At 35.1% G+C, this 129,372-nt stretch overlaps 11 protein-coding genes and 2 pseudogenes across 15 annotated transcripts; 5 read left to right on the top strand and 8 right to left on the bottom strand.

Annotated features, from left to right (window-relative positions):
- Nucleotides 1-10,648: 10,648 nt before the first annotated feature.
- On the bottom strand, nt 10,649-11,952 carry LOC149896224 (ADP/ATP translocase). Its single transcript, XM_090118324.1, has one exon. It carries the CDS (start codon nt 11,699-11,701, stop codon nt 10,793-10,795), a length of 909 nt encoding a protein of 302 aa, XP_089974450.1. The 5' UTR covers nt 11,702-11,952; the 3' UTR covers nt 10,649-10,792.
- A 1,004-nt stretch (nt 11,953-12,956) lies between these two features.
- On the top strand, nt 12,957-14,819 carry LOC149896223 (transcription initiation factor TFIID subunit 10-like). Its single transcript, XM_090118269.1, has 3 exons — nt 12,957-13,024; nt 13,099-13,269; nt 13,823-14,819. The coding sequence occupies exons 2-3, from the start codon at nt 13,100-13,102 to the stop codon at nt 14,040-14,042; spliced, it is 390 nt and encodes a 129-aa protein (XP_089974395.1). The 5' UTR covers nt 12,957-13,024; nt 13,099; the 3' UTR covers nt 14,043-14,819.
- A 1,241-nt stretch (nt 14,820-16,060) lies between these two features.
- Nucleotides 16,061-17,463, top strand: LOC149896222 (uncharacterized). The gene is made up of 3 exons (XM_090118325.1): nt 16,061-16,580; nt 16,869-16,940; nt 17,338-17,463. The coding sequence occupies exons 1-3, from the start codon at nt 16,391-16,393 to the stop codon at nt 17,430-17,432; spliced, it is 357 nt and encodes a 118-aa protein (XP_089974451.1). The 5' UTR covers nt 16,061-16,390; the 3' UTR covers nt 17,433-17,463.
- Nucleotides 17,464-17,469: 6 nt separating this feature from the next.
- Nucleotides 17,470-20,221, bottom strand: LOC149896221 (uncharacterized). The gene is made up of 2 exons (XM_090118323.1): nt 18,614-20,221; nt 17,470-18,267 (listed from the first exon to the last, which is right to left on the bottom strand). The coding sequence occupies exons 1-2, from the start codon at nt 19,571-19,573 to the stop codon at nt 17,773-17,775; spliced, it is 1,455 nt and encodes a 484-aa protein (XP_089974449.1). The 5' UTR covers nt 19,574-20,221; the 3' UTR covers nt 17,470-17,772.
- Nucleotides 20,222-22,198: 1,977 nt separating this feature from the next.
- LOC149896220 (phosphate carrier protein, mitochondrial-like) lies at nt 22,199-38,487 on the top strand. The gene is made up of 9 exons (XM_090118289.1): nt 22,199-22,323; nt 23,979-24,082; nt 26,134-26,230; nt 28,453-28,622; nt 29,354-29,515; nt 30,112-30,291; nt 36,127-36,264; nt 37,180-37,311; nt 38,017-38,487. The coding sequence occupies exons 2-9, from the start codon at nt 23,984-23,986 to the stop codon at nt 38,107-38,109; spliced, it is 1,071 nt and encodes a 356-aa protein (XP_089974415.1). The 5' UTR covers nt 22,199-22,323; nt 23,979-23,983; the 3' UTR covers nt 38,110-38,487.
- A 10,879-nt stretch (nt 38,488-49,366) lies between these two features.
- On the bottom strand, nt 49,367-53,526 carry LOC149896219 (uncharacterized). 2 transcript variants are annotated; one of them, XM_090118064.1, is made up of 4 exons: nt 53,176-53,526; nt 52,087-52,239; nt 50,427-50,684; nt 49,367-50,311 (listed from the first exon to the last, which is right to left on the bottom strand). In XM_090118064.1, exons 2-4 carry the CDS (start codon nt 52,105-52,107, stop codon nt 50,099-50,101), a joined length of 492 nt encoding a protein of 163 aa, XP_089974190.1. In that variant the 5' UTR covers nt 52,108-52,239; nt 53,176-53,526; the 3' UTR covers nt 49,367-50,098. The 2 variants fall into 2 exon arrangements, with proteins under 2 accessions (XP_089974190.1, XP_089974191.1); XM_090118065.1 differs by having other exon boundaries at nt 52,087-52,236.
- An 8,202-nt stretch (nt 53,527-61,728) lies between these two features.
- On the bottom strand, nt 61,729-62,409 carry LOC149896218 (uncharacterized; annotated as a pseudogene).
- On the bottom strand, nt 62,284-64,461 carry LOC149896217 (uncharacterized). Its single transcript, XM_090118276.1, has 3 exons — nt 63,739-64,461; nt 62,949-63,672; nt 62,284-62,858 (listed from the first exon to the last, which is right to left on the bottom strand). Exons 2-3 carry the CDS (start codon nt 63,150-63,152, stop codon nt 62,727-62,729), a joined length of 336 nt encoding a protein of 111 aa, XP_089974402.1. The 5' UTR covers nt 63,153-63,672; nt 63,739-64,461; the 3' UTR covers nt 62,284-62,726.
- Nucleotides 64,462-74,103: 9,642 nt separating this feature from the next.
- LOC149896215 (uncharacterized) lies at nt 74,104-96,244 on the top strand. Of its 4 annotated transcripts, none has more exons than XM_090117959.1 (4): nt 74,104-74,934; nt 79,310-79,433; nt 94,743-94,808; nt 95,609-96,244. In XM_090117959.1, exons 3-4 carry the CDS (start codon nt 94,745-94,747, stop codon nt 95,788-95,790), a joined length of 246 nt encoding a protein of 81 aa, XP_089974085.1. In that variant the 5' UTR covers nt 74,104-74,934; nt 79,310-79,433; nt 94,743-94,744; the 3' UTR covers nt 95,791-96,244. The 4 variants fall into 4 exon arrangements, 3 of the variants coding, with proteins under 3 accessions (XP_089974085.1, XP_089974086.1, XP_089974084.1); XM_090117958.1 differs by lacking the exons at nt 74,104-74,934; nt 79,310-79,433 and adding exons at nt 89,610-91,027; nt 91,219-91,446; XM_090117960.1 differs by lacking the exon at nt 79,310-79,433 and having other exon boundaries at nt 74,105-74,934.
- LOC149896216 (uncharacterized) lies at nt 76,559-79,412 on the bottom strand. The gene is made up of 3 exons (XM_090117932.1): nt 78,881-79,412; nt 78,389-78,553; nt 76,559-78,304 (listed from the first exon to the last, which is right to left on the bottom strand). The coding sequence occupies exons 1-3, from the start codon at nt 78,982-78,984 to the stop codon at nt 76,957-76,959; spliced, it is 1,617 nt and encodes a 538-aa protein (XP_089974058.1). The 5' UTR covers nt 78,985-79,412; the 3' UTR covers nt 76,559-76,956.
- A 774-nt stretch (nt 96,245-97,018) lies between the features above and the next one.
- LOC149896214 (uncharacterized) lies at nt 97,019-98,730 on the bottom strand. Its single transcript, XM_090117936.1, has 2 exons — nt 97,216-98,730; nt 97,019-97,124 (listed from the first exon to the last, which is right to left on the bottom strand). The coding sequence occupies exons 1-2, from the start codon at nt 98,611-98,613 to the stop codon at nt 97,116-97,118; spliced, it is 1,407 nt and encodes a 468-aa protein (XP_089974062.1). The 5' UTR covers nt 98,614-98,730; the 3' UTR covers nt 97,019-97,115.
- Nucleotides 98,731-102,830: 4,100 nt separating this feature from the next.
- LOC149896213 (uncharacterized) lies at nt 102,831-105,948 on the bottom strand (annotated as a pseudogene).
- Nucleotides 105,949-106,660: 712 nt separating this feature from the next.
- On the top strand, nt 106,661-107,784 carry LOC149896212 (uncharacterized). The gene is made up of 3 exons (XM_090118373.1): nt 106,661-106,666; nt 106,970-107,073; nt 107,238-107,784. The coding sequence occupies exons 1-3, from the start codon at nt 106,661-106,663 to the stop codon at nt 107,581-107,583; spliced, it is 456 nt and encodes a 151-aa protein (XP_089974499.1). The 3' UTR covers nt 107,584-107,784.
- Nucleotides 107,785-129,372: the final 21,588 nt, after the last annotated feature.

The following is a 129,372-nucleotide window of genomic DNA, read 5'->3' as shown; positions in this document are numbered from 1 at the left end:
TACTACTAAGTATGTGGATTAGTACTCACCTTATTGAAAAGGAAAGAAAACTACATAAGTATTTAATTACTATTTCAGCATTTGAAATCGCGGGCGAAGCCGCGGCGCGAGGAAAGCTAGTGAATAAGTAGTGAATCGATATTTGTCATGTATTATTTAGAGTCTCATATATTATTTAGACATGGAAAGAGTATTGTTTTTGTTACTGTTTTTTATTTCAGACACTCTTTTTAGTGAAACCATAACTAGTAGCTGTTAAACATAGGTTTACCATTAATTAGGAAAGCAGTTTCTACAGAGAAGTGCCGGCAAGAATTAAGACACTACAATCAAAGGGCTTTAACTCACAGTCAGGGCACAGTCATATCATTTCCTAGCATAGGAGACATTGTTCAAATATTGCAATTAATTGTACCTACAGCTACGGTTTATGTTTTACTTATATGTAAGTTATCCTATAATTGCATGTACATGTATATTTTTAACCGACTTCAAAAAAAAGGAGGAGGTTATCAATTCGGTCGGTATGTTTTTTTTTTTTTTTATGTATGTACACCGATTACTCCGTGTTTTCTGAACCGATTTACGTGATTCTTTTTTTGTTCGATGCGGGATGGTGTCGAATTGGTCCCATAAAAATTTTATTCGGATAGGCCCAGTAGTTTTTATTTTATGAGCATTTTTGTCTGTATTTGTAAATGTTGCAAGTGCAAGTTTGAAGTCGGTTGTTTTTAACGCAGTTATTTGTTGTCAAATAAAGAAAGAAAGAATTTATTTATTTGTTAGGTATTTACTGAATAAGAATGACTAACTTTTCAAATAACTTAACTATAATTTTATTATCATAAATAATAATAATATTATGAAGTACCTACACCACTAATTTAGTATCCTTGTATCTTAAGGATGCCACTTATATTTGGTCACAAGTACGTAGTTTGATTACCTTAATTAAAATTTATTCAAACATTTAGGATAGAATTTATTCCGTTTCTATTGTGACTGATTTTTAATATCTGATTCTAAAATCTAAATGATATAGCAATCCCTACTTCCCTACTAATATTATAAATGCGAAAGTAACTCTGTCTGTCTGTCTGTTACGCTTTCCCACTTAAGGCCTTAATAGGGGCTAGCGACAACTAGCGACCTTGCTAGGTGATTTACAAGGCGGGATCGGGGGACCGGCGCGAATCTACCGTAGTAAAAGTACGTATAAAAATTATTAAAAAGATAATTTGGATAATGGATATGGAATCAAAAATTAAAACAACCATTCCCTGTGTTTCAATTTCATAAACACACTGCACTGTAAAAACCTTAGATCGTAAAACCACTACAATAATTGACGTTATATTGACTTAGCGTTTTGGTTTAAAGTCCAGAAATCGACCTCAGTTCATTATTTTTTTCCAAAAAACCTGATTATAAAATAAACAAATTAAAAACAACATCCATGCCCTTTATCATATTCGAAACTTTAATATACATTTTTTTTAGATATGTACAATTGTACATTAAGAATCGAAGATGAATAAAACCGGCCAAGTGCGAGTCGGGCTCGCGCACAAAGGGTTCCGTAGCAGCAAATATAATAAATTACAGTTAAATCAACCTATCTCAAAAACTATAAGAGATACTTTGATCAAACCAAAAATCGTTGAAAGAGTTAATTAGCATGCATCACCTCTATTTTTTTTAGAATTTTATACCCCGTAGTTATAAAAATAGAGGGGGGGGGACATACTTTTTACGACTTTGAGAGCTGATATCTCAAAAACCGTTCACTTTAAGAAAAATGTTTTTTAGAAAACTTTATATCATTTTAAAAGACCTTTCCATTGATACCCCACACGGGTATGTACATCGAAAAAAAAAATTTCATCCCTCAGTTACATGTATGGGGGGCCCCACCCCCAATTCTTTTTTTTACTATTTAGTGTCATATTTTTGTAGCGGTTCATACAACACATATTCCCATCAAATTTCATCACTGTAGTACTTATAGTTTCCGAGTAAATCGGCTGTGACAGACGGACAGACGGACAGACGGACAGACGGACATGACGAAACTATAAGGGTTCCGTTTTTGCCATTTTGGCTACGGAACCCTAAAAACGGTTATAACTAGAGTTAATTTTCGGTATTAAAAGGGAATTCTACCCGATTCAGGCCTTAAACCTCTCAACCGATTTTGATGAAATTTGGCACAGACAATCTTTAGACCCTGAGAAAGAACATAGGCTAACTTTTATCAAAAAACCACGCGGGCGAAGCCGCGGGCGGAAGCTAGTAAATAATAAAAAGAAAATATTATTGGACTTACGACGACATGCTAAAAAATATATTTCACATATTATCTCATTCCATAATACTCGGGTACCATCATAAGGAAGGTACCCGGTCCTTTGGAAGACTTACGTGGGGACACGGATCCAACACGCAGAGGCCCTTTAGAGAACTTTACTGTGTTGTGGGACACCAGCCGCAGCCTGCCCATGACTGCACTATAGAGATACAGTCCTAGGCAGTCTGCGGCCGATGTAGGAAAATTTATTTCGAGATATGGAAAAACAAAATAAACTGGACTATGGAGTGGGAGTTTAAATGGGCCGGTATTTGGGGACTATTGGAAACTATGGCACCTGCCTTTCTACTAAAAGAAAGTAAAAATATGTTGGCAGGTGGTGACTCGCCCTCTCACTGTATGGGCCCCCGAAATAAGTCGCTGCAATAGTGCGACAAGGGGGCAACATATTCACATATTATTATTATTAGCGATATTAAAAAATGTTTTAGGTATTCTGACTAAAACCACAGTTCTAAAACCTAGGTCAGTATTATTACGTACATTATTATTTAAAAGCCTATGAGAGCAATTATTTCGCATGTGCAGCAAAAACAATTCATGATTCATAAAATATTCTAACATGATGGAATCCATACTAATATTATAAATGCGAAAGTAACTCTGTCTGTCTGTCTGTTACTCAATCACGCCTAAACTACTGAACCAATTTGCATGAAATTTGGTATGGAGATATTTTGATACCCGAGAATGGATATTTTGATACCTTTTATTGCGAAATATGTACCACGGGCGAAGCCGGGGCGGACCTCTAGTTTCCAACTAAAGAGTTTATCAGTATAAGAAGGTATCTATACTAGTCTATATCTATACTATCTATACTAATATTATAAAGAGGAAAGGTTTGTAATTATGTATGTATGTATGGTTTTCACGCATAAACTACAGGACCGAATACAATGAAATTTAGCACACATATAGAGGGTAATTGGATTAACACATAGGATAGGTCCCGGAAATCCCACGGGAACGGGAACTGTGCGGGATTTTCTTTGAAAAAGTGGGCGAAACCGCGGGCGGAAAGCTGGGTGATTCATAAAATATTTTACTACGTAAATGATGTAATTTCCAACTAAAGAGTTCATCTGTATAAGTAGGTACCTATTTGTTATAATTATACATAAGGATTTTCTTGTATTTGATTATACGCGAGTATTATTCATTCAGAAATTAAAGATTTTAACGGATTTTAAACGCGATTTACTCATTATTTCATTATCCCGATTTCGCACACTGCAGCGAGCGCAGCGTGGTCACGAGGTGTCTCCCCGCACACGTTTAAAATCCTTTAAAATCTTTAATTTCTATACATAATCATGCTATAAATAATATATCAAATTCAAAATGCTATTTTAATTCATTTTTACAGTTAACACCCAAGGAATAGGTCACCGCCGTTATTTCATAGGTACATAAAAAGGTTTGAAAAGAACAGATGCGATTTACCTACATCTGCTTCACTGACTACGCCAGGTAAGAGTTTTGCAACCAAAACCTGTTTTACAGAGATCCTGCAGTAAGTGTGTGTAGGTACCTTTTATAGTGAGATGGCTCGATTGTCAAAATTTTACCTTTTATACTAAGGATTTTCAAAAACGGCACACTACGCATACACGTACATAGCGTGATTGAACAATCGTGAGCGAAAAAGAGACATATTTGAAGTAAATGTGGCTAATTAGCCACATTTCGTGTCACTTCCAGAGCGTTATAATAACCTATCTACACCTTTTTACTTATAATATACGATTTGTGCTGAACAATGAATTATGTAACATCTGTAAATCTTCCACATTTCTTGCAAAATAAATCAATTCATTTCATTTCATTTCATTTCATTTCATTTCATTTCAATAGTTATAATACCAAAAAAAAATGTTGTGTGGTTTTATGAAACCACGGTAAAAGTGAAACTGTTCGAACGGTTCCGAACACTGCTTTGTGTAGCGCATGTCGCGTGTCGGTCGGCTGCCGAGTAGGTATACCTACTCGGCAGCCGCGATACTCGCGACATGCGCTACACAGACCAAAAAGTTTGAGACGATGTAATAAAAGTTTCACTTTAAAAATAGGTACCTTATAGATGCGAAAGTTCAACTGTGTGCTTGTCTCTCCTTCAAGCCTCAACGTATTTGGATGAAATTTGATACAAAGATGGAACTATTTTTTTGGCTAAGCGGGCGAAGCCGCGGGCAGTAAGCTAGTCTGCACTATTATTATAAACAAGAAATATATTTTTGTTTGTTTATTTTGAATAGGCTTATCTATACTATATGTATAATATTATAAAGGGGAAAGGTTTGTATGTATGTATGTATGGTTTCCACCATCGACCACACAACCTGTGTGGTCGATGGTGGTCGATGATGGTCGAAATGGGTTTTCACGCATAAACTACTGGACCGATTTTGATGAAATTTGGCACAGATAATCTTTAGACCCTGAGAAAGAACATAGGCTACCTTTTATTGCGAAATATGTAAACGGGCGAAACCGGGGCGGACCGCTAGTAATTTATAAAGTGGGACCGTTCACGTTTTTTTCACTATTCGACAAAATTTTCGTCTTCCATATCTTCATGATACATTAAGAATGCGAAAAAATGGCCGGATATTTTCATTGAAGCTAGATATTTCACAACATAATCCTATACCTAGATAATGAAGCCACAAGAATACAGTGAAAATTAACTTTTAGGCTTCCGACTAGAGAATATGCTACCTTCTGGCTTCTAGGTGTGAATACGACCGCCTCCTTGGTATAGTGGTTGATGCGTGAGCGTAACGCCGCGGGGTCGATTCCCGGTGGAGACGAAGAAAAAAAAATGTCTCGGTCTGGCAGGACACAGAAGGCTGATCACCTACTTGACTTTTTTTTTTGACCCTAAAGAAAATCGATCAGTGAAATAGATGTATAATACATCCGCCCCTTACCCCACTTGGGGACACAGGACTTCACTTTAGGTATATCTTACATTTTTTATTTATGTAAACCTAGGTACAAAAACAACCGGCGATTTATATTAATTAAATCAATATCAACATATTTGTTGTCTAAGAATTCAAAAAAATTAATTAGCAGATCGAACTTAGTTAAATATGATGCGGTTTTGTTTTAAGAGTGATTCTCGTGAAAGGTTTTACTTACAATTTATCAGATTAGACAACGCGGGCGAAGCCACTGGCGTAATACAGTATAATATAATTGGCTAAACTGTTTTAATTAGTTAATTAGTTTGGCAATTAATGATTGATATACCAGAATAAGCTATGATTCGTCCGCGGGTACGATATTCATCTATCTATACTAATATTATAAATCTGAAGAGTTTGTTTGTTTGAACGCGCTAATCTCAGCTAGGTACTGGTCCGATTTGAGAAATTCTTTCGGTGTTAGATAGCCCATTTATCGAGAAAGGCTATACGCTATATACTTATCATCACGCTAAGACCAACAGGAACGGAGCAATGCGGTGAAACCGCGGAGCACAGCTAGTATTTCAAACAACGCTCAGACAGTGACCAAACGCGTCGAGTTTCGATCCAAAACATGCAGTTATTACCAGTTCTCGGAGGTTCTAGCTAGCTATCTGACCCGAGTACGATTACGGATCACTAAGCAATTTGTTCATTTGATTCTTGTCTAGTCCCATGTCCCCTAGTGGGGTAAGGGGCAGATGCATTATACATCTGTTTCACTGATCGATTTTCTTAAGGGACAAGTAGGTGATCGGCCTTTTGTGTCCTGTCGGACCGAGACATTTTTTTTTTCTTCGTCTCCACCGGGAATCGAACCCAGATGCTACGCTCACGCGTCAACCACTGTACCAAGGAGGCGGTCAACTGCAATGGTACTAGTTTCAAATAAAATCTAGAAAATTAATGTACATATTCTAAAAAGATAATCATCAAAAACGGATTACCTACCTTGTCGAAAGTTTAGAGCCAAGAGGTAACATACTCAAAAAAAGGTCAAATTGGGAGGCTCCTCTTTTGTTTTGAAGCTAAGTTTTGAAGTCGATTTAGTGAAAATCCAGAAGGACAGATAAATAATTTATCCTGTTTTAGTCTATTGTATTGTCTTCTATATGTTTATGGGAACTATATTTTCTATCACCAAAATTTATATTTGTCATCAAGTTGTATTACCTAATAAATAGATCTATCACCACGAAATATTTTCGTTCTCAGATAAACAAAAATTGTTCCCAGGTATGAATTATCAAATTAATGTTAATATATGTGTAAAATAAGAGATCGATAACCAATAAAATTATATTGCATTACATGAATATAAACTTCGTTTTTATAATAACAGTTTTGTTACTTAAATAATAGGTCTGTGCTCAGAATGGTAGATCTGTCACCAAATAAATCGATTATCGATCCCTGACTCCGACTCCTTTTTATTTGATATTTTGTCACCAATACAGTAGTAACATTTTATTTCGTCCAGATATTAAATTAATAGTATTCGTTACCAATTTAATACATCAATTTATAATTTTAATGAAAAAATGATCAAAGGGGCGGAGACAAATTGGCGCGCTTTAAAAATTGATTATTTTAACTTTAATTAAGTGTTTTATCTACAATTATAAGCCATAAGCCAGCTATTAAACCAGAGCTGATAATTCAGTGGTTATTATTTTTAAGAATAAATATTGATTATTTTAACTTTAATTAAGTGTTTTATCTACTATTCTGCTAGCCATAAGCCAGCTATTTTAAACCAGCGCTGATTGTTCAGTGGTAATTATTTTAAACAATAAATATTGATTATTTTGACTTTAATTGTTTTATTTACTACTCTGCTAAAATTTTTATTTAAATATAATTTATACTACCAGTGGAAATTTAGAACCTTGGGAGTCTAGTTAAGTAGCAGAATCTTTTGGTTGAAACGATGATGACAACCCCTTATTTTTTATTTGAACTTAATGCAATTTTCTAGTAACATAATATGATTTATTGGTGATCTCTTTAAATTAGTTTGCTTAAATACTTATTAGGACACACCTATTATAATACATACAAAAACATTTATTTGTTACAAGACCTTATATCTCAGGATTTTAGGTGATTTATTGTGGAACTGATTTTGCATTGTTTGGTGACAACATTTTGGTGACAGATCTACTATTTTGAGGACAAACCCTATTATTTAAGAAACACAAAACTAATTAAATTGGTGATAGCTTAAATGATACCCTATGTTTATTAATATACTTAATCATAAGTCATAGTTATTGCGTTAATAACGTTATCAATAGTAGGTATTATCTCTCGGCCACTGGTTTCAATTGATGTCAATTGATTATTAATATATCTATTGTTAGTTATGTAATAATTTTAACGTTTTAAAATTGATTTTATTCGAAGTTATTTAATTTATTTATTGGATATAACCTTTAAATTTGTACTTATGTACATGATTGTGGTATGTATTTTTACAGTAAGTATAACCATAGTATAAAGTTATACTAACAGAAACAGATATTTTTTAAAGATAATTGAATTATGTAAAGGTATTTTTTATTTAAATCAATATTTGTCTAGTTAATCTTTGATAGAACATTTGTCTTTTTTCTCGTCTCAAGAAATAAATTAGGAGGCTAGAAATTATAAGTAGGTAGGTACTAGGTACCTATTTAATAATTGTACAGGATACTTTTTACCGCTGAAACATTTCATTACTTTGCCCACATGGGGAATTTACTTGGCCTACACGAGCGAAAAGCTAATTTTACTATAATGTTAAAAATAATTTGGAAAATCCAAAAGTGCACGCCTCATAATTTTTTTTTAATAAATATTTATTAATTATTATTTTTGTTTATTTAATAACAATTAAACCACATCGAATCAGACCCTGAAAAATGAAAGGGTTCTATTCCTGAGCATACTCAAGCGTAAGAGAAAAAAAAAGACTCGATTAGTAAAGTATTTCGGTCGCTATCGTGTTAACAAGAAAAAGGATCCGCACATACAGACACACGGACGTCCAAGACAGAACTTTTTTAAACTGTTTTTTAACTAGTTTAAATAACAAAAATGACATCAAAAATATCATGAACGTTAAAAATAGTGTTTTTTCTTAATATGTGTGTGTATGTATTATCTTACAAGTGCAATGTATGATACATAAAGACATTTTAAGTTTGAAAAATCAGATGTTTTGCGCGAAGCGACAGTAGTACCCACCTCAACGCTTCGCTTATGAGGCGTGCAATACGATTCACCGAATCTTTTGGGTATCTAAACATGCGAATCATTGGGATCTTTTTGAATAACTAACAGCATTATTAATCGACTTTAAAAAAAAATGTGGATCTCAATTCGACTGTATTATTTCCGGTGAATGCTGCGGTGCCTAACTTCAATGTTATCCCATCATAACCCATTTAGTTATAATTATTTTTCTTAGTTTTCCTAGTTCTGATTATTTGAAGACGGCTTTTAGTCGTTTTTTCATAAAAATTATCCCAGGTTATGCCAAGACATTATTGTTCGATTGTCACTCGCGACTATGGGCTAATGGCTACACAAATACGTCAAGGTCACGATAAGATAAGATAATAACATACATATATGGACCATGTGACATAATTAAGATTTAACGTATACGTACCTACTTCAGAAACCTTTTAACGTAATTTTTTGTCAAAAAAAAAACTAACTAGGTAGTAGGTACATAATTCTGAAAAAAGTATGAACCTACCACTAATCTAACTAGGTAACTAGGTAGTGAATTTCTTATTCTTTTTCAGATTTATAATATTATTAGATATCTAAAACAGTAACGTAAGTATAGTCTATCAGAACAGTTTCTATTTTATAAAGTAAAAATGGAAAAAACGGCTAAGTTTACTCTGCTTATTACATAATCTGTGATAGAAATATAGGGTAAGGTAAGGTTAACAGCATAATAATTATCTCATTTAACGATGTTATAGGTAGGTCTAATAATGATCTAATGTAATTATTGTAGGAGACTAACACAATAAGAACACAATCAATGAGAAAATGCAATAACTATTCATTCAGGTCTCAACCGTGTACTTACCTACCTAAAGTTCAAACTTACGTAACGAATGACGTCATACTGCAGTCCAGACGGTGTTGCCTAGCAACCTACGTCATGGTGACGTCACAATTTCGAAGTCATTAACATCTGACAGGCGCATGCTCCACCGGGCGACCATTTTGATTCGATTTGGTGTTGTACCCAGCATGGTCATAATAAAATTTTGAACAACAAAATTAAAAATGCATTCTTGCTTTTATTTCTATGGGGTACCTAATAAAGAATGCATTATTTCTTAAAATTTTATGCCATTTAGGTTATGTATGTAATGGCTTTTTAATAGTCTAGTAATTGGCCATTAAAATTTGGTCTAAATGTAGTTATGTAATAATCAATTAAATTATTATTTACTCCAATTAAGTTAATGTCATACCTATGTAATTAGCTCTTTTCTTATAATTTCTAATGAATAAAGTTCAGGCAGCCAATTAAATTTATTTTTCATTCTTGTATTAGGAATTATCAAGTACCATTTTTTAAGAAACCTATGTGTAGTGTGAATAATTTAATTTTAGTCTAAGAAAAAAATTTATATTTACTCTTACATATCTGTTCTACTGTTCAAATTGACAAAAAAATTGTATTTAAAAAAATGTTTCTATTGAAATGTATAAAAAATTGTAAGGAAAAACTATAAGTGTAACAGCAATAAAAAAACAATTTATTAATTACTATCATTTTATTTACTCGTCTTGCATGAATTTTCTTTAAAAAACTCACACCCGAGCAGTTGAAAGATGTTTCTGGTCCACACCTACTAACATACATTGATTCCTACCAAATGATTGCAATGTGGGCCACCATTACACTCACAGAAACATACAAGCCTGTTACATAACAGTATAATCACAATTTTATACAGCAGAATGTTTGCAAATTCACTACACAGGTTACATAATAAGATAGGTTATGCTGCCTGAAACATTTAATTGCATAACATCAATGCTAGATCAATGAGATGCTTTTTTTAATCTGTACTTTGAAACCTTGGCCTAACAAATGACAAAAAATGTTACATAACATCACTGGCACATAACAATGCACGAAAAAGAAAAATAAGATTCTAAATTTGGAATGCAGAATGATATTCAATTGTCTGCATTACATTGATTTTTAAGTTGATTTCCTAATGATTGAACATTGTTAGAATATCAGATGTTATATAACATGAAATTTTTCAATGAAACAATTACAAACTGGAATCATCGAATAACACTTTATTTAACTAAAAATAAGTTACTAGGATGCATTATTGATCTAATAATACATGATTTCAAAGGAGTGGCTATTGTAGCGATTTTAAATCACCATTTGAAATGATGGTAACAATTCTTACATTTAAAGGAGTTTCTTGATCTCATCGTATAAGACAAGTACGAAAGCACCACCAGTGCCTCTGAGTACGTTGGAGAAGGCACCTTTGAAGAACGCAGAGCCTCCCTCAGTCTTGGCGATGGTAGCCCAGCAGTGAATGGTGTTCTTGTAGAGCACATCAGCCTTGGCGCGGCCAGACTGCATCATCATGCGCCTACGGACCGTGTCGAACGGATATGAGATGATTCCAGCGACTGTCGTGACGGTTTGAGCGATGGCCCAGCTGATGACGATGGGGGTGTTCTTGGGGTCGGGCAACATGCCGCGGGCGGTGTCGTAGAAACCGAAGTACGCCGCACGGTAGATGATGATACCTTGTACGGACACACCGAATCCTCTGTACAGACCCGTAAGGCCATCGGATTTGAAGATTTTCGAGATGCAGTTTCCGAGACCGCTGAATTCACGTTGGCCATCGCCCTTTCCGACGTCGGCGGCGAGACGGGTACGGGCGAAGTCGAGCGGGTACACGAAGCAGAGAGAAGTCGCACCGGCGGCACCACCGGAGGCGAGGTTACCGGCGAAGTAGCGCCAGAACTGCGTGTTCTTGTCGACTCCACCGAGGAACACCTGCTTGTACTTGTCCTTGAACGCGAAGTTGAGCGCTTGTGTGGGGAAATACCTGATGACGTTGGCGAAGTTACCGCGCCAGAACGATAGGAAACCTTGTTCCTTGGGAATGCGGATGAAGGCGTCGACGATACCCTTGTAGCGCTGGTCCGCGGAGATCTGCTTGCTGACGTGCTGCACCTGCAGGAGCAGTTTTACACGTTCGATGGGCGCTACCGCGGTCTTGGAGACGGCGGCGGACACACCACCGGCGATGAAGTCCTTCGCGAACGCGACCGGATCTGCTAATCCCTTTCCTGACATTTTTTTCAATTAGGTGGGTTCTTCGTTAGGTAATCGCCGCGAGGGCGTTTAGGTGAAATCTCAAACACACACTATATTGAAAAATCACGAATCACTAACTCCCGATGTTTTAATCAGGAGATATAGAGCAATTTCGTGATCTCGGGGAGCACAGGGGTAGGTGTGTGCCTTTTTTGAAATTCGATCGATCACGTTCTCTCGCAGTTCTGCCTAGAGGAGCGGCGCAAAAGAAGGAAGGAAGGGGTAGGGTTGCCAACCTGACGGCAGATACCACGAGGTCAATGTTGTTGAACGTTTTCTTTATTCTCCCCACCGTTTATTCACGTGGGCAACATTATTGCTAACTTTAAACACGTTAATAGTTTGCGGTCAATTGTGCTAGTTTTTACTCCTAATAAGAAATGGTTTTACTTTTAAGCATCTCTTACTCATTTAAAGATAGTTTATCGTACTTAGTTATTGACATTCCTCAGGCGTGACCTTCTAGATATGAACATGACCATAGAAATAACAGCTTTCATAATAAATTATATAATACAAGATAGATTCATAAATTTTAATAATTTTAGCATATTTCCTTTTTAGTAGATAAATTTATCATAAATAGTCACAATTTGGCCAACTTTCCACACTTTTGGGACCTTACACAACACATGGTATTACTGATGTATTCTGCGTTTCGTTTCGCACTAAGCGTGTTTGAATGTAATTAATTTTTCGTGGTTATCTGACTAAAAATGTATTCAATTACATTTTATATTTTATACAAGAGCTAAAATAATATTAAGTTGAGTAATATTTATGTCATAAAAGTAATATAGGAATGAATTTTTAATTTTGTAACTAATCAAAATGTGGTTATGAAATAATGGAACGTTATTCCGAAGTGTTATCATGTGAGAAAATATTGTTAAATGAAAATTGCTCAGTCATAACTTCTAAACTTTTATTTGAAAGTCGTAAATATTTTTATTTTACTCTTAAAAATAATAATAAAAAGTATATGTACTTATGTTAAAAATCGTAGTACGGTGTATTAAAATATGAGTTAATTTTGCACTTTTATACGCGTAGCGTATTCAAAAAATATATATTTATAATTATAATTTTAATAACATTATTTAATCAATTGGTTACACATTCAAAGGCTGATATTAAGTACTTAATTCCCTTTCCTAATTTTCATTATTAGATTGCATTTTGTTTCAATAAAGTACAAAAATGAAAAACATCTGAACATTGTCTATGATGGCACCAAACGTCATTTGACATCAATAAAACTCTTTAGTTTATTACCTACTTTCATCAACTGTGATCGCAAGGGTGAGCTTTTTATTTATAAATTACGTTTTGTTTATGTTTTTAATAATAGTTAGAATATAAATAATTTTCATTAGCATGCAGATGAGTCGTATGAACTCCCCGTCCGTCGGTATGGAGGAAGACAACGGCGTCGGGCATGCTTTGAGTGACTTCTTGTTACAACTAGATAATTATACTCCATCCATACCTGATTCAGTTGTCGCTTATTACCTGAATATGTCTGGCTTCGAATCTCAGGATCCCAGGTTAGTCATACGTTTAATAATGTGAAGTTATTTATAATATTTTCTTGGTATTTTTGTACATTTACATAAGCAAGTTTACGACAATGAACTGTTCACTTTTTGAGTATAGGAAATGTATTATTCTGTTCTTTACAATACGACAAGATCAAGGACGATACTAAATTTGAATGAAAATAGGTTTTATCTACTTCCTCATCCTTTTGATACTTTAAAAACTCTCAAAATACATAGGTAGTACTTTAAATATAGTAAAGAGAAGATGATAATCTGTTATGAAGAAACTATTAATATCTTTCTTATAAATGATTATGCTATATGTAGATGAACAAAAATCAAAATTAATAATAGTGTTATTTTTTTAGATTATCGTAGTTACAACACTAAAAATATTTAATCATAATTTTTTGTGTAAAAATATATGTCAGATTATTTTACACATAAAATTATAGTAAAATGATATAAGTATTAATGAAACAAACATTTCTTTCTAACCCACAACAATAACAACATAAAAGAATTATCAATTGCTAATCAAAAACAACTAAAATTACAGATTGATCCGTCTCATTGCGTTAGCCTCCCAGAAGTTCTTATCAGATATAGCGAATGACGCGTTACAGCATTGCAAAATGCGTACTTCAAGCCAGCTAGCACAGAGTTCGAAAAACCAAAAGGGGCCGAAAGAAAAGAAATATATCATGACAATGGAGGACTTAGTGCCAGCGTTACAAGAATATGGAATTATTGCGAAAAAACCACATTATTTTGTATGAGATATTTTTTATGGACTGAGTCTCAATACACAGGTTTTTGGTGGGCCAAGTACGGTTTCAATGTAATAGTTTAATTTAAAGTTACATTGGATATATGTGCGTTTATCCTATTGTTAAAAGTTATTAGTTTATAGGTGGTTGGGTTCTGATGTTTTTTTTTCACAAAATTTTTACTTTGGCAGGTAAAAAAGATGTATGTTATGCCTTCACACTGTTTTGTTGAACTAGATAACATCAAATTTTACTTTTATAAGACTAACTAATTATAAAATTAAGTGAGTACATACGATATTATAAAAAAAACTCTTAGCGACTAAAAATATTGAAGAGAAAGCAAGTAGAAAATACATTTGAAATATAATCTTTATTTAATAAATGACCCATGTATTTCTAACAATTTTATCTAACATGTCATATATGTCCTTATTCCCAGCCAGTTTACGCGGTGAATTGTACTGACTGGCAAATTCATATAATACCATAATTAACCATGGCTGGTTATTGCGAACATAATATGAATTTGCCAGTCAGTTCAATTCACGGCGTAAACTGTCTGGAAATACGAGGTCATAATACGGCTGCTGAATAAGACATCTAAATCTAACCATTTATAAAAAAAAACAAAAGCATAGTGATGATTGAGGAATAATGCGTACTTTTTTTAAAGAAACCTCGGCCGCGCATTTTAAAATTTTTGTATTTGTTTAGTTTTTATGTGACAAGTGTTATTTTAGTGAATTAAGATTATAATTAATAAATGGTATAGATATTCGTAAAGGTGTTTTTTATTTTTAACTGACCCAAAAACAACATTCATTTACTGAGTCATTTTTATTCTAGGTTACATGTTACTAAGGTACATGTAATAATAAATAATTTGGAAAATCCAAAAGCGCACGCCTCATAATTTTTTTTTAATAAATATTTATTAATTATTATTTTTGTTTATTTAATAACAATTAAACCACATCGAATCAGACCCTGAAAAATGAAAGGGTTCTATTCCTGAGCATACTCAAGCGTAAGAGAAAAAAAAAGACTCGATTAGTAAAGTATTTCGGTCGCTATCGTGTTAACAAGAAAAAGGATCCGCACATACAGACACACGGACGTCCAAGACAGAACTTTTTTAAACTGTTTTTTAACTAGTTTAAATAACAAAAATGACATCAAAAATATCATGAACGTTAAAAATAGTGTTTTTTCTTAATATGTGTGTGTATGTATTATCTTACAAGTGCAATGTATGATACATAAAGACATTTTAAGTTTGAAAAATCAGATGTTTTGCGCGAAGTGACAGTAGTACCCACCTCAACGCTTCGCTTATGAGGCGTGCAATAAATATTTGGGGACAATTTTTCACACACAGCACGATCTGATCCCATGCTAAGCTTTTGCTTGTGTTATGGAAACCAGATGGCTGATAAACATACATAATAATATATAATCCATACTTATACATATTATAAATGCGAAAGTAACTGTCTGTCTGTCTGTTACTCAATCATGCCTTAACTACTGAACCAATTTGCATGAAATTTGGTATAGAGATATTTTGATACCCGAGAAAGGACATAGGATAGGTTTTATCCCGGAAATCCTACGGGAACGGGTTTTTCTTTGAAAACGCAGGCGAAGCCGCGGGCGGAAAGCTAGTTTTAAATAAATATTTACATAGATAATTAACACTCAGACACAGAGCAAACATCTATGTTCATCACACAAATATTTGCCCCGGGTGGGAATCGAACCCACAATCAGTGGCTTGGAAGGCAGGGTCACTACCAACCAACAAACCGGTCAGTCAAATATGTTCTCCAATCTTTAGAAACATTAGTAAATTATTGCTGTTATATGACATCATGGTAACCCCCCTGATTTAAAGAAATAGGGCGGCCGTACACGGACCGCTTCAAGCAGTTGAGACCGACGGATTGAAGCCGCGACCGCGCGGTAAACTATAGACATACACTGCCGTACACGGACTGCTTGAGCAGTCGCGACCGCTTCAAGACGTCAATTCTGCGGTTTGTAGCGACAGCTCGAGCAGTCAACGACCGACCGCGTACGTCGCTCCGCAGTTCCGTGTACGGCCGGGCTTAATGTAACGTGAATTCTAAAAACACCACAAAAAAACGAAGCCACAATGTCCCGGTCCTAATAAAAGAATCTATAACATTCCTCTTTACCTCTATAAAAATTCTATCAAACTATAAACTCGTAGAACATGACCAAAAACTTCAAAATTGATTATACTGTCACAACATGCACCTCTTCTATACAAAATATTTTGTTCTGTATAAATTAATAATGAAAAGTTAATAAGAAAAGTGCTTAAATTAAATATGGCTACAAAACGCAAGCAAGGCCATGCTCATAATAGTACTATGTCCGCTCAAACCAAGAAATTCCTCCAGAAGATATGTTACAAGGAAACAGCTTCAGTTGACATGACGAAACATGGTTTTGCGAATGATAATCATCCTATACGAGTATTTATACAGCCTCTGAGGTCACAGTTGGAGAAGTTACATGGTTAGGTATTACTTAGATTTTGTACTAGCTGTGCTCCGCGGTTTCACCCACATTGCTCCGCTCCTGCTAGTCTTAGCGTGATGATATAAAGCCTATAGCCTTCCTGGATAAATGGGCTATCTTACACCGAAAGAATTTTTCAAATCGGACCAGTAGTTCCTGAGATTAGCGCGTTCAAACAAACTATTGAGCTTTATAATATTAGTATGACTATACTTGCTTTAAGACTTTAAAGTTTAAAGCAATCAAATGCTTTATAAATCAGAATTTTTCATTTTCATTTTTCAGATCAAGACTATAAAAAGAGTGATGACAAACCCTCAGATAAACCTTCCAAAAAGTTGACGTGGTCTGAAAAAGGTTATCAACTTTTATATTTTCCGAAAATAATAAATAAATAAAATATCTACTATTTTTCCGAACCTATAAAAATTCTTAGATTTGAATGCTAGTTAAATTTGTTCGTTGTCGTATCACGACCCAGTACATACTCTATAACTCGAATAAAAAAGGCGGCAACGGGGCACGGGCAAACTGAAAAAAAAAATCCGTTACATTTTATACTTAGTAGGTACATAGTTAGTTAAATATAAAATTATTTATCAAACAAATTTATTGCCTTTTTTGTAGGTAAGTATAACTTTTAAAATAGTAACTTCTAGATTTTTGATGCTGGAGACTTTTTTGTAGTCAGTCATTTAAAATATTTAAATATTATAGAATTGCACCATTTTATAATTAATTTCCTACCCTACAGATGTTGTAGAACATCAAACGAAGCCCGGGAAAAATATAAAGCTTAAAACTGTGTTTAAAACGCAACAAAAAACTTTGAAATGTGGAAAAAAATAAAACCTATACTTATCAGAAATTAAATGAACCGTCTTTTTTGTAAGAAAAACAATATCTAGGAATTGTGGTGCATTATTTTATTAAAACATGTTATGACATACAAATGGATGTTTTATTTTTCGTTATTATTAAAACCAAGATTAAGACACAAATATTCAGAATCATGAGTTTTATAGAGCTGCATAGCTTATATTTTGACTTTTTCTTTGCAAAAAAGTTTTTTTTCTATTTCCCACCAATTCAAGTTGACACAGATGCACTATACTATTATGTTTGAAACTGTTTTAATTTATAATTAAAATTTAGCCACTCGAAAACTAATTTACAAATTTAAATCTACTTATTGAAAATTTTGTTCATTACACATGCATGATCCCGTAATATTCCCAGAACAACTAAACTGTTCGAACGCAGGTGGATATCTACATGAACAAAATCTCTTGTTTCTCAAATTCGAAGCTGAGTGACTTACGTCAGTACCAGCCTCTTTCTTTTCTTTACTTTTTGGTCCTCCTTTTTGAATCTTTTTACTCTCCTTGCAAGAACATGTAGACGTTTTTTCCTCTAGCTGTGGTAACTTTTCTTGTATCTGTGTGGCATTTGGCATTATGCTGGTTATGCCGTGCGTGCAACCCGACCCGTTCGACATACACCCTTTAGCAGATAAATCAGGTGTGTTCTCTGTATTTTCATTGAATACGAAGCCTGGTCTATGAGCTCCACTCATACCTTTGGACAGAGGTGGTTTATTGTCCTTTCTTTGGTTGAGAGCCTTTGCGCAGCATGGAGGTGGATTGGAATCAGATGCCATTGGGTATCTAGGTGCTATGGTACTCTGAAATTTAAAGAATAACTTAATTATTCATATTTGGACAATGCCTTGTATAAAACCGCAGTTTTCTTGCAAACTAGGCTGCTATAGAAACCATGAGATAATGGATACTACAAATAACATCAGATATTCTGATACTGATTAAATATTTATCGATTCATCAACATGATCAAGAACAAGAGTCTGGTTATAGCCACGTTACCAACGACATAGCAAAATAAAAAAGACGCATAATATGAAGTACAAAATGCCACTAAGTTTAGGCACGTATAGGTTAGCGTCACGTAAAGGAAATTTATTGAATCAATTCACGTGTCAAATCTTTATTAAGATTATCAATTCAACTTACATCTTGAAATCTTCTTATGGGGTCAGGAGTGGAATCTTGGTAACGTCTAAACCCAGAATTATTTTGCGGGCTTGGTGTCCGTTCAGAATTGATTGTTCTTTGTGAATCCGAGAATCGTTGGTTTTTACAGCAGGAACTAGGTGGAAGGGAATAATGGGGTAGTGAAACATCTAATGTATCTGTATATTGAGGAGGCGGTCCTTGAAAATTATGGTGTCCAGGTGAATCTATCTGTTGGGAAGAAGGATTAACTGATTGATGAAATGTGTTTGTATCAGGATTTTTGGTCAATGGACGTTGTGGATTATGCGTTCCTGGATCAGATTCCAATGTTGTGTATGTAGCATTCCGCTCTCCTATAGGTACTTCTTTTTCTCTTCTAGGATATGCGTCAATTTGCTCTCTATAGCCAGTTCTTTCTTGCGCTCTTGTCATCTGTTGGTATGTACCATGAGGGTATGAGACAGACTCTTCTTCTTCGAAGTTTATATGCTGCTGATCAGTTTTTTCTACGTATCTCTGGCGATCATTTCTTACAGAGGTCTCTGGGTTATTAGGATACTGCGGTGGTTGTTCATTATATGTTGACGGTGTATACGGTACTTGTGCGTGTCTCTGTGCTCTATTATCGTTGTGAACTAATTGATCATGTTGAGGATCAGTTACTTCAGGTGGCGTGCAATTTCCCGGGCATATTTTGTGTTTATCAGCAGGTCTATTATGATTAGCTGCCATGTAATCTATGGAACTGTGACCGCTTACTGTGGGGCTTTCGGGACATTCGCAGATGTATTCGTGCCTTATGAAGGGTGCGTGATAATACGGTGGTGGGTAGAACATGTGATGGGGCAGATAAAAGTCTAGAGGTAGGTGCAGGCTGTCAACACATGGTCGTGGTGAAGATACAAATGCATGGGGGTATTTTCTGCCGCATTTCTTTCTATGACAGCGTGGTGGCATGAGGATCGAATTATCTGCATGTAGGTACCTGAAGGTACCATAGTTTTAACTGAAAATAATTAGCGGTTTTTATGGAATGTTCAGTAGAACGTGAAGTTGAAGCTGCTAAAGCCTAGTAAATTCATATCTGATAATTACTGGAATTTATGATATATACCTTTTAAATTTCATTTTGTAAATTTTAGTATATTTCTACCAGTATGTTTTGATTATTTATCAATCGATTATGACAACATTGATTGATGACAAATTGATAGAACTTAATCCGTGACCTAAACGTGCAAAAAGACGATAAATATTTACCTAAATATGCAATGTAAAAATATTAATTTATAATGATTAGAAAATAATACCTTCCCACATCAACGTAAAAAGAAAGAATATTTCTAATAATTAATAAATAAAATTAATTAAGTATGACGTATGTCCTCATTTGTTTAGCCTAATTTGTTTATGTTCATAATCAAGAAGAATTGTTAAAAATAATAAAAAAAAAACAAGACGAAAGTCAAATATGGTGACACTAGGGTGACACGCGAAAGGATTGCTGAAGAAAAGTTGTTTAAAAGAATATAAATTAATATTATGGTGCATCAATTATGTTTAACTTCTTATCAGCCAATAATGTTCCCACGCAAAGACCCGGGCGGCGGGCCTCCTATTGAGGGTAGGTATAATATTACCTTAGATGTCAAAAATTCTTTATGAAATATTATATAAGAGCGGCTGTACACGGGCAGCTCGAGCAGTTAACGGCCGGCGACGTTCATGGACTGCTCGAGCGGTCGGTCGTTAACTGCTCGAGTTGTCGCTATCAACCGCGCAGTTGACGGATTGAAGCGGCCGCGACTGCTTGAGCAGTGAATGAATTTCTATAGTTCATCGCGCGGGCGCGGCTTCAAGCCGTCGGTTTCAACTGCTTGAAGCGGTCCGTGTACGGGTGCCCTTATATTGCTTAAGAAATTCAGATGAAATAATTGTTTAGATAAATAACAAACTACCTAGGTACTTATTAGTGAAACCGAAAATCCTTTGAGAACGCTTGTATTATCATTTTTATCATACAACAATAATAAATTATAAATAACATTACAGCCTGTATGGATGTCCGTAAATCTAGCCAGAGAGATTTTCTATTGAGATTGGTATGATTGGGTGGCTGGGCAAGATGGAGTCGAGCAAGGTCCCGATGGGTGAATAATAACTTTAGCACATACTTTTGGGTGAGTCGTAATATTATTGATAAAACTTTTAGGGTGCCTTTTCACCACAGATGTGCCATTCATTCATGCACATAGCGTAGCACTGGTGGAAACGGTCTCAGCTGAGACATGTTTTTGTATCGAAGGATGCGTGCTATGGATGGGTGCTATGGATGCGTGCTACGTTCAGATCGCCTACTATTGATGCATAAATCGAGCTTCGCATCTTCCTCACACAGCTACTTTGCAGCGGCGCATCTTCATTGCACTGTGCACGTCTCACTCGCACCGCCAGCGCCATACTATTGGTGGAAACAGTCACATATAGTTTCATAGGCGCATAGCATAGCTGCATAGCACATCTCTGGTGGAAAAGCACCCTTATGCTATCATATTAAAACAATTAACAATACCTAGATGGTAATAACTAATAAAAAGAAATGGTAATACTTATGTATTGAAAAATATTTGCATAATATACAAAATTATTTGACGTGATCCGGAAAGAAAATTTCTAAATATCCAGTACATGTTATACAACTTTGCAACATACTAATTACATTTAACGTATATTAAACATCTTATGCCGCGGCCACACATTGGAGATATTTGCACCAACGTAACGTTTTGCGCCCAATGCACCAATGCACCAATCAGTACTTTGACACAATGTAGACATTGCGTCCAATCACTGTCCAATGCCCAATACTAACGCGCTCCGTGTCGGTTTTCGATACACGTTCAAAGGAGAGGGGAATGAAAGGGGAGTGCGCGGGGGCATCTTGGACACAACGCCGCGCTCGCGCCACACATATCGTCTCTGTCAGTCGCCTGAAGTGTGCATTTTTATCATCCACCATCGCCTTTTCTTTCGTTGATTACTTGTCTGATGCAGGTAATAAGCATATTATGTACCTAGTCCGTACGCGTAAGCCGCTAGTGCAAATAAATTATCGTCCATCGTCTTCGCTTCTCTGCATCTGCTACCACAGTTGGGACTGGCCCAATGAGCTAGTCTGTTTCCATTGATTGGTTACAAAGTTGACATTGAAGCCAATGTATAGTGCAGTAGTTTGATCATTTCAAATTATAGCCAATATTGGACGCAAAGTTGAATCCAATGTGAGGCCGCGGCTTTATAATTTTTAATTCGTAAGCGCCAGCCGCAAGAAGCTTATATTATATCCCTTTCACACCTAACTTGCCAAGCTAAGTGTGAAAGGGATAAAAAAACATACAGGCGTCATTCAAGGTCATATTTTCTTGTTAGAAGTTACATACTGAAATCTCCAGTGTATTAGATAATATAAGCTTCTTGGCCGGCCGGCAAAAAAAATTTCAAACGACCATAGCATGCTTTTATTAAAATTTATAATACGGTAACATTATTTTATCTAATCTGTGCAGCGTGCGCCGCTTGTCAATAGTTTCCACGTGATTATGTAACTTCCGATATGGCGCTGTCAGCGTCGCCGTCGTTTCCTTTTGTCACTGTGCTGCAAGCGCGGTGAGGTGTGTGTCCCATAGTTTCCACAGGATATAAGATATGTAAGTTATTTTTTTTTAATATTATTATTTATATACAGGCTAAGAACTCGTACACCCGCTAGTGTTACACATTTATCATTGCTATGTCATAAAATTATTGAAAATTCGTTTATAATTTACCTTACGTAACCTGATGGAATTATGTTTGCACGTGACCTTGTACTAATTATTAAATAATATTTAAAAAAGCGTATTCTGGATAATGCAGTATGTTCTACTTAATATAATTCGCCTTTTGGTAATATCCAAATTGTGACATAATGTAAAGTTTACGATGTTACCGAGAACCACCCAGTGCCGTTCAGTATTGATCAGAATTAGCCAGTTTCAATTTGAAAGTACATTCATTAACTACAATTTCAGTTTAAATTGTTGGTCCGAAAGCCGAAGCTATGACCGAATTCTTTTTAAACTGTTTTTTCGGATTTCTCATGTCACTTTTACAACTTTGACAGAGGATTCTTTTTTTGAACACTGCTTTTTGAAATTTTAAATTCTTTCTAGAACAATTTTGGAAATTGCTGCAAATCAAATCATTCGTTGATAAATTGGTTTATCTTAATTTAATTAAGCACTTAAGCATATTATACAATAATTATGTTTATTGTTAATTAGATATTGAAAATGGATAGGATTAGGATGCATTTTCCAGTAACTAAGCCATAGAAAACTAATTTTTTTATTAAATTTACATCAATCAAATATGTGTCAATAATACTGCAATGCACCACTATCTAAAGGCTTACTTATATCATAAAGATAAATTATATTTTGAGTGAACTGAATTGATTACTTACATTATTTAATAAGACGTATAACATACTTATAATAAAGTTTTTTTTTGTTTAAGTAATATAATTTTTAATAACATTGCAATATTTAAATACATATTTATTTTCAAAGTTTAAATAAAATAAGAAGCCATTACCTTTCTCAGATAAAAAATTTGCAAGTCATTTTAAATGAATATTTACTTTTCAAAATATTTTCATACAAACTTGGTTGAGTTACCAATTATTTCTTTGTACTATTTAGGCTTGATTTTTAATTTTGACTAGACAGGTCTCATCAGCTTTTTAATATTAGTATAGATATTATAAGAGACAAAAGCGTTAAATAAATAAGATGTTACATAGATATAAAATGCCCGATGATGAGAACTCATGCTTGAGGGTGTGGCCGGTTAGCAGAAGGTGTGTGACCACCACTGTTGGCGACAGCAGCGTGTCTGCGAACTGGTGGTGGTACCCTGTGACCAATAGATTATGAGATCTGAGGGCTTGTAACACTTTTTTTATCTAATTCGGTCAAGGCAAACGTTTCAAAATATGATGGCATACAGGTGAAAATTATTAGTTGTCAACAATTTTGACATGGAATAATAATAATTGGGGAGGGTTGGGCGAGTAGAGGCATCACAATAGTCGATAAGAGGTCCTAAATGTCTATGATCGGCTGTCATGGTAAACGTTATTCATAATAATCACCGTAATGGCGCAAACATCGACGATCACTTGTTGGGCCAACACTCTCGACTGTGGAGAGGACCCATTTAGATGTAGGTTTTCCAGAACTTCCATACAAGTGCATTTTGTATTAAGGACACTTAATTAGTAGAAAAGCATACTATAAGCTACATTTTCTGTTATTTTCAGTAACAATGTTCTCATCCTTAATGGAAACGGCGCGGAATTCGCCGTTCCGCGGCCCACTCTCACCGGCCAACTGCGAACCAGCCATCGCCGCACCTATGGAACAGGTAACTGAAATATGTTTTTTATTTTCACCGTGTAACTCAATTTACATTTTATTTTCATTCCTCCAGACTACACAGAGACAGACTACACAGTAAACGTCAGTTTACTTTGTCTAATTAAAAATCCGAATAACTATACCTATATTAATATTTTATACCTGGGGTCGTATTATGACCTCTTATTTCCAGACAGTTTACGCCGTGAATCAAACTGATTGGCAATATGAACGGTTATCAACCATGGCTGGTTATTGCGATCATAATATGAATTTGCCAGTCAGTTCAATTCACGGCGTAAACTGTCTGGAAATAAGAGGTCATAATATGGCCCAAGTATAAAATATTAATATAGGTAGGTAACTTTTGAATTTTATATTTTGAAATACTAAGGACTTTAAATACTTAGTTATAACTTATACATAATAATTAATAATCATTAGAAACTAATAACTTTGGTAAATTTTAATAATAAATCATAAAAGATATTTAGCCTTAAAAGAACCTATTTATTTTTATTATTTAGATGCCTCAAATATTACTTTATTCACATGATTGGCAATTTTTTGTAGAAACGTCTGTAAATTATCATATCTTTGATTTTTCTAAATAAACAGGGATAACATGAAAAAAAAAAATGATAAATGAAAAATATATTTATTTCATACACACAATTTTCAAAGACAGAAAATGGATGAGTCCTCTTAGTACAAAAACATGTGTCAGGAGGACCCGCTCTTCCTTAACTAAAGTTTACAAATATAATATGTGTGCAGATGTATGTGTGTGAGTGAGTGTGTGTGTGTGTGCGCGTGTGTGTGTTTGTGGGTATAACATGATTTTAAATATATAAAATAGAGATTACTTTTAAAACACCATATTAAAAAACATAAAGAAACCATAGCCCGATGATGAGAACTCATGCTTGAGGGTGTGGCCGGTTGGCAGAAGGTGTGTGACCACCACTGCTGGCGACAGCAGCGTGTCTGCGAACTGGTGGTGGTACCCTGTGACCAATAGATTATGAGATCTGAGGGCTTTTTATATATAATTTTATATTTTTGAAAGTCGTGTTGCATACTATAGAACTTTTACTATAGAACACATGAGCGGATTTTAATTTATGGTTTGTTGTATTTGTCACTTGGATTAGGATTAGCTGTTTATATATTATGTACAACTAGCTTTTCGCCCGCATTTTCAAAGAAAACCCACATAGTTCCCGTTTCCATGGGATTTCTGGGATAAAACCTATCCTATGTGTTAATCCAAGTTACCCTCTATATTTGTGCTAAGTTTTAATGTAATGGGTTCAGTTGTATTTGCGTGAAAGAGTAACAAACATACATACTCATACATCCATCCTTTCAACTTTCGTATTTATAATATTAGTAGGACATAGGATGTACAAAGTTATCAACCAGCAAAATAAGGATATTGAATATAAGGAGACCACCTAAATTTAATTGTGGACTGTTTTTCTAATACTCAATCATTCCAACGTTTATAAAAGTTATTATTATTTCGTTAAATATTAGTCAGTCTCAATTTCAAATTTGAAGAAAAACTTTGCCTCGAGGCCATTTACTATTTTCACTATGTGGAAAATTTTAATTAACCTTGATAAAATCGTCAATGAGTTACAGATTAAACATTTAAAAAAATATTTAGGCGGCAATTTTAAAATTGTTATTTTTTATACAGTGTTCATAGAACAGCATTCCTATGAGTTTGGTAGATGGCAGAAGACTGCAAACATTATATTTTTATAGTTTCTCACCCTGTTTCTGCGCCTGTAATTGATTCTTTATTAAAAACTTTATCTTCTCGATTTTACTAATCTAAGCGGAGACAAATCCAACGAAACAAATAGCATGAATATTATATAACGCTCTTTCATTTTAATTTTTTATTAACGTGGTGCAACTACACGACTTTTTTTTATAAAAATCTAAAATTTTTTGTGCATAATCCTATATGAAATGATATGTTAATATACATATCAAAGATCCCTGTAATTTTTTTTTACTATTTTTATTTATTTTTCCCAATTCAAGGGAGGTATGGCCGCCTCCGTAGCTCAGGGGGACTCGTGCGAGTTCGGATCGACCAAATACTTCGCGCTGTGCGGCTTGGGCGGTATCCTTTCTTGCGGTAAGTGCTTATTTATATATTAGCTGTTCCCCGCGGTTTCACCCGCATTGCTCCGCTCTTGTTGGTCTTAGCGTGATGATATGTAGCCTATAGCCTCCTCGATAAATGGGCTATCTAACACCGAAAGAATTTTTCAAATCGGACCAGTACTAATTCCCGAGATTCGCGCGTTCAAACAAACAAACTCAGCTTTATAATATTAGTCTTATTAATATTGTGCGCAGCCTTGAAGTTTTATTCTCAAGTCTCACGCGCCTAAAGAAGCCTTTGAGACCGGTGAGGATGCAGGTTCGAATCCGTACTCGGAAATTTGTTAAAATGACTGAAAAAAAAAATTGTATGGTCACACTTTTTCGAATATTATTATTGTATAATAATATTATTACGCAATGTAGTCAAGGTGATGTGGATGAAAATGGCGTCTCGCCAAGCCTTAGTAACACGCATTTGAAACTGGGCTAATTATTGTAGAAAAGTAAATAATAATGTTTTACATTCTTATTGTTATTATGCAAGTATATTTTAGAACTTAACTAGCTGTGTCACGCAGCGTCTCTCGTATAACCCGGAAAAGGTAGCCTATATTCAAGAGTTTGTTTGTTTGAACTCACTAATCTCAGGAACTACTGGTATAATTTGAAAAATTATTTCGATGTTAGATAGCCCATTTATCGAGGAAGTCTTTAGGCTATCATCACGCTAAGACCGACAGGAGCGTAGCACTGCGGACAAATCCGCGGGGCACAGCTAGTCCAGACAATAATCTATCTCTATCTCTGTACCTAATTTTATACAGATCGGATCAGCTGTTTGCTGTTTTTGGGCAAAACATTTTGACCTTTTCGATAAATGGACTATCTATTCATTTAAAAGTGAAATAATTTTTCAAATCGGACCCGTTATTCCTGAGATTAGCGCGTTCAAACAAACACTTCAGTTTTATTTATTAGTTTATAGACGAATTATATGAAAAGCCAATGTACTAAAATGTGTTACAGTATGCTTTATGATTACGCAATTGATAGATTAGATAAACTGACGACCTTGATATAGTAATATTCAAGTTCAAAGCGTAACGTAATAATCTACAGATTTTCGTATTTATTCCTTTACCTAAATGTTTATATTTATTTATACGTAAAAATAGAATTTTTTACATAAAATTTCTGTTCCGAATTTTCTGTATTTCTTATGGAATAAACTTTAAACTTCAACTCAAACATTTATGCAATTAGACTTCTTCTAGAAGCACTTTTGAATCGTCATTACATATTTTAACATTTACCACCGATTAGCAAAGCAGTATATAGATACTCTCCATAGGGAGAAGAACCGGCAAGAAACTCCATAGTGGCTCTTTTAAAATATCATGTCAGTACCTTTTTGCCGTTGAGCTATTACTCTCTCTTCTTCACGCTTTAACCGCTGAATCGATTTGGATGAAATTTCTTACCGAGATAGCTTGAAACATGAGAAAGGACTAGGATAGGTTCTATCCCGGAAATCCCACGGGGACGGACGATTTTTCTTTGACGACGCGGGTTTTCACCGCGGGTGGAAAGTAGTTAGCAGTATATTATATTCACTTTTTTTTACTACTAATTACACTTCTAAATATAGTTTATAACAATGAAATCTAAATCACTTACACGTGTATTTGATAATAAATATGCCAAAAGATGTCACTAAGAAATGAGTGTATCAAAATAAGTCGTCATGTCGTACGTGTATGACGTGTATTCCATCCACGTATCGCTTGGCTATATATATCGTTTAGAAATAAGATTTTAACGGGTTTTAAACGCGATTTAGTCATTATTTTACCGACGTTTAAATGCTATAAACTCAAACATTTATTTATTCAATTCTTATTCAATTAGACTTCGTCTAGAAGCACACAGACCGCCTCCTTGGTACAGTAGTTGACACGTGACTCGTGAGCGTAAAACTGAGAGGTCTTAGGTTCGATTCCCGGTAGGGACGAAAAAAAATGTCTCAGTCTGGCTGGGCATAGAAGGCTGATAACCTACTTGTCCCTTAAAAGAAAATCGATCAGTGAAACAGATGTATAATGCATCTGCCCCTTAGGCCTTACTCCACTTGGGGACACGGGACTTCACTTTTTAGAAGCACATTTGAATCGATGGAAAGAAAGAAAGAAAGAAACATTTATTAAAGCAGTATATAAAACGAAATATACTAAATATTCCCCCAAATTTCAGGTATAACCCACACAGCGGTGGTGCCCCTCGATCTGGTCAAGTGCCGTCTCCAAGTGGACCCCGACAAGTACAAGAATGTGGTCAACGGTTTCAAAGTGTCTGTACGGGAGGAGGGTATGCGTGGTCTGGCTAAGGGGTGGGCGCCTACATTCATTGGTTACTCGCTGCAGGTAAAAACATATATTTATACTTATTACTTACTAGCTGCTCCGCGCGGTTTCACCCCCGTGGCTCCACGCCTGTTGGTCGTAGCGTGATGATATATAGCCTATAACCTTCCTCGATAAATGAGCTATTTAACACCGAAAGAATTTTTCCAATCGGACCAGTAGTTCCCGAGATTAGCGCGTTCAAACAAACAAACTCTTCAGCTTTATAATATTAGTATAGATATGTACTAGGAAATGTGCTGTGCAGTCATTTTAGGCCCAATTAGGTGCAAATCTGGGAAATTCGAGATACCCTGTTATAGATTACCACGTAAAATCTTGTATTTTGGCATCCTAATACTCACTTAGATTGTCGCAAAAGGTCGCAACTTTTAAAATCAGGTGTCAGTTCACAAAAATCTGTTTTTCTCGTTTTATATGAATTGACTGATTAAAAAAAAATCAGGCCATTTTATTTTTTAAGCATATCTTTTGTATTTAAGTCAGTGACGACTCAAATCTATGAAAAAACGTCCATATCCTCCCCAAAAAAACCATTTATTTATAATAATTACTATTTATTTATCATACAGGGTCACTACAAGTTTATTTTTACTCAATGATTAAACAAAAATCAACCAATTGTTCCTACCGAAAGTCTGTGACGACACACTTTTATGAGAAAACCTTTACAAAACTCCCTTAAAAGTCACTTTTTTTGTTATATTTATTATTATGTATCTATCATACAGGGTCTCTGCAAATTCGGACTTTACGAAGTGTTCAAAGTGGCCTACTCAGGCATGTTAGACGAGGAAACAGCATACACATACAGAACTGGTGTTTACTTGGCTGCCTCTGCGTCTGCCGAGTTCTTTGCTGACATCGCCCTATCGCCATTGGAGGCCGCTAAGGTATTTACTAGCTGTGCTCCGCGGTTTTACCCGCAGTTCTGCTCCTGTTGGTCTCAGCGAGATGATAAGGCTATAGCCTTCCTCGATAAATGGGCTATCTAACACCGAAAGAATTTTTCAAATCGGTCCAGTAGTTGCCGAGATTAGCGTGTTCAAACAAACAAACAAACTCTTCAGCTTTACTAGATTACTTTTTTTAGATGATTAGAACTAGATTTTTCTTTGAAAACGCTGCCGTCTGCGTTCTAGAAAAACCTGCATAGTGTCCGTTCCTTTGGGGTTTTTTGGATACGTACCAAATTTCATTGTAATCAGTTCAGTAGTATTTGCGTGAAAGAGTAACAAACATCCATCCTGATAAACTTGCATTTATAATTCAAATTTCAAAATTATTTATTTCTTTCCTTTACATTAGGTCTTAAACAAATTTGTGATTGGAACACTCCTAGTAAGCAAATAAAATGCTTGTGTCAGGAGGTTCCGCTCTTCCTTAAAACTATTACAGAAACAGAAATATAATATTAGTAGGATATTTAAAAATAATATATATTTATATAATTTATATATAAAAATAATACATATCTATATAAAAACAGGTGCGAATCCAAACGATGCCCGGTTTCGCGTCGACATTACGCGAGGCGTGGCCCAAGATGGTCCAGAACGAGGGCTACGGGACATTCTACAAGGGCCTGGTGCCCTTATGGGGCAGACAGATCCCATACACCATGATGAAGTTCGCCTGCTTCGAGAAGACCCTCGAACTGTTGTATAAGGTAAAAAAAAAATAAAAAAAAAACACTGATTAATAAAATTTGTCTCATTTTAAATTTTAAAAGTTAACATTTGTAACTTACAAAAGTAAATTTTATTATTCTATAGGTGCAACGTAGTGATTGTTAAATAAAAGGTCCGAGAAAATATGATGAGCGGTTTTATTGAACAACGAACAACAATGAATAATAATGGCGCAATCGTACAAGTGTCAAAGAATCAAAGTGACAACAGATAATATATGAAATGAAAACTATTTATTATCTATGTTTATACTTCACATCTCCCTTTCTTTGTAAACAAACTAAACAACCATAACAAACCAAACTTTTTTTTTTTTTTTTTTTTTTTTTAAATATATGTATACACTATGAATGAACATTTTTATTTAAAGTATTAAATTTCTTTATTTTTACATATCCAGTAATTAAAAAATTATATCTATCATATGATTATATAACAAGATACATGGCAAAGCATTCAGTTCTAATTAACAATGTTAATGTAAATGATTACTGAACAAGTTCTTATAAAATTATAGTAAACAAGTTATAATTAACTGATACTTAATGTTAATGATTAAGATACATGAAATAGTACTACAGTACTTATTGTTTTTTAACAATATTAGAGATTGAGTTTATTAATAGGTTTTATAGGTCTACCATATCTTGAGACTTGTGGTGCAGTCGCTGGTTGTGTCACCATATTAGAACTCTGTGTATTATTAGAGCTAAGCATCTCTCGCATCTCTGATGGATGTGTAGTTGTTGGGGTTGTTGCAGGAACACCCGGTGATTGAGTTTGAGCTGGCATCTGTTGTACTACTGGTTCTTCTGTGTATTTAGTTTCAGGTACAGCTATTCTGTTGCTGGGAATATCAGCTTGTGTCTTGTGCAAATGACTTAAGTTTCTTCGTAAAATTTGTCCTTTATCTGTTTGTATAATAACAGATCTTGGTAGATTTTTGGGCTTCTCTATTACTCTCGCCCCTTCCCAGTGTTGGTGAGCTACCTTGTGTCTGATTTTATCATTAATTTCCAAATTTACTGGTCTTGTAGTATGTTTATTACTGTAATTGGCCTGTTTCTCTCTTAATGTCTGTAGTTCAGTTGTGACTCCTTGTATGATTTTTGGTTTTAAATATTTGTCACTTACAGGTATTGGTGATCTTGTAATTCTGCTGAAAAGTCGTTGGTTAGGTGAGCCTAATAGGTCATTTCTAGGTGTATTTCTCCAGTTCAGTAACGCAAGCTGCACGTCTGACTTGTCAATGCTGCATTTTTTTAGTATGTTTTTTGCTGTTTGAACTGCTCTTTCAGCAAGTCCATTACCTTGATGGTGATGTGGACTAGATGTGACATGGTTAAATCTCCATTCTTTTTGAAAGGTCTTAAATTCTCTAGACATATATTGTGTTCCATTGTCAGTTTGTAACTCTTCTGGTATACCATGGGTAGAAAACCATCTTTTAAGTTGTTCAATCACTTCATATGACGACTGGCTTTTTAGCTCTTGAAAATCAATATATCCAGAGTAGCTGTCACATATAACAAGGTAAGTTTTTCCTTTTAATTCAAATAAATCTGAAGCAATTATTTGCCATGGAAGTGTAGGAAGCTTTTTAACTAAGACTGTGTCTTTAATGTTATCTCTTTGTGTTTGTTCGCAGACGGTGCACCCTTTAACTAGCTTTATGATATCATTATATTGTCCTTTCCAATAAAGAAATTGTCGAGCTCTTCTCAAACAGCTGTGTATACCAAGATGTCCTTGATGAATATTTTTTAACATTTTAGGGATTTGTGATGCCGGAACAACAATCTTATCACCTTTGAATATAATTCCTTTCAGATAGCTCAATTCTTCTTTAAAGTTAAAATAGTGTTGTAGTTCTGTAGGTAGTTCTTTCATGGTTTCAGGAAATCCTTGCTTTATAGTCTTCATTAGTAACTGTAAATGTTGATCTTCTTTAGTAGCCTTAATTAATTCTTCTTTAGCATCTAGAGACATAGGTAGTATAACTGCGATTTTTAAGTTTTCTTCTGGATCATATCTCAAGTTAGACGCATCACAGTCTCGACTAAGGAAGTCTGCTAATGGAATTTCAGTTCCCTTTTTGAATAATACCTTGGGTGAGTATGGTGCTAAGTTAAACATTATTCGTTGAAGTCTTGCGGGGGCTGATTGTATGTTTTTCTTAAATATTGTCTCTAGTGGTTTATGGTCGGATTCTACTGTCAGTTGTTTACCATAAACATATTCATGAAATTTCTTACATCCAAACAGTATGGCGAGCGCTTCTTTTTCTATCTGTGGATAATTCTGTTCAGATTTGGTCAATGCTCTTGCTCCATAGGCTACTGGTTGTCCTTCTTGGAGAAGTGCAGCTCCGAGATTTTTTGAGCTTGCATCTACAGACAATGTTACAGGTTTGTTGACATCATATAGTCTCAATACTGGGGGATTTTGAAGCACTTGTTTTATTTTATCAAGAGCTTTTTCATGATGAATTTCCCATGTAAAGCTTGTATTCTTGTGTAACAGGTCTCTAAGTGGATTTGTCAAATCCGACATGTTAGGGATAAATTTATTGAGATATGTAATCATTCCTAACAGTCTCTGTAACTCGGTTTTATTTGTAGGTTTTTACATTGCCTGAATAGCTTCTACTTTGCCTGGGTCTGCTTCTAAACCTTTAGCTGAAATAATGTGTCCCAGAAATTTTATCTTGGTTGCTTCAAAGATGCACTTGTCTTTGTTAAGTTTGAAGCCAGATTTCTTTAATATTTCAATGACTTTGTCAACAGTTTTGCGTAGTTCTTCTTTAGTTTTTGCATGTATAAAAATATCATCGATCGATACTCTCACATTTTTTATATTACTGAGTAGATTTGTTAATATTTCTTGGAATATTTCTGGTGCTGATGAAACTCCAAATGGAAGTCTCTTGAAAGAATATCTTCCCCATGGGGTAGCGAATGTTAATATTTTCTGTGTTCTTTCTGATAGTCTAATTTGCCAGAACCCCTTTGTGCAGTCTAATAATGCAAAGAATTTAGAACCTTGAATATCAGCTGAAATTTCTTCTATAGTTGTGAGTGGAAAGTGACGTCTGAGGATATTTTTATTGACATCTGATGGATCTATACAGATTCTTATTTTGTCCTTTTGTCTGACAACTACCATAGGACTCACAGCAGGAGTTGGCTCCGTTTCTGGTTTTATGACATCTAACTTTACCATCCTGTCAAGTTCTTGCTTAACTTCGGCTCTTATAGCATGGGGTACTCTTCTTGACGGTTTAATCTCAAGCTTTGGGTTCTCAATTAGGTCAATATCATACACATAATCTTTATAACAGCCTAATCCTTCAAATATATTATCAGTATATTGGCTCACCTTCAATGTTTTGACTCTTGCGACAAGTCCTAATTTTTCACAGGTCTCAAGTCCTAGGATTGGAGAAACTTTTTCTTCAACTACTTTGAATATTATTTTTGTTTCTTCATTCTTTAATTTACATAGTAGCTCTGTTTCACCTAGAACTGCCATCTTGTCTTCTGTGTAGCTTATTAAATTTTTTGTTCGGCTTGGTTTCAAAATTGCCTTTGTTTTGTTCATCAAGTGTCTTGGTAACACATTGCACTCTGCTCCTGTGTCTAGTTTGACTGTAATCCTTAAATTGCCAACTTGTAATTTTTCTGTCCAGTTTTTCTTTTCTCCAGACCTTATAGCGGATATGTACACTTCATCTTCGGATTGAGAGCTTTCTTCTACTGCGTTTACTCTATTTTTCTGTTTGTAATTATTATGTTTCATTTTTGTGCGACACATATTAGCAAAATGACCCTGTTTGGAACATTTGGTACAAGATTTGTTAAAAGCTGGGCACTCTCTACTTTTATGGTTAGTACCACATCTTCGGCAGTCAAAAGTCTTGTTTTCGTTAGATCTTTTATTTTTCACAGCAAAAACTTTATTTTTACTATCAAATTCATCTAATTGTTTAGATGCTTGTTCACTAGTTTTGCAGATCGTTATTGCTTTTGTCAAGTCCAAATTTTCTTCCGTTAGTAATTTTTCTCTAACCTGATTTGATCTAATTCCAAAAACGATTTTATCCTTTATCATTTCATCCAGTAAGTTGTTAAATTCGCATTTACTTGCTTGAGTTTTTATTTTGATTAAAAATTCATTAAATACTTCGTCCTCGTTTTGTTCGATCTTAAAGAATACATATCGTTCAAAAGATATGTTCTTTTTCGGCGCGAAATATTCTTTGAATTTATTTTTAATGATTTCAATATCATTTTTTTCCGCGTCGACAAGGTTAAAACTGTTAAATATTTCGATGGCGTCTGGGCCTATGACCGCCATAAAAGTTGCTGCCTGGATTGCGGCTGGTTTTTTGTCTAATTGTATTGCTGTGGCATACCAGTCAAATTGTTGCACCCACCTTGTCCAACACGTTGACTTGTCGGCGTCAATTAATTGTAGGTTAGCTGGCGGCTTTATTCCAGCCACTGCGTCGGATGTCGTCATTTCACAGCTTTCTCATATATTTTCTTATTACATACTTTACAACCGCTTCTGACACCATGCAACGTAGTGATTGTTAAATAAAAGGTCCGAGAAAATATGATGAGCGGTTTTATTGAACAACGAACAACAATGAATAATAATGGCGCAATCGTACAAGTGTCAAAGAATCAAAGTGACAACAGATAATATATGAAATGAAAACTATTTATTATCTATGTTTATACTTCACAATAGGTATCTTACACCTAAATGTGTATATGTCGTGGCCATATCGTAGATTTGCTCATTTCATGAAATGGCCAACATAGTTTGATCAGATCGTTAAATCGTCAACGTTTCACGATTTGGTCATCGACATTTGGCTAGATCGTATAAAATATCTTAGAGAGTCCATAAAACATTAAAAAATTCAGAATATTTTAAGAACTTGTTTATAGTCATTTAAGTTAGTGCCGCGGTAGCGCCGGCGAATACCAGAAGCGAATCGCTTTCTAAAAACAAACAAAAATGGTCGACACATATACATTATCTACTACTAATGAAAAAAAATCTATATGAATTTGCCAGTCAGTTCAGTTCACGGCGTAAACTGACTGGGAATATGAGGTCATAATATGGCCCATGTTTTTTAAAAATTAATTTTTTATCGTTTTCCACAGTACGTAGTGCCCAAGCCACGATACAAAATTATAGTTAATAATTTTCGCATAGATGCATTATATAAATTGACTAGCCGCTCCGCGCGGTTTCACCCCCGTAGCTCCTCTCCTGTTGGTCGTAGCGTGATGAAATATAGCCTATAGCCTTCCTCGATAAATGGGCTATCTAACACCGAAAGAATTTTTTAAATCGGACCAACAAACAAACAAACTCTTCAGCTTTATAATATTAGTATACAGTAGAACTCCAATTATCCGAACTCCGACTATCCGAATCGCCGATTATCCGAATCACAAAAAATTGTCCAAAAAAGTCTAAGTGCGCTATTATTCTTCCCCTAACAAGAATATGGAGAGGATGATGATGATAAAGATGCGTTGTCGCTAGAGGAAATAAGAAAAATGGTTGCGAAAATATTTAAAACATGTGAAAATTTCATGTTTCTTTCATTTAATTCAATAAAAAAATAGTGCTATTGCACTATTTACTCAAAACGTAGCTTTTATTCACTCCAATGGCAATTTTTTTTTAAATCTAATTATCCGAATATTTGATTATCCGAATGGGTCCCGGTCCCCATTAATTCGGATAATTGGAGTTCTACTGTAGATAATTTTACCATATTTCCGCAGTATGTAGTGCCAAAGCCCCGCGACCAATGCAGTAAGGGTGAACAACTGGTTGTGACCTTCGCAGCGGGTTACATTGCTGGTGTGTTCTGCGCTATCGTCTCACACCCAGCGGACACTGTCGTATCTAAGCTTAACCAGGTGAGAGATAAATAAATAATTAAAAAAATCGAGTGCCACACGTCTTTTTTTAATAATTAATTATTAAAAAAAGACGTGTGGCACTCGAGGACTGCCGCGGTAAAGCTATTGCATGCTATGCCTTCAAGCCACACCTCCGTGCCCGTCGGAGTGGGGAGCGTGAGGTTTTTTCGTTACGGAATTTCTCGATTCGGTCCCCGCGCTCAAGGCCCGCGATAGAAGCTATGCAATAGCTTAAAAATCTTTATTGTCACAATAATACAGGTGAAAATAATGAATCATTCGGCTTTCGAACTTGTTTAATACTGTGTCTCAGGAGCCAAAATAAATATATATTTCAGCGTTTCGCTTGTGTTATGGAAAGCAAATGGCTGATAAACATACATAATATATAATTTTAAATACATATATACTTCACTTTCACGACATTGTATAAAATAAAAAACATAGTAGCTGTCCCTTTCCCTAAAACTATGCAACGGATTTTGATTTGAATGGGTATTTTAAAGTGAAAATTCTTTAGGCGTTTGTTTCAAAATCTGTTGCGTAGTTTTGAAGATATAAGCATAGGGATGGATCTAACTCAACTCAACTCAAACATTCATTTATTCAATTAGAATACTATTTAGTAGCACTTTCGAAACGTCATTACATAGTATTTTTAACATTTACCACCGATTCGGAAAGCACTATCTATGGAGAAAAATCGGCAAGAAACTCCATAGTTGCTCTTTTAAAATCATGTCAATATTACATAATATGTAACTTATATCTAACTACATAATATATCATAATATTCCAAAGAACTGTCCTGTGGAAAATCTTTGTTACTTTGTAGTGAAGATATATTAAAAAGTATAAATATAATACCCATATACATACAACTCCTTCTAATATAATATTAAATAATTTCAGGACAAGACGGCCACAGTTGGCTCGATCATCGGCAAGCTGGGCATGGCCGGAGTGTGGAAGGGTCTCGGCCCCAGGATTGTGATGATCGGTACACTGACTGCTCTGCAGTGGTTCATCTATGATGCGGTCAAGGTAATTATTACTAATAATATATAAATTAATAAAGCCATTATTTTCGCAAAAAAATAGACATACATAAACATAAAATTTAAAGATTACTTAAAACTAACAACAAAATTTCACTGTTAAATATCCCTAATTTCGGTCAGACAGTCAATTAACCCCTTGACCACCGAGCGGCCCGATCGGTCTACGACACAATAGATTTTCTAATGTGTCTGTGATTCCAGGGGCTGAGGCATTAATAATAATAAAAAAATATTTTTTGAGCACTAGCTGCCCTGCGGATTTACGCACAGTGCTTAGCTCCTGTTGGTCTTAGCGTGATGATATATAGCCTGGCCGGCCTTACTAATAAAAAATTAAACAATGGATAAATTTCTACCATTTTCTACCGTAGCTGTGTCCTGCTCTTGCTCACATGAAACGTCAATCATAAAAACAAGACAGGTTATTGCAACAACTAATCCATTGCATAGCGAATGGGTAACATTTTATTAGTAAGACCGTTGATTTTTTGTTTTAAATCTGCATCTCAATCAAAATTTGAATTCTATATAAGCAATAGACAGACGTATAGACTATGATTAATCAAAATAACCAATTGTTCCTACCGATGTAAAATGTGGACACGAAAATTTATGAGTTGTCAAATGTCACACGTGTCACATTTGCCGCCATTTTGTCGTGTTTTAACTTTTTTTAATTTTTGCACAGGTATGGCTCAGGATGCCCAGACCACCTCCGGCCGAGATGCCAGAGTCTATGCGCAAAAGGCTCGAAGCCGAGGAAGCCGCGAAATCAAAATAAACACTTAAAAACACCTTAGGCGATATTTATTTGACCTTTTTATGTATGGCGTTCAAATTCCACTGCCAATTTTTGTTGGTGACTCATTTCGTGTTTTCAATACGGCAGAGTACAGATGTATAGAAATTTTTAAATGTCACACGCCATTTTAATTATGTCAAATAGTAATTTGTAGTTAATGGTTAGGAGTCGAGTATTGAGCCGCATGGCGTCTACACCACTATATATTATGTATTATTGTGATCCATGAGTATGAAATCGTGTAATTTATTTTTCATTTAAATAAAAAAATATTTTTATTTATTTTTTTTTTTCATTTTTTGTTTCACCATTGTTTACCGTGTAACCAAAGTTGACAGTTAATAAATATTAGAAGTATTGGTTTGTTTTATTGTATTGATGCAGAGCTGTAGAAAGTTTAATATTTATTTAAAACTAACTTAACGCCCGCGACTTTGCCAGCGTTTTCAAAGAAAACCCCACATAGTTCCTGTTCTCGTGTGATTTCCGGGATAGAACCTATAAGTAAATAAATAAATAAATATTTCGGGACAATTTTCACACACGGCACGATCTGATCCCATACTAAGCTTTCGCTTGTGTTTAATGGAAACCAGATGGCTGATAAACATACGTAATTTTAACATTTTTATGTAACACCCAGACACAGCACAAACATCTATGTTCATCACACAAATATTTGCCTCGGGTGGGAATCGAACCCACGACCTCTGGCTTGGCAGGCAGGGCCACTACCAACTGGCCAAGTACTATGTGTTTATCCAAGTTATCCTCTATGTGTGTGTGTCTCTAATTGTTATCCTACAATGAATGTATATTCATCCTCACAAACGTTGCATTTATAATATTAGTAGGATAAACTATGATTATATTAATGTCAACCAAAGAGAGGCATAATATATGAATTTCCGCACGCGGGTTCATCCGCTTTGCAGAAAACATAATAATATCATCGAGATAGTATGTACTACTAATATTACATAGTACGAAGTACATACTATCTCGATGAATAATATATACTAAATAAAACCTTCCTCAAGAACCATTCTTAACAAAAGCCTCGTCAAAATCTGTTGCTTAATTTCAAAGATCAAAGCAAACAGATTCCGGGTCAAAATTAGTTGCGTAGATTTGAAGATTTAAGCTTTGAATGAAAATAATAAAATGAAATTAAAGCAAAGACCCACGAAACTCAACGAAAGTAGTAAAAGGGGAATCCCCTTAGTGAGTAAGCAAGTCGCATGATAGGTTATCTCGCTCACTCTTGTAGAAGATTATTGCTTCTGGTCTATTTTTCGGGAATTCCCGGGCGGCATCTTTTTTTTTTCATCGCTCTGGCCAACAACAAAAAGTTGCCAGGAAAAGTAGCTAAAAAGTTTAGCTACCAGTTTCGAAAAATTGTAGCTGCCTGACATCAAAAAATTGCTAGATCTAGCTATAAAGTAGTTATGTTGACAAAGTAAGAGTATTCAGTATGTAGTACCAGTTAAATTTTCCGCTAAAATCTTCTTTAGCTATAGATAGATTAGATTTTACTGTTTATAGTTATATGATCATTGATCAGAATACATATAAACTTAGCATATGAATATTTAATATATAAAAGTTCTAACCATTATTTGATATATTTGGAACGTTGTCGTCAAAATCATAAATGGTTTTTATGCATATTAAGTGCGAGTATATATTTTTTGTTGGTATTTTTATGAGTATTAAATCACATGATACCTAGTTTATACTCTGTGCAAACGAAAATTATTAATTGTCTTTGGTTGAACATTCTGTGCCCTATGGACGTGGTTGACAATCGAATAACGAATTTTGCAGATGAATCACGATTGAATTGAAAGAAAAATGTGGTTCGTGGTTGTTCCCTGTGGTTGTTCCTGTAAACAGTTATTTTTGTTAGTGTTTGATTGCTGTTATTTTTAGTTTCTGAGGTCCAAAGTTGTTTAAATGTTTACTGTCTACTGTAGCTGTCTAATGTTTAGATCTTATCAAATTTTCATCAAATCTGCATTAAATATCGAAAAGTTCTTGGTTGTACGTTCACGTCAGGGGGATTCGAATGTTTTTCTCGACACTTGTAGGTGTCGGGTCTTGTTCTTAGTACTACACTTGAAATTCGATAACTCGTGAATTGGCTTGTCGTCGCTACATAGGTAAGAGCGTGTGACAAAAGGCATGCCTATACGCGCCTACATGCGCTTCCTAAAACGAGCTCATTACTCATACGCGCGTATAAAACGCTAGTCTGTCACCGCTCTTAACAAAAATGTCAAGGAAGGGATTCCACCGTCACCAACAATAATTTCATTAATCTCATCTCTAGAAAATTATCTGAAGGCACGGGAAGTTCTGAAAATTCTACTGTCATGGGAGCTCTCTGGCCACCATGCTACAATATAAAAAAATCTTCATATTTGGCCATGTTATTACTTGAGTATTGATAGAAAAGATACCTTTCCTATTACTATAGGTCTCCGAGTCTTCCACATTTCTTGGTCTATTAATTTTAATATGGGTGCAATCAATTGCCACTATAACATTGTTCAATCCATGACGGATAAGACTTCTGCCTCGTTAGCATTGTTTTTTTTTTGATCTTGTTGTTGTTCTGTATTCGGGAAGTGTATGTATCTGGGTAACTGTTTAGTTATTGCCAAAGATACTTGGGCTATAACCCTACAAACCGTAGGCTGGCTTATGCTTATGATATCTCTAGGGCTTTCGGGACTTTTGGTTATTGTTGTTTTTGTCTGTGTAGTAATGTAGTTATATGATCGCCGATATTAATAAAAACTTATAGTGGGAGTGCATGGTTTTGCGTTTTGCTGGTGATGAAAGTTTACTAGTAGAAGGTTGGGAATTGGGATGTATTAGTACATTTTAGTTCAAATTTGAAGATTCTTCACTTTGAAGAGACTTAACATCATGTTGATACGGTCTGGCTGATGACGTTGAAATCACACATAAGTCATCTCTGTCTTTACATGTAGATGTGTTTTCATGATTTTGAATCGACGTATCATCATCATCGTCATCTAATGAATCAACAAGAGGTCTAGTTAATATTTTAGTATTACGATATTGTGATTCAAGGAAAAGCGATTTGGCACGCTTTGATCTTTGATTTGGTTTAGTTTCTTTATTATCAGATGTGTAAAATTGCATTTTTATATCGTTGCGTTAGTGAACTTATACAACTTGTTGGTTTAGGTTCTGGAAGTTAACAGGTTAGGAATAAAACAAAATACTTGTATAATTCATATGTGTAATTTAATCGTCGGGCATAAGCTGCATATTCCCCTTCATGAACATTAACATTTGAGTTGAAGTTCTCGTCTGAAAGCGAGGCTCGTTTTGGTGTTAACATTTTACCCATGGAAAACAGACGTTCGACTGCAGCGCTTGAGGGTATGGCAGTATTGTATTTAATAAAAAGATTTATGAATGTCTGTTCCCCGAGGAATGCAGCATCGTTGAACGAGTCTTTTGATTTCATATGATAAAAGTACTTTTGAGAAATGATTCACGCCACCTACAGTTGGGTCTCCTGCGCCGGCATATAGGTACTAGTTGTTTTAGTATTAGTAAACTTTAGTAAACTTTTTGCAAGGATATTGCTTGAATTACGATTGGTTTTATCAATGATGTCCTGAATGAATTACATTATCTGTTATAATTAAATTAAAAAAGTTGATAGGTTCAATTGCTTCTAGTTGTACATTTAACCCCATTGGGTTTCCTATAAAAGCTATATCTTTTATGTGGGATGTTTGGTCCGACCAATTTAAACACTCACCATCACTAGTTGGAGGTGCGAAGGTTTCAGTTGATGATAATATGATACATATTATCATCAGATAATACACATACATAATTATTGATCAGAGACTCGAAGCGATCCATATTTAAACAACGTCTTGTAGGGCTTTGCACTTGTTTTCGCTGTTTATGTTTTTAATGTGCAGTTTAGGTAACTCGGCCTTCAGAAGAGAATTCTTTTAAATTATTTCCTGTATCTCTATTTTACTGTCATCTCGCTCTAGAATGAGTTGTTCACATACCTAAAGATTGTGAAGTTTTTTAAATCAACCTTTTTATTATTTTTCTAGATTCACGGCACACTTCTTGATTTATTTGCCATCGTTCCTTATGAGCTCATCATAATAGGATCTCGCTTGTTTTATTTGATAAGAAGCTAAGGAAATCAACTGCATTTCGCCAACCGTGATACGGGGATATTAATTAAACTGTCTTCATTCACTTTAAATAAATAAATAATGAGGCGTCTAGTTTCAAAACCCGCTTATACGTTTTTCATAAAACTTCAAGAATTTGAAAAAAACCGCTCATTAGTGTAACGTGTGCCTTAGACAATAAAAAAGTTGATACGAATTATTATTGTCATCTGGCAATATTAAGAGTGTTTTCGTTACATCTTTAAATAAAAGATAATTTGAACACACCGACACCTAAATTTAACAGCATGAAGTTAGTTCTAGGTGGTATGAAAATTGATAACTATGTTCAAGTTGTTTAATCTAGTATTTTTTTTCCATACGCCAAAGAAGTATAAACTTCTAACGCGTGTACATAAGTACACACCCTTTTTTTTAATAAATTGTACCTACAGCTTTACATCATGTATTTTCAGTGTTTTATTTCAAGTGAACACCCATAAAATTAAGTCACGAGCCGCCTCTGGTCTGGAACCTTGGGTAATGCCTGATTCTTCTGACAATCAAAGAGCTAGCGCGCACGAGCAACTTTGTCTCCGCAACTATTTTGTCTCCGCAACTATTTTGTCTCTCCCACCTATGGGCTAGTATGAAAGTGGGCGCACGTAGCGACGCAACTCCCCATACAAATTGATGGGAGAGACAAAATAGTTGCGGAGACAAAGTTGCTCGTGCGCGCTAGCTCAAAGGTTATAGTTTTGATTGACTTGTCCTCCTCTTGCAAAATCGCATAAAATGCTTTATATTTTAATCTATGGATTCTTTTTTGAGTCATCGCTTCCAGTTTTTTTGCGGGATCGGTTTCATTTTTTATTACCTCTTGTAAGGAGATGAAACATCAGTTCTTGGATTTTCCAAACCAATATTGTAGTACGAGTTCAATATTTTGCGAAGAAATCCTAGCTTTACTTTCAGATCACTTTCACGCTCATTATTGTACATATGCCACATTTTGCGTATGTTAAGGCCGGATGGTAGGTACAATCTCTGTGTTTTGGATCGACAATAATGACTTTCTTGTCCTTTAAATTTTTCGATAAACCATTGAACAGACAATTTCTTTGCTTCATAACTTTGGCTTCTATGATCACCGCCTCTTTTTTCTGTGGGATGGTTTCTGCCACTATTGTGAAATCTGCCCAGAACACCCTTCACTCTATCTTTTTTATCATTATAGTATTGGGGATAAGAGGTGTCAAGAGATGAAACGTAATTATTTCCTCTTGATGATAATGAGCGTCAACAGAGTTACGATGATGATGTGTCGTATACGTTTGTCTCGACACCCACTACAATTACGTAGGGGCTGTGACTCAATCCATTTATGTTGAAATCAGATATCTTTCAAGTTCTTCAGTTTCCTATTATACAAGTAAAACTAAATAAACGTTCACGTTCAAAAGAAAGGGTATACGTCCGTACGCATGTGTCTCTCTTTGATAAGTTAAGTAAATCATAATACCATAATGATGGAGTAGGAATATCTTTCACAGCCATTCCGGAATATTCATATTTAAAAGATATTTCAAGCTATTTATAATCTTTTCGTGTTGTCTTCACCAAACATCCCTCATATTTTTACCCGACTGCCAAAGAAGGAGGGTAATGTTTTTCGAGTGTATGTAAGTATGTATGTATGTCTTTTCCTTTGTGACCACCTGTAGCCTAAACGGCTTGATGGATTTTGATGTATGAGGTATCGTTAGATTTGTCTTGATTACGGGAGTGTCATAGGATACATTTTATCCTAAAAGTCCCACGGGATAAAGACATAATAATATTTTTTCTAAATTTCCCTTTAAAAAAATATGTATGCGGTATCATTAGATTCATTTCAATCACTCTTTTTTTAGTGTGCAGTCGGGTATTTTGTTTTTTTAATAATTTACTTGTTAATTTTTTTTATCACCAAATCTCGATCAGCGTTTGGCTCCGCCGCCTTAAATTTTTCCACTAATATCTCACAGCTTTGTGACTTTAAATCTCTGTTTGAATAATCTTTACTCTTAACCATCCATAATGAAGGTAATTCCCGGTATAATTCTATAAATTAATTCAGTTACAAAAGCCCGAGAATATTAACGTAGGTCCGCCATTTTAAAATCGCTCACACACGGCGTACACGTAATCGATATCCTTTACTAAGCAAAGGTGCCATAAGTTTTTTAACAACTTGTTTTAAGCACACCGTGTTCCTGTACTAATTCTGCTGAGGATTGTTTACCTGTGTACACAATAAACGACCACACAGCAACGATGTGGCTGGCGACTGTTTGGTGACTGTCGACTTTTCAGATTTACAGCGATTCGATCGCCACATTGAAAGCTACTATAAATCGCTGCTAATATTCACGTCTGACATCGCCAGCGAGTCGCTATCGATTAAAGTCGCTGCCGTGTGGACCCTACTTAATGTTTATAAGATTTCCTCCAGTTTTCCGCCGTATATTTAGACTAAGACTTTCTACGGCTCGTCCTTTCAAGCTGCGGATTCGTTGGCTTTGAACCAGAATCACTGTTGGTGTGACCTAATATTGCGGTAGCTCAGAGCCGTATCTTGATGATCCGGTCATACAGTAGTTAACCGGATCTTGCGGCAAGTTCCGCTATATTTATGAGTCTCTCGTCGTCTTCTCTGCTGATGTATCTTCTCTGTTTTAGTGACGGCTGTCTTATGCACCGAGTCTCTTTTAAATCTCCCATTAACAACACTACAACCGACCGACTACTATGATGACTGCTCGACTTTTATTTGCATCTCTGAAGCCTCTATAGAGTATGAATGCATCACCAGCTTAAAAGTACTGCTGTACTGGCACAGCCATTTACATTACAAAACTCATGCTGCATAATTTGAGCGTCTGAAGAAGTTGGTGCATAACGGCCCTGTACTTCACTAATGTTACCATCAGTAGGTACAGTCTATTAAAAGTGGCTTTACTAAGTTTTCATATTTGTGAAGACTATATATTTTTGATAAATAATTAGAGCTTTTTTGAACATAACAATATGTGCCATCTACAATTACAATGGGTGTACACAATCTTCTTTAACAAGCCCTTTTGTTATTATTAAGTTTCTATGAATTATTTCTTGCCTATTTATATGATTTATAACGACATGATGCGGTACAAAATAATGATACAGTAATTCTCTGGCTTTATTTATACAACCTTCCATCTTTCTTCCTGGAATGTTAAATAATATTGATATTCTTTTATTTGCATCTCCTGTCCATAGTTTTAATAACTACTAAAACTAGTTAGCCACTAGCAATTGTGGCACTTCATTATATGTTAAATTGGTCTATTATAAAGCCGGACCAGGGGTAGTCCATTATATGAATATCAATTAAGGTCACTAAATAGTCCATAAAAATATATACCCTTTATTTATTTATTCGTACAAGGTATAGCGTGTGGCCGCGTATTAAAAGAAAATAAATTAAATTATAAACTCAGTTTGGTAAACGACTTTAATTTTAAAACACACAAAATTATATTTGCACAAATATTTACAGCTTACAGTGAGAGTATAATATTAAACTAATAAAATAAAACAAAGCAAACAAACACAAAGGGAACAAAACAATAGGGAACACTAAAATATTATTATGATACAAATTAAAGACAAAATAATATTAATAAGCAAACATGATTAAGACTGTCTGGCCATGATCAACGGCGGCGGCAGAGTTTTATACATGCAGACCGCCGCGGCCTAACGACCTAACGGCTGTCTGGTGCGCGACGCAATAACAATACGTCTTTCTTTGTTAGAACTTGTTGTTGTTTCCTTGCTAAGCGCCAGAGAGGCGCGACAACCTAATGAGGTGTAATTAAAGTTAGACTGCGCAGTAAAATTATTGCGCGCTATAAAGGTATCCTACAGGGCTACAGCTAATCATACACAAAATATAACATTTACAATTCTTTAATTTCGTTCTATACTGTTTTACACGAGCCAGTTCGTTCGTAAACATGGCGCCGTTTCCTGCCCTCTTTCATATTTCCACAATATTCTGGTTTATCAAATTCCTATCTCGTTTAACTGCCGTTGTCAGCAATGTAATTCTTACTCAGTTAACATTCTATATGAGTTATATGGCATGAAGCAATATAACAAAGACTTGTCATTCCATAATTATGTTAGAAATTATTCAAAAACTTTTAAAAAAGTTTGTTTCACTGCCAAGTGTCTATATGTCAGAGATAAAATACGCAACTCTGATAACAAAGTTAAAACTGTTTGGACAATTATTAATGGTGAAATGGGCAAAAGCCGGACAAATAGTACCATAAAACTTGTAAATGCTGGCAGGGTAATTGACAAAAGTGCTGATGTTGCGCTTGCTTTTGAAGATTTCTTTAGTAGTGTCCCTGTTAGTATTACTAAAAAATTAAATTCATCATCAGTGCTTGCGGAGTCCTATTTGAGGGACCATGTTGCGGAGTGTAATGTATTATTTGAATTGCGACATGTGACTGCAGATGAAATTGTTAAAACTTTTAAAACATTAAACTTAAAAAAAACATGTGATCTCTGGGGAATGTCTGTGAATTTAGTAAATAATATTATAGAAAACATTGCCAACCATTTAGCGTTTATATTTAATCAATGTTGTGACTGTGGTATATTCCCTGATTTATTAAAGTTTAGTAAAGTTATTCCTTTATTCAAAAGCGGTGACCAAGAAGACTGTAATAACTATAGGCCTATTTCTATTTTACCAACTTTGAGCAAAGTCTTCGAGAAATTGATTTTAAACCAATTATGTAGTCATTTTGTTTCAAATGGTTTACTGCACGCCAAACAGTTTGGTTTTACAAGGGGGCGCTCTACCACTGATGCTGGAATAGCTCTTTTGTCACATATATATAAAGCATGGGAAAATTCAAAGAATGCTTTGGGGATATTCTGCGACCTTTCTAAGGCTTTCGACTGTGTAGAACATTCCACTCTATTACGGAAACTAAATTTTTATGGTATCAAAGGTTTATCTCAGGACCTCATAGCTTCATATCTTCAGAACAGGGTACAGACCGTTGTTGTTAATGGAGAGAAATCTTGCGGTGCGCCGATTAACATTGGTGTTCCGCAGGGATCTATCTTAGGACCGTTTTTGTTCTTAGTGTATATTAATGACCTACCTTATTATTTGCAGGATATGTGTGAAATAGTACTGTTTGCAGATGATACCTCATTAATATTTAATGTGGATAGATATGACACAAATGTTGACGAAGTAAACTCTGCTCTTTTACGCATATCTAATTGGTTTAATGCTAATAATTTATTATTGAATGCAAAAAAAACAAATTGTGTAGAGTTTATCCTTCCAAATGTAAAAAAGGTCAAAAGGGATATCATTTTAAACGGGGAGGTATTATACCCTGTCGAGTCTACTGTTTTTCTTGGTTTGACACTAGATGAGAAGCTACAATGGGGGACCCATGTTGCCACCACCGCTGCTAAGCTCAGCTCAGCTGCATATGCAGTTCGAAGAATAAGGCATCTCACCGATGAAGATACGGCTAGATTGGTTTATTTTAGTTACTTTCATAGCATTATGTCCTATGGAATTCTACTATGGGGCAGGGCTGCAGATATAGAAACTATATTTATATTACAGAAAAGAGCCATACGCTCTATATATAATTTACGTGCTCGGGACTCACTAAGAGATCTCTTTAAGAATATTGGTATCCTCACTGTACCATCACAGTATATATTTAATAATGTTTTACATGTACACAAAAACGCGGACTTACACACAAAAGTAGGAGATAGACACTGTTATGGCACAAGGAATAGAAATAAAATTGAAATGCCATTTTATAGGTTAGCTAAAGTTAAAAATTCATTTATGGGCCAAGGTATACGTTTTTACAATAGAATTCCTCATAGTATTAAAGAGTTTAGTAGTGTTAAATTTAAAACTTATTTAAAAAATGTATTAGTTCAGAGAGCCTACTACAGCATTAAGGAATATATGGAAGATGAAAATCCATGGAGGGTTGTCGCGTAAGAATAACAGGACAGTTCTTTGGCATAATTATTATGATAATATATAATATTATGTAGTTAGATGTAAGTAACATGTAATGTAAAATTATATTGTATATGGACATGACTTTAAAAGAGCAACTATGGAGTTTCTTGCCGGTTCTTCTCCATAGATACTGCTTTCCGAATCGGTGGTAAATTTAAAGAATGTAATGACGATTCAAAAGTGCTTCTGGAAGAAGTCTAATTGAATAAATAAATGTTTGAGTTTGAGTTTTTTGATTTATTATTTATATAGTTGCATCATGAGCCAGGCCAACGAGCAACAACATTTTGGAACATCAAAGAAGCATTGCAAATAAATGCCATATTGCCATAACAACATAATAATTTGAGAGCGACTGTTCTGATTCTTGTGTTGCATGTTGTGAATACTCTGGCGATGTTACTATGAATGTCGTACTGGAAGACAGGGGACGACTAAAGCTTGTGATGCCATTATGGATCATGTTAGCTATTTTTAGAACTTCAGAACGAAAAGCCATTTTTGAGAGATGGTAAATGTATTTGTAATTGGCAAAAGGGAATTATAGAATGCCATATCGTCATTTTGAAGGATTTTACTATTGTCTTGAAACATTTCATATATACTTCGGGAATATTCCAATGTAGATAGATGGATTTGGTTGAGAGTAATTTTCCGTTCTTGGCCGGGTGTAATATGTATGACCTGTATGACCTTGACAATGTTCAAAAGAAGTATATGGAAATCCATAGCCAGTAAATTGAGGATTGCATTTATATTTATCTACTAGCGGTCCGCCCCGGCTTCGCCTGTGGTACATATTTACGTTTTCTCTACATAAAAACCAACCTCTTACTTCAAGGAATATAATAAAAAAAGAATTATCGAAATCGGTTCAGCCGTTCTCGAGTTATGCGCTTACCAACACATTTTGCGATTCATTTTTATATATAAGATTACTTGAATCAATTCAAAGATAACATAAACATTTTATCATAATCTTGAATACTATCTCCTTGTCGAGCTTTAATGCTCTGCTCTAACACTGCTGTAAGCTTATCCACTTGTCGTGAAGTGCAGTCTTCGCTGTCAGTATTTTTCTTTCTTTTTTGCGAGTATTTTCAGGAGTATCAGTCAACTCATTTGTTTGATTATGGTTTCCTTCCGGCGTCGTTTCTGATAAACTTGCACTGGTCTCATTAATTTCTAAGGTTGGCTTTAAAATTGTAATTGATCAAAGTAAATATAAGCTGATTACTATGTCCTGTTTTTCCGCTGCATCAACAATGTCGCAATCTAAATGTGATGAAGCTCCGTCAAAAATAAGAAGGCAGTTGCCTGGAGATTTATATTTTGCCAAGTGGTTGATAAAATTCACGAAAAGTTCAGTGGTCATAGAGCCTTTTGCCCCCCCTTCCCCTTTGACCTCTTCCTCCACAATATTTATTAATGAATCATAATTATTAATGAATGGTAATATATTTACCTATTTTAGGCGAACTCAATGTCCTCTTGGGTGTGTGTAGTTTACTGTCCCCAGCTTCATGGTAAGTGGCATTATCTATAGTTTTTTCTGATATAAGAGTACTACTACCATTAACTATAATAGATAATGGAAATGAAGTATTTGCATCATATACTGTTACTGGCATGGTAGTACCAATACCTGTGTCTACCAACACTGGTATTGATTCTACCGGCAGCACCCTAGCCTGCCCAGCCCCATCGCCAGTATCATCACCATCACCACCACCACCACCATCACCATCACCAGCACAAACAAAAACTGCTTCCTCGTTGTCACCACCAAATGGCACAACAAAGCCGCTTGCAGTTCTCCCCAGTAAATCGGCCACTCTGTCCAGAATGTCATCCGGAGAATGTACTCTGGAATGCCACCGCCAGTCTGTGAAAATAATAAACTGATGTACTTACTATGTACTAAATTACTTAACATTATACGTAATAAGTACCTACCTATAATTTCAAACAAAGATGAAAAAATTTTCTGTAACACTTACTTGGATGCGATTCATCCTAATTTTTGTGCTGCGTTTACGAGCAAGTTTCTTTAAAATTACCCACTTTAAATGTAGCTGCTGGGGTGATCGACGACAAACATAGGCAGTGGCATTAAATTTGTGTGTCAGGCTGACCCACTCCTCATTTTTCATCTTGTTGCTGGCGGCGTTTTTTGTTTTAGACAAAATTATTGGGCTGCTCTCAATTAAGCCCAGCAATAATTTTGTCTCATCCTTCGTCAGAGGTTTGCCTCGAACCTAAAATAAACAGATATTCTTACAAAAAATGCGTTCGAACATATTTGGCGTCACCACGAAGAAACAAAATTATTAATGGTACGGATGCGTAAAAGTCACTTACCACTTCAGAGTCCATTTCTATTTAACAAAATAGGTGTAATATCTATGTAAATCAATCAATATAATTTAACAAAATGATCAGAAAGTTTATATAAAAGTTATGAACAGAAATCGGTACCAATACAACGAAAAAAGAGCGTCCTGCGTCAGTAGAAGGCGTTTTGGCGGGCATGTCATCTGTCAAAAACAGGCAGGCGTGACGTTCCGTTTTATACAGATCTTTTAGATTTTAGATCGATTTATCACATTTAAAATTGGTAATAATATAATCTGTATAAAACTCCAAGAGCCCAACAAATACATCAAAAGTTGTAATTGGAATTGAAGTTTGTAATTGGACACGAATATTGTCCTTAGTTGGGCGAGCTTTGAAGGGGATTTCTTCACTATCTAAATAGGCTGAGATTTTCAGCCAGGCTGACTTATCCCTCACGTAAACGGGGGGAGGGGAAGGCGGTTTACGCGTCGCGGCGTTGCCCGCGGTCGGGTCTTCGGATGCCTGAGGGGCGGGGGCGCACGGCTAGGCTCGGCGCGCGAGGAATCACGAACGGTCGCGTTCCTTTTAGCGGGCGGCGCAGAGTCTTTTAACTTGCGTTTCTTTTTATATTTGACGGTTTCGAAACCGTCGGACGAATCTGAGGACTCCGCCTCCGAAGCTGCTGATGAATGAGGAGCGCTCTCGCACTCCATTCCGGTCGGGGCTTCGAACCCCGCTTCGACTGACACTGGGGACAGCGGTGGGGACTCAGGAGAGTCCCTCTGCGGTTGCGCAACGGGCGCGGCAACGTTTTGAGCCCCGGCGGTACTGCGTGCTTAAAAGGCGCGCAGTATCTCCGGGTTCTCCCTAACTAAGAAAGCCTGTGCACCTCGCTTATCAATGCTTTTGTATTAAACTTCTTTGTTACGACCTACCTCGCTATTCTGAATCATCAATAAAACACAGTCCTTCATTTTACTGCCATTTTTATTTCCAAAATGTTGTTGCTTATTATCTACTGGTTTGTGTGCTTATGGAAAATGGTCACCAAATAACCTTTCTATTAACCAAACCGAACTTCGGGGTGTCCCTGATTTCTTGCTAAAGAGAGTTTTAGATTTGGCGACCATTTGTCCATTTTGCTATACAAAAATAATTAATGATGAACATTTGAATTGTAGCCTTGTCTACTTATATAATAGGAGCGAATCATCTCATCCACTCAAATATCGTTGTACAGTGTGTTCCCTGTAAATATGCTCGTAAAACTATGCATTGAATATCCCTGAAACTTATAAAGCAAATACATTAAGCAATACTCACCACAAACTGAAGTCCAATCATTCTGAATCATATCAACATTCCAGTCCCATCTCTTACTATTCCTTTTCAAGAACTGGAGATGATATCGTTCAGGTGTTCGTCCATATGAATCAAAATATTGACCGATGCCATTCGTATCGATATGTACAGCTACTAAAAAATATTTTCAAAATTTGTCATCAACATTTTACAACTCGATATTTTCTTACTTAATGCAACTTCAGGTTGCATTTCATTGTCAAGTGACTGACATGCTTGCTCTTCTTCGATTTGTTCTCCTGGCGGATCACAACCAGTGCGCGTTAAAAGTTTGACAATCATTTGTAGCATTTCATTGCTACCTGGTCTCGGGAATTCATCGTCTTGCGCAGAGGTGAAATATACATCTGGACATTGCAGATACTTAAGTAATGAAGTTTGCTATATCTTTTTTTCAAGCACGTGAAAATTTTTTTGCCAATATTTGTACTCGCAGTAGATAACTTTTTAAGTCCAGTGACGAATAAAAAATATTTAAGTCATCTTCCTGACAAATTATGTAATTAAACGTTTGAAAATCAAACGTATTTTTAATATCTTTAGTTTGTTGTTTGAAATCAGTATGCAATATGAAGTTAATTTAAAAAATTGTATGTTGTTGAATACATTCATTTATCAAAAATAAGATATCGATTTTTAATGAATTTAAAAACGATTCCGGTGTTTCAAAATACTGTTCCGATTGAAATGTTTTACTATTAATTCTATATGTTAAAATTCGATTGCCAAAAGCGGTTTCAACAACTGTAACATTTGTTAATGAATTATGTGATTTTAAAAGATTATTTTTATGTATATTGCTTTTTAAATTGTTGTTTAGATACCTTTTATTAATATAAACATGGCATGTATCACATTTCACCTTATTGTTGTCCACGTCATTGGTTTCAATTGATGAACCTTATTTTCATTAGTAGTGTTACGTTTTACCCAAAAAAAACCTAGTGGTCGGCGATCAACCACGCTCCGTATACCAACGAATTATGTTTGTTATTTATTTTGCTCTGCTACCATAATACAACAATAGTTAAATCAAACCTAGGTACATACCTGAGATTACCACGTTGCGTAGAACATAAACTGCACATAATATGTGGTGTGTCGGTCAGTCAAATGTTATAAAAACAATAGGGGCCCCTCGGGGAGGAAAAACTATATTTACGGGAATAATAGATAATAAAAGATAATGCAAAAGAGACAATTTACGATGTGTGTACGTCACCACAGTACAGCCGCCATTGCCGTCGTCCTTCACTTCACAATAATAACTCGCGGTCAGCGCGTGATTACTAATATCAATAAAAAGTACAATTAACAATTCCGCGGGCCGCTTTTACTAATTTACTACGTGTTCAGCACGTAAAACAATCGACGACACGCTCCGATGCGCGCGTAAATAACTTCCGAGGCGACCGGTAATAACACTAAAAACACGACTTCACGCTAGCGGCGCGATTGGCGGACCCCGATAGAATGCTACAATAATTAATGCGAACCCCGATTCGTCGCCAATTGAATACATCGCGTTTCCGCTATCAGTGTGACCATTTAATTATTTTATCTATTCCGAACAAGTAGTGATACCTCGATTGATACCTGTTCCAACTTCTGGTTGACTGTAACAAAAATGAAAATTATTAGACAATATTTCTTTTGAGTTTGTACTTCAAATACTTACATCAACGTTGTTTCAACCATCAAACATTGATTATGCAACTCATCATCATACGATGAATCGAATAGTTCACGCTTCTCCATTTCATCACAAACTTTAGACAGCTCCTGATTGAATTTGCTGTTGGATTGTTCTATATTCTCTTCAATGGATGCGGAAAAGAAAGCACTGGTGCACATTTCACTGAAGTTTTCCATCTTTATCATAAAGAAGAAAGTATGTAGTACAGTAAGTAACAGTTAAGTGTTGGTAGAGCAACTGATACCCAATTTCAAACAATGTAGGTAAAATCTAATGAGTACATAGAAGTAATTTAAGTAAACAGAATCACATTCACTAATGATCATTGTTAAAAAAGTATTTTTTAACTTTTTCACTTTCTGCTATTGTCTTTGTAATATTGTATACGAGGGCGTTTGTGTTGTCGTAGATGCTATCCTTATTATTCTTTACGTAATATTTAATCCTCGTGGTAGCGCGCTTCCAGTGATCACTAGTTGGAATCTTGGATAGTTTCTTCATATCATACATTTCAATTTTTATGAGATGCGTCGCTTGATCGCCGTCGTCAGAATTTGTAAAGATGTATGATACGCCATCTCTAGCGGCTAGTGCCATAGTAGACGATAGCAGCTTCTTCCTTTTTATTTTTGGTGCCACTTCAATAACCTGTTTTGTGACTCCCACAAAGACTCCCAAAAGTCAGGTAAAATCTAATGAGTACATAGTAGACATGTGCGCCGATGCTCATTTGACCGGCGGCGGCGTCTAGCATCTAATTTGCCGGCGGCGGCGGCGTCATCGGCGTAATCGCGTGAATGGAGAAAATGAGTAAAATACGCCTAAATCTCCATTAAATTTCTTATTTATTTTTATATAATCAACATCAATATGGCACGTTTATTTGAGATCAAACATCGTATAAAATCTAAATTATATTAATAACAAAAATATTATGGCGACAATCAAAATCAGAAAGAAAAAAAGGAATTATAAAATAGGAAAGTACGAGCAAAATATAAATGACAAGTACAATTAATAATATGCAAATTATTTTACCTTTTGTACTTGTTTGGAGTGGATGTATTTGACTGTTTAATCGGATTTGGAAACTCTTGATTCTTGAATTGCGGTCGTGGTCTCGGAAATGGTTTCTTCGCCTTTTGCTGGGGTGGTGGATTATTCGCATCATTTTGTGAAGTACTTTGACTTGCCATCATGGCTGGAACCTCTTTTCACATACGTGTTAAAAAGGGATATGTGGCTAAGTTGTTTCTTGCACATGTCATAATTGTCATGTATAAAATATATTATTCTGTCGACTGAAGTAGGACTTAACTGTGACCTTTTAGCCGTAATGGTTAATCCTGCGACTGAAAAAACTCGCTCGCTTGGTATGCTCGTGGCGGGAACGCTCATTATCGCCCTAAAGCTTTGGTCTGGTGATCATGACGCACAACGCTGAGGTATGCGCCCCAACGCAGCGTCACGACGCAGCATTTACCTTCCCTGCGGAGAGGTGGTCAGTTGATTTTGCGGCAGTTACGAAGGTAGACGTGAACATGAACAATTTTGCTGTAATTATCAAACTTTTATGTTTTTTGTCTTTATTTTTATATAAAGAAGGATAGCTGCGAACTAATTCTATTAAATTGTCTTCGAAAAAATTCATATTGTCGCATTCATATATGCCGTGACGCATACCCGCACACCGCAGCGTTCAATCGAGAATGACGCCGTGTGTTGTCGTAGATGCTATCCTTATTATTCTTTACGTAATATTTAATCCTCGTGGTAGCGTGCTTCCAGTGATCACTAGTTGGAATCTTGGATAGTTTCTTCATATCATACATTTCAATTTTTATGAGATGCGTCGCTTGATCACCGTCGTCAGAATTTGTAGAGATGCATGATACGCCATCTCTAGCGGCTCGTGCCACAGTCGACGATAGCACCTTCTTCCTTTTTATTTTTGGTGCCACTTCAATAACCTGTTTTGTGACTCCCACAAAGAATGCGATTTAATATTTACAAATCACTAATAATATAATCTGCTAATAACAGTAATATCATGGATACACTAGAATTACAAAAACATATGAGAAAGATTCACCCCAGTCTAGAAAATAATGTTTATGCTGCGGGTTCTTCTCGCTTGCGCCGTGAAAATGATTCTACCATTTTACAATCTTCAATTCTAGGCCAGAAGCTAAATAAAGAAGCACTTGATTTGCCGGAAAAAGAAGAAATGGTATTTGGTGGACCCAAAATGTCATATGTGATTGTAGCTGATGAGGCCTTCGGTATTCATCGAAATTTAATGCGACCGTATCCAGGTCGATGTCTTCCTACGGACAAAAAGATTTTTAACTACAGACTGTCTCGTGCGAGACGTTACGTGGAATGTTTCATTATATTATTGAGAGACTGAGTCGGTGCAACACTGTCTTTAGGGGAAGACGGTCCAGTAAACAATCCTTGTTTTCTTGATTTACACAACATACAATTTCACTTACATTTGTTCATAGGTAATACCTTCTAAAATTCACTCTCTGACAAATTTGCACATTGGTAATGCAAAAAGATGTCACAAGAAGTCTTTGGACAAATCACCTCAAAATTTCGCATATTTCATAATACAAGAAATCTTCAACCGGGCAGTTCAATTCTTGTAAAAAAAGCAGCTTGCGTTTTGCACAACTTTATAAAGCGTCGAGCATTAAATGTCACTGACGGGGAAAATGAAGACATTTATAATCAACAAAATATGACACCCGTAATTCAAAGGACAAGGAATTCGGGGATGCAAATTCGAAACTTATTTAAAGATTATTTTAACACAGTGGGCGCGGTTCCTTGGCAAAATGACTATATGGTCATTAATCACGTTTAATGAAAATTATCTTTCCTATAATTATTGTTGAAACAACGGTTTTGTACCGATGAATGTATATTATTTTGTTATACCTACCATAGACAATAAAAACTAACAATTATAGCAACAAAAATTACCTAAGTAAATAATATTGTACGTGTTTCACTTTTTTTTCTTTAGAGGTTAGGTCATCCCACTCTGTGAACATAGCACTTCCCACATCATACCAATACTTTGCTTTTATTTCTGTTTCGATACTCGGCCAACTGAACATCGTAAAGGGCAGGTCTCTCTCACTTCAAGAATAAACTTTTCAATTTCAAACATTGTACTATTGTTTAAAAAGCTGTCAAAAAATGTCTGGAAAAATTTAAAATAAAACATTCACAGAAAAACAGTCGTCCTTACCTCGGATAACACGGTTACATTGAGGTGGTTTCTTTGGTATTATAACATCATCATCGTTTGTAAGCTCATCTTCTTGGGTATGGTTACTAATGCTAACAGTTGCAGTTTCCCCTAAAACAACAGAATTAGATTTATGTGTCGATATGGATACCGGTTTTAATAATAATCGTTATTATTTCTTATACAAGCGCGGGCCCGTTTTCTCACTTCTGTTGTTGTTACTTTCAACATCATTTGCTACTTCATTGTTTCAAATGCTGAATTAATTCTCTTTTTTAAGTCTTCTCTTGTGTTTATTTCAACTTCAGTGTACACCAGTTCCTTGGCTCGAGCCCACACGAAAAAGTCTAAAGGGGTCAAATCTGGTGACCGAGCGGGCCAAGGGATTGGTCCATCCCTGGCGATCCAGCTATCGGGAAAGTTGTTATTTAAATGTTCCCTTACATTTAACGTCCAGTGAGCTGGACAGCCATCTTGCTGAAAAATGATTTCGTGATCTGTTTCAAATATCGGGGCACCAGATTCCTCTACCAGCCTCGGTAAATCATTTTGAAGAAAATGTAATAGTCCATTGAATAAAATGTTCTAGAGTGCGTGAGTTAGTAACGTAAGATGTTTCTTCGGAAACATGTCAAGAGTCCCTAGGTAATAAACATACTAAAACCCCGGGCCACTAGGAGGAGCCCCGGAGTGGGGGGAGGGGGGAAATGAGTCCATTTTTTCATTTTTCGCTTAAATCTCAAAAACGGTACATGTTAGAGAAAAACTTTCAAGGGAAAGTTGAAAGGCCATAAAATTATCTACAAGTTGTACCTGAATCATTTTTTCCTATATCCTACCGTTTCTGAGTTATACGCAGTAAAACATGATTTTGGCTCAAACAATTTCCACATCAATCGATCAAAAAATATTTCTTTCTTCCAAAAAACTAAAATGTGCAACTTGTGACCGGTACTGATAGATTGCTCTTAATTAGGTCTATAATTGGTAAAATAAACACATTCCTCCATGGAAGCCTTTAGGAGGAATCGATTGTCAAAATATTATATTATGGTAGTTTGAGTTACTGAACTTGATCTTTTTATTTTTTTCTTCCAAAAAACTCAAAAGTGCAACTTGTGACCAGTACAGATAGATTGCTCATAATTGGGTCTATCATTGATAAAAATACCAGATTCCACCACGGAGGCGTTTACGGGGAATTGAATTTTATTAGGGTAGTTACGATACTTGAACTTTTTATTTTTTTTCTCCAAAAAAACTCAAAAGTGCAACTTGTGACCGATACTGATAGATTGCTCTTAATTAGGTCTATAATTGGTAAAATAAACACATTCCTCCATCGAAGCCTTTAGGAGGAATCGATTGTCAAAATACTATATTAGGGTAGTTTGAGTTACTGAACTTTATCTTTTTATTTTTTTCTTCCAAAAAACTCAAAAGTGCAACTTGTGACCGGTACTGATAGATTGCTCTTAATTAGGTCTATAATTGGTAAAATAAACATATTCCTCCATGGAAGCCTTTAGGAGGAATCGATTGTCAAAATATTATATTAGGGTAGTTTGAGTTACTGAACTTGAACTTTTTATTTTTTTTCTTCCAAAAAACTCAAAAGTGCAACTTGTGACCGGTACAGATAGATTGCTCATAATAAGGTCTATCATTGATAAAAATACTAGATTCCACCACGGAGGCGTTTACGGGGAATTGAATTTTATTAGGGTAGATACGATACTTGAACTTTTTATTTTTTTTTCTTCCAAAAAAACTCAAAAGTGCAACTTGTGACCAGTACCGATAGATTGCTCATAATTAGGTCTATCATTGATAAAAAAACCAGATTCCACCATGGAGGCGTTTAGGAGGTATTGAATTTTATTATGGTAGTTACGATACATGAACTTTTTAACTAACTACCCTAATAAAATTCAATTCCCCGTAAACGCTTCCATGGTGGAATCTGGTATTTTTATCAATGATAGACCTAATTATGAGCAATCTATTTGTACCGGTCACAAGTTGCACTTTTGAGTTTTTTGCAAGAAAAAAAATAAAAAGTTCATGTATCGTAACTACCCTGATAAAATTCAATTCCCCGTAAACGCCTCCGTGGTGAAATCTGGTATTTTTAGCAATGATAGACCTAATTATGAGCAATCTATCTGTACCGGTCACAAGTTGCACTTTTGAGTTTTTTTGGAAGAAAAAAATAAAAAGATCAAGTTCAGTAACTCAAACTGCCCTAATATAATATTTTGACAATCGATTCCTCCTAAAGGCTTCCATGGAGGAATGTGTTTATTTTACCAATTATAGAACTAATTAAGAGCAATCTATCAGTACTGGTCACAAGTTGCACATTTGAGTTTTTTGGAAGAAAGAAATATTTTTTGATCGATTGATGTGGAAATTGTTTGAACCAAAATCATGGTTTACTGCGTATAACTCAGAAACGGTAGGATATAGGAAAAAATGATTCAGGTACAACTTGTAGATAATTTTATGGCCTTTCAACTTTTGCTTGAAAGTTTTTCTCTAACATGTACCGTTTTTGAGATTTAAGCGAAAAATGAAAAAATGGACCCATTTCCCCCCTCCCCCCACTCCGGGGCTCCTCCTAGTGGCCCGGGGTTTTAGTATGTTTATTACCTAGGGACTCTTGACATGTTTCCGAAGAAACATCTTACGTTACTAACTCACGCACTCTAGACCCCCCTTGGAGGGACTCATTCAATGGACTATAAATAATTATCGCTATTTAAATTTTCCGATAAGAAGTGAGGCCCAATCAACGTCCTGCCAATTACTTCTGCCCACACAGACTGAAACTTCCTCTGGAATGTGATTTGCTTTTTCCAGTGTGGATTATTGTGCTTGTCGGCCCATTCGTGGGTATTGTGGAAATTAGTTACGCCCTCTCTACTAAATTTGCTCATCCGTCCATAAGATTGATTTTAAAAACCACCCATCTTCAATTTGAGAAGGTAAAGGCAGAACTGAATCCTTCTTTGGGGTTCGTGCTCTTCTAAACCCTGCACATCCGTGCCATCGAATGTATATTTGCCATTTTGGTGCATGGTGTGCTACACCTAAATGTTCAAATTTCGAGCTACTGCTCTGGAACTCGTGGTAGGATCCGCTGCAAATGCAGCCAAAATGTCTTTTCGACACCAGACTTCCTTCTTTTATTTTTACCTTTAATGGATATCCACTGTCTCCTAACAAATAATTTCCTCTGTATTCACCTGCTTCAAACTTAATATATTATGTACGACAGCCTTGGTAAATTGTAGCATCATGAGTTGATCCAGGCCAGCGGGCCACCACATTTGTTATCAATAAATTTGCAGTACTTATTGTTTGCATATTGACAGACGTGTATTTCGGAATAACTCAGTATCATCTCCTCCTAAAATTGATGTGAGTGAAACAGATGTATGCATAATGCATCTGCCCCATACCCCACTAGGGGAAATGGGACTTCACTCACACACACTACATTCGATTTACTAAGCAAGCTCGTAGTACCCTGCCTTGCATAAGGTCTTCTTGGTTGCTGGGATGAGCCGTACCGGTTTGATCTGGTCCCATGTCACCAGAATCTTCGTGCTCAAGGTAATAACAATATAAACAGGTTGTGGCAAACGAGCTTGTACTGCAATATTATGCAGGACACAACATGCGGACACAATGTGAGGTTCATAATGCAGGGTTCTATGTTTGAGTAAACACCTCCAACGTGCTTTCTGTAAACCGAAGCAACGCTCAATACAGTTCCGTGCTTGCACATGACGAGTAGTGTACACTTCGTCTCTCGACCCAGGTGCAGCATTCAATATTGGCGTCATTAGCCAGCGCCTTTGGGCGTATCCAGAATCACCTTAAAATTTGATTAATTCATAACGCAAGCTGTCTGAGCCTAAATATTTTTTTTTTTTTTAAATATTATATACTTAAGTTATTTACCTAATAACCAAGACTGTTCCCCATGCTGATTAAGTAACGCATGTAGGTTTCTACTTTACTGGATGAGAAAATGAAGGCATCGTGTGAAGCTCCACCATATTTCGAATTTACATTCAAAATTTTTAATTTTTGGTCACAAATCTGAAAATGATTTAACCATCTAGATTTATATACCTAACTAACTCAATTTATTTACTAATATTTTAGTACTGTTGTCAATTAGTCTAAAAAATATGTTTTATTGATATAATTTTTTAAGAATAGAAATATATAAATTTTTCATATCAAAATAAGTATAAATCAAATTAATTCAGCTGTTGCAAAGCATACCATTTGAACATTCAAGGAGTGGTATCCTTTCCTGTTAAAATAATTATGCTCGATGATTTTTGGCTTGATTATGGCTTCATGCGTACAGTCAATACAGCCAATAACGCCAGGGAAATTAAATTTACATTGAAGATTCTATTCTATTCGATTCTACTGTCGTAAGTGCCTTTTGTCTCAGCGTTCTGGATATATTAATCGTGAATTACCTATCGCATCGACTATCTAGCGTCCTCATAGCATGAACGGCATTTGTGAGTGCGACGTTGCCAGATTTCGGTTTACTATCTCTTTCTTTTATTAACGCTATATTACTATATTACAACATTGTTTTATGTATGTAGCAATATTCATGGCGTAAGTTGGGGCATCAAATTTTTGTGTTGCTTCATTGTATCAGGCTACTATTTTGGTTGCGTATGCTAAAGTGTCATAATATTGTGGTTTTAATACTTGTTCAAAGCTATTGATATTTGGGTTCAGCTTAGTTATTTCCACAAGCAATTTCGCTAACTCCCTCATCTTACGTGAGACTACAGTTGCAAAATGATCCTCGCGATGTATTCTCAAATATTGAGCTCCAAACATACAAATTAATTTATCTTTTTAGCTACTAATGATATCTTGTCTGGTTTCATACGAGGAAACACGTTTTTCATTAAATTATTGTCGACTTTAACGTAACGTACAAGAAAATTTTGTGCATCAACTTGTGCATGACTTGTAAAAGTTGTATTATTGCATTTTTTTGCATGTCTCCACAGTTGTTTCCTTGAATAAAAACCTAAACATTTGGAACACGGTAAATAGTCGGCCTTTTCAGAAAACCTACACTTCTTCAGAAAACCTACACTTCTTCACTGGTTTGAATGCAGTTTGTGAATTACTTACATTATTACCCTTTTTTTGTAGATCGCTAAATTTATGTTTATTTAGGATGTGATAATGCTAATTGCACTTCAGGTTCAGATAAGTGGTTTCGAACCATATGACGTGAAAAATTCTAAATAGAATTTTCACAGCAGAAATGTAATGAGTTCAATATTTTAAGGTATAATTAGATATCGACACAATGGCGGCAATCGAATTGAAATTCTGTAACGCGACTTGTCTAAATACTACCTATAAAAAATATACAACTTACATGTAGTAAAACACTTAGTCGAAAGATTTTTTTCGACTAATGATATTATTTTTCTACTCCGAAGTCCTCGGGAATTCATCATCATTTTTACCTTTTTAATGCAACAATCATTTTTACCTTTTTAATTATTGCTGGATTCTCGATGGTCTTTCAAAGTCACTTCTTTGTACTGTAAATCCTGCAAAACAATGCAAATCTATTTATCAAAGTATAAGGACGTTATTGTAACACTTATCTAATATCAATATAATCACCTTTAATGTGTCTGTGTCTATGTCTGAAGGTTCAACAGCAACAGCCTCAATCAGAGGGTCAAACCCACCAACTTCTATTGACTTGTATTTCTATATAAAACAAAAAAAAAACAAGCATAATAAATTATATGACAGTAGATTGAATTCATTGTTGCAATAAAATAATTAAGCTTTTAAAGGATATGTTCGATCTTGATTGTCATCATGAAATACTGGTGGAAGGCCTACAGCTGTCAGTTTTATGTGCATTAAGAATTCTTCCTCCCAGGGTTCCATTTTCAGATCTGGATTCGGCGGTCCTCCTCCAGTACCCGTGGCATGTTTCCTATGGCCAGCGACTTTATCTTTTACAGTTTTTTTTTCATATTTTCCCATTTCTTTTTTACTTTGCTGCACCTAGATTAAAAATACTCCATTGCTTAAAAATAAAATAAATATATTTATTATTAGTGTATGATTAGTATTAGAAATGCAAAATAACAATATAAATACCTGTTTGTGGTGTTCTGAGAATTAAATTCTAATGCAATCTTATTCCATTGCGCTTGTTTTGCTTGCCAGGATACCGCATCACTCTTTTTATTTTCAATAATTTTAAAATATTTTATAAATATTTTTTGTAGAACCTCCAACTCACTACTTGTGTAGTTAGGGCTTTTTTTATGTATATGATACATGTACATGGATACATGTATCCATTAAGGTTTCGTTTTGAAAACAGAAGTTTTCTGAAAACGAATCCTTACGTTTTGTTTTAAAAATCTAATTATATATATTTATTAAATTACTTAAATTTACAACGATTCTTTCTAATAAGATAATACGAAATTTCGAATAAGATACGCTTGAAAATATTTTTAGGTTAGGCAACTATTTAGCTTAATTATAAAATCCACTTAAAATAAACAGTGAAAATACTTACAAAGTAATTCTTTTTGGTTACCTACCAATCGAAATTTACACAATTATTAATTATGTTGTTACTTGAGGCGCACTTTAAGGTCAAGAAATATGTCACTTAATTATTTTGACGCTTAGGGCAGCACTGAGGCGTAAATTCAGACTAGGTCGGGATTGAAATACGCTATTATGAAATTAAGCTTCACCTCATATTTATTCCTAAGATCAGTGACAACTGAAATACCGGCCCTTATTGTGGTTGCCATGTTTTCCTCGGTTTTCTTTTGACGGAATTCTGAAGCTGTAATTTTTCTTTTGAACAGTTCTAATAAATTTTTCGGAAATTGCAAGAGTATGCATGAATAAAACTTTACACATTCGAATGCGAGTCTCATTGTGGGGCAAATAATAAGCGTGATTGAGATTTGGTATTGTTTTTAGCGCTGATAGTAACAAAAAGTTAATTGGCATAACCTTGGCAAGTCTGTCCAAAATTCTGGTAGCTTGGTGGACTCGCTTATCAATGCCAACGCCGCGCCTGACGCCCCTTCCTTGATCTCCGTGTCTGATGCTGCTGCTTTATTCATTTTTCTTCTTTGATTGAGCCGATGAGTTAATAGCCGATGAGCTGATGAGCCGCCTGCCGCTGTAGTCGCCACGTGCCACGCGCGCTCTTCGATTGCGTCACGCTAACTTCCTGTCGCCGTGCCGCGAGGAATTTGATCTCGAACAAAACTTACCCCACAGCCAATGTCACTAATTACGCCGATTCCCTTCACTACAAACTTTCGAACTTTCGAAGAGAGTTCTTCGTCGGGGTCACCAGTTTAGTGTACAGAGGCTGGGGTCTTCAAATTAAATACTGGATATGCTGAACTACTTTATTACACGTTAACTTAGGTAGGCGAGTGGCAGGCGACTGACTCTCGCAGGAGTGTCGCCATTCGCCACGCCACAAACATCGATGAATTTACAATATTCGATTACTGCGAATAATAACACACACTACATTACTTATTGTTACTATCAATAAGTAACAATTAACTTTCTAAGTAGTGATAACCACTCGTGTTAATAATAATAATTACGTAAGAGAGCAGATTCCAATTTTCCCTTCATACATTAACGGGCTTAGGACCGTCATAATAAAAAAAAAGAATTATGCGAAGTGTTTATTATGGCGTATTTAAAAAATTGGAATCAGCTATTTACCATAATTCAAAACAAACTTACCTAATCAACCCGACATAATAATTTCAAGTGTATTTTAAAATGTATTCAAAATGGAGTCCGTTTCTCTCAATACACAGTCTAGCACGTTTTCTAAAATGTCTTTTTAACAAATTACTTGTCTCGTTTTCACTATTAACGTCATTGAACGCACTAATTATTTTATTTTTGAGGTCCTCAACACTTTGGGCCTCCTCAACGTAAACACGTCTTTTCACCTCACCCCATAAATAAAAGTCCATTGGCGTCAAGTCCGGTGCAGGTGGTACAGGTTCTCCGGGCCCAATCCACTTTTGGCCGTATTTTGTATTCAAAAAATCACGCACTTCACTTGAGTAATGAGGCGGAGCGCCGTCGTGTTGATAAGAATAATTTCTAAGGTAGGCTAGTGGCACATCTTCTAATAATTCCTCAATTACACCGCGTAACATTGCTAAATAATTACCACCTGATAATCGTCCTTCAATAAAGACAGGGCCAACAATTATGTTGCCAATTATGCCAGCCCAGACATTGACACTAAAGCGGACTTGATGGTAATTATTTGTGATTACGTGTGGATTATTTAGCGCCCAAAAATGTTCGATTTTACGATTTAAATGTCTCAATAACCATTGACAAAACTGTATTCGGGTGGTTCCATCGTTGCCGTGTAGTGATTGCACGGGTTGGTAGCGATAAGGGTGAAAACCAGAAGAGTTTAACAGCTTCCACACGTAGTGTTGGCTGACATTAAAGCGTCGAGCGGTGATATAGGATCATATGGGCGTAATTCTGACGGTGGTGTTTTCCAAGCTTCCTCATTGTATCAGTGTTGGAAAATGGCACATTATTGCCAGAAGAATTTTCCTCTTAGGACGTACTTATTAAAACGCTATCCCAATGAGACTTAGAGCGTATACGCACTACGCGATGCGGCTACCGCAGACCGCACAGTGCGCATAGAAATGAATATTCCGTACATAATTGTGCTTGCGGTCAGCCGGACGGCTACCCGCAATGCGGCTACCCGCATAGTGCGTATACGCTCGAAAAAACTTACAATTACAGATTCTCTAGGCCCTAGAGAATCTGTAATTGTAAGTTTTTTCCCTAGAGTCTAGGGCAAGACGCATAGTAGAAAATGGATTCGGTATTTTAGCATCTCGCTTTCGCGTTTTGGGAAAACCTATCCAGTTGCAAGAGGAGACCACAATAAAAATTATTCGAACTACATGCGTACTGCACAACTGGTTACGGAAATCTTCACCACACATCTACACTCCTGGTAGTGTAGATTATGAAGATCTTACAAATTTCACTGTCAACCTTGGAACGTGGAGATGAGAAATAAATGCATTACCGAGTATCGCCCGATCGCGAACAAATAACAGATCAAAAGCAGTTGCCGAAAAATTGAGAGAAAAATATAAAAACTACTTCTGTAATGACGGTGCTGTCTCCTGGCAAAGTCGTATGATTAATAACTAAAAATGTAACATTTATCAGTGAAATAAAGAATTAGGTACTCATCAGATTGGATGTTGTTTTCTTTTCTTTGGCTAGACCGACCATACGCACGCGTATTTCCATACATATGACAAGCGCGACTGACGTACGCACTGGATGGTCGGTGAAGCTCTGCAACCGGCCTTAAATAAGAACAATTTGGCAAAACGCAGTGAAATATAAGGACTTAAACCAATTAATTGTTTTCATTATATAATCCATTATATCAAACCATTTTATGGATGGTTTGTACACATCGTCTGCGCTAGCGCCACTCTTCTTGCTTTTTTCGTTTTTACTCAATTGTTGATTGTAGGTGGACCGTAATTTTTTTATTTTATTGGTTACCTCTCCGGTGTTACCTAGGTGCATTTCTTTTGCGATATTTTCCAAAGATTCTTTTCTCATATCTCTATTTCGATAGTTTTTATCGAAACAATTCCATAGGTTTTCTTGTTCTCTGTAGAGTTTCATGAAAAAATTGTTTTAAAATAGATAGTTTTTCTTTATAAACGCCTATATTCACTTAAGAACAAATGCTACTATGATATAAATTGCAAAAAGTTACACAGTGTTGCCTGTGACGTCATATTTTTGATCTACCATTCGCGCATTGTTTTTTACCAACGTTGCAGGAATTCCAAAAATCTTGGACCATTCAATGTAGCGGGCAAAATAAGAGGCCAATTAAGATATCGTCTATCATTCCAGCCCATACATTTACCGAAAACTTGTGCTGAAAGCCACAGGTGATCGTTTCTATGATTTGCATATCCTGTTCTCGTAAAAGTTGCTTCATCGGTCCATATAATCCTCTTTAAAAAATTGGGATTAGATCGCACTTCTCGTGATATCCACGAACAAAAAATTAAGGTAATTTAATTTAAAAGTTAGGGTAGTTAATTAAAAATGTATTTATCAAACCATTTATTTATTTTAATTTACAATTAAATACGTTTACAACTCAAATAAATCAATCAGTAGTAATGTACTCCACGGCAGTAGTATTTCCTTCTGAATTACGAACTGTTCTAACCAACAATACATTTTCTTGTCGAGGCTCTAATTTTTCAATAAAATCCGAGTGGATTTCTGTATATTCGATCTCTGCAGCTGGAGTATTGGGGTGGTGGGTTATTAGAGGAGAGTATGTAGATATAGGAGTATTATATATAATTTATTTATTAATATAACATCAGAGGTCCACTTGTAAGTATTATTTCTTAATTACTATGTTAGTTTACATTGTTTTATACAGTTTACATTTACATTAATTTAAATATTATCATTATTGAATATTTTACCATTTATAATTAGTCATTTTATTTTTATTAATATAAGATGTGTGTACTTTCTCACAATGGTGCAAGTACGCACAATCGAATCTGTCTGCAATCATTTTAAGAGCGCTATTGGTACTGCCTCGCACCCGGCGCACCAGAGATGTACATCTCTAAATGTTATGGGAGGTGAAATAAACCTCTTTTTAAAAAAGGATTTTATTATTTAAAACTTAGTTTACAACACAATGATTAATACACAGACTTATATAGATTTGCCGGCAACCGTACCCTTAGGATGTTGGAAGTAGACATTGAGATTGAGTATTTAGTGTTGTTGTGGACTGTATATATTGGGGTTTGTGCTCAAAGAAACACCATTCCTACGACATACATTTATTTCACCTATTTACACTGTTACAACTTATTTCCTTATTCACTAATACTAATTATTCAGTACTACTGAAAAAATTTTATATTTAACTTGACTGCGTACATACTGGCTATATGTTAACAGTGTTTTTGTTTTGATTGTAACAGTTTGGTTAACGTCTTCTACAAAAGCTAATGATTTAGTGGAAATCTTTTGTTTTACTGCTTCCATGAAATATGAATTTATTGTAGATGTCAGTACACAGTAAATTGGTAAAATACTGCCGACCTCTTAACGTGGTAATACTGCCTGCATTAATATTTGAAACCGTTAAGGTACGTTTACACGCTTGCCAAGCCTTGGCAAACTACAAACAGTCCCAAGCCTCCACAAATCTCGTTTGGCGTTTGAAAGGCGTTTATACGCTTGTGTATGCGTCAGTCTGCAATATACATCCAAGCATGGCGGACACCGAATTTGTGACGGCTATTGCATTTGGTTTAACGTACTTTTATTTGAAACCAACGCTTTTAAACATAAGTTACACCTTGCTAAGCAGACTATCAAAATAATAATTATAAATGTATCGTAGGAACATGCCTGCGCCAGAACGCACGTTCACGTTTTTTTTTCAAGTGTTTGCGAAAAGTAGTCATCAATATCTCTTTTTTATTTTTTATTACCTTTACTGGCCTTCCAGTAAGTTCAGAAAGACGAATCCATGCATCTGCTTGTTTCTTCTTATCTTTATGATTTGCATCTTTCGGATTCCAGATGCATGGTTCCACTTGGTAATGTTCCAGAAACGAAAGACTCTCCTCATTCGACCAGCAACTCATTTTTTATTTATTTTTTGTAAAATTAAGCAAGCGTGTACTCGCCGCGAGATCACGATGGCTACTAAACGCGGACCAACATGTAAATGCATCGCAAGCGCTTACCGCAAACGCCCTTTGATCTGCGTAAAAAAACCGACACTCGACTGGATCGGAAGCAAGCAGGCACAAGCCCACGCAAGCCAAGCCAAACGCCCTTTTTACATGCTTGCGATTGTCGATGCTTGCCAAGGCTTGGCAAGCGTGTAAACGTACCATTACACCTTCTACAAAATTAAATGGCAAATTTTGTAACGCAATTATCTCAGCCACTAATTTATCAATTTCGTTTGTTTGATTAATAATTTTAATAAATTAATACACATGACACACACATTCACATACTAACTTTCACAACACTTATTTTTCGGTTTATCCAATTAAGTATTTGTAATTTCGTAATTTGATTGCTGACTTGTTTATGACTTGTGCATCAGAAGTAAACAATTAATCCAAAAGACGCGCGCGGCGCGTGTCACTCAGCCGATTAAAACAACTTGTCGTAACTTGTCTCATGAAATTATCCGGAACATATATTTCAGTTTTGGTTACGGATATCATTGAGATAATATTAATATGGAGACGACACCGCCTACATCACTTATGTTCCACTCAACATACGTCATGTGACGTATGTTGAGCGGTATTTTTTAATGGTTTTAAAGTGAAACGCATCAAACATGCCTTCGTGTGTGTTACGATATTGCACAAATAATACAAATAATACGGAAAAGTGCAAAGGAATAACTTTCATCGTTAAGTACCTAACTAGATAATAATTTTTAAAACTTAGTTAGAGCAAAAAAATGGCGCACAGATTTTGTTCGTGGTGTCTCCTCCATACGTAGTAATATTATCTCAATGACGGATATGGATATTTTTTATTTCGGATATACGATAGTTTCGGTTCTACGAATCCTTAACATCCTTGATTAAAACATGTAGTGATGGATGCCAGATAAGGCACACCCATTTTGTGATTCTAACTGGGGATCTCGAGTAATATCTACCTTTATCTACTATTTTGAGTTGACTTATCATTTTTTATCACCTTTTCCAAGAGGAGCTCTAGGACGAGGCACATAGAAGAGGAGGAGGTAGGGGAAGAGGACGGATTATGAGGAGAGTACATAATTGAAGAGGAAGGGATTTGACTAGCTTGTTTTCTTCAGACATAATATGTTTAATATTTTGTCGTCTTGAGTGTTCAGGACAAACTGGGTCTGTAGCAAAATGAGAACCTGTACAACTGACACATGCATCGGCAGACTCAGAAACATTACAATCAATGCCATCATGTTCCTTCGCACAGCGGAAGCAACGAGGTTTTGCTCAGCACTGGGATTTAATATGGCCAAACCTGCAGCACTTCCGGCATTGAATAGTTGGTAGTTGGTATGTCACAATAATTAAAGAAGATTTATATAAGAAAACTCTATCAGGTAATATTTGCCCTTGCAAAGTAAGGACAACAGTAGACGTCGGAATCCACTCAGTAGTTTCATCAGTTTTTTTTTATGGTTGAGTCTTCGAGCCTTTAAAACAATTCCAAAGCCTTAGGGAATCTCTAAAGCAAAGCAAACAATGCACCACGTACCTTTGAGATGCTGCAGCACTCGATGAATTTGCGCCAATTATCCGATTGCGATACACGTGTTTTCAATGCCCGCCGCGCGCGCACAGCAGATGAGCGGCTCGATCGAAGGCGGAAGTACAAAGCGCAAAAACCGGCAACATAGGGAGCAGTGAGCAGGACGATGAGCACGACGAGTGGCATGACGAGTAACGTTGCCACACTATGTCTCTGCCTACTTTCCTCGTTACTTCCCATGCCACTCGTCGAGTGTGTGGCCGGCGTATTAGGTGTTGATTTTTTCCCAATGCCCTTTCCTTTTAAAGATAAAAGTTTTGAAGTAGTTTCTGCTGTCTGCTTTATTGTTCTTTTTTTGTATGTTTTTCAGGTTCCTGATTTTCATGCCTTTCTATTTTTTCAGCACTTTCACTTTTTCCTGTCACCACATCTTCTTTCTTCTCTTCTTTTTGGGTTCTTTAATAGCTGTCATGGAGCCGAAGCGCATTTCCTTCAAAAAATTTAAAAAAAAAACTGTCATGTACAGCAGTTTTGTTGCATCTTCATTATTTTCTACTTCAAGAGGAAGTCTGGCTAGAACTTATTCACGGACAATTTCACATTTTCTTAATCCAGCGGCAATAATCCTGCATAATGCTGTGGTCCGTAGCTACCTTAATTATGCCTCGTTTTTATTGGAACCATGTAATAAGACCGGCAATCACATTTGGGACAAAATCCAATCTAATAATCTAAGTGGTCCAATGTACAATGAAGGTTGTCGATTCAACAATGATGTAAACCAATCTGAGCCAGCTAGTTGGTTCGTTTTCTAAGATTAGACACCTTACATTTGTTAGACATACCAAGCTGAAATGCGAAATTCCGAAGTTCTTTGGGAGACAACCCGAAATAGACACTTGAAGACAAAAGTAATATACTTTTTTCCAACTATGCTTCCTGTTCATAACTAAAAATCTGTCTATTGTTTTGGTATCCTATTTTTGTAGAGGGTGTTAAGTCCTCACAGGTCCATTCCAGGCTCCCGGCGTTATGTAAGGCGGAGAGTTTCTTAGAGGATAGTCCAGTGCATACTTGGGTAGCATGAACAATTTTTTTTTGTATAGAGAAACAGCCCTACAGCTCTGAGCAGTCGGCGGCCAAGGTAGTAAAAAAATTATATAACTGGGCTATGGAAAGGGGGTGTAAAAGAAACCAATGCAAAAAATTCATAAATTCATTTGAAATCGATTTGAAGAATAAAATAACAAATTTAAATTATTTTAATTTTAATTTAGTTCCTTCTTCAATCGCAGTTAGATTTTCACGTTCTGCATCCATAACGGCATGCGCTGTTTTTTCCCATTGGTCACAAATTTCCGTGTGTTTTTTCCGGTACATCTGTTGCGTCATTGTGGGAAGATTCATGGCTACATACAATCCTTGAAATTGTTTTAAGCCAATGCCTACATTAGTAATTCCAGAAACAGCTGCCGTGTTTATGTCTAGGTTCTGAGTTGGCTGTGGATCTGACGTATTCAGTTTGAATTCACCTCTGCACATATTACACGCTAGTTTCAATTTGGAATATAAACCCACTTTAGTTTCTCCTATTATGTTTAAATTAGATAGAGTACAACCAAATTGAGGGGCATGATTCGATATAATTTTTATTTTTTTTTAGGAAGTACACCTTGTCTATTATCACTCTCTCTGCTGCATCGTACAAATTTTCATCTTGAACTTTATCCTCAGCTTGTTGGTGACTCTTTCGAGTAGCTCGTCATTTCAATGAACTGTAATGAAAAAGTAATGAAAAATATAAGCAGGTTATTTATTCATATACGAAAAAGCGAGTATGGATACTATTTTTAAATAAACATACGCAGTCGACGACACACATTCCTCCAGAACTTAATTTCGATCAATTTCGTTGGATTGTACGATATTTTTCCATATTTTTAAATTTACGTATTATTTTATCGAGAGCCGACTAAAATCATGTGATTATTCTTCACTTACACCGCAACTTCGTTCTGTTCTGAGACTCTCAGGATAAGGCTTTAAAACAAAACGAAATAATGCTTCCTTTCGCTAAATTGTGTTTTGAGGAATTCATTAAGTTGAATCCAATTTGAGAATTCCTTTATTGAACATGCATATTGTGCTTTGCCCTGAAGCTGCATTTTTTAGCAGAGCAGTAAATAAAACAAAGTCAAAATAATCAATATTTATTGTTTAAAATAATTACCACTGAACAATCAGCGCTGGTTTAAAATAGCTGGCTTATGGCTAGCAGAATAGTAGATAAAACACTTAATTAAAGTTAAAATAATCAATATTTATTCTTAAAAATAATAACCACTCAATAATCAGCTTGTCGCGCCAATTGGTCTCCGCCCCTTTGATCATTTTTTCATTAAAATTATAAATTGATGTATTAAATTGGTAACGAATACTATTAATTTATTATCTGAACGAAATAGAATGTTACTACTGCATTGGTGACAAAATATCAAATAAAAAGGAGTCGCAGTCAGGGATCGATAATCGATTTATTTGGAGACAGATCTACCATTCTGAGCACAGAGCTATTATTAAAGTAACAAAACTGTTATTATAAGAACAAAGTTTATATTCATATAATGCAATATAATATTATTGGTTATCGATCTCTTATTTTACACATATATTAACATTAATTTGATAATTCATACCTGGAAACAATTTTTGTTTATCTTAGAACAAAAATATTTCATGGTGATAGATCTATTTATTAGGTGATACAACTTAATGACAAATATAAATTTTGGTGATAGAAAATATAGTTCCCTTTTGATTTTAGCTACTAGTGTCAGAAAGCTGCGTGTTCAATGCACGTCGGGGTCCCACAACTGTGGAGGAAGGAAGGTAGAATACCTCCATCGAATAAGTGAAGTTTCTTGACATACTCGATTTGCCGGCCGGCCTCTCCAGATTATAGCCTGGGTAGAGAGGCTGTATTAGAGGGGGAAGAAATCTGCGTTTCGGTTAAAAAGAGCAAGGCCGGCTTTTCCGTCACAAGATGGTAGTGGATGGCATTGATGTTGGAATGTAAGCCCCTGATGTTACAAAAGTTAACGCAGAGCGTAGAAGGGCGTGCAAAGGTCTGATTTGGTACCGGGAGCTTTTAAAACATATGTAAACCAATAATTACAACAAGACTGTTTCGAGACGTCACTCGAAATACTTCACTCAATTGGTACCGGCACGCTCTATTTGACAGTTAGCATTCTTGTTTTAATGACCATAATGACAGTTTTACGCCCGAAATTAAAAATCAATTTTGATCCCGTTTCACGTTCAGCCCGTTGCCCGGATTAAGTTAAAAGTTATAGTTAGGATTTAAGTTTAAAGAGGCCATCTGTTCGAAAGTGACAATTTGTACAATATCATACTTCCTTTAGCCTATTTACCTACTTTTTCTGTCATTCTATTTTAATTTTTTCAATTTCAAACAAGAGTCGGGCGTTTTTTTAATTTATAATTTTCATTTTGTAAATGAATATTATTTAATTTTGCATCCAAGCACTGTTTTTTAGCTGAGAAATATTTGGCTATGGCATTATTCTTGGCAGTCTTGCTATCGTCTTGTCTTAATTTCTTTCTCACTGAAAAATGAACATAACTTTAGGATGGGTACGTGTTTGTACACATCTCTCATAACTTTGCATTAAAGGTACAAAATTGCCCTTAAATGCATGATTTTTTTATATTTTTGTAAAAAAAATATTATATTATGAAATGAGGGGTCTAAAATACGGGAAAAATATTTAAAAAATCATTGAAATATTTAAACTATATTTATTATTGAAAATAGGTTGTTATCATTTTTGAAAAATTATGCAGTAAGCACATAAAAAAGATATACCTAATTAAATTGTATGGAAAACCCTGAAACAGTTATTATTGCGGTTATCACAGAGTGATATATTGCATTTCTCACGCATGACTGACGTGAGTTTTTTGCAATGAGGATATTTACACTGGTTCCTTTTGGAACCATAAGGCCCTATTCAGTGCGACGCGGACTAGGTTTTGCGTCCGTCGCGGATGAATTTGTCGTTCAGTGCGATGCGGATCGTGATCGAGAGTGGTACAGTGTCATGGATAAAACTTTGAATTTGGTGATTGCGGCCTATTTATTAAACAACAGAAGAAGATGACGCCATGGTAGAAGATTTAATGTGCATCCACTGGTTGAGAAAAGACTTCTTAAAGGAGAATTTGTATCCTTGTTTTCGGACTTGCAGGATGACGAAATGAAATTCTTCAAATATTTCAAGATGTCCATAAGGACATTTGAGGAGTTGCATGCGAAACTAGAGCCATCTTTAATGCGTTGCGATATATTATACAAGAAACCCATATGTTCGCGGGAGAGATTGGCTGTAACAATTAGGTAAGTAGGTACTTAAATTTAAAGGTTAAATATATAAAAGAATAATTTTAATTAAAAAAATTATATAATCAATTTTTAAATGTAATTATGTAATTAATTACAATGCAGTGTAATCACGGTGTTGCCAGTTTTCTAAAGACTCGTCCACATCACTCCCTAATAAATGAGGTAAATCGTTGATAGCGGTTGATACAGATGCTGGGCGAGTTCATAGCTAGCCCTCTAATTTCCATAGCTAGCTCCAGTATTCTAGTTCGGAATATCAATTTTTTATAATCATCGAAATCGTTTAAAATGGGTGCCAGGGAATTAAAAAAACTGTAGTCATCGTCTTTAAGAGCCGTAGACGGCGCAGAGTTTTTGGTGGAAGTGTCTTTCTTTTCTATTATTTTCAATAATTGTGACTCAAAGTCTGTCATACATCTCTTTTTTTTTCTCTGCCACGGTTTTGGAGAAGCCAGCACAGGTGTCTGTAATGTTTCTTCTGTTGATGGCAAGTCCGGGGTACATTGCGAGTTTTGCGATGACGACGATTTCAACAAGACTGTTTCGAGACGTCACTCGAAATACTTCACTCAATGGGGAAGACAACTGTCAAAGTGGCGCTGTATACGATTGTTCCAAAGTATCTGTCAAATTGTATAGCATCATATAGAATTTCTTCACAAATATCATCAAAATGACTAAATGTTGTGTAATTGGGTGTAAAAACGTTGGCATTCATAAATTCCCAATAAATCCTACTATAAGAAGAAAGTGGATAGCTGCCTTAAGGATTAAAAACTTTGAGCCTAAAAAAACGACGAGGTTATGTCGAGATCATTTTCATGAAAATGACTATCAATCATTAAGTGTGACTACAGGTGAGTGTTAAAGTTATAAACGTTAGTTCTTTCATTTAAGATAGCCTCTGTAAACCTAAATTAATAACATTTCATAATGTCAAAAAAAACATAATTGTTCATCTTGTTTTTAGGTTTGCCTTGTGCACACAAGTTTTTAAAGAAAGACGCAGTACCGAGTCTCTTTTCATGGAACCAAAAAAAAAATATCAGCCAGTGCTTGTGCAAGAGACGAAAGACATGCAAAAAGGAACCTTCAAAAGGATCTTTTTCAACAGCAATCAAGTGAACATCCATCTACTTCAAGTGACCCACAGCCTTCAACATCTACAGGCCCACAGCCATCGACTTCTCAAGATCCACAATATATAATGGAATATCAAAGAGAGTTAGAAATTTCTTCCCTTGATCCACCTGTTGATTGTGGTGACAATGTTAATCAAAATAAACAATCATCAGTTGCTACTCAGACTGCCACAATGCTGTCTCTTTTTTCAGCAGATATTTTACTAAGCGATGAAGAGTCAGTAAAGTTTTACACTGGCTTAGAAAATTATGAAAGATTTCAATTTGTTCTATCAACATTACTGCCAATGGCAAATCATCTTAAATACAGGTGGAGTGGGGTAAGTGGAGTTTCAACTGAAGATCAGTTTCTTATGATGCTGATAAAACTTCGAAGAGCAAGTACTGATCTTGAACTTTCGAAAATGTTTGGTATCAGTAAGACACAAGTTTCAAACATTTTCATCACGTGGGTGAACTTCGTCAATGACTTATGGTCAATGATAGACATTTGGCCTCAAAGAGACCTTGTTCATTTTTACATGCCAGCAGAGTATAAAGAAAACAAAATGCCAACAAGGGTGATTATAGACTGCACAGAGATACCCATCACAAAACCAAGTGACCTAAAATCACAGCAAATTACTTCTAGCAATTATAAAAATAAAAATACAATAAAGTTTTTAGTGGGCTCTACCCCTGGAGGATTGTTATCCTATTGTTCTGAGGGCTTTGGTGGCTCAATTAGTGATCGGCAAATGATTGAGACAAGCAAGCTGTTGAAATTGTGCGATGAAGGAGATAGTATAATGGCAGACCGAGGCTTTAATGTTCAGGACCTATTTGCATCCAAAAATATTGGTATAAATATACCTAGTTTCTTACGTGGGAAAGCTCAATTGCCAGGTCTTGCTCTTTTACATGACAGGAAAATAGCCTCACAACGTATAGAGCGCTTAATTGGATTAACCAAGACATATAAGATTTTTATTTTATTATAATAATCTTTATATAAATATTTATTTATGATTTCAGCCTTCACATAATTATTGAAAAAATAATCTAATTTTAGTAACATGTCTTTTAGGAATACCTCATCTTTTTCAATATAAATTACTTTCATGTCTTTAAAAGTATATATAATAAAATTGCAGAATTTTCTGCCACTGCAATACATTTGTCCTTGTACTTGAAAATAATATGGACAGGTTTTTTTTAATACCAGTTCTCCATTTTGAGTCTGAATGTATGGTACAGTTTCAGGACTAATAAGCCTGTTTCTGCTTACATATGGGCATTTTATTTCTAAAACAGTATCTTCGCCAAGTAAGGCATCTGGTGAGGCACTTAGGTAGGGCCTATCTTTTGATATAAACATGCCACACTGCACAGGAACCAGCCCATATGTTTCTGAATATTTCTTCAGTGCATTTGGTTCATTTATTAGACCATGCGCTGTGGCTCTGGATGAAATTTTTTTTTGTTTGAGTAACTGTTTTGCAAATGATTCTAAAGATTGTGCTCTTAGATTACAAACAGTATGAAAAACACTGGCTGTTATCCTACAACTACGATATTCATACCAAAGACAGTTAGAATTTTGATTTCTTGTTTCGTTTTCTATTTCTCTTATTTGATCTGCAGTAATTTCTAATAAATTTAGGCTTTTCAAAAGCATCACATCTGAAGTATCTTTTAAATAACCATGATCTTGTATAACCGCAATGGGGTTAGCAGGTCCATACAGTTGTTTCATTGGCATGTTAGACTTCAAATTCAGAACAAGGTTTCGAATTCTGTTATTATAGGCTATTTTATCTATAGAATTCATAGGATATGCCTCAAAAATAACATTTTTGCTGTATCTTCGTTTCACAAGATTTTGAGCCTTAACTGGAGTTCCTGTAAATATTCTTTTTGGTCTGTGGAACGTTTGGAGTTGCTGCGTTTGTGACTCTGTTATTAATATTATTTTATCTTTGCGCATATGCAGTATAGCAAATAATACCACACCAACATGTTTGCAGTGTGCTTCAGTACCTGCTCCGGCAGGACATTCACAATGACATTCCTCAATACCACCCTGGTCATCTATCTTGATGTCAACTTGATAAGAAAGTTTTTTCATTGTCTTCTGGACAAATCCTTTTATATAGAAGTATCCACCGACAAATGCAGATCTTATCAATAAGAGGAATCTGGCTTCATATAATTTCTCTGACGCATCGGTTTTTTTGTTGAATCTGCAAAATTACAGAAAACTTTAGTATTATTGTAAAATAGCAACAATCATCACAATAAATTAAAACCATTAATTATAGATTTACCTTTCAAAATAATATCTAATAAATTGTCTTTCAATTGGTGATAACACAGAGTTACTATTTATGTCATGGTACATCTCCAGTGGTGGAAGTACAATAGAGGGTTCCGTTGGATTTGGAGAGAGTTGTGGTGTATTAAAGTTAAAGTTTTTGTCATACAGCTCCAACCTGGAAAAAAAAACTATTAAACATCACTCTATAGCCCTGAAAGTTAAAAAGCCATAAGCCATAGCCTTAGTATGTATAAATATAGTCCTGAATTACTTTAGCCTCAATAATTCGTAACTTAAATACTTAAGATTAGTTACACAACTGTATTCTTTGCTACCATAGAAAAATGAGGAAAAACATAATAAATTTACAAACTATTGAATAATAAGTTACTCAGTTATGATATTAATTGTTCAAACATTGTAAGAGAATTGATTTCAAAGGTCCAAGTTGGCCTAGACATATGCAAAAACAAACATACAGAATTTTCTGTAGGAGTCCTACCTTTCCACTAAATCAGCTTTTCTTCCTTTTACAGAGGCCCCTCTTCTCTTTAACTCAGCTTTGAGTTCAAGCACGCTCCAAGTAGCATACAGTTTCGCATCCATGTTGTCGAATAATCGACAGTAGTCTCCCCAGAATGTGTTTTTTTTGCTTTGTTTACACGCTTCAAGATTGTCAAACTGACGCCATTAAGAATAACCGTACGCAGCGCCATCTGAGATTAGTTTTATCTTGCCATCCTCATTGGTTTGCAATGTCAGTTCTTTATTTCATCAGGATATACCTAACCTTTTTTTAAAAGAAGTTTGTAGCTACGTGTTGATGTATGAGAGTAAGCCTGATGAAAATAAAAGATATTAACTCCATAAGACTTGCATTTAAATTTTTGCGCGTCTTTGTTTTAACGTGAAAGAATTATACTCTTTTCAGAAAAAAAGGACTAAGAGACAACCCTAAGCTATCACTCACACATTCGCACAATGGACTATGATTGAGACTACATTCTCACTCAGCTCATATCTCTGGAGATTTAAAAAGACTAAATGGAAATAGGGTATGAACAATGTACTAAATATAATTCTACGGAGCAATATCTTTGAGAGACTAAACTTAAGTGATAAAATCTCTTGAGTATCAAAAACTCATCGGAGGGTAGCAATTAATAATAATGGTTAAGGCAATAGTACGTATAATGGTGATAAAGTAACAGATTATGGACGAGGTCTGAAAGACTTTATTGACTATAAAAGCAATATTAGCAAAAGTATTTTTTCGACGTTTCATAATTTCAATTTTCGATTACATAAAACGAACTTTTGTTCTAGAAACTAATATAATCATAAAATATCTAATAATAAAACTCATCAAAATCTGTTATCTCAAGTTCAAGTCCAATTTTTTTGTCGTGTTAAAGTACTGAGTACTCTAACTTAACAATTTGTGGTTTTCTTCTTTAAATTATAATGTTTTTTCAATAATAATAAGAACAAAAATTATAATATCATAAAATTTATTTACATGAAAACTTGAAATACATTATCTTTGACACTAAGTATATTTTTGTATATAAAAAATTACTGAAATACAGTACATATTGAAGTTTTAGTGGCTAAAACCGTATTGTGATTCATCTAAACCACTGAGAATTAAACCACGACGTAATTCTCGACTTAATATTATATAAATTCATCTATCGACATAAATTCATTAGAATTTTCGTTTTGATCAGAAGACACGTTAGAGTTGTCGTTGGCGTCAGCAGGTAGTGTAGAAATGTCATCGTATGGCCCAGCGGATTGTTGAGAAGTTTTATCGTTCAAGCCATCATTTTGTGGAGAATTGTCACCATATGACTCAGGATATTTTTCAGAAGTTTTATCGTTCGAGCCATCAGGTTGTAAGGAAGTTTCACTAGATGACTCAGTATATTGCTCCAAAGTTTTATTGCTCGAGTCGTCAGGTTGTAAAGAAGTTTCATTGTATGGCCCAGCGGATTTTTCAGAAGTTTCATCGTTCGAGCCATTAGGTTGTGAATAAGTTCCGTCTGATGGTCCAATAGATTGTGAATAAGTATCATCGTATTCTCCAGGAAATTGTTGGGGATAGTTATAGTTATTCGTAAAATTCGGGAACACCAACAGAAAAGTATTCATTACATGACCTATTTGATTCATGCTATGAGTTCCGGCATTATACTGCGTTCCAAAGTAATTTTGATCAGAACCAGACTCAGCATTGATCACTCCACTATGTGGAGATAATACTCCATTTTGCACACCTGGCTTCGGCATCCACTTGTTCGGCCCCATTGGGTTCGGTTTTAGCAGTGCTGTGCCGATTCGATTATTTATCTAATCGATTAATCGATTATGCGAACCAAGATAATCGATTATAAATCGATTATTTTGTTCTAAATAAAAATTGTTACAAATTGTCTTACCTCCAGATTACAAAAATGAAGCAAAACTGAATTAAATCACATATTTATTTAAAATTAAACTACTAGATATTAAAAATCAAACAAATACATCAATTCCCAATCAGTGACCAGTTAGCATTTAAAAAAATGATGTAATCTAGATGCTTTGGCAGCAGGCTGTTCCTCCTTAAATTTGTCAACTGACCTCTTATCCTTGCAAGTAGAGGCAATTCTTAGTATTGTCGTAATCTAGTCTAATCAGTTAAAGATGTAGAGATGTTGCAATAAAATTTGATTTCTTCTGCTCAAAATGATCCCAGATCGATGGTTTTGCAGTTACTTGCTCAAGTTGTTGTAGTTGTGTAATTACTAGCTCACTAATCCCTGGAGTGCTGTTTCTGAGATAAGTTAGTTCTTCAAGACAACGTTGTTGGGCATTTGTTGCATTACTGTCCGTACCGAAACCAAGTTTTTTAAAACGTGGATCCAGCAGACAAGCTATTGCCAGAGGTTTGTTGTGTAGGGTTGCCATAACTTAAATGGCTTACTCCCAATCGATTGTATCGAAATGATAATCGATTACAAACGATCATCTTGATAATCGATTAATCGATTAATGATAATCGATTCCGCACACCACTAGGTTTTAGCGTCGGCCATCAATGTTGCCTAGGAGAGGATAGTTGCGATCTGTTTGGCCGTCTTGGCCATGAGTAAGGCCTCAAGTGAGACCTTGAGTATCCTCTTCCAACACTTGATGTGGGCCGACTATAACTTCTCCGTGAGCTAGTAAGTTTTGCAGAAGCGACTCCACTGCAGCTATCCAAGAGACCTAGAAATAAAGGAAAAAAAAAAACAAATTTTATAAGCACTCATTGTTTGTAGCAAACATATCATTCACAAAATCACATGAACTATGATATTTCAAACTCATCATAAAATTACTCCAGATATTGCACTAACTAGTCTATATGATGACTTTGTGAAATTAACTTTAAATATATTGACTAATACTCACATAAAGTCCCGATAATAGCAATTGAAACGATAAGTAAAGGGTTATTGATGAGCATGGTGACTCTCGACTCTCCCGGTCTGGACTGTGGATCGCTACTGTATGTGGAAGCTTTTATGTGATTTGTATGACGAGTCGTTATCCTGTTTCGTAAGTTCATTGTAAGTTAGCTCGAAAACGGCATGAGTGCAATTTTAAACGCCCAAGTAAAGAATAAGCGGGAAGTTGCAGGGATGGCCTTCAGGGTTAACCGTTTACCTAATTATTATTTTTTTGACGTGACAACGTCTTATAATTCGATAAAGCCGGCTGCACGCACGAAAAAACATGACTCATGCGGCGTTACCTCGCTCTGACTCATCTGAGGCGTTCCATGTAAGGCTTGAAGTGCGAGCGAGAGCGCGGAACGAGCGACAAAGAAGCACAATCGGACGTTGTCACGTTCAATTATCGTCAGTAAACCGACTTTACAGACAACCAATTTTTTTTATGATTTATATGATTTAACTAGGGTAGATAGGTTAATATGATATCTGTATACAATCAAAAATGGTAATAATATTATTTATAAAAATGCAGAGTGACAATAAGTAACTTAGTTTAAGTTTCTTGCTCCATTAAATAATTAAACAGTTTGGTTTTAAAGACTCAATACTGGAAGAACCAATAATATCACGGGGCAGGGTTTGCCAAACTCAAACTCAAACTCAAACATTTATTTATTCAATTAGACTTCTTATAGAAGCACTTTTGAAACGTCATTACATATTTTAAAATTTACCACCGATTCGGAAAGCAGTATCTACGGAGAAGAACCGGCAAGAAACTCCATAGTTGCTCTTTTAAATCATGTCAGTTTTACAATTTTACAAAATACATATGTAACATCATATATTATAATAACATGCCAAAGAACTGTCCTGTGGTTTTTTCGCGACAACCCTCCATGGGTTTTTATCGTCCATATATTCCTGAATACTGTAGTACGCTCTCTGAACTAGTACATTTTTTATATAAGTTTTAAATTTAGAACTACTAAACTCTTTAATATTATGAGCAATTCTATTGTAAAAGCGTATACCTTGACCCATAAATGAATTTTTAACTTTAGCTAATCGGAAAAATGGCATTTCAATTCTATTTCTGTTCCTTGTGCCATAACAGTGTCTATCTCCTACTCTTGTGTGTAAGTCGGCGTTTTTGTGTACATGCAAAATATTATTAAATATATACTGTGATGGTACAGTAAGGATACCAGTATTCTTAAAGAGATCTCTCAGTGAGTCCCGATCACGTAAATTATATATAGAACGAATGGCTCTTTTCTGTAAGATAAATATAGTTTCTATATCTGCTGCCCTGCCCCATAGTAGAATTCCATAGGACATAATACTATGAAAGTAGCTGAAATAAGCCAGAGACGAATAACAGAAATAACAAATGAATTTTCATAATAATTTGATATAGAATGCGGAATTTCAAAGTTAACATTATTTGATTTCTGATACAAGAAACTTGTAGCCAACTAGATGTCAACAGTTACAAATTCGGAACTTGACGGCAAGTTGTTGCTAAGTTGGTGGCAACTATCTGACACCAACTTTGTTAGTCTGAAACTCTGGCTATTAGGGGTATTTGCTTGATCTACTACTCTAGGTGGATAGTATGATTTATGTGAGGAACAATATTTTTTAACCAAATAGGCTATGACCAGTGCGACGAGCAGTATAATGACACTAACAGATCCGACAATAGCTAGGTCAATTGACATCGACTCTGCAATGGGTTCATCTTTCTTCAAAATAGATTGTTCTGTAGGAGTTAGAGTTGATGATAATACAGATTCCTCTGAGTAGAACTCTTCATCAGATGGCGTTGTTGATGACGGCGTTATTACTTCAGAACAGCTATATTCCATGGTAAATGTTACGTACAGCGATGTTTCTTCAGTGTAATTATCTTCCGTGGTAGGCGCTAAAGATGTCGATATGTCGTCGGAAAAGTCTTCTCCCGACGTTAGACTTTTAACAGGTGTTGAAGTTGTCGCCGACGGCGTTGATGGCATTGTTACTTCAGAAAAGGAAAGTTTGTCACTAAAGAAGCTAATTACCTGAAGCTCAGTAGGCTACCGAGTACCGTCTGAATTTTAGTTAGTTCATTTTCAGCGCTAATCGTTCTTATTTCAGATATTCACAATATATGTGCTGTAAGTGCTTACAAAGTTTACGTAAGAATCGACGGAGAGGATATCCGTCACTCAACGAGAGATTGACAGTAACTGTTACTAGTTTCAAGTTTGGTATTACTGGCACAGTGACTAATTTTTGCTTCTAATGATCCCATTTAAATCGCCAGGAAAAAATGTTTGATCTTCGCAGGCATGTCCTATCGTTTTAATAAATGGTAATCAACCTTCTCATGCGGTGTACATGAGATGCACGCAGATTATCATCAATTTATTATGAATCTACGTGAATGTAAAAAAAATAGCGCGTAGATTCACGCAGATAAAAAATGCTTTTTTTTCTTTCGAGTGGAAAGGTTCAGAAAATTAAAAAGAAAGATTGTATTTGAAATTTTTATTGTAAACATTTTATTTTCCATTCCAGTTTTTCGCAGAAAAACGCGAGCTTGTAGTCACATTCTACATTATCCATTCCTCCTTTTTTCAGCAAACTACCACATTCATGCCTGCTAGGGCTATCTGACTGTTGTCCTCCTGTTCAGTCTAGAATCCAATTGACGTATTTTTGAGAGTTGCTATCAATTGTTTCCCAGTGATCTTCTTCATTTAACCTATGAATCCCGATGAAAGGTTAATTATTAAATCTATGTGACTATGTTTAGAACAGGGCTTGAACGCTTCCATAACTTCAGCATTTTCTGGGGAGAAAGAGTAAATTCAGTAAAATTTGTATTTATGAATCACCGTCAAATAAAATGTCACTGCTTTTGATAACGTAAATACATCAGTTTAGTTTCCTAACAGGAAGCTTAGCAATGTTTCACGTTTAAATCCCAGTTTGACTTATCTACTCCTGAATCCTATATACTAAAATTGATGGTAGAATGAAGTTCGCTTAGTATCGAAAACATGGACCCTGATTCCTTATTGGTTAAGATTAAGGCGCGCGAGCAGCGCGCTATTCAAATTTCTAGTATAATACCTTAAAATTAGTGAATACTCACATCCTCTTTAAACTCGGAAATTACGACAGCAAGACTTCTACCTTCTGGTTGTTGTGCTTTATAGAGGGGCTGTAATCGCTTTTAATGCTACGTCACCGTCACAAGTCCGCTAGGCGACAAAGTTCATGGTAACTGATAAAGTCTTTCCGGGTTATACTTCTTCTAATTTAATGTGAATAGGTACTATAAAATTCCAAAAATTATGATGGGGGGAATTTTTGTTCTCTTAGAACGAATAAAAAAAGACGGGTTGCACTCCGGGAGTGCCGGCAGAAGTGAAAACTTGATTATTAACGTTGAGCATGTTTGATATCCATCCGTCTTACGCTTTTTCGATCAGGTCACGTGTCCTGACGCGAGTTTAAGATTTTATACCCAACGCCGCTAAAGAAGTTTTCACTTCAAAATAAAAATTTATTGATTGCAAAATTTAATTCGTTGATCTTTGAAACATCTAGATATATTGTGACATTTTTCAGTGAATGCACTTTTATACTGATAAAAAAAATGTTTTTAAGCAATCGGTGTAGACGTTAAAAAGTAAAGGTGATATTATGCATCCCTGTCGGACGCCCGCACTTGGATGGAAGCTATCTGAGAGGAGGTCATCTGTCCGCACTGAAGCTGTGCCCCCTTCGTAGAGCTGCCTGAGCAGGTGCACAAGGTGTTGTGGTGTGCCCATGTCCAGTAATGTTTTCCACAACGTTGGCCATAGCACCGAGTCAAACGCTTTGGAGAAATCCACAAAGCATATATATGTAGGCTTGTTGAATTCTCGAGCTTTCTCAATGATCTGACGAACGATGAGAATTTGTTCACGGGTTCCTTTTCCTTTCACAAAACCGGCTTGTTCAGGCGCAATTTCTCTGGACAAATAAGCTTTTAGTCGTTCGTTGATGATGTGTAGCATAATTTTGCTGGCATGTGTAATTAGAGCTATAAGTAAAAAATTGCTACACTTCTTAGTGGAACCTTTTTTATGAAGAGGAGTGAAAACTGTATGAGCCCATTCAGAGGGCCATTTGCCTGTGAGCCATATCTTGTTGCAGATGATGTGGAAGATATGAACGCCCCGGTCTCCTAATGCCCTAATTGTTTCAATAGGGATCGCATCTTTTCCTGTGGATTTCCCATTCTTGAGATGTTGAATAGCTCCGATCCGACAATAGCTAGGTCAATTGACATCGACTCTGCAATGGGTTCATCTTTCTTCAAAATAGATTGTTCTGTAGGAGTTAGAGTTGATGATAATGCAGATTCCTCTGAGTAGAACTCTTCATCAGATGGCGTTGTTGATGACGGCGTTGATGACGGCGTTATTACTTCAGAACAGCTATATTCCATGGTAAATGTTACGTACAGCGGTATTTCTTCAGTGTAAATTTTTTCCGTAGTAGGTGCTAAAGATAAGATGTCGATATATCGTCGGAAAAGTCTTCTCCCGACGTTAGACTTTTAACAGGTGTTGAATTTGTCGCCGACGGCGTTGATGGCATTGTTACTTTAGAAAAGCTATTTTTCCATGGTAGATGTTACGTACAGCGATGTTTCTTCAGTGTAATAATCTTACGTAGTAGGCGCTAAAGATGTCGATATGTCGTCGGAAAAGTCTTCTCCCGACGTTAGATTTTTAGCAGGTGTTGAAGTTGTCGCCAACATTGATGTAAATTTATTAATTACTGAATACACTTTTTCGTATAATGAACTTTCGAAATCGCGAGTTTCCGTATCCGTTTCTGGCCTTGCCTCGATCCCTGAAAGAAAAATGAACAAACGATGTGAAAATTTGATTTTCATCTTGTGAATTTATGAATAAAACTATTTTAATTAGTACTTGCATACAACGCCCAACATGACAACCCATAAAAAGATCACTATTTTTTTTGATGACATCGTCGTTCTGCTGTCCAAAACTGAATGAAGCACCCGCAGTTCTGCTTTAATTTATACCTATTCTTTATCACATTTGCCATCCGGTCACTTTTACTACACAATGATATCCTCCACCCACAACATTTTGTGTTCATTAAAAAAAGGAAATTAGTCACTGTTCCTGGAACATTAAACTCAAATATCCTAAGCAATGTCCGGCTGAGTAACATCGGCTCTGGATTAATACATTCGTCCCGATTGAGTCAAATGAGAACGACCATCGCTGTAGATAACATCATGAAAATTTAGACTTTAGTCTACTGACTTTTGAAAATCAGTTACTTCAGGAACAAAATTTCTGACTTGATTATTACAAGTCATCTCTGAGCTAATAGAGCAGCATGTCACAAAATTCAATTCAGTGTAGGGATATTTAAAACGCATTTGCTTAAAAACATTTTTTTTATCAGTATAAAAGTGCATTCACTGAAAAATGTCACAATATATCTAGATGTTTCAAAGATCAACGAATTAAATTTTGCAATCAATAAATTTTTATTTTGAAGTGAAAACTTCTTTAGCGGCGTTGGGTATAAAATCTTAAACTCGCGTCAGGACACGTGACCTGATCGAAAAAGCGTAAGACGGATGGATATCAAACATGCTCAACGTTAATAATCAAGTTTTCACTTCTGCCGGCACTCCCGGAGTGCAACCCGTCTTTTTTTATTCGTTCTAAGAGAACAAAAATTCCCCCCATCATAATTTTTGGAATTTTATAGTACCTATTCACATTAAATTAGAAGAAGTATAACCCGGAAAGACTTTATCAGTTACCATGAACTTTGTCGCCTAGCGGACTTGTGACGGTGACGTAGCATTAAAAGCGATTACAGCCCCTCTATAAAGCACAACAACCAGAAGGTAGAAGTCTTGCTGTCGTAATTTCCGAGTTTAAAGAGTATGTGAGTATTCACTAATTTTAAGGTATTATACTAGAAATTTGAATAGCGCGCTGCTCGCGCGCCTTAATCTTAACCAATAAGGAATCAGGGTCCATGTTTTCGATACTAAGCGAACTTCATTCTACCATCAATTTTAGTATATAGGATTCAGGAGTAGATAAGTCAAACTGGGATTTAAACGTGAAACATTGCTAAGCTTCCTGTTAGGAAACTAAACTGATGTATTTACGTTATCAAAAGCAGTGACATTTTATTTGACGGTGATTCATAAATACAAATTTTACTGAATTTACTCTTTCTCCCCAGAAAATGCTGAAGTTATGGAAGCGTTCAAGCCCTGTTCTAAACATAGTCACATAGATTTAATAATTAACCTTTCATCGGGATTCATAGGTTAAATGAAGAAGATCACTGGGAAACAATTGATAGCAACTCTCAAAAATACGTCAATTGGATTCTAGACTGAACAGGAGGACAACAGTCAGATAGCCCTAGCAGGCATGAATGTGGTAGTTTGCTGAAAAAAGGAGGAATGGATAATGTAGAATGTGACTACAAGCTCGCGTTTTTCTGCGAAAAACTGGAATGGAAAATAAAATGTTTACAATAAAAATTTCAAATACAATCTTTCTTTTTAATTTTCTGAACCTTTCCACTCGAAAGAAAAAAAAGCATTTTTTATCTGCGTGAATCTACGCGCTATTTTTTTTACATTCACGTAGATTCATAATAAATTGATGATAATCTGCGTGCATCTCATGTACACCGCATGAGAAGGTTGATTACCATTTATTAAAACGATAGGACATGCCTGCGAAGATCAAACATTTTTTCCTGGCGATTTAAATGGGATCATTAGAAGCAAAAATTAGTCACTGTGCCAGTAATACCAAACTTGAAACTAGTAACAGTTACTGTCAATCTCTCGTTGAGTGACGGATATCCTCTCCGTCGATTCTTACGTAAACTTTGTAAGCACTTACAGCACATATATTGTGAATATCTGAAATAAGAACGATTAGCGCTGAAAATGAACTAACTAAAATTCAGACGGTACTCGGTAGCCTACTGAGCTTCAGGTAATTAGCTTCTTTAGTGACAAACTTTCCTTTTCTGAAGTAACAATGCCATCAACGCCGTCGGCGACAACTTCAACACCTGTTAAAAGTCTAACGTCGGGAGAAGACTTTTCCGACGACATATCGACATCTTTAGCGCCTACCACGGAAGATAATTACACTGAAGAAACATCGCTGTACGTAACATTTACCATGGAATATAGCTGTTCTGAAGTAATAACGCCGTCATCAACAACGCCATCTGATGAAGAGTTCTACTCAGAGGAATCTGTATTATCATCAACTCTAACTCCTACAGAACAATCTATTTTGAAGAAAGATGAACCCATTGCAGAGTCGATGTCAATTGACCTAGCTATTGTCGGATCTGTTAGTGTCATTATACTGCTCGTCGCACTGGTCATAGCCTATTTGGTTAAAAAATATTGTTCCTCACATAAATCATACTATCCACCTAGAGTAGTAGATCAAGCAAATACCCCTAATAGCCAGAGTTTCAGACTAACAAAGTTGGTGTCAGATAGTTGCCACCAACTTAGCAACAACTTGCCGTCAAGTTCCGAATTTGTAACTGTTGACATCTAGTTGGCTACAAGTTTCTTGTATCAGAAATCAAATAATGTTAACTTTGAAATTCCGCATTCTATATCAAATTATTATGAAAATTCATTTGTTATTTCTGTTATTCGTCTCTGGCTTATTTCAGCTACTTTCATAGTATTATGTCCTATGGAATTCTACTATGGGGCAGGGCAGCAGATATAGAAACTATATTTATCTTACAGAAAAGAGCCATTCGTTCTATATATAATTTACGTGATCGGGACTCACTGAGAGATCTCTTTAAGAATACTGGTATCCTTACTGTACCATCACAGTATATATTTAATAATATTTTGCATGTACACAAAAACGCCGACTTACACACAAGAGTAGGAGATAGACACTGTTATGGCACAAGGAACAGAAATAGAATTGAAATGCCATTTTTCCGATTAGCTAAAGTTAAAAATTCATTTATGGGTCAAGGTATACGCTTTTACAATAGAATTGCTCATAATATTAAAGAGTTTAGTAGTTCTAAATTTAAAACTTATATAAAAAATGTACTAGTTCAGAGAGCGTACTACAGTATTCAGGAATATATGGACGATAAAAACCCATGGAGGGTTGTCGCGAAAAAACCACAGGACAGTTCTTTGGCATGTTATTATAATATATGATGTTACATATGTATTTTGTAAAATTGTAAAACTGACATGATTTAAAAGAGCAACTATGGAGTTTCTTGCCGGTTCTTCTCCGTAGATACTGCTTTCCGAATCGGTGGTAAATTTTAAAATATGTAATGACGTTTCAAAAGTGCTTCTATAAGAAGTCTAATTGAATAAATAAATGTTTGAGTTTGAGTTTGAGTTTGGCAAACCCTGCCCCGTGATATTATTGGTTCTTCCAGTATTGAGTCTTTAAAACCAAACTGTTTAATTATTTAATGGAGCAAGAAACTTAAACTAAGTTACTTATTGTCACTCTCTGCATTTTTATAAATAATATTATTACCATTTTTGATTGTATACAGATATCATATTAACCTATCTACCCTAGTTAAATCATATAAATCATAAAAAAAATTGGTTGTCTGTAAAGTCGGTTTACTGACGATAATTGAACGTGACAACGTCCGATTGTGCTTCTTTGTCGCTCGTTCCGCGCTCTCGCTCGCACTTCAAGCCTTACATGGAACGCCTCAGATGAGTCAGAGCGAGGTAACGCCGCATGAGTCATGTTTTTTCGTGCGTGCAGCCGGCTTTATCGAATTATAAGACGTTGTCACGTCAAAAAAATAATAATTAGGTAAACGGTTAACCCTGAAGGCCATCCCTGCAACTTCCCGCTTATTCTTTACTTGGGCGTTTAAAATTGCACTCATGCCGTTTTCGAGCTAACTTACAATGAACTTACGAAACAGGATAACGACTCGTCATACAAATCACATAAAAGCTTCCACATACAGTAGCGATCCACAGTCCAGACCGGGAGAGTCGAGAGTCACCATGCTCATCAATAACCCTTTACTTATCGTTTCAATTGCTATTATCGGGACTTTATGTGAGTATTAGTCAATATATTTAAAGTTAATTTCACAAAGTCATCATAATATAGACTAGTTAGTGCAATATCTGGAGTAATTTTATGATGAGTTTGAAATAGTATCATAGTTCATGTGATTTTGTGAATGATATGTTTGCTACAAACAATGAGTGCTTATTAAATTTGTTTTTTTTTTCCTTTATTTCTAGGTCGCTTGGATAGCTGCAGTGGAGTCGCTTCTGCAAAACTTACTAGCTCACGGAAAAGTTATAGTCGGCCCACATCAAGTGTTGGAAGAGGATACTCAAGGTCTCACTTGAGGCCTTACTCATGGCCAAGACGGCCAAACAGATCACAACTATCCTCTCCTAGGCAACATTGATGGCCGACGCTAAAACCGAACCCAATGGGGCCGAACAAGTGGATGCCGAAGCCAGGTGTGCAAAATGGAGTATTATCTCCACATAGTGGAGTGATCAATGCTGAGTCTGGTTCTGATCAAAATTACTTTGGAACGCAGTATAATGCCGGAACTCATAGCATGAATCAAATAGGTCATGTAATGAATACTTTTCTGTTGGTGTTCCCGAATTTTACGAATAACTATAACTATCCCCAACAATTTCCTGGAGAATACGATGATACTTATTCACAATCTATTGGACCATCAGACGGAACTTATTCACAACCTAATGGCTCGAACGATGAAACTTCTGAAAAATCCGCTGGGCCATACAATGAAACTTCTTTACAACCTGACGACTCGAGCAATAAAACTTCGGAGCAATATACTGAGTCATCTAGTGAAACTTCCTTACAACCTGATGGCTCGAACGATAAAACTTCTGAAAAATATCCTGAGTCATATGGTGACAATTCTCCACAAAATGATGGCTTGAACGATAAAACTTCTCAACAATCCGCTGGGCCATACGATGACATTTCTACACTACCTGCTGACGCCAACGACAACTCTAACGTGTCTTCTGATCAAAACGAAAATTCTAATGAATTTATGTCGATAGATGAATTTATATAATATTAAGTCGAGAATTACGTCGTGGTTTAATTCTCAGTGGTTTAGATGAATCACAATACGGTTTTAGCCACTAAAACTTCAATATGTACTGTATTTCAGTAATTTTTTATATACAAAAATATACTTAGTGTCAAAGATAATGTCTTTCAAGTTTTCATGTAAATAAATTTTATGATATTATAATTTTTGTTCTTAGGGTGTCCCAGAAGTCGACGTCAAGCCGAAATTTTCTGACAGGTTATGCCACACCAGTTATCAGAAAAATTGAAAAAAAAATTTAAGTCATGTATTTTTGAAGTTATGGATTTTTTATTTAATTCCAGAAAATGTACACCATGTGACAGTTTTTTCATTCCTGTTGTTACAAATATTTAGTTTTTGCCAATTTTTTTTCTCTTACGTCATCCCGAAAAGTGCTTTATGTAACCTGTGATCCTAAACCCTGTGCCGATCACTCCAACTTGTAGGAAAATGTCATTTATACCGTACCAAGTTTTCAAAATTAATTTTTCGCACTACTTCAACTGATTGTCCTGAAAAAAAATGTACTACTGCAATTTGGCAAGTAGCTTTAAAAGTTAGCGCATTTAATAAGGATTCTAACGTGGTATAACACTTACTCCATTATATCTTAGATCGGCCATAAAAAATTTTTTTGTTAAACAAAGTCTGTTCTTAACAATTTCTTTGAAATTCCAAAAAACTATTCTAGTGTACCCAAAGCGATCCTAATGACCACAGCGTGGTTTAAATAAGATGGAGAGAGACATTCCATAAAGTGTAGAGCGAGACAGATAGTGACGCTTATGACATAATGCCGCAAATAAGTGAACTAGAGTAAAATAAAGACAGTTTCTTTTTTATGATTAAATTTATTACTTTTTTTTTACAAAATATGTTCAAATTTCCGTTCTTCAGCTGCAATACAAGCTCGACATCTCCTTAAAAAAGATCGTGAAATCTGCAGGCGGGCAATGCTTCCATTATTTACAAATTACTACCGCTTTTCTCTGTCTAAGCTCTTCTACATTTTCAATCGACTTGGAATAGACTTTTTCCTTTACTGCTTCCCAGGAAAAAAATCTAGAGGATTTAAATCGGGTTAAATCGGGCGGGCCACGAGATTGTACCAGCCCGCCCTATCCATCTGTCTGGATATTCCTCATTATGGTGTTTCTCGAACTAAGTGGCTGTAATGCTTATCTGTCTCGTTCACTTATTTGCGTCCGTATGTCATAAGCGTCACTATCTGTCTCGCTCACACTTTATGGAATGTCTCTCTCCATCTTATTTAAACCACGCTGTGGTCATTAGGATCGCTTTGGGTACACTAGAATAGTTTTTTGGAATTTCAAAGAAATTGTTAAGAACAGACTTTGTTTAACAAAAAAATTTTTTATGGCCGATCTAAGATATAATGGAGTAAGTGTTATACCACGTTAGAATCCTTATTAAATGCGCTAACTTTTAAAGCTACTTGCCAAACTAGAGTAGTACATTTTTTTTTCAGGACGATCAGTTGAAGTAGTGCGAAAAATTAATTTTGAAAACTTGGTACGGTATAAAATGACATTTTCCTTCAAGTTGGAGTGATCGGCACAGGGTTTAGGATCACAGGTTACATAAAGCACTATTCGGGATGACGTAAGAGAAAAAAAATTGGCATAAAGTAAATATTTGTAACAACAGGAATGAAAAAACTGTCACATGGTGTACATTTTCTGGTATTAAATAAAAAAATCCATAACTTCAAAAATACATGACTTAAATTTTTTTTTCAATTTTTCTGATAACTGGTGTGGCATTACATTTCAGAAAATTTGGGTTTGACGCATTTGGTGCACTTCTCAACTTGTACACCATGCTCAAATGGTGAACTTAGCAACTGGTGCACTTCTCAAATGGTACACTTCGCAACTGGTGCACTTCTCAATTAGTGCACTTCGCAAAATGTGCACTTTTTATGATGAGTGGAGATTTGGAAAAATTGTTTAAAAATGAAAGAATCTTTTGTTGTGCGTAGGTTATTTTCTTAAAAAATACAATTAACCTTTTAAGTAGGTACACTCTTACTTAAACAATTTTCGATGATCATATAAAAATTCACACGAGTTTATATCATATTATCTTTATTATGAACTTTTTGCTAAAAATATTATTATTTTTTTCTTATTTAATGATAATGAATATGATTTCGAGGGACTTTTTTATATTTGTAAAAAATAAAAATGTTTTAGTGTTTATGCAGAGTTTAATTAAAATTATTTATATTTTATTATAATGATTTTGCAGTAGGTAAATCTTTCTCACATTTTTTTTATTACTTTCGGGTGACTTTTATATGATCATTGAAAATTATTTGAGTAAGAGTGTACCTACTTAAAAGGTTGATCATATTTTTTAAGAAAATAACCTAAGCAAAACAAAAGATTCTTTCATTTTTAAACAATTTTTCCAAATCTCCACTCATCATAAAAAGTGCACATTTTGCGAAGTGCACCAATTGCGAAGTGCACCAGTTGCGAAGTGTACCATTTGAGAAGTGCACCAGTTGCTAAGTTCACCATTTGAGCATGGTGTACAAGTTGAGAAGTGCACCAAATGCGTCAAACCCGAAAATTTCGGCTTGACGTCGACTTCTGGGACACCCTGTATATGTGTGTGTGATTGTAACATAAAACTATTGTTTTACAGCTATGCCGTCAACATCACGGCAGCCCACGCCGCCGCCACTACTGGTGCCGGCTGAAGACCTGTATGGTAAATATCTTATTAATTATTAATATATATGTTAACGGAAATGTATGTAATCCGTCATTGTATACAATTCCTAGGAAATGTATGTAATTCCTAAAATCGCACGGAAATGTGTGAAATAAATTATTTTATACACATTGCCTAGGAAATCTATACATTTCCTAAATAGCAATCGGAAATGTAAAACATCAACATGTAACAGTCTTACCGTAAAATAATAATAATATGTTCATATTATCTTACTAATTAACATTTCTTAAATCAACTTATATTCAATCAAATCAAATTTTCATTTGGTAAGTAATCAGTCCCCTCGTCCCGCTGTCCCCGTGTACATGTCGCAGTCGGATTGTATAATCCGCCGTATTACAAACGGCCGGCATTTTGTTATATGCCGAAATTCGTCTTTTTTCAAAATTCTATTTCTGTGTAGTTTTAAAAAACACGAACCTAACCTAACCCACCCCCTTATCCAAACCAAAAATTTCTGATAACGAATTTTCGGCATATTACAAAATGCCGGCCGTTTGTAATACGGCGGATTATAAAATCCGACTGCGACATACACACCCCTCGTCCCGCGTACCTTCCAATATCTTAGATGTTTTACATTTCCGATTGCTATTTAGGAAATGTATAGATTTCCTAGGAAATGTGTATAAAATAATTTATTTCACACATTTCCGTGCGATTTTAGGAATTACATACATTTCCTAGGAATTTTATACAATGACGGATTACATACATTTCCGTTAACATATTGTATATATTAGTGTAATTGTAACATTAAACTTTTTTTACAGTTGACAGTCCAGTGGACAGTGTGGCAGACGCGGAGACGGTGACGCTGTCGCCCAATTCTTACAATTCGGAATTCGGATTTCCATCTGTCAACCGAAGCGAATTGGGCGATTGTATGCCGTACTCCGCAAAAAAAAGGGAGTATTTGAACGACGAAGTGACAGACTCTGATGCTTCTCGCTGAAATACTCCATTTTTTTATTTATTATTTTTATGTTTTTATTGTTTATTTATTATTTTTAAGAATATTTGTGTTTGTAATAAATGTTACTATTAATAATATATATTTTTGTTTTAAAATTATGTTATATTCAAAATATTTGTGTTTGTAAATAAATAAGTAATAAATGTCCTTATTATAATATTTTTGTTTTAAAATTATGTAATATTCAGAATATTTGTGTTTGTAATAAACAAGTAATAAATGTTACTATTAATAATATTTTTGTTTCAAAATTATGTAAGATTCAGAATATTTGTGTTTGTAATAAACAAGTAATAAATGTTACTATTAATAATATTTTTGTTTTAAAATTATGTAATATTCAGAATATGTGTGTTTGTAATAAACAAGTAATAAATGTTACTATTAATGTAGGATCGGGGCTAAATGAAAAACACTTTTGAACTTCTTGAGATTTATTTTCGGACCACAATCTTAATTTTTAGAAAACATCTTACAGAGAAACAGCCGTCCTCACCCACGATCCCAATGAAAGAGAAAGATCATTCCTCATTCGCTCTTTACTTCACATTCACTCATTTTAAAACTTTCAACTTAAACAAAAACAATAGTACCGTTCTACTTTAAACACTCATAACAAAATAAACCCTTAAGAAAACATTACATTTTCAAATCAAATCAAAACTTACAAAACATTACAGAAAACTTTTCCATAGTAACTTAGTTTAAATAAACTTAAAGAAAAACTTTTTCTTACTCCTTGTTACACAAAATATAAATAAAGACTTTAAACAATAAACCTTATTGTTTTATTTAACCCATAACCTTTCCTTCTTAGTAGTGTAGTTAACACATACAACTTTAACATGTATCACAAGATAATAAGTTGAGCAATAAATCTTATAAAATAAACAAATCTTCCACCTTTCTATCAAATGAAAATATCCATTTTTTAAATCTAAAGCTAAATATACTTTAGTGCTTGCTAATTTATCTATAAGATCGTCTACTATTGGAAGAGGATATTCATCTTTTAAAATCTTTTTGTTTAACAATACAAATCCTAATTGAACCGTCTTTCTTTTTTACCAATACCAGAGGACTAGCAAAATCTGAATAACTTACCCTTATAATGCCGTCTTTTAACCATTCTTGTATCTGCTTGTCAACCTCGTGCTGCTCCTTAGGTGACAGTCTGCGTGGCCGCTGTGCAACAGGTGTCTCATCCATCAAAGTAATTTTCAGTTCCACTGGAGCTTCCTTTGTTTGCTGTGGCTTGTAGCTGTCAACTAACCTCACTACTTCATCTTTCACACTTTCATTACTTACTGTACCTACAAGATCAACAGTAGAAAAAAAACAATTAATTTTCGTCATCCAACTTTCACCTTTCGGAAAAACAAACACTGTTCCTTCATCCATTACCATAAAAACATTGCTCAAGAACGCACGACCTACAATAGCACAGTAAGGCATACAGTTATTAGGTACAATATAAAATGTCTCTTGTTCGAAATCACGCCCGTCTATTCGTAACTTCACAATACAATGTCCAAGTGTTTTAACTTTTGCACTGCCGAGACCGGTGAGTACAACATTGTCGTCGTATTTTGGAGTACACATCGATAAATAAACGTCCTCGTTGACCAAATTCACGTCGCTACCACTGTCCATGAGCGCTGTGGTTTCAATATTATTCAAAATTATTTTTTTCAAACGTTTTTCTTCACTTTTCTTTGTTATTTCGTCATTGTTTACAATCTTCATAACCTGTTGAGACTTGTCATCTGTCAACTGATTAATACAAACTTCATTGCAATCATAGTCAATCATTCGTTCATTAATTCTTATGCCGCCATCTTGACCGACAAACTTCAGATCGGAACTTGATTCGCCGACAGATCCGAACATCGTTCTTTTCATACTTCCGATTTGTTGCGATTGAATTTCGTTCTTATCGCCGCCGCTTGCGCTGACGCCATCTTGTTTATGAATGCTTCTATTTTGAAATCTTGATGCGCCCGTTGTTTTCAAATCACATGCTGATGCTATATGTCCGTATGAGTTACAACGAAAACATTTAGCTCCTTTTTCTTTGTTAGGACAGCTTGATGAGGCATGCCCGCGATCGCCACAATTATAACAACGTAATGGGTTTCTTACATGAGATGAATTCGAATATACACTTGTAGGCTTTTCTTGACGGTCTTGACTGGGACTAACTTTCTTTGTTTTTGACTTTACTAACTCATAAATTTTCAGCTTTTCTTTTAATTCCGCGTACGTTTTAATCCCATATAGCATAATCTTACTGGATTCATCATCGATAATACCGTCAACTATGTACTTTATAGTCACGTAATCAGCTAATTTGCCGCGCTTACCCATCTCCTTCATGATGAGTAGATAATCAATGCAACTTTCATTCGCCTGTTTTGTTCTCGCACTCATTAATTCATGTACCGTTTTTGTATCCCACGTAGATGGAAATTCCTTTGATATTTCTTCCGCCAGCTCCTGCCATGTCTTAAATGGTCGTTCCGATTTAAGCCAAAGAAGCGCCGTCCCGCTTAGAGATCGCTTGGCAACAAGAAGTTGCTGTAATGGTGTCCACTGAAATATTAATCCGTTATCTTCGATATCTTGAATCCACTTTTGTACAGGGTAATTAGAGTCCTGTCCGGTAAATTTCGGTATAAGGTCCGCCGTCATGAATAGTGTGTTCTGTTGCTGCTGTGTGTCGCCGCCATTTTGTTTAAATTCTTTTCTTCCTTCGTCTTCAATATTAAAACTGCTGCTGTTTCTCTTATCCTTTCTTCCCATCTTTGCGTCTTTTGTAGTTGTCGTCTTATTGGAATACGTCTTATTAGTCGTCGTCGTCTTATTAGCATGAAAAGTTGTACCACGCCGCGCCGCCTCGCCCGGTGAGATAACCTTACTTTCCCGCCGATCGTCTTTCCGTCGTAATCTTCGATTTTCCTCTTTCAATTGGACGAGCCCCCAAGATTGTAGGATCGGGGCTAAATGAAAAACACTTTTGAACTTCTTGAGATTTATTTTCGGACCACAATCTTAATTTTTAGAAAACATCTTACAGAGAAACAGCCGTCTTCACCCACGATCCCAATGAAAGAGAAAGATCATTCCTCATTCGCTCTTTACTTCACATTCACTCATTGATTCAATCATAGTCTATCGTTCTTTCATTCTAATCATCGGTCAGAAACTAATCTTACACACGTTCAGACACATAAATTAATCATTCATCTCACCTTATCATCCCACACTAATAATATTTTTGTTTTAAAATTATGTAATAATCAGAATATTTGTGTTTGTAATAAATAATTGTGGGAAACAAATTATGACAAGGAAAAAAAAACGTTTTGTTTTTAATAATTCAATTCTTTATTAATAATATATACATATGAAAAATATAATCTAATTTTATACCTTTTTAAGTCTTTTATTCCTGGAAGGGTAAACCCTATTTTCTACTGATACGCATAAATTTATACTTGCTAATTGTGGTAATCCCCACTTACCACTATTAGCAAGTAGGTATGCATTTTTTTTATCAAAACTTATGTATTCATGTCCAAATAAAATATTAAGGAATATTTTATTAAGACGAATTTAATACGCGTCTGCACAGGCCCGGCCGAGCGGCGAGCGGCCATCTTGACTGACGGAACAAGATCGCCATCGGTAATTAGGATTAGGATACGTGCCGAGTCATTTTTATTAGTTTAAAATAATAGACATATCCTGTATAATTTGCATATATTATGCATTCATTTTAAAGGAAATATAGTCTAGTTTTAAAATAAGTAAGTAAAAATGAAGCCGAGCGCATAAATTTGTCGTAATAAAATTAAATTGCGAGAAAATCTAACAAAAAAAAGTACAATTAAGTATTATCATTTTTTTTAAATATGAAATTGTAAGTTCGAAGTATATATTTTCTACTCTAAAGGCGGGTTTTCACGTTACGAGTACGCTCGGACCGAGTGAGCTCGGATGACTACTCGGACGCTACTCGTAACGTGTAAACATGTAATCCGAGCGTACTCGGTCCGAGCGCACTCGTCCGAGTTTACTCGGACTCTGCTCTACTTTTCAAGTTCACTCGGATTCATTTTTTGAAAACAAAATGGCGACATCCAAGAAAAAGTGGAGTGAACGGGAGATGGTGAGGTTTGTAGAGCAAAAATAAAGACGCACGAAATGCCGCAATACAACGCATCATTCATAACCTCAACATGGAATGTACAATCCAAGATGTAAACAGCAAAATTAATAACATCCGTAGTACATACATGCAAGAAAAAGCCAAAATTAAAAAATCCACTGGGACTGGATCTGGCGCTGATGACATTTATGTTCCCTCATTGGCGTGGTTTGAAATTGCTGACAGATTTCTGTCGGGTGTTATCAAGAGCAGGAAAACCTTTCAGAATGTGGTAAGTTTAATAAATTATAATAAACTATAATTTTATTTTAGTTAGTAATTAGTTTTTATTATTCAAATATAAGCACGAACATAGAAGGAACTTAGGTAGGTTTTTTTAAAATATTCTGCTTCTTTGCCATGGAACGGCACCTTCTCCGGTGAAATAGTTTGTAAAGTCAGTTCGTTTTTGTTCTGCCAACCGAGATGTATTATTACTTCCTTGTTGCACAAGATCTGCAATATTACTTGAAGAAGGTTCCTGTCTCCAAGAACCTGGTCGATCATCTGTGTCTACAATTCCGACAGGTGCATAATTGTGCAAGGCTGTCTTCATGAGCCAGTTGTGAAGTGCACAAGTTGCTTTGACAATTTTGTCAACTTTATCAGGACCCAAGTATATTGGAGTCCGATATATTCTGAATTTGGACGTTATTATACCGAAGGCATTTTCTACTATCCTTCTGGCCCGAGAAAGGCGGTAGTTTAAAATTTTCTTTTCAACTGTCAGTGGTAATCTTCGAGAATATGGCTTCATCAAATAGTGTTTTAATGGAAATTCTTCATCCCCTAAAATGACACCCCCAGAAGGAAAATTCAGGGTCCCATCTTCCAATTTCTTTTTAAGTATTGAATTACTAAATATAGAGGCATCATTCAATCTACCCTGGCTGCCTACATCAATATATGTAAAACAGTAGTTAGCATCTACCAGTGCTAACAGTACAGTGCTAAAGTACCCTTTATAATTAAAAAAATCACTTCCACTGTCACTTGGTTGTTGTATATTGATGTGCTTGCCATATAGAGCACCAAAACAACCAGGAAAGTTCCAACGATTACTATATCCTCTTGAAATAATATTCCATTCTTCAGCTGTCTTTGGAACCTAAAAAAAGTAAAACATAGTATGATATTAATTTGCTTTCATTTTCTTGTTACAGGAAAATTCTAATGAAGGCGAAGAGCATTCATGCCCTTCACCAGACATTGCAGCCATCGTATCACCAGACATTCCAGCCATCGAATCACCAGACATTCCAGCCATCGAATCACCAAACATTCCAGCCATCGAATCACCAGATATACCAGCCATCACTTCACCAAGTACATCAGATAGATCTCAATTTGTTGTGCCTTCAAACAGAAAAAGAATAAAAAAAACACTGCCTCAACATATCAGTAAAACTATAGAAACACTGGAGTCAATTAAAGATCAGGCATTAAGTCGGGAAAAAGAAGATGAGATTTTTCATTTCGGAAGAAATATAGCAAGTCAACTACGGCAAATGCCACTTCTAGTGAAGCACGACATTAGGTTTGTACTTAAACCGGCCATATTTCTCGGCTCCCCCAACTACACCATCATGATAAGTCGATATCAGTGACACAATGTTGGAATCGCGCCACAACACGACACCCAAATCTTCAGTGTAGCTACTGACGATCTCGCCCTCCCTAAGCTCGTGCTTTTGCAGTTTCTTGATGGCTTCGGGGACAAACTCTCTATTTACTCAAAGAGTTCCGAAGCAGTCTGTCTTCTTCGATTTTAGGAAACGGGCAAGTAAAGGCGAGTTATAGAAATTGTCCATGACCAAAGTGTGCCCTAGGTACAAGGGCTTCACCAGATCATGGACAATTCTGGCGGTAACGTTGGTGGGTAGTGGTAGCATGTCTCTCGGTTCTTCAGTCAAGTCTGTCACTGCGTCTCTCGATTCTTCAGTCAAGTCTGTCACTGCGCTTTATTATTTTGTGGATTCGCGGTGTCGACCTTTTGATGGGGACGTCCCGTGCGACACCAAGTCGGGACTTTTAAACGTTTTTTTGGATAGGTCGGCATATTGTTAGGAACATCGATACAATCGACCGTATCATACCCGTTTTGACTTTGATGAAATTCGGCGTCCTCAATATTATTTGGCTCGTTCAAGGCAAAATTCACACGAGGTTGACTTACATTTTGATTCCGGAATCTATTATTATTGAATTGCCTCTTGCGGCATTGCTCAATCGTATGGCCGGGGTGTTTGCAATAACGACAAAATATTGTTGGTAGAATTTTGATGATTAAGCGAATATTGATTATTAAATGAATTTTGACGGTTAAACGAATTTTGATGATTAAACGAATTTTGGTTGATAAAATTAGTATCTCTAGAAAATTGGCCTTTGGTTTATACCCGTCGAGCAATTCACGTAGCTGAATGCAGGATGTTTAAAGGACTTATTATAATCGTCGTGATTTTAAAAGTAAGTTCAATATGTGTAGTTTCTATTATAGTCCCAATGTACTTGGTACATTGTACAAAACCTAAATTATAGACATATAAATAAAAAAGGTACCTGTAAATACGTCAAATAAAAAATAAAGCGTTCACTAGGAAATTTTGCATTTGTGACAAAATAAAACTAAATAATTGAAATAATCAACGTAAACATTTATGAATAGGCACTAAAAAAACTCAAAAACACTTCTAATCAACATGAAAAGTATTTTTAAACATGTATTTTTTTTGAATATGAAAGTATTTTTTAAATGAACTTTTAAAAAATACTTTTTTTTTTTTAATAATTTTCTTGTTAGCAGAAATTTCTCGTATTGAAGTATACACCGGAACCAAATTAATATCTTCTATAGCCTTAGTTACTCGTTGAATAGTAGATTTTTGTTTCATTATTTTTATTATTTCGGCTTCACTCCAGTTATCGTCGAATTTGAGTTTGTACTTGTATGCTGCAACGTTGTGCTTGTTCAATCTTTTTTCTTTCTTTGTTGAAGTTGGTTCTTAAAGCATTAATTTTTTTCTTCAATAAATCTTCGGTGTATGCAGGTTTATATACTCGAAGTGCTTTGACTATGCTTGATAAAGCAAGCGACCTTACTTTTAATTTTCCACAATGCAGGATAATCTCTGTAGAGAGATATTAATAGTAACACAAAATCACGCTCGGTAATTACGTCGGCGCTTGCCGCCAACGCAACGTCGGTTCGTCGTCTGCCATCTTCGATGTTCCGGCCGCAAATGAATAAAACTTGTTAAGTCGCGTCAAGTCGCATCAAGCGCAAGGCGGTTCAAGTGCCGTCAATCAAAATTTTTGTCAAGTATGGTCCAGCCGTAAACGATCCTGTAAACGATCAATATTCACTTCAAGCACGTAGACTTGTCTAGTGCACTTGATCGTCTCGCGGACCCTTTAGTGCTGCGTTTGCGTGAATTCTTTTTTAAATTTTTCCATTTCAAGCGCAGCTGCTGAGGTGTCCTAGGACAATTCGTAGCCTGGACATTGAACCGCTCGGTCAATCGAACCCACTCTTCGTTTTTCATTTTGTTGTTGGTGGCGTTCGTTATTTTTGTTGTAATAATTGTACTGCCTTCTATTAAGTCAAGCAAAAACTTCGATTCCTCTTTTGTAAGAGGATTTAGGCGCGAAATTGAGCGTAAGTTGGGAGCACAACAGCGTCAGTTGAGAGGCACACCATTTTTACAGACCGTTCTAGAGATCATCTTTTCCATTGAATTTTCTTTTTTAAAATAACTGTCAATTATTTTAGACTTTTCTTGGGTATTTCTTCTTCGCAATTAATATTAGCTGAATCGGTTTTTGATGTAGATGGTTTAGAGAATGAAACACATTACACAATACGGACGCTTTACTTGGATATTTTCAGAACTATGATCAATGCAATGCTTTGTTCTCAAAAGTGTTTTTAAACCTTTGTAAGAACCTTTACTTAATATTTTGTTAATATTTTTAATATGTTGAGCACAATGTGCACTTTGCGTTTACAGAATTGTCTTTTTGCATAGTTTTCTCACTCTCTCGCATCATAATCCTCCTCAATTTAAATTGGTTTTGAAAGTGACATGTTATGAAACTTTTTATAGCTTGGACATATCCAAGGCATTTCGTAAGATTACGCCGTATACAAACAGCGCCGTCATTTTAAAAATATTGCCTTGTATTAAGCCGTATAACTTCATAGTCAATGCAAACGCCGTTTAGGTACATTATGCCGCGGCGCTGTCAATCACAACAAGAATTTTCGCATTTGCATTGGCAAACAATTCAATGCCTGTGAAATGAAACACATTAATAGATTAAAAAAAAATATATTTATTAAAATTTATAGACATGATTTATAGCTTTTATTAGTTCATAAAATGGGTCCAATTTATTTTTTTGGACCCATCTCCGCCACTGATACTCGATTATAACATCTGCAAAGTTGGACAGTTGGCTATAATTGTTCTTTTTAAACCAACATTTAACCAACCGCCATTGGGACTCAATTCGCTGGGTATGAGTCCCATCTGGAGCCACAAAGGGATTATCGGGATACGAGTGGTTCACTTTTTTATGGATATACCCATGTTCTGCCAAGCAATCGTAGGCCTGCCAGTAGTCTGTGTGTATAGTAGTCCCCTCTAACATACGAAATTTCATTTTAATCGGTTTCCGTAGTTTTTACGTGAAAGATAACAAACATCCATGCTCACAAATTTTCGCATTTGCATTGGCAAACAATTCAATGCCTGTGAAATGAAACACATTAATAGATTAAAAAAAAATATTTATTAAAATTTATAGACCTGATTTATAGCTTTTATTAGTTCATAAAATGGGTCCAATTTATTTTTTTGGACCCATTTCCGACATTGATACTCGATTATAACATCTGCAAAGTTGGACAGTTGGCTATAATTGTTCTTTTTAAACCAACATTTAACCAACCGCCATTGGGACTCAATTCGCTGGGTATGAGTCCCATCTGGAGCCACAAAGGGATTATCGGGATACGAGTGGTTCACTTTTTTATGGATATACCCATGTTCTGCCAAGCAATCGTAGGCCTGCCAGTAGTCTGTGTGTATAGTAGTCCCCTCTAACATACGAAATTTCATTTTAATCGGTTTCCGTAGTTTTTACGTGAAAGATAACAAACATCCATGCTCACAAATTTTCGCATTTGCATTGGCAAACAATTCAATGCCTGTGAAATGAAACACATTAATAGATTAAAAAAAATATTTATTAAAATTTATAGACATGATTTATAGCTTTTATTAGTTCATAAAATGGGTCCAATTTATTTTTTTGGACCCATCTCCGCCACTGATACTCGATTATAACATCTGCAAAGTTGGACAGTTGGCTATAATTGTTTTTTTTAAACCAACATTTAACCACCCGCCATTGGGACTCAATTCGCTGGGTATGAGTCCCATCTGGAGCCACAAAGGGACTATCGGGATCCGAGTGGTTCACTTTTTCATGGATATACACATGTTCTGCCAAGCAATCGTAGGCCTGCCAGTAGTCTATATGTATAGTAGTCCCCCTCTAGAACATGTTTTTTGATGAGGGGCACTAGTACTTCCGCTGACCTTATATTTTCTGGGCAAACTTCCAGTCTCAGGTCCTCACTCCCATCCTCGATGAGGCCCAACACCCAATGGCTTTCCACTCGTCGACCTAAAATAATGAAACATACTTTATAAAGCAAAAGTTGTTTCCGGGTGGCAAAAAAAAAATAACCTAACACCCGAAGGCTTAGGTATCAATCTGGACAATTTTTCCCAGGGCCACCTACCTTGCCAATTGCCTCTAGTTTCTCCAGCTGGTATGCTATTGCTACAGTCTCGCGACAGTAATTATACCAGTCGGAAACTGTACCATCGACAAATATTGTAGCCCCCCCCCCTCATGTCTGGGTCTTTCTCGATTGCCCTCTCATAACTCCACCGGCCGGTGAAACAATACATTAGGTACAGTAGTTAATTATTGCTCTCTCGAACCACGTGTTTCTTGCCCGTGTTATTCTGCCACGGGCATTACGGCAGGGGTCCTTCTGGCACCGAAAATAGCCCACATTCTCTCCAGTTAATTCAATGGGTGAGCGGTGTCGGGGGCATAATTTTTGCATTGGTATCATTTGGTTTGCTTCTGCAAATTCAATGCGCTGCTCCCTCGTGCGGTGCATGGAGAGCAGTGCATGACAAGACGAGTGTGATTCATTCTTTGTAGAATTTCAGCCACGTATAATGATTTTTTTTTATTATAGGGATATGATATTTTCTTATTATTTTTTAGGTGGATTACTGCTGTCTCGCACTTCACACAAACTCTGAACAAGAGCATTCCGGGTAGCAACACCTTCCTTTAGTGCCAGGTTGTTGCTGGCAGAACGTTCAACATATCAACATAAGGATCTAATTGGACCTCCTGAGGCAATTCTTCGTCGCTCACTTGTTCCATACAAATGTTAGGCTTATTGCAAATGTTATGTAATATAGCACAAGCATTCACAATAGAGCCAGCTGCTTCAGGTGAATAATGCATCACTCTATGCACAAGCAAGCAACGAAATTGTGCTTTCAGTAGCCCAATTGTCCGTTCAATTGTGTTTCTTGCCCGGACATGCAAGTTCGTGTAGTGTGCTTCTGGCGAGTCTGGAACTGTGTCCAATATTGGTGTCATCATTGTTTTTATAAATAACACTTATACAGAGAAAAACATCTTTATTGTAACTTTTTAATTAATAATTGCAATATTTATTAGTTTATAAGAATCTTCTAGCTTTCGTTTTTCTTAAATTAATGTAAATGTAAACTGTATAAAAAAATGTAAACTAACATAGTAATTAAGAAATTATACTCACAAGTGGACCTCTGTTGTTCTATTAATAAATAAAATAATAATAATAATTATACTTTTTTATTTTTATAGGTTGTTGGTGGAGAGGATGTTAGCTTGTCAGGTGTACCTGCTACAGAAACTGTAGACGAATTGACTGTGGATGATGCTGCTTATGAATATACACCAATTCCTGAAGATTGGACTTACTTATATACCTTATAACTCTTTTGTTTGTCATAACTACAAGTAACAACAAAACATTTAAAAATAAGATCTTCAAATACTTAAAGTAAAAAAAAAGTTCCTGATAAAGCTAGTAGAATAGTATTTACGTTGATTGTTGAATCTCAACTTTTCCAGATGAATGGAATACTCCAGGAACAAGCAGTCAACCCACAGTCGCTCCACCTCTTCCTGCTCCTACTCCGCCACCAGCACTTACACCAACACCAGGTCCAGTGCAAACCCAGTGGCAACCGCCGAAAAAAAAGAAGAAGCCTGAAGATTTAGTTTTAAAAGTATTTAAGGAGTGTGAGAGGAATGCTAGGGAGTATGAAAAGGAGCGTGACCGAATTGCGCAAGAATTAGAACGAGAGAGGATTCGTCAGCGTGATGTAGAGCTTCAGTTGCAAGCTCAGTGGTTAGATTTTATGAGAGAGGCGTTAAAGGTTTTAAATAGATATTTAGAGAAAAGAAGTGAATAGTGTCTGATTTTTCATTTTATTTGTATTAAGGATTGTTAACAGACTATATACCTATACACTATTCACTTCAATTTCTTAAAAAGAAAACATTTTGTATTTGTTAGAATTAAATTTATTTTGCTTAATCTATACTCATACTTGAGTCCAGCAGTGGGCGTCGTGCGAATGAGATGGTGAAATTATATATTTTATGAAAGTAATATCTTAAAGGTACTTCTATTTTGTAAATAACGAACATTATATTTGTTTCAAACATATTAAACTATATTTACATTATGAAGCCGATTAATCCTATCTACTAACATGTTTCTTATGGCTCTACTGCGAATCAATTCATCTGAAGAACCACTTTCGCGAAAAGGTTCTTCTAGAGAGGAAAATGTTGAAACGCCTAATCCAGAAGAATATATTATATCGTCTTCAGGATCAGGCAACATAAAATCTAATGCTAGGTTGTGTAGAACGCTACATGCCATTATGATCGAAGCACACCTCTCAGGGGTGTAATGTAATGTGCGGTCCTTACTAAGGCATCTCCACCTATTTTTGAGTCTTCCAAAAGTATTTTCGATCACAACTCTGGCCTTCCCATGGATGGTAGTATATTTTGCCTGTGGAGTGCCTTCAGCAGCATCTGTGATTGGTGTCATCAACCGAGGCCTCTGTGGATATCCAGAATCCCCTGAAAAAATATTTTTTGCATATTGAATTATATAATCTTACAACAGACAATAACCTTATCACTTAATTATCTATGTCTTTATTTATAATTGGAACAACCTACATGTAAAAAAATAGTTACATAAAAACCACACTTGTTCATTATTCCGGTGTAAGTCTTGGATGTACCTATTGGCTTGACTGTTTTCCCAAATAAAAGCGTCATGGGTGGCACCTCCATACTTGGCATTAATATTTAAAATTCTGCATTCACTGTCACATATCTACAATTTAAAAAATTATATTGGTATAACATAATAAACATTTATAATTTTATTAGTACATATAAATTAGTTGAGTGATATCTCACCATTTGCACATTCAGTGAGTAGAAATGCTTTCTGCAGTAAAATAAATGCTCCATGTCTCTTTTTGGAGTGAATATGTGAAAATGAGAACCATCAATGCACCCTATTACTCCAGGGATGCCAAATTTTGTATAAAATCTGTAAATAAAGTAGTATTGTAATAGGCCAGTGGAAATTAACATTAAATTCGCAAAGCACGATGTAGATTTGAATTTTTGGTATGTTGTTTGGATCAGTTAGGGTGATGTAAATCCCAATTTGCAACTTCGAAAAAGTTGTGCTCGCTGCGCACCACGTGATAAACTGCGAAAATTTTGGACTTTTTTCACTTTTTGCTCTAAAAGTCATAAACTATGCGTTTCCGACAAGTATGATTCAGTACATAAATTAAGGTTATTAAATTTGCAACAATTTAAGCCTAACCGCAGCTCTCTAAACCTTATAACGACTAAACTGTGGCCATTCGAAGATGGTTCATTTTTCCCGAAATATTGAAATTTTTAGTTTTGCTCCCGTTTGAAGCAAAATATTGGCAAAAACCGCTCGTTCTATGAGAAGTTCGTATAATAAAGTTGTAGTGCATTTAATTTTCTTTCATAAGAGCATAGAACAAAGTCTGTGAGACAAATATTTCACACACAATATCTGAAAAACAAAAAGAAGGTAGAAATAGATTTTTAAAGAATTGAAACTGAGAGCATATAAAATCATAAAAAGAATAATACTTTTTCATTTGCAGGATAGGTAATTAACAAAATTACAAAATTTGGGAAAGTAGAAAAAAGATTATACGCAAATAATAAACTGCGAAAATTTTGAACTTTTTTCACTTTTTGCTCTAAAAGTCATAAACTATGCGTTTCCGACAAGTATCATTCAGTACATAAATTAAGGTTATTAAATTTGCAACAATTTAAGCCTAATTAAAGCTCTCTAAATCTTATAGCGACTAAACTGTGGCCATTCGAAGATGGTTCATTTTTCCCGAAATATTGAAATTTTTAGTTTTGCTCCCGTTTGAAGCAAAATATTGGCAAAAACCGCTCGTTCTATGAGAAGGTCTTATAATAAAGTTGTAGTGCATTTAATTTTCTTTCATTAGAGCATAGAACAAAGTCTGTGAGACAAATAGTTCACTCACAATATCTGAAAAACAAAAAGAAGGTAGAAATAGATTTTTAAAGAATTGAATCTGAGGGCATATAAAATCATAAAAAGGATAATACTTTTTCATTTGCAGTATAAGTAATTAACAAAATTACAAAGCTAATTAAATTTGCAACAATTTAAGCCTAACCGCAGCTCTCTAAACCTTATAACAACTAAGCTGTGGCCTTTCAAAGATAGTCAGTTATTCCCGAAAATTTCAAATTTTTAGTTTTGCTCCCGTTTGAACCAAAATATTGGCAAAAACCGCTCGTTCTATGAGAAAGTCGTATAATAAAGTTGTAGTGCATTTAATTTTCTTTCATTAGAGCATAGAACAAAGTCTGTGAGACAAATAGTTCACTCACAATATCTGAAAAACAAAAAGAAGGTAGAAATAGATTTTTAAAGAATTGAAACTGAGGGCATATAAAATCATAAAAAGGATAATACTTTTTCATTTGCAGGATAGGTAATTAACAAAATTAAAATTTCTACAACTTTATTTTATGACCTTCTCATAGAACGAACGGTTTTGCCAATATTTTGGTTCAAACGGGAGCAAAACTAATAATTTGAAAATTTCGGGAAAAACTGACTATCTTTGAAAGGCCACAGCTTAGTTGTTATAAGGTTTAGAGAGCTGCGGTTAGGCTTAAATTGTTGCAAATTTAATTATCTTTGTAATTTTGTTAATTACCTATCCTGCAAATGAAAAAGTATTATCCTTTTTATGATTTTATATGCCCTCAGTTTCAATTCTTTAAAAATCTATTTCTACCTTCTTTTTGTTTTTCAGATATTGTGAGTGAACTATTTGTCTCACAGACTTTGTTCTATGCTCTTATGAAAGAAAATTAAATGCACTACAACTTTATTATACGAACTTCTCATAGAACGAGCGGTTTTTGCCAATATTTTGCTTCAAACGGGAGCAAAACTAAAAATTTCAATATTTCGGGAAGAATGAACCATCTTCGAATGGCCACAGTTTAGTCGTTATAAGGTTTAGAGGGCTGCGGTTAGGCTTAAATTGTTGCAAATTTAATAACCTTAATTTATGTACTGAATCATACTTGTCGGAAACGCATAGTTTATGACTTTTAGAGCAAAAAGTGAAAAAAGTCCAAAATTTTCGCAGTTTATCACGTGGTGCGCAGCGAGCACAACTTTTTCGAAGTTGCAAATTGGGATTTACATCACCCTAACTGATCCAAACAACATACCAAAAATTCAAATCTACATCGTGCTTTGCGAATTTAGGGTTTTTTAGTGTCGATTTCTACTGGCCTATAAGTGAAATTTTCTAGTATTAGGTAGCTATCATAATTTTGTGGTTATTCAGTTGATGCTGCTTTTGCTCTTTAAAATTCTGCACTAAATTAGTTTTATTGAGCTACATACTTATAATTATGTATTACTTACTTGTTTTTTACAATATTTCGCTGCTCTCGTGTTGTTGGAAATAGGCATGACGAAAGATTTTGAAATCCTCTTCCATAATGTGTGTATACGTTTACTATACAAGAAAAACCCTATATTTCGGTAATATACTTAAATTTAACGAAGATTAAAGCCATTTTTCAAAAAATATTTAATATCTGTGCCAAAACAGCTCGCAGGTGTCATGGCGTAGGCGTGACGTCAAACTTTGGTAAATACGTAATTATTTGTACGCATTGTGAAGAAAATTAAAAAAGTCTTTATATAATATGTGTTATATAAACGAATTTCAAAGTTTATGAGTGGTGTGCAGTATTGCAGTATGAATCCACATAAAAATAATGCTCAAAAATGTGTTAGTAATTATTTCAAGCGAGAAATAATAAGAAATGATTGTATAAAGTTGGTGCGGAGAACCCCGAACCACGTATTCGTGAATTCCCAATTGTATTTCTGTTCTGAGTCGATAAAGCATACGTGAAACAATAGAAAATAAATAAAAATGCGTATTCTCAACATATTCATAACAACAAAACACATCTGACGCGAGTTGTTTACGTATGCGTGACGTCACGCGTGTTTTAGTCAAAATGGCTAACTGCAGAATTTCAATGTTTTATTTTATTGATAATCTCATTAATCTTAATGGTTTTAAGATTTCTAAGTCACTATATTGAATTTATTTATTGTACATTTTCCCTTAAAAACACTAATACGATCATTTATGGATACTGTCGTCATGCCTATTTAACAAACTTATTTAATATTAAAGGGTTAACAAGAGCATCAGTAACCTCCCTCACATATTTGCTTACTGTAGTTTGGCCTAAATATTTAGCCATTCCTACAATTCTTTGATAGGAGCCTGTAGCATAAAATGACAAAGCACACAGCACCTAGAAATAAAAATGTTAATAGTTAGTAGTGTAGCTGTGTATTATACTCACATAGTATGTATTAGTTAATGCACACATTATAATGAAAGGTACTTATTACACTTACTTTGTGTTCCAGGCTGATCCTTTTACTTGATTTTAGACTGGATTTTTCTTTCAATTCGCGACATAAGAACAAAAATGCTTCCTTACTTAGACGAAATCTATTTTTAAATTCTGTGTCGCTAAGGTTTTGTAAGTTAATATTTGCCAAATTCTTTCTGAGTAAAGCTCTCCTTGAGATTTCTCTGCAAATGTAATAGTAAATTTAAAAGATAAAAAATGAGATTAACCGCAGTTAAATCTCGATGTAATTGGTAGATAATGATTTAATGAGGTTTCCGCATATATCAATGCACGAAACAAATAATAGATAATAATTGGTAAGGCTTTTAGATCCGCACTAAAGGCGAAAGTAAAAAGCAAAATGAGATATATTTAATGAGTTTCAATTGAAATGAATCGGAAAGATTCAATATTAAATTCCTAATGGAAAAAATTGGAACGAACTCACAATAACGCCACTTCCCCGGTTCTCACAAATATCCAATTGAAGTAGGTGCGAGTTCGATGCTTCCAAATCTGGTGACTCTCAGCTCCGCAGGTATGTCTTCACCGGCGCAAAATGGCTGCCACGTGCGCGATTCCTTCCTCTGTAGGTGCTGATTTTGATCCGGTTCGTAAGGCCCAAAATGAAGAGGCTGGTTGCGGCTTTAGGGCTTCGTCGCCGGTGAAATAATGAAATAATAAGTCGTAATGGTAGTTCAAGGTTTATAATTATGCTCGGCAATTTACATACAGAAGTCTTTATAAGTACAAACAATTATTACAATAATTAATGCGTGTGTCGACTGTTCGCACGAGCCGCGGAGCTGAGAGTGCGGAATCAGGCGCGCGGGGCCGGGGGGGGGGCGATCGGCCGATGAGCACTCGCGAGCCTGCGTGTGTAATTTTGCACACAAGGCGTCAACACTTGTTGTTAATTTATTAAAATATAGTGTTAAAAAAATCACTCACCTTGTTTCTCTTTGTTCATTTCTACTTTCAACAATCAATCGCGCTGCAAGATAATAGTAAAATGCACTACGTCGTGGGGTGCTTCTTGTTAATCTAAACATTTTCTAACAAAATATATCACCACAATCACTAAAATTATAATTTTATTCTTAAAATAAACTCCGACGAAAGTTTTCTCACTGTCAAATTTAAAGTGAATAAACATTCGTGAAACTCGTAAGCCAGCCGTCGACACTTACGATACTATCCGTCATTTTATGCCTTCGTGCTAGCTATCTTCATACAATCGGCTTATTCGTTACGTTTCGTATTCGATACGATGACGATTCGAAACTTACATGTTTTTGTTCGTGCTCTGAAAATTAGTTCAATATACGCACACCAGAGGCGCTGTTCAAGTTCCCATACAAAATGCTTTCGTTGACGATACGAATACTTTTTCGATAGTGATTCGTGCTAGGGGTACTGTTCCGTCTTTAACAAAATAAAATGCAGTGTTTGGTTTACGTGGATTTGTAGCAGTTACTCGACGACAAGGCAATTACAGAATATTCTTTTTGATGTTGCTCGTTTTTCATCTCCCAAAAAGCATTGAATAATTCAGATCTCTGTTGTTCGCTAAAGTTTGTAGAATACGAGAGCCTACAAGAAGCCGTACATGCCGAACCTATTGTTTTAGCTCTCATAATTTTGCCACTTTTTACTGAAATATATTCTTTACCCGAGACTCTAAGTTGTTTCGCTATGTTTCTCTTCCATTTATTTGGGTTACGAGCTCGTTTTTTACCTTTTTTCTGTGTCGAAGTCGTTTCTGTTCGAAGATTGTTTGGGATTTCCTTCTCACTTGTACTATTTACAGTTTCAGAAATAAAACTAATTCTACAGAAGGTCTATTTACAGGGCGTGCAGTAGCTTCTACGTCTGAATCTTCGCTAGATGAAGAAGAATCAGAACTTGATCTTCTAGAGGAACTAGAAGCTTGAAGATTTAGTAGGCCGATATTCATCACTATCAGGAGAAAAATCCCCGCTGCGAGTACTCTCACCTTTAAAAGTAAATAAAAATTAAAACGAAATTATGTAATTATTTAACATGTATTGAAAAGTAGTATGTATCTTACCATCCTATCATTATTATTTTCGTTTACACGAATTGGTTAAGTATCAAATGCCTGAGTGAGAAGGTCATTGCTATACATTAGATTAAACGTTACATTTGATTGTTCTGTATCGTTATACCACACCCCGGACACTCCATACAAAATTATCGTTTTGACAGTCACACTGTAGAGACTGCAATGTGTGTGTTAACGCTTTATGGTTGGCACATTTTTGACTAGCGTAAAAAAAATTCGCGTTTTTCTGATGAAATACATCCGTAAACAGCACAATATCTAACCATTTTCTACGAAAAACGATAATCACAAATCCAAAATAAGGTAAATGCAGGTATTAACGACCCCTCTAAGGCAATTTTAAAATCAACCATATTTTTTAAGTATACTGGTTCTTCTAAAGATTAATTATAGTTTCATTTTATATGCTAGTGTTATGTATAAAAAATGTTTTTATTGAATCAAATACATTCAAATAAAGGATTATCTTGTAAAAAATAATTTACAATGTGACTTAGTCGATTGTTGGAATTACCGACCCATAAAAACGGCTGTGAAGCTATTAACGATTTTTATGCAGCTATTCCCGATCGTATGTGAGAGGAGGCCTTTTTCCAGCAATGGAATGTATAGAAGCTAGTGATGATGATGATTACCGATCTTAATAAAATGAAATAAAAATGCAAATATATTCGTATTTTTTATTATAGTTATTTTTAATAAAACAAAAGAGTAGGTACTTCTTAGTAATGGACTAAATAATTATAATCTAGGATATTTCCTTGTGTTATTTGATTGATTGCTTCGGCGAGTTGTGTTTTACTGTATACTTTTCGCCGCTTTTGTGGCTCCATATTTCTGGAAAAAAATATAATTATATGTTTTATGTTTTAACTAGGGATGTAACGATACCGATGCTGATACCGATATATCGGCCGATATATCGGCAAGCCGATATATCGGTATCGCCGATAATAAATCAACCGATACCGATATTTTTTTATTAAATTCTTTCTTTTCTTTTATTTTTTTGCATTGTATTCATTCATATTGTTTTATTTCTGTTTCTGTAATAGTGTTAAGGAAGAGCGGAACCTCCTGACACAAGCATTTTATTTGCTTACTAGGAGTGTTCCAATCACAAATTTGTTTATGTAAAGGAAAGAAATAAATAATTTTGAATTTTTTTAATTTTTAACGTGATAACGTTTTTAAAATCGTTTTAGTCGGGTGACATGTTCATAAACTTGTGTCACACCAAAACCTCACGAGCGCGATCGCAGGTATAACGAGAGAGAGACGGACCGATCTCCCGTTTCATCTCGAGCGCTGCCACTGCATTATGTTATCACGTAAACATCTCGATAGTAAACCTTTTTTCAACTTTACAAACAACCAATTTTTTTGATATCAAATAATTCAAAAATCCGCGCCCAATGAACGATGCGGGAGGCCGCCCGCGCGTGCGCACTTTGTTTTCTGAAAAAACTCTACCAATATAGTAAACTTTTATTAGGTACTGATTGTATGTGTATTACTTAAAGTTTAACTGACTTCGTAAAATAATAATACTAAAATAAATGGTTTTGTTGTTTTTTGATTTGGCATTTTTATTTAAAAGAATACGATTAACAGTTGTCTCTGTTAAATGTTGGTAACTTTTTATGCATAATTCACTATTTATTTTTCTACCAAGCCATCGATATCGGTATCGGTATCGGTATCGCCGATACATTACTACAAATATCGGTATCGGTATCGTATCGGCAAAATCATGTATCGTTACATCCCTAGTTTTAACCATGAAGAAGCATTTTTAATAGGCACCTATTATGTCATAAAAGTAGATGAGAAACTAAACAATATATATTCGATCGGTAATAGCTTCCTATAGTTGCTATTGCCGACCCACATGGGTCGGTAATAAAGTATGTAAGTATATACCTAAATTGTATTACCGACCCATAAAATGGTTATTTTAATTCATTTGACCATCAGACTATAAAATAGATTATAATTGATTAATGTCATACAAAATATGAACAAATGCATATTGTTTAAACAAAAAAACAATGATTTACTACTGTAACTATTCGATACCGATCCTCGAAAAATATCATAACTTTGTATAAATTGACAACGCTAAAAAATAAACACTTGACAAAAAAGTTTAGTCGCTAATAGATTTTTATGAAGACTCATAGCTTAGATTTAAACTGGTCCATAAAACCACTTGTGTTAGTGTGATACAATAACATAAAAGAAATTTAAAACAAAAAGTTACGTTTCTGCCATTGCCGACATGGGTCGTTGATACCTGCCACGACTTAAGGGTGCGTATAAAGCAAAATTACCAATCTTCTATTAGATGATACGTGTAATATTCAAGACCAAATCTAAAAATAAAATATATATCAAACTAGATGATATGTTCAACGATTCTGTTTAATCAAAAACATAAAATATTAAAATATACTCGATAAAAAAAAATCACCAAGTTAGCTCTAATTTTCACACTTTTACGTTTTCTACTTGACATGGTAATACTTATTTGATTTTTTTTCATAAACAATTAAAATAAAACATTTGCAAGATATTTGTCAGAGCATTTTGTGTAATTACTTTTAGTTTTGGTTTTATCTGCGATAAACCACTTTTGGCGCTCTTTTTTTCTCGAGATAAATGTTTGGTTTTGTCACGATAAAAGTGGTTTATCGCAGATAAAACCAAAAATAATAGAAGATTGGTAATTTTGCTTTATACGCACCCTTAAACTGGGGAAGCTAACACCGTCCCATTTTAATTTAAAGTTTTATCGTTTCAAATTACTTTTTATTAATAAAATGTTAAAGCATAAAGCTACTATTATGTATTCTGTGGTTATACTCCAAGATAGAAAATTGACATGCTGATCTACAAAATAATTTAAACAAATTATTGCTTGCTTAGATATTGCCTATTTACACAGAAAGTATCACAAAAATATTTTCTATATGGTTACCATTTTCTATAGACGGGTGCTATTTTCTGACTCAAAGGTGTCATGTGGATCCATAATCTTATACAAATCAATTGAGTGAACAGTCAATTTAGTAAAAGTTGCAAGTTAAAATTTACTAAATTGGTTGTTTTTACACGCATTTGTTAAAAATTAAGTTGACAAGTACGTGTAAACCAGTTTTGTTAGTTGTTCTCGCACTCATTAATTATTCTTGTAACGTTTTTGTATCCCACGTGGATTGAAATTCCTTTAATATTTCTTCCGCCAGCTTTTGCCATGTCTTGAATGGTCTCTCCGATTTAAGCCAAAGAAGCGCCGTCCCGCTTAGTGATCGCCTGGCAACAAGAAGTTGTAATGGTGCCCATTGAAATGTTAATCCATTATCCTCGATATCTTGTATCCACTTTTGTACAGTGTAATTAGTTTCTTGTCCGGTAAATTTCGGTATAAGGTCCGCCGTCATGAATAGTGTGTTCTGTTGCTGCTGTATGTCGCCATTTTGTTTAAAATCTTTTCTTTAATATTAAAACTGCTGCTGTTTCTCTTATCCTTTTATCCCATCTTTGCGTCTTTTTTATAGTTGTCGTCTTATTGGAATACGTCTTATTAGTCGTCGTCGTCTTATTAGCATGAAAAGTTGTACCACGCCGCGCCGCCTCGCCCGGTGAGATAACCTTACTTTCCCGCCGATCGTCTTTCTCTTTTAATTGGACGAGCCCCCAAGATTGTTTTTCATTTTCAACTTCTTGAGATTTATTTTCAGACCACAATCTTAATTTTTAGAAAATTCTTTAATAGAGAAACAGCCGGCTTCACCCACGATCCCAATGAAAGAGAAAGGTCATTCCTCATTCGCTCTCTACTTCACATTCTCTCATAGTCTATCGTTCTTCCATTCTAATCATCGTTCAGAAACTAATCTTACACACGTTCAGAAACAAATTAATCATTCATCTTATCACCCCACATATATTATTTAAATTATTTTTTATTTTATTTTAAAATATTCAGCTACCGTTGAATGCTATTCATTTTATTGTTAAAAATATTTATTTTAAAAACAAAGCTTATGTGATTTGTTACCTTTACATGTTATTTAATTATGTATTGGAGTATTTTTTAATCTGTAAATACTTTTAAGTGGCTGTGATTATAAAAATAATGAAAGTTTTAATAATTTGTTGATAAGTAAAAAATGACTTGATTATATTATTACTATTATTTAAATTTTATCAAACTGCTGGAAAAATTATTTAGTTTGTAAGTAAAGAAAAGGACTGAATAAAGATTTTTCGATTAATAAATGTTTTTTTATTGTACTTACTAATTGAACATTTAAGAGGAGGCTCCCTAAATTTTATGTGAATTTGCATTAATATTCGGAAGCAGTCACACATACAATCAAAATGGAACTTTAGTACCGTAAAACGGGGTAAATAGAAACAATCTAGACTTTCAAACCGACTTTAAAAATATACATTGTAAGTTTCGGGTAATAAAGCTGCTTTCATTGTGGGAGTCCTTTGCTATTTTACAAGCTAATTACAATTTTAATGCCAAATTATTATCTACTTAGGAGAAAAAGACAAAAACCTGGTCAATTTCTATTTTCCCGGAATACGGGGTCAATAGATACGACATATGGGGTTAATAGAGAAAAATGATAAGGGTTGTCAAAATATTTTATATAGTGGTAGTGACGTCACAGAGATAATGAAATAAAAGAGTGTACATAATATATTAGAAAACCTTTTTATTAATATTAAAAATAAAATAATCCGAACCAATAACAATGCATATTAAAAAATCTGTTCAAAAATAATGGTACCTACTTAACCTTAGAATTGAGATCACCAAAAAAAATAAGCTTAATTAATAATTATTCGTAATAAAATTATATTACCTACTCATTACTCAATCTGAATTCTGAAACATAATAATCTTCTGACAATAATGAACAAAACAGAATAATCAGTTCAAAAATAATTTTAGCCTTAGAAATAAGACTACAAAACAATTAAGCTTAATTAATAATTATTAAGCGTATGTAAACTATATTACAACACAGTCTGAAACATAATAATCTTCTGACAATAATCAACAAAACAGAATAATCAGTTCAAAAATAATTTTAGCCTTAGAAATAAGACTACAAAACAATTAAGCTTAATTAATAATTATTAAGCGTATGTAAACTATATTACAACACAGTCTGAAACATAATAATCTTCTGACAATAATCAACAAAACAGAATAATCAGTTCAAAAATAATTTTAGCCTTAGAAATAAGACTACAAAACAATTAAGCTTAATTAATAATTATTAAGCGTATGTAAACTATATTACAACACAGTCTGAAACATAATAATCTTCTGACAATAATCAACAAAACGGTTAAAAATCTCGGCATATGGTTTGACCAAACTCTATCGTGGACAGAACACGTACAACAGGTAAGCCGTAAGATCTTTGGGGTTGGTTCGATGTTAAGACGACTGCGCAATTTTTTACCAAAACCCACGAAAATTTTGCTCGCGCAGTCTTTGCTTCTTTCTATCCTTGACTACGCTGATGCAAGCTATTTAGACCTTACTGAGGAGCACCTTAACAAATTGGAACGTCTTCAAAATTTTGCAATTAGATTTATCTTTGGTTTACGTAAATTCGACCATATCTCCGATTTCCGCTCACAGCTCAGATGGCTTCCTATCCGTCTTCGCCGGAATATGCATATCCTTTCCTTATTATACTCCATCCTTTTTGATCCTAGAACTCCTTCCTACTTGAAAAAAAGATTTGTGTTTATGGGGTCTTCTCATGAACTCAATCTCCGTTCCTCCGACAATCTTACGCTTTGTATGCCTGTTCACACTTCCAAATTCTACGATTGCTCTTTTACCGTACAAGCCGTAAGATTGTGGAACTCTCTCCCGACAACGATCAGGCAAGCCCAATCTTTATATAGTTTTAAAACTCTTGTTAAGAACTACTATCTATCTCTCTAATGCTGTTTGTCTATGTTCTTTGCTGATTTAGTTATCTATTTATGTAAATTTATTTTCCTCTCTTCTAATATTTGTGTTCCTATACTGCTCATTTCTCATTTGTTTTTGTATAATATTATTTGATTCTTTAGTATATGTAATCTATGTATAATTACAGTTTCTTGTATAATGTATGTATTTATGCACTATCTACCTTTTTACTGATTTATTTTTCCTATACCCCAAGGTTGCCTGGAAGAAATCGCTTTTAAGCGATAAGGCCGCCAAATTGTACATTTATTTTAAGTTAAATATCGTTTTTTTGTAAATTTTGTTTTTGTGTGCATTGTACAATAAAGTGTTTTCTATTCTATTTCTATTCTATTCAAAACAGAATAATCAGTTCAAAAATAATTTTAGCCTAAGAAATGACTACAAAACAATTATGCTTAATTAATAATTATTAAGCGTATGTAAACTATATTACAACACAGTCTGAAACATAATAATCTTCTGACAATAATCAACAAAACAGTGCAATAATCAGTTATGTATCTACACAAAGTGAGTATTTATTAAAAATTTTAGGATGTCAACATAAATAATTCTGGAATGTTATACTTAAATGGCTCTTATCACAAACTCCCTTTTTTTAATACGAATATTTTTTTAAACAGTATCAGACATTAATTCGGATAATATTTCCTCGTCATTTCTGTAATAATTTCGATGTTTTTGTTGTTTTCTTTTCATTTTACTATCATATAATATTTTTGCAAATTGTTTAGGATCTGTTACTGAAATATCAGATAAAATTTCAATTTTTTTATTGCTTTTTATTTCATTACTTGAAATCATGGCATCAGAACTGACATTTAAATTGTCAATCGTTTCAAAATGATCAATAATAACATCATCACCAAAAATAATTGGTACCTTTTCTATATCTAAGTAATCATTAGCCTCACATGTACTCAAAGACTGTGGTAATAAGGCTGTTTCAGAGGGTAAATGAATTTCATGATCGTAAGCGGCGAGAGATTTCGTTTCATCTATTACATTTGTATGTGTTTTTTTTTTATTTCTTTCCAATTCCCTTTCCTTTTTCTTTACTTTCTTTATTTGTCTTCTTATTTTTTTTCTCTTGGTTCTCGATTTCTGTTTCAGCATAACTTTCTTCAAGACTAACGCTCTTTCCAGGTTCTACTTCAATTTTTCTTTTTCTTTTAGGTTCAGTGACATTTATGGTTCCATATCTCATTTCTTTTAGTATTGTTAGAACAGATTCATTGATAGTTTCTGTTTGATGGCTAACTCTGTCATATTCAGGTAATCTTTTCAATACTTGTGTAGGGTCCAGTGGATTTATTCCAGCTTTTTTAAATCCTGATAAAATATTTTCTTTAGCATTGTGTTTTAGGGCGTCTAAAAGCATGGATAGTAGACGTGGAAAACATCCTTTTGGAACCGATGCTTGTTGGCGACCATCGGCTTTTTTCCATTGATACAAAATATTTCGCCAAGCTATTTTCATAGGCCTGAAAAAGGCCACATCCAATGGCTGTGTCATGTGGGTAGAATTAGCTGGCAAGAATACGAAACTTATGTTTTCTTCATGACACAGTTTAATTAGATCTAATGAAAGGTGCGACGATAAATTATCACCGATCAATATTTTTTTTCCGGGTACTCCTTGAAAATAGGGTATGATTATCGATTTAATCCAGTCTTCAAAAATGGTTCCATCAAACCAACCTGACTGTGATCTATTGTAACGAGTCCCTTTTGGCCCCTTAACGGTCCAAGTGTCATACAAATGTTGTGCTTTATAGACAACATAAGGAGGCAGTAATTCTCCCTCAGCTGTGCACGCAATCATTATAGAAACGGCAGACTTCGAGTGGTTAATCACCCGCTCTGGATATTTCACGCCTTTTTTTGTAATTATTTTCTTCCGCCCAGGATCATCGGAAAGATTCGTCTCGTCGTAATTTATAATATTGCACATAGGTACGCCTGATAATGAAATTTCTAATTCTTCAAAGTATTTTTTTATTATTTCAGGGGAAACAGCAGCCCGATTTCGCTTTATATTTTGCGATAATCTCTGAGAAATTGCATCTTTGTGCCTTTTCAGAAAAGAGGAGACAAAATCTGGTCCAGGCATATTATTTTTAAATCTCTTTACATTCACACCTAATTTATCAAGATAGACCTTAACAAGTACTCTTAAATCATACGCCTCCAAAGGATAGCCCCAGTCAGCACATATATTTATATATTTAATAAATTCTTCTTCAGTTTCTTTGGATAAAACAGTTTGACCTCCTTGACTTTTCATATTTCTTGTGCAGTGTCTGTATAAAACAGATCTGTGTATATTATATTTCTTTGAGATAGTATCAAGAGAACAATTACTCGCAGAATATTCATTAACAGCCTGTTGTATTAAGTTGAGGTCATATTTTATATATTTCTTACCCCGAGGGTCTGGTTTGTAGTTGCGTGGCATATTGCTCGCAACTATACCTGCGTACACAAAATTAATTATTAAATATTAAAAAATCAACTTTTTAAAAATGTAGGTACTTAGGTAATAAAGTTAAAACTCAACAACCTGCATAAAGTGCCAACCCTATCAAAAGCGTTTCTAAAAACCCCTTTCGCGTTTCTATTAAACCCTTTCTCGTTCCTATTTACCCCTTTGCCGTTTCTATTCACCTCATATGGCGTTTCTATTCACCCCTCAGTCGTCTCTATTCACCTCTTAATCATAAATATTTATGGGTGCAATTATTTTACTAATTTACCAATAAAAATCAAACTAATCAGTAAAACTTACCTTTTCAATTTATTCTGGATACACTTCACCGTTGAATAAAGTTATTTCACAATCAAAAACACAATTTAAATAATAACTAGAGAGAAGTTAATAAGAGCACAAAAGACATACATACAACCGTTGCACTTTGAACTCACTTATTGACATAAATTGCTAACTTCATACTATTCAAATGTTGTCAGACCAACAAAAAAATGTTGCCATTGTAAATTTTAAAGATTTACTATCAAATCCCAAGATATTTTTTCTCTAGCTCAATTATTACTTTAGTTATAAACGAAATAAGAATTGAGACTTACGAGGTTTCGAGCTCGATCGCGCTCAAAGAGCGCACGCGATATTCAACTTTATTACGGCTGTGTTAGCGTCTAGCACCGTAGCGGTCTAACCGGTCTCTCAGTGTCAGAAATTATGTTAGGGAGCCTCCTCTTAGAGCATGATAATGATTCCTACAGTAATCTATACTAATATTATAAAGCTGAAGAGTTTGTTTGTTTGTTTGAACGCGCTAATCTCGGGAACTACTGGTCCGATTTGAAAAATTCTTTCGGTGTTAGATAGCCCATTTGTTGAGGAAGGTTATAGGCTATATATCATCACGCTACGACCAACAGGGGTGGAGCCACGGGGGTGAAACCGCGCGGAGCAGCTAGTTACTAATAACGTTCCTCATGTTGTACCGGTCTGATGATCGCTGCTTGGGTACAATCAATGTACCCAAGTACTCCGGGTATACCTAATTTATTGTTGAATCTGGAAAGAAATTTATTTCTCAAAATGAATTCAAATATAAGTCTGAGCAATGTCTTAATGTATAAAGTTCTTCGGTCGCAGTGTTTGAAGTTAATCTCCTCTAAAATGGCTAGACTGATTCTCATGAAATTATGTGTGCATACTGGGAAGTCTGAGAATCGGACAATATCTATTCTTACATCATATTCATACCCTTTAGTGACAAGAGTAAGGCAGAACAACATTTGCCATTTGATCGCCCGCTGCTTCGCCCGCTTTGTCTAAAACCTAATAAATTATATACTAAAACCTTCCTCTTGAATCACTCTATCTATTAAAAAACCGCATCAAAATCCGTTGCGTAGTTTTAAAGATTTAAGCATACAAAGGGACATAGGGAAATAGGGATAGAGAAAGCGACTTTGATATTGATACTATGTAGTGAAGTGATAAGAATTACATTATTATGTAGCTGGTGCATTCAAATGTAGATTTATATTAGCTATGCTTCAAGAGAATTTTCAGAAAATATATTTTTTTCCATAATGTAGGTAGGGTCTGTTGAAACTTTCAACTTGAAAGCAGGGATGTTAAGGATATATGAAGTTTCGGATACGGATTGGACACGGATATAGGAATGATTATTATACTGGATACGGTTACGGATACGGACCATCATCATGAGAAGTATTTGAACACCCAAGGATACTTAGAATCTCTGTCTGTACTTGTTCCTTTGTAATTTCAGTGAAAAACTTGAGCTTGTATCTTGAATCTAGATAAGTAGCTATGGTATATATTTTTAATATAAAATTGCTCACAAGTCACAAGTTAGTTAATTACAGAAGAAAACAAACAATGCGCACGGCTTGTGTGTCGGCTGCGCCCGGCCGATCAAAACAACAAGTCATAACTTGTCTCAATTAAGCTCCTCCCCTATCCGACATTATACGAAACTTTTATTTCGGATTCGGTTAGGGTTACGGATATTTTTTTATATCGGATATCCGGTAGTTTCGGTTACGGTTAGGGAGCTCCCTAACATCCCTGCTTGAAAGTATCAAAATATAGAAATGGTGCAAGTAACGCCATCTAGTGACAGTTGTGTCTAAATGTATTACTGTGGTCTATTGTGTCTGTGATGTGTTTGAATAAATGCAGCTGCAGCCTGCAGCCATACAAAGTATCTGAAATAGAAGATGTAAGATACTTTACAGAAAAGTATTTCAGATACAGATAAAAGTAGTTTTCTTAAAAGGTATTTGAAATACAAGATACAAAATACCTATCTTTAAAATACTTTTTAAAGATAAAATACTTTTGTAAGGAAAAAACATTTAATTGAACTTAAGTTTATTTATTCGAAAAAACAATTTAGACAAAATATGGATAAATCATAATGATGAAATAATGAAATAATGAACTTTATTCTGCAAATAGGCCACAAAGGCACTTTTACATGTCTGAATCTACCAGCTTTCCCAAGAGGAGACCGCTGTTGAGAAGAAAGCCGAAAGAAACTCAACAGTAAGTCGTTTTTTCGTCAGGTATACTTAACTACATTAAGTGTATTAACAAACATTAAGTCTTAATCACTTAATCATTATGTTTTAGTTGAGATTTGAGTAAAACTAATTCCTCAAACATACTGTCGCTCATCTTCCTTCGATGAGGCCTCATGATCATGCCCCCAAAGGAGAAGAGTCGCTCCACAGGGGCAGAGCTAGGCAAACAGGTGTTATATTTTAGGAATATTTTTTTTATTGTGGGATAAGCATTCAAGCTCTTAAAGTGCAGCCTGCAGGCTAATAAACACATTGAAAGATTTTTTTTCTAATGTAAATATGTGTCCTGTTACTATTATGTGTGACAATCAGTCCGCTATTAAGGTAGCCAGTACTGAATTTATTAAAAGACTAAAACATATTGATATACGTTACCATTATGTTAGAGAGTTAATTAATGAAGGTAAGATTGTTGTTAGATATGTTAAGACTGAGGATCAGTTGGCAGATGCCTTGACTAAGCCTATAAATGCTTTGTTATTATTACAATTTGTTAATATTAGTATGTGTAACTTAAGAGAGTAACTTTTAGTTGAGAGTAATTAATATTACATTGAAGGGGGGTTTTGGCATTAGTCTATAATAGACAATGTAATATTTATTAAGTTGGCAACAGTCCATCTTGAAACAATATGTCTATGTCCGTCCATTACTACTGTACTGTTATATTGTAAAAGTAGGTTAAAATAAATCTCCACATCTAAAAGTATTTCAAAAATAATTCGGCACACAACGATCCAGAAGAATCGACAGGTATCACCGGAAGAATCGACAGACCCAGAAGCAAACGAAGAACAAATAACGAAAAAATGCAATATGTATAAGGAAGCGGAAAACATATAACATTAGCTTAAAAGAGCGAAAGAATGAAGAAAAAATAAGCACCAAATATTTTGTAAAACCTGGTTGTCGTGAAAACATCTGCAAAAAAGTGCTTAGGACGTTTTCCATATGAAATTCGCAAAAAAATGAATGAAAACTTTTGGAAAATGTCATGGACAGAACAGAAATACATTTTTTTATGTCATACCATCAAAACAAGCTAGACCTAAAAACAAAGAAAACGATGACAATGAAGGTAAACATTAAACACGATCGAAGACTATAACATATTTTTTGGTAAATGAAAACGGCGAGAAAACTTCAGTTTGAAAAACTTTTTTCCTGACTACACTAGGCTATAACCAAAATAAGTGTAAGTCCGTAAGAAACGCTCTTGATTATTAGCCCGAATTATATCCACAACCTCTCGATCGATGGACGTGGACGCAACCGGAATAGTGAGACTCTCCCACGAGTATAATAAGCTCACGAGCATCTCGGGAGACATAGACATCTTCGGTCAATCATTAACAAAATTTAAATCGTTAATCCTCAAAATCTGTAATGAGCGATAAAAATATTTTCTATTATCTTCTTATTAAATGTATTTTATGTATAAAGTTTGAATGAATTATAATGAATTTAATTAGAATAAAATATTTAAGCGCTTTGACGTTCAAAATATTATTAAGTATATTAAAATTTAAAATTATTATTATATAAAAAAATTAGTTTAAAATTATATTTTATTTTCAGTAAATTGACATATTGAATTTAACTTACTATAATGTTGTATTTTCCTGTTATTGAAGGTGCAGTAGACCATATTGTATTTAATTGTAAGCTATGTAAAATAGTATAGACTGTATCCTTAGTTGGAAAATCATATAAATAAATAAATAAATAAATCCTCAAAAACTAGATTCTGTTAAAATCATGGAACATATAATCTCATTTAATCCCGCAGTATCTCACTATAGACGTGAACACGCCCCTAATAAAAAGTATTTGCCTTCAGACCTTAATATACGTATAATGGCTCCTCAGTGTGGTCTCCATTCTACAAAACACATATCGACAAGCTCGAATCGGCACAAAAACGATTTTTACGTTCTCTATGCAATCGTGAACACCTTAGAAGATCCTTGCCCACCTATGACATTCGACTTAAATATTTCAATTTGGATTCACTTGAAATGCGACGTAAATTCATTGATTAAACTTATATGTATAAAATTATCAATAACCTAATTCACACCGATATGCTTTGTAAATTCTCTTTATATTGTAACGCTCGTGTCACTCGGAACGCTAAACCCTTCTATATACCCGCCACTCGCTTAATATATTTCTTATAATAACCCAGTATATAGGTTATGCCGACTATATAACGAAATCCATACTAATATTATAAATGCGAAAGTAACTCTGTCTGTCTGTCTGTTACTCAATCACGCCTAAACTACTGAACCAATTTGCATGAAATTTGGTATGGAGATATTTTGATACCCGAGAAAGGACATAGGCTACCTTTTATTGCGAAATATGTACCACGGGCGAAGCCGGGGCGGACCACTAGTAGTTAATAAAGATAACACTATTGACATTTTTTCAAATAGTCTAGCCAGTTTTCGTCGCCTAGTACTTACTGCTCTGCGTAGCACCTGAAGCATACGGATTTATGTCGAATCTTGTTAGCCTAAGTATATCTTTTATTGTATTTTTTTTTTTATTGTTGTGGTAACAGTATTTTTAATTGTTTTTACATTTTTCACACTCTAAACATTTGTGTATCCATAGAATAGGCTTATACATAGAACGTTATTAATTGTACTTGAATAATTTGTTTGTTATATTGTTGTATAAGCTGTTTGGAAACTAATAAAATAAAATAAAAAATAAAATAAAAATAAATGTATGTCCATTACTGTGAAACCGATCTTGAAATGAAAGTATCTTATGGATTTTACAGAAAACTTGTAAAAGAACTTAATATCTCATTTACTAAATTAGGGCAAGAAGAGTGTGAGTTATGTGAAAAATTTATTATACATAACCCTCGCCGAGAAATGATTAGGAATAGAAGTTGCAAAGATTGTAAAGACTACGAAGCACACCATGAAAGATATATATTAGCTCGTCAAAAATATAAAAATGATGCTGATAATCAAACACAGAAGAAAAATGACACTCTAATTTTTGCCGTACATCTAGAAAAAATAATAATGTTACCCCGCATCGAAGAGTTCAAGTGTGATGTTTTGCCCGCGACTTATTGTTTTTAACCAAAGTTTTGTACCAATTGGCGACAAACATATACATGAATTAGGTCTAACTTTTGCAGCTTTATGGCATGAAGGATTATCTGGAAGAAAAAAAGAAGATCTTCAGATAAGCTTCAGGGCCTTTTTATGCAAAATAGAGACCTTAAGCACATAATTTTGTCACTAGATAACTGTGCAGCACAAAATAAAAATTGGACTTTGTACTCTTATTTGGTATATTTGGTAAATTCTACAAAAGTTAACTTTGAAGCTATTACTTAACGCTACTTGGAAACTGGTCACACATTCATGGCTGCATCATGCATGCTGGAGGCATCTCCATCGATCACCGGTTTGGCGCGAAAGGATGCGGGTTCGAATCCCGCCTGGTGATTGTCATTAAACCAAAAATATAAAACCTTAAAACCATGTTAAGTAAAAATTTCCAGTTTTTAAAAGACTTGTTTAAATAAGGAAAAAGGTACTGTTTCATTAAATCAGAAGAAATGTATAGATAAATTATTGTCAAAATTTTGTATGACTGATTGTAAGCCAGTAAATACCCCTATGGAGGTTAATTTAAAATGAAGAAAAAAAAGAGACTACTAGTAGTTGTAGCCAAAATCCTTGTTGGGAGCTTAATGTATTTAGTTGTTCTTACACGACCCGAAATAGCATGTGCCTTATTTAAGCCAATTTAATAATTGTAATACTGAAGAACATTGGCAGTATGCAAAGAGAGTGTTAAGATATTGACAGAAAACAAAAGATTTAGGCTTAAAATATTGTAAAGGCAACAATAATAACATTGTAGGTTATGTAGATGCAGACTGGAGTAATGATATCAATGATAGGATATTCTGGGTATTGTTTTGTTTGGTCAGGAGCAGTAATA

This window comes from Colias eurytheme, chromosome 29, assembly GCF_061535395.1.
Source record: "Colias eurytheme isolate Ceu_HAF_F1 chromosome 29, ilColEury1 Martin Lab GWU primary, whole genome shotgun sequence".
Classification (NCBI taxonomy): Eukaryota; Metazoa; Arthropoda; class Insecta; order Lepidoptera; family Pieridae; genus Colias; species Colias eurytheme.
This window is presented reverse-complemented; position numbering and strand designations above follow the sequence as displayed.

Coding starts and splice junctions, on each gene's coding strand:
- LOC149896216 (XM_090117932.1), bottom strand. CDS start 78,984: ATGGATGCGAAACTGTATGCTACTTGGAGCGTGCTTGAACTCAAAGCT. Junction 78,554..78,880: donor AAAGCTGATTTAGTGGAAAG/GTAGGACTCCTA, acceptor TTTTTTTTCCAG/GTTGGAGCTGTATGACAAAA. Junction 78,305..78,388: donor ATTAGATATTATTTTGAAAG/GTAAATCTATAA, acceptor GTAATTTTGCAG/ATTCAACAAAAAAACCGATG.
- LOC149896222 (XM_090118325.1), top strand. CDS start 16,391: ATGGCTACAAAACGCAAGCAAGGCCATGCTCATAATAGTACTATGTCC. Junction 16,581..16,868: donor ACAGTTGGAGAAGTTACATG/GTTAGGTATTAC, acceptor TTCATTTTTCAG/ATCAAGACTATAAAAAGAGT. Junction 16,941..17,337: donor GTTGACGTGGTCTGAAAAAG/GTTATCAACTTT, acceptor CCTACCCTACAG/ATGTTGTAGAACATCAAACG.
- LOC149896219 (XM_090118064.1), bottom strand. CDS start 52,107: ATGATTGGACTTCAGTTTGTG. Junction 50,685..52,086: donor TGATTGGACTTCAGTTTGTG/GTGAGTATTGCT, acceptor TGTTTATTTTAG/GTTCGAGGCAAACCTCTGAC. Junction 50,312..50,426: donor TTAGGATGAATCGCATCCAA/GTAAGTGTTACA, acceptor TTATTTTCACAG/ACTGGCGGTGGCATTCCAGA.
- LOC149896221 (XM_090118323.1), bottom strand. CDS start 19,573: ATGCCACCACGCTGTCATAGAAAGAAATGCGGCAGAAAATACCCCCAT. Junction 18,268..18,613: donor CCATAAGAAGATTTCAAGAT/GTAAGTTGAATT, acceptor TTTAAATTTCAG/AGTACCATAGCACCTAGATA.
- LOC149896215 (XM_090117958.1), top strand. CDS start 91,416: ATGGGGCCGAACAAGTGGATGCCGAAGCCAG. Junction 91,447..94,742: donor CAAGTGGATGCCGAAGCCAG/GTGTGCAAAATG, acceptor ATTGTTTTACAG/CTATGCCGTCAACATCACGG. Junction 94,809..95,608: donor GCCGGCTGAAGACCTGTATG/GTAAATATCTTA, acceptor CTTTTTTTACAG/TTGACAGTCCAGTGGACAGT.
- LOC149896212 (XM_090118373.1), top strand. Junction 107,074..107,237: donor GAATATACACCAATTCCTGA/AGATTGGACTTA, acceptor CTCAACTTTTCC/AGATGAATGGAATACTCCAG.
- LOC149896223 (XM_090118269.1), top strand. CDS start 13,100: ATGCAGATGAGTCGTATGAACTCCCCGTCCGTCGGTATGGAGGAAGAC. Junction 13,270..13,822: donor TTCGAATCTCAGGATCCCAG/GTTAGTCATACG, acceptor CTAAAATTACAG/ATTGATCCGTCTCATTGCGT.
- LOC149896224 (XM_090118324.1), bottom strand. CDS start 11,701: ATGTCAGGAAAGGGATTAGCAGATCCGGTCGCGTTCGCGAAGGACTTC.
- LOC149896217 (XM_090118276.1), bottom strand. CDS start 63,152: ATGGGAAAATATGAAAAAAAAACTGTAAAAGATAAAGTCGCTGGCCAT. Junction 62,859..62,948: donor ATCGAACATATCCTTTAAAA/GCTTAATTATTT, acceptor TAGAAATACAAG/TCAATAGAAGTTGGTGGGTT.
- LOC149896214 (XM_090117936.1), bottom strand. CDS start 98,613: ATGGGAAGAAAGGATAAGAGAAACAGCAGCAGTTTTAATATTGAAGAC.
- LOC149896220 (XM_090118289.1), top strand. CDS start 23,984: ATGTTCTCATCCTTAATGGAAACGGCGCGGAATTCGCCGTTCCGCGGC. Junction 24,083..26,133: donor TCGCCGCACCTATGGAACAG/GTAACTGAAATA, acceptor TCCCAATTCAAG/GGAGGTATGGCCGCCTCCGT. Junction 28,623..29,353: donor TCATTGGTTACTCGCTGCAG/GTAAAAACATAT, acceptor TCTATCATACAG/GGTCTCTGCAAATTCGGACT.